The 141,415-nt window shown below is 43.6% G+C and overlaps 8 protein-coding genes across 26 annotated transcripts in view; 4 read left to right on the top strand and 4 right to left on the bottom strand.

Moving 5' to 3' along the window:
• hck (HCK proto-oncogene, Src family tyrosine kinase) overlaps positions 1-15,176 on the top strand; it is a 20,999-nt gene extending 5,823 nt beyond the window's left edge. Inside the window, exons 2-14 of one of the 3 annotated variants that reach the window (XM_068326270.1) lie at positions 2,832-2,968; positions 4,517-4,550; positions 4,810-4,900; positions 5,022-5,117; positions 5,536-5,639; positions 6,730-6,879; positions 8,604-8,756; positions 8,847-9,029; positions 9,572-9,648; positions 11,294-11,447; positions 11,719-11,850; positions 12,866-13,045; positions 13,476-15,176. In XM_068326270.1, coding sequence (XP_068182371.1) covers positions 2,840-2,968; positions 4,517-4,550; positions 4,810-4,900; positions 5,022-5,117; positions 5,536-5,639; positions 6,730-6,879; positions 8,604-8,756; positions 8,847-9,029; positions 9,572-9,648; positions 11,294-11,447; positions 11,719-11,850; positions 12,866-13,045; positions 13,476-13,480 — 1,488 coding nt within the window. In that variant the 5' untranslated portion in view covers positions 2,832-2,839 and the 3' untranslated portion in view covers positions 13,481-15,176. Of the gene's footprint in view, positions 1-2,831; positions 2,969-4,516; positions 4,551-4,809; positions 4,901-5,021; positions 5,118-5,535; positions 5,640-6,729; positions 6,880-8,603; positions 8,757-8,846; positions 9,030-9,571; positions 9,649-11,293; positions 11,448-11,718; positions 11,851-12,865 lie in introns of all 3 variants that reach the window. The other 2 variants (XM_068326261.1, XM_068326252.1) reach the window with 2 other exon arrangements.
• A 3,335-nt stretch (positions 15,177-18,511) lies between these two features.
• On the top strand, positions 18,512-36,011 carry tm9sf4 (transmembrane 9 superfamily protein member 4). 4 transcript variants are annotated; one of them, XR_011038371.1, is made up of 20 exons: positions 18,512-18,568; positions 24,932-25,042; positions 25,714-25,813; positions 25,921-26,077; positions 26,320-26,464; positions 26,769-26,892; positions 27,011-27,132; positions 28,423-28,534; positions 28,707-28,777; positions 28,920-29,052; positions 29,600-29,681; positions 29,786-29,861; positions 30,020-30,103; positions 30,209-30,384; positions 30,479-30,542; positions 31,708-31,827; positions 32,041-32,130; positions 32,384-32,673; positions 32,808-32,929; positions 33,211-36,011. XR_011038371.1 is itself a non-coding variant. In XM_068336841.1 (18 exons), exons 1-18 carry the CDS (start codon positions 18,551-18,553, stop codon positions 32,531-32,533), a joined length of 1,935 nt encoding a protein of 644 aa, XP_068192942.1. In that variant the 5' UTR covers positions 18,512-18,550; the 3' UTR covers positions 32,534-36,011. The 4 variants fall into 4 exon arrangements, 1 of the variants encoding a protein (XP_068192942.1); XR_011038369.1 differs by having other exon boundaries at positions 32,808-36,011; XR_011038370.1 differs by having other exon boundaries at positions 32,384-32,929.
• A 4,908-nt stretch (positions 36,012-40,919) lies between these two features.
• Positions 40,920-75,663, bottom strand: plagl2 (pleiomorphic adenoma gene-like 2). 3 transcript variants are annotated; one of them, XM_068306862.1, is made up of 4 exons: positions 75,008-75,663; positions 47,109-47,242; positions 46,553-47,015; positions 40,920-45,651 (listed from the first exon to the last, which is right to left on the bottom strand). In XM_068306862.1, exons 3-4 carry the CDS (start codon positions 46,879-46,881, stop codon positions 44,169-44,171), a joined length of 1,812 nt encoding a protein of 603 aa, XP_068162963.1. In that variant the 5' UTR covers positions 46,882-47,015; positions 47,109-47,242; positions 75,008-75,663; the 3' UTR covers positions 40,920-44,168. The 3 variants fall into 3 exon arrangements, with proteins under 3 accessions (XP_068162963.1, XP_068162980.1, XP_068162971.1); XM_068306879.1 differs by having other exon boundaries at positions 47,109-47,237; XM_068306870.1 differs by lacking the exon at positions 75,008-75,663 and adding an exon at positions 74,573-74,695.
• A 7,789-nt stretch (positions 75,664-83,452) lies between these two features.
• On the top strand, positions 83,453-88,970 carry pofut1 (protein O-fucosyltransferase 1). Of its 3 annotated transcripts, XM_068331145.1 has the most exons (7): positions 83,453-83,604; positions 83,800-83,921; positions 85,527-85,709; positions 86,076-86,188; positions 86,589-86,781; positions 87,616-87,858; positions 88,045-88,970. In XM_068331145.1, exons 1-7 carry the CDS (start codon positions 83,469-83,471, stop codon positions 88,237-88,239), a joined length of 1,185 nt encoding a protein of 394 aa, XP_068187246.1. In that variant the 5' UTR covers positions 83,453-83,468; the 3' UTR covers positions 88,240-88,970. The 3 variants fall into 3 exon arrangements, with proteins under 3 accessions (XP_068187246.1, XP_068187266.1, XP_068187256.1); XM_068331165.1 differs by lacking the exon at positions 83,453-83,604 and having other exon boundaries at positions 83,906-83,921; positions 85,255-85,709; XM_068331155.1 differs by lacking the exons at positions 83,453-83,604; positions 83,800-83,921 and adding an exon at positions 83,934-85,406 and having other exon boundaries at positions 85,507-85,709.
• A 341-nt stretch (positions 88,971-89,311) lies between these two features.
• Positions 89,312-97,584, top strand: LOC137611843 (kinesin-like protein KIF3B). Of its 5 annotated transcripts, none has more exons than XM_068339987.1 (9): positions 89,312-89,372; positions 90,148-91,631; positions 91,845-91,946; positions 92,336-92,458; positions 93,039-93,157; positions 94,298-94,414; positions 94,516-94,621; positions 94,949-95,160; positions 95,933-97,584. In XM_068339987.1, the coding sequence occupies exons 2-9, from the start codon at positions 90,225-90,227 to the stop codon at positions 96,036-96,038; spliced, it is 2,292 nt and encodes a 763-aa protein (XP_068196088.1). In that variant the 5' UTR covers positions 89,312-89,372; positions 90,148-90,224; the 3' UTR covers positions 96,039-97,584. The 5 variants fall into 5 exon arrangements, 4 of the variants coding, with proteins under 4 accessions (XP_068196088.1, XP_068196068.1, XP_068196099.1 ...); XM_068339967.1 differs by having other exon boundaries at positions 89,350-89,372; positions 89,966-91,631; XR_011038788.1 differs by lacking the exon at positions 89,312-89,372 and having other exon boundaries at positions 89,406-91,631; positions 95,933-96,233; positions 97,394-97,584.
• A 1,814-nt stretch (positions 97,585-99,398) lies between these two features.
• LOC137608120 (kinesin-like protein KIF3B) lies at positions 99,399-108,456 on the bottom strand. Of its 4 annotated transcripts, none has more exons than XM_068334208.1 (9): positions 108,396-108,456; positions 106,138-107,621; positions 105,823-105,924; positions 105,331-105,453; positions 104,631-104,749; positions 103,390-103,506; positions 103,165-103,270; positions 102,623-102,834; positions 99,399-101,850 (listed from the first exon to the last, which is right to left on the bottom strand). In XM_068334208.1, the coding sequence occupies exons 2-9, from the start codon at positions 107,542-107,544 to the stop codon at positions 101,745-101,747; spliced, it is 2,292 nt and encodes a 763-aa protein (XP_068190309.1). In that variant the 5' UTR covers positions 107,545-107,621; positions 108,396-108,456; the 3' UTR covers positions 99,399-101,744. The 4 variants fall into 4 exon arrangements, with proteins under 4 accessions (XP_068190309.1, XP_068190294.1, XP_068190302.1 ...); XM_068334193.1 differs by having other exon boundaries at positions 106,138-107,803; positions 108,396-108,429; XM_068334201.1 differs by lacking the exon at positions 108,396-108,456 and adding an exon at positions 107,726-108,365.
• Positions 108,457-110,898: 2,442 nt separating this feature from the next.
• Positions 110,899-116,548, bottom strand: LOC137606669 (protein-L-isoaspartate O-methyltransferase domain-containing protein 2). Its single transcript, XM_068332042.1, has 7 exons — positions 116,374-116,548; positions 115,111-115,271; positions 114,864-115,014; positions 114,498-114,600; positions 114,241-114,412; positions 113,603-113,726; positions 110,899-113,420 (listed from the first exon to the last, which is right to left on the bottom strand). Exons 2-7 carry the CDS (start codon positions 115,264-115,266, stop codon positions 112,864-112,866), a joined length of 1,263 nt encoding a protein of 420 aa, XP_068188143.1. The 5' UTR covers positions 115,267-115,271; positions 116,374-116,548; the 3' UTR covers positions 110,899-112,863.
• Positions 116,549-121,884: 5,336 nt separating this feature from the next.
• Positions 121,885-141,415, bottom strand: part of myt1b (myelin transcription factor 1b) — a 100,785-nt gene continuing 81,254 nt past the window's right edge. Inside the window, exons 8-23 of one of the 3 annotated variants that reach the window (XM_068341705.1) lie at positions 140,667-140,801; positions 140,055-140,145; positions 139,723-139,836; positions 135,928-136,142; positions 134,562-134,743; positions 133,069-133,326; positions 132,321-132,475; positions 131,307-131,369; positions 130,870-130,938; positions 129,553-129,615; positions 129,106-129,186; positions 128,313-128,534; positions 126,886-126,977; positions 126,457-126,560; positions 124,144-124,287; positions 121,885-123,930 (exon numbers count right to left, since the gene is read on the bottom strand). In XM_068341705.1, coding sequence (XP_068197806.1) covers positions 123,790-123,930; positions 124,144-124,287; positions 126,457-126,560; positions 126,886-126,977; positions 128,313-128,534; positions 129,106-129,186; positions 129,553-129,615; positions 130,870-130,938; positions 131,307-131,369; positions 132,321-132,475; positions 133,069-133,326; positions 134,562-134,743; positions 135,928-136,142; positions 139,723-139,836; positions 140,055-140,145; positions 140,667-140,801 — 2,129 coding nt within the window. In that variant the 3' untranslated portion in view covers positions 121,885-123,789. The remainder of the gene's footprint in view (positions 123,931-124,143; positions 124,288-126,456; positions 126,561-126,885; positions 126,978-128,312; positions 128,535-129,105; positions 129,187-129,552; positions 129,616-130,869; positions 130,939-131,306; positions 131,370-132,320; positions 132,476-133,068; positions 133,327-134,561; positions 134,744-135,927; positions 136,143-139,722; positions 139,837-140,054; positions 140,146-140,666; positions 140,802-141,415) is intronic. The other 2 variants (XM_068341706.1, XM_068341707.1) reach the window with 2 other exon arrangements.

The raw sequence follows: 141,415 nt of genomic DNA, 5'->3' as shown, positions 1-141,415 counted from the left end.
CTGCTCTCCAGAAGCGTATCCACAGAGTCCAGGCTCAGCCCGACCACTGAGCCTGCTCTGCGGATGAGTCTGTTCAGACGGTCCATATCTCTTTTCCTGGCCCCCCCACCCCAACACACAATGGCGTATGACAGCACACTGGAGACTACGGACTGATAGAACATGAAAAGGAGCTTAGGACAGATGTTGAAGGAGGCCAGCCTCCTTAGGAAGTACATCCTGCTCTGCCCCTTCTTGTACACACAGTTGGAGTTGAGTGACCAGTCCAGTCTGCTGTCTAGCTGCAGTCCCAGGTACTTACAGTTTTCTACCACCTCCACCTCACTGCCTTTGATGATCACCGGCTGTGGAGAGGGAGGTGCCCGCCGGAAATCCAGAACCATCTCCTTTGTCTTGGAGACGTTGAGCTGGAGCTGGTTCTGTTGGCACCACTCCACGAAGTCAGCCACCAATGCCCTGTACCCCCCCTCATCACCCTCCCGGATACATGCCACTATCGCGGTGTCATCGGAGTACTTCTGTATGTGGCATGTATCCGAGTTGTGCTTGAAGTCTGATGTGTAGAGGGTGAAGAGAATGGGGGACAGAACGGTCCCCTGTGGCGCCCCCGTGCTGCTGGTCACCATAGAAGACAAACAGTCCCCCATACGGACGTACTGGGGTCTGTCCGTTAGGTAGTCCGTAATCCAGCTCACGAGGTAGGGGTCCACAGCCATGGAGGTCAGTTTATCCTGCAGGAGCTGGGGCTGGATGGTGTTGAAGGCACTCGAAAAGTCGAAGAAGAGCACTCTGACGGCACAGCCCCCGGCGTCCAGGTAGGAGAGTGTGCGGTGGAGGAGGTACATGACAGCATCGTCAACCCCAACCTTGGCCTGATAGGCAAACTGGAGAGGGTCCATAGCACATAGCATAGATGTACCCCCATACCCCAACCCTCCCCACAGCAGCTCACATGATAACATGTGACGGAGATCAAATGAATGAGTTTCAAGATCGGCAAGTTACAGATAATCAAACAGACAAACAGGTTCTTCTCATTAGAGTAAGATGTTCCGCATTTGCAGTATAACTCTTACCAGCCAAAAACTGCATAATGAAGAAAAAATCATGCAGTGTATATATGGACTATAAGTCTCATTTTCGGAGGGAATGTATTTATCCATCCATCCATCATCTACCGCTTATCCGCGGCCGGGTCGCGGGGGCAACAGTCTCAGCAGGGATGCCCATACTTCCCTCTCCCCAGACACCACCTCCAACTCCTCCGAGGGGAGCCTGAGGCGTTCCCAGGCCAGCCGAGAGACGTAGTCCCTCCAGCGTGTCCTAGGTCTAGAGGTCTCCTCCCCAGGGAGGCGTCCAGGAGGCATCCGGAACAGATGCCCGAGCCACCTCAGCTGGCTCCGCTCAAGGTGGAGAAGCAGTGGCTCTACTCCGAGCTCCTCCCTGGCGACTGAGCTACTCACCCTATCTGTAGGGGTGCGCCCAGCCACTCTATGAAGGAAAGTCATTTCAGCCGCTTGTATCCGGGATCTTGTTCTTTCGGTCATGACCCAAAGCTCATGACCATAGGTGAGAGTAGGAACGTAGATTGACCGGTAAATCGAGAGCTTCGTCTTGCAGCTCAGCTCCTTCTTCACTACAACAGACCTACAGTATACAGTGACTACAGCACCGATCCGTCTGTCAATCTCACGTTCCATCCTTCCCTCACTCGTGAACAAGACCCCAAGATACTTAAACTCCTCCACTTGGGGCAAAGACTCTCAACCGACCTGAAGAGGGCACACCACCCTTTTCCGGTCGAGAACCATGGCCTTGGATTTAGAGGTGCTGATCCTCATCCCACTCGTGTGAGACTCTGCTGCAAACCGTCCCAGTGCACGCTGAAGGTCCAGGTTTGATGAGGCCAACGGATACTTACAGTGCTATGAAAATGTATTTTCTGACTTAGGGATTTACTCTGCTTTTGGTTGTTTCTCACACTAAGACTTTTCAGTTCTTCAAAATAACTTTAAGGTAGATAAAGACGAAAAAACAAAGTGAGAAAATGTAAATTAGCGTTCCATTCATTCAAGTCCAGACGTTCACCAGGATGCTTGTTTTTTTCCCAGTCATTCTGCAGTACACTTGTTCCGTTACAACAAGTCATCCAGACGTCACACTATGAATAAATGTTCATCAGATGTTTTTACAGAATGATATTAGTTTTATGCTGCTATAACGGGATGTACACATTCCTAAAGGGTCACGTCAATCCACAAGAAAACATTCCCAAAGGTCCTCAGGATTGCCAAGTTGTAATTTCGGGAAATGTGCTATCTTCTGTTGTTTTTTGCTTTAGAACACGGAGTTCATTTTACTTCAAGAAAGTAGTGCATCCCTTGGATGGGCTTCAAGGAAATTTGTACATCCCAACACAACATTTATGCATCCCCAAAAGTAATAACAGAATTTAGAGTAGAATCATATACAAGTTTGAGTTTTGCACGTAGTACAATATAAAAACCAAAAAACATCCCGGGACACCCCTGAATAGAAAATTTTACCCTGATCTATGAAAGTAGGTCAGGGTCATTTAGTAACAGAGCCATTGTCCAACATGTAACTGGTGCATTCTATTTGTTATGAGGTTTCAGAGATGTGTATCTAAAAAGGTTGGTTTTTTGTGGAAATTGTTCACTTCTTTGCCAGTATTGTTATTAGACACCCTTTGTTTATAACAAGAAACTATTTATTAAATCAACATCATTTCTAATATACCGACATTTTTCATTTTGAATCCCATCATGTGTCGTTTTACTTCCATGACATATTTATCTTTGCTGCTACAGAAGACACGATGGGCTGCGTGGGCTCCAAGAAGCAGGAGTCCCTGGACAAGGGGACGAGGGGTGACGAGCTGCAGAAGCATGCACAGACGGCCCACTATGTCAAAGACCCCACTAGTGGAAACGGGGGGAACAAAGCTGTAAGCAGTCTGACATCTGCACATGTTACACGAGTATCACATGACAACGACTTAAGTATCATAGTTACAGGAGTAACGGCTCATGCTCCTAAAAAGACCTTTTTCACACTCAGCTGATAATTAAAGTAAAAAAAAAATAATTGTGAAACAAATTTATGTAATTGTTAAGCTCTCTATTCACATTACATCCTACCAAACAGTACTTGTGACCACTTTGGGGGTTTTTTGGGTGATGTAAATGGGTGAACACCCTTCAGATGAAGAATGAGTAAGACAACATAAAGCGGTTTCATCGGTTAACACCGCAAGTGATGGTGTGGGTTCTTCAGAGAGGAGACGAAAGACTTACGCTCACATTCACCCTGCCCCAAAATTAGCAATGGAGATCAGTGTGTAGCAGCGCTGCTAGGGTCACTGGGGTTCCTCTGGCTACTTCCTGTGTGCTAACGTCTCTGCTCGATGAAGAAAGAGGAAGTGGCAAACAAAGGTCATATGAAACCTGCCTTAGCTCAAACATAATCCACAGTGGATTTTGCTCTGAGATCAATCCACCGCTGTCTCAGAGCTCTGACAACTAGTTTTCTGACTCAGCTCATTATAGCTGTGAGCTAATGCTGCACTTTATCTATGTAGCATGGAACCCACGGACAACACAAAAACAGAATATAGAACGCTAACTGTTATATTCAGCTTCAGTGATCAAACTAGTTTAGTTTGAATGTAGTTTAATATAGTTGGTCATATTACCTACACTAGTACCCGGAGATACGAGTTGAATCTGTATCTCTTGGTTGATAAAAATATTTTTATCAACCAAGAGACATGCAGGCTTTACCTGTGTATAATTAATTATGTATAAGTACTGTAAACAATGATAAAGAATGAAAAGAAACACAAAAGTCACAAGAACACACAAGCTACGTATTTACTCCACCGATGAGAACAAGATCCAGTTTCAGCTGATGTTATATCCATCCGCCAACACGTGGTAAAGAACGAGATGTGGTATCAGCTGACTCGTATCTCAAATAACTCGTATACCAAGTGGCTTGTATTTCAGATTTCTACTGTATTTGTATTTTTACGCGTTGAGTCAATTGATTAATTTTAGATAATCATTGTTGTTTGGAAGGAATCAGTGTTTTGTGAAAACACATTGAGAAAACAAAGATTTGACACAAGTCCTCCTTTACTTAGCCCTACTTCCGTTGTCTGGTAGCACTGACTATTATTATTATATTGACTAATTATTATGGATTATTGTTTTCAACCAATTAGTTATTATGTAGTCCATTACTACACCTCTCACATGGTACCTTTGTGTTCTTTTTTCTTATAAGCTCTTCTGATAATATAACAGTCTGTGTTAGTCCTGAATGTCTTGAGCCTTGCACCATCTGGCAGTTTTTTGTAACTGCCAGATGGAATAGTCCCACACTGCTTATTGTGACATCACCAGGAATATATATATATGTATATATATTTACATATAGTATGTATTATTATATACACACAAAGGAATTCCACCTTGTCTTTCTCTCTTTACAGAACAAAATGATGTCCAATTCAAGGTCTTCTGATGGTGAGACACTGTTAATTCTGTCTTACCTTCATTTATTGATGTCTTCAGCCAACGCGACTTATACCAATAACAGCACAGTTCAGACTAATGTTCCACCTCTGACTATGAATGTATCCAATCATACGTTGGGATGACTGAGAGGTATTTTAAAGGTCCCCAGTGCCGCCGCAGACCCAACTTCTGTAAATGTTTGGCTTTCACTTGGTTTTCCTTTGGTTCCACCACCAACATGTCTTTTCTGTTCTTGCTGTGGGAGCAGAGAACTTGGCCATGGCTCTCTACGACTACGAGGGCATCCATGAAGGAGACCTCGGCTTCAAGAAGGGAGACAAGCTAAAGATCCTGGAGGAGTAAGTTCAGGAGCAGCACCGGCAAAGATTCAGACAGTCTGATGCTTGCTTCCACATAATTTACTCTCTTGTTCTCTCTCTGTCTCTGTCTGTCTGTCTGTCTCTCTCTCTGTCTCTCCAGATCAGGAGAGTGGTGGCGAGCTAAGCTAATCGCTACAGGACAGGAAGGTTACATTCCCAGTAATTACGTGGCCAAAGATACTCTGGAGGCAGAAGAGTAAGTGTTAACACTGAAAGCACAATTATAGGAATAATTTCTCTACCATGTTATAATACTACTAGCATACTACTACTACCACTACTACCACTATTACTACTACAACTATTACTATTACTACTACAATTACTACTATGACTACTGTTACTATTATATTACTACTATTACTATCGCAGTACTATTGCTACTACTACTACTATTACTATTACTTCTACTACTAATACTACTACTACTACTACGACTATTAGTAGTAGAGATACTACTATTAGTAGTAGTAGTAATAGTAATAATAATAGCAGTAGTAGTCTGGGGTGTCCACAGGGACCATGTAAGAACAACCGCGGTGACCCAGACTGAAGTGAAACCTGCTGGAGGAGAAGCTGGTTCTGCTGACTCTTATCTGCTTCCTGTTGTTCAGGTGGTTCTTTAAGGGCGTGAGCAGGAAGGATGCTGAGAGGCAGCTGCTGGCCCCTGGGAACAAGCTTGGCTCCTTCATGATCCGAGACAGTGAGACCACAAAGGGTGAGGAAAACGCACCTGACGGGACATTATTTATCTCAACGGACAAATCAAGCTCGGCTGCCATTCCTGGTTCCTCTCTGCAGAACAACACTTGTGTTGAGCTGTTTTTAGATATTTGTTAATGAACCAACAAACCTCCTCCTGAGGTAACCACAAGGCTCGTTTGAACGTATCGGCAAATCAGAACTACCATTTAAATTATATTAAATACAGGTGAACCTCATCTTATGGCATTGATCGGTTCCAGGAGATGCGTAAGTCGAAAAACATAAATTGAATTAACTAGTATTCAGACTAAACTGATGATAACCATCCCCAGTTCTGTATTAAACTTTTAAACTAAACTATTAAACTAAAAGACAACAGTCAAGCTAGCAAAATAAACTTGCAAGTCAGGAATCTGTATAGGGAGATGAAGAAAGAGGAGTTCAGTGCATCCTGGGAAGTCCCTCAAACTAGAGTAGCCTTAACTCACCTGGATTATAAACTTAATCTAGGTGAATATTATAAATCTCTCCTTCAGGGTGGAGCGGGCGTCTGCCTCCCTGTCTGAAACTGAAGATGCTTCAGCGAACAACCAACCCTGCTTTCCGGGACCACGGCGTTCTAGATGGGTAGATGTGTTTTGTTCTGGATCATTCCTGCGTCACTGCAGACGTTACCCCGATCCATCTGTCAGTCCGCTCTTCCCTCCCCGTTGGGCCGTTATCTTCGGAGATAACTTTTTTTTTTTTTTTTGTGAAGCAGGGTTTTATGTGCCACATTAGTGTTGATGGTTTTTGATGTGTTTCATATAAATTCTTTGTATTATGTCATTTCTAACATGATATTTTTTTGTAACTGATTACTTAAAGATGTTATTCCTTTTTGGATCGTAATGAATTCCTCAAAATTACTTTGAAATATAAACCACAAAGATTACTGGTGGTAAAAAAGTTCCTAAAGGTTGGCATGATAATTACAGGTGTGTGTGTGTGTGTGTGTGTGTGTGTGTGTGTGTGTGTGTGTGTGTGTGTGTGTGTGTGTGTGTGTGTGTGTGTGTGTGTGTGTGTGTGTGTGTGTGTGTGTGTGTGTGTGTGTTCTACCTCAGGCAGCTACTCGCTGTCCGTCAGGGACATGGACTCTCAGTCTGGTGACACAGTCAAACATTATAAGATCCGAACGCTGGACAACGGGGGGTTCTACATCTCTCCACGAAGCACCTTCAACACCCTACAGGAGCTGGTCAGCCATTACAGGAGTGAGTCCCTCAGTACTCTAGTCTTTCTAAGTTTTGTGTGTATGTGTGTGTGTGTGTGTGGGGGGGGGGGGGGGTCAATAGGTGCTCTTGTTGTCTACTATACCACCATTGCAGTAGTGAAATCTACCAGCTATTGTATTCATGGCTGCTTTTTAAGGTACGTTTTAGAGAAGAAGTATGAACCATACATACAGTACCTACATTTGTTATATGCTGAAATGCAGATGTATATACCAATACGAGGGATATAAGTACCAATACAATAGATACAAGTGCCAATACAATAGATACACATATCAATACAATAGACACAAATTAGAGGTAAAATCGGGCCTAAAAAATCCAGGCCGACCCGACCCGAGCCCGCGGGTATTACAGTTTTTCTCGATTGCTTTCTGAAAGCATGTGTCATACTCTCAGAATTCTACACACAAATCCAAAAACACACACGCAACGGTCAAAACCTCTCACTTCTCTATACTCGTTGCCCAGCTGCCCTCATTGTGAGAATATGATTGATCACATGGTCAACCAAAGTGGCTCGGATCTCGTCTGAAATTACAGTCCTTGGCCTTCCTCGTCCTCGTCCTCATCCTCGTCCTCGTGCTCCCCGTCCTCCTCCTCTTACTCTCACTCCTCTGGCTCTGCCTCTGTTGGCATCCATTGTTCCAAAACAGACAAGCTCACCTGTTGCCCTTTTATGCTAAAGCTGTGATCGCTGATTGTAAAACTGTGTGGCAAGTGTTTGCTGATGTGGTGAGTCAGTGCACATAGTTGGGCAAGTAAGTTTAGAATTTTGAATGAAAGTGTGTTCGTTGTGAAAACAAGAGATTTTCTTCATGAAAATTGCGTCTAACGCAAAGAATCGTGTGTAGTGTCTTGAAAAAAGTGTGTTTTACAATTGAAGTTTGAGTGTAAAGCAGAACTTGTGTTTGCAGTTTAGCAGAAATGGTTCAGGGGGATGGTGCATGAGTTACATGTTGTGGTCATCGTGTCTCAAGTACCAGAAAATGTGTGTAAGCAATCGAGAAAAACTGTAAAGCCCGACCCGAACGTAATTATTGAAATTTTGAGCCCAACCCGGCCCAAATTTACTCGGGCTTGGGCTTAAGATCTTACCTCTAGTCTCGAACCTAGAGGTAAGATCTTAAGCCCGAGCCCGCGGGTATTAGAGCCCAACTCGACCCGAATGTAATTATTGAAATTTTGGACTCGGGGTCGGGCTTAAGATCTTACCTCTAATACAAATACCACTACAATAGATACAAATACCACTACAATAGATACAAATACCAATACAATAGATACAAATACCACTACAATAGATACAAATACCAATACAATAGATACAAATACCACTACAATAGATACAAATACCAATACAATAGATACAAATACCACTACAATAGATACAAATACCATCCAAAAGAATGGGTTTTACTGTTACAAGGGAGTTACAAGTGTATATTATTATTGTATTTATCTTATAGCAATCCATCCGTTTTCATCTCAATCATCTCATCTACAGCCGCTTATCTGCGTGGTGGCTTAAACCTCTGCTGGAGCTTATCCCAGCCAGCTACGAGCGAAAGGCGGGGTACACCCCTCATGAGGCGCCGGCTCATTGCCAGGCTATTTATACCAAATATAAGGAAATACATTAGAGTTTGCGTATGTCAGCAAAGAAATTCAAACAACTGAAATCTTTCTTTTCATTATTCAAGAGCAGGGAGATGGCCTCTGTCAGACTCTGACAAACCCATGCTTGAGCTCCAAACCTGAGAAGCCGTGGGAGAAAGACGCCTGGGAAATCCCAAGATCCTCACTAAAACTGGAGAAGAGGCTGGGCGCCGGCCAGTTTGGAGAAGTCTGGATGGGTGAGAGAGATGGGAATCTTCTAGGACTGATGGAATTAGAAGCTCCCAATTCATTTTCTAATTTCAAGGATTGTTTTCTTTTGTTTTAAGCTACATACAACAAGCACAAAAAGGTAGCAGTGAAGACCATGAAGCCTGGCAGCATGTCAGTTGAAGCCTTCCTGGCAGAAGCCAACCTGATGAAAAGCATCCAGCATGACAAACTGGTCCGACTTCATGCTGTAGTCACCAAGGAGGAGCCCATCTATATAATCACTGAGTATATGGAGAAAGGTGTGTGGGGTTGTAAATCAGTCATCATTTATTTAAGTCAGTCTGTTCAGATTGTATCACCGGTTAAATCGTGTCAGTGTGGAGGCCTATTTATAGAAGCTCATTGTTTGCAGTCAGTGGTGGATGTCCATGTTCAACTGCATTTTGCTATTAAACACATTAAATTATGAATATAACTTAAGCCGTCACCCAATCTTAAAATGCATGCAAGCAATCTCATTACTATAAAGAATGATGAGGAGAAGGTCTCTTCACATCCTTGCAGAACAGAAGGGACAGCGCATGTAACCGATAGAATAATACATTATTAATGAACACAATGTGTTCAATCCATCATTGCTTTGCAGCAAAAACGTTCAGTGCATCTCTTCTATCTTTCGTTCATGCATGAGACAAAAGCTCAGCTGCATTAACTGTTTAAATCTGATGGTCATGTTCCTGAACGGCTGTTTTAGCGCAGCTGAAGTCGACAGAAGTTCTCTACAAGATGCTTGTCTGTTTGTTCTTTAATGTGCTCTTTATGTTTGCATATGTACCTACAGGTAGTTTGTTAGACTTCATAAAGAGTGATGAGGGAAACCGTCTGAAGCTCCCAAAGCTCATTGACTTTTCTGCACAGGTGAGATTCATGACTCTCATTTTTGTGTTCGAACTACATTCCACATGTGACGGCTCACAGCTCCAGATCCACTGGTTGGATTCCGTAGTGCAACATAACTGACGCATACAGACATAGTTTTAAATGACAAGTCGACATGTTAAAGTGTCTTTGGGTGAAGTTATGGATCGTGAAAGACGCAGTAATCACCTTGTCCAAACTTCTTGACATACTTCACCTGTCAGGTGGATGGATCACCTCAAATGGAGTCAAAAATTATGAGCAAAAATGTAGGGGATAATGATTTGTGGAATTCTGCAGCCGCTGTGGACTCTTACTTATTGTTGTTACGCTACCTCTACTAGTGTTCAACGTACAAATTATTTGAGATACGTTGAACTGTTTCTCTGTCCGTACATTTGTTCGACGCACCGGCAAAATCCGAGATACGACCTGTAATTCAGCACACCACCACTAGATGGCGGATGGATACATCAGCTGAGAGTGGATTTCGTTCCGTTGGTGGAGTAAAGACATAGCTTGCGTGTTCTTGTGACTTTTGTTTCTTTTTACATTTTATCATTGTTTACATAACATATATAATTAGTTATACACAGATAAAGTCTGCATCTCTATTGGTTGATAAAAAATATGTTTCTTTGTTTTCTCATAGAGGGGTTTTCCAGTCTTTTTTTACAAGGCTGGAACAGATTAAAATGATTTTAGTTATTTCAAATGCGGAAATGTCATTTGACTTAGAAGCTCAGTCACTGAACAGATGAAACTTGTATCTTGAGATATTAATGTACAATAATCCCTCGCTTATTCGTGCTTCAAGATGCACGGCTTCACTACTTTGCGGATTTTTAGTAGGTAGTCACGGGATACCATACGAGCATTCTATTGGCTGACAGCATCCGGAAGTGCGCTGCGTTCCAAGACTCACGGAACGCATCGTACTTCTGTGTATGAAAGAATCAGCTTCCTGTAATACAAAGGTGTCCAAAGCTGTTTAAATCAATCCACTGGACTTTAAGAATCTCAAAGTCCAGTGGATTGATTTAAAGAGGTTTGGATAACCATGACCTGGATAACAGAGAACCTACACAGACACAATACAAAAGTGTAAGTGTGCAAAAAGGTAATACAGATACAAGGTGTTTTAGTATCAGTATGGGGAGGGTTCATGAATGTTTTAAATACCCTAAAATAAATAATTTGTCGCTATATTTTTGTGTGCCTGGAACGCATTAACCGCTAGTAAAGAGGGATTACTGTATTATACTCTATATGCTGCATAATAAATGCTTTACACAGCATGAAAAAAAAAACACATGAGTGACTCAGTGCCTAACATAACTGTAAAATTTCACCAGGTTAATCGGTGTTACAGCTACCGCACCAAAGTGTTAAAACCCTAAGGAACCATTAGCTGAACAATTTACAGGCCAATGAATTTGCTCAGCAGGACACCCCATGTGGCATTGCACCTCTGATAGATATAGAGACAGAAGCTTAATCTTCTTTTCTCCAATTAAATGCTCTGGTCACGTCATAACTGTGTGTGATCTGCTTACTTAAGCGTTTTATTACAGGATGGTAGGAACTATTTCATTGCCAGCAACAGTTAATATTTGTGTCTACGTTTTCACGGCTTTTCCTCTAGATTGCAGAGGGTATGGCCTACATTGAGCAGAGGAACTACATCCACAGAGACCTGAGAGCTGCCAACATCCTGGTCAACAAGGCTTTAGTGTGCAAAATTGCTGACTTTGGCCTCGCTCGAATCATTGAAGATAACGAGTACACGGCGAGGGAAGGTGCAAATTCAATTTTATATTGTGATTCAGCTAATATAGAAGTCATTCTGCAGAACTGGTGGGTGGGAAGAATCCAGTGTTTAGGGGGAATTAATTTGTGTCAGATTACATTAGTATCAAAAATAGATGCTTATGTGCAGTTTCAGTAAGGGGTTAGGGATTAGGGTTAGGGTCAGGGCTGGGGTTAGGTTAGGGTTAGGATTAGGATTAAAATTGTCTCACTAGCAATGACGACATTAGTTCAAATTTTGACTGATTTCCAAACGCTCAGGAGCCAAATTCCCCATCAAGTGGACCGCCCCCGAAGCCATCAACTACGGCTGTTTCACCATAAAGTCTGACGTCTGGTCCTTTGGCATCTTACTGACGGAGATTATCACTTATGGGCGTACACCTTACCCAGGTAGGTGGATCAATAACTACCTAAACCAACTCATTTTTTTAGTTTGGTAATCACACGACATAAAAAAAATATTTTTCAAAAATGCAGCTCATATTAGAATATTTCATGTCACCTTTGAGTAAATTAGGATTTACACAGTCTAAATACAAAATAACATGAACGTAAGTTCAGTATACACTACTGCAATCATGGGTTGGACCGCTGACTCAACAGTGGCCAAGACGACCGTCCCTGACTCCCCCCACAAGGAGAGGAAGCCCCTATAGATCACTAATGAAAGGGCTGACAGTTGAAAGGTAAAGTCTGGTAAAACTGCTCAGACAGCAGGGATGACCGCTGAATGAACTAACTTTTCAGAAGTTTTACTTTTCATATGATGATTTTTTTTTCTGATTTTATACAACATTCTATTTTTAGATACCACATTTTTGATTTTGACTAGCCATAAATATTGAAGGATCCTGAAGAAAACAAACATTTGAGAAATATTCCAATTCCATAATTTTCTGAATTTTGCTGGTAGATGTTCAGGGACAAGTTCTCCCATTCTGAGGGACAATCATGAGACTGATAGTTTAGGGTTTGGATTATGTAATGGGGTAACTAAGCTGCCCTTTTTGGAGTTGGTGCTTTCTGAGTGCTGTCCAGTTTCTACGTAGTTCATTCATATCAATATTTAGTACAATACACACAGACGACTTGGAGTTACAAGCTATTAAAGCAACGTCCACAGGGGTGGTTACTGAAACGTAGAGGACGCCATCCGTCCCACCATGACGATACCTGCTCAAAGAAGAGCTACAACTGAATTCAGTGAAAGACTAACTTGCGATAAAAATTTGGCCAAATAAACATGGTTGAGGACAAGATGAGTCAGTTATCGGTTACTCAGTCTGCTGACTAGCATTGCGACTAGCCAGAAAGCTAACACTTCAGCCATCTGATCAAACGTTTCAACGTCTACCAGCTGGAGACCTGTAGTCTCTTCACCCATTTCATTTTCTCATCTTTCCAGGGATGACCAACCCTGAAGTGATCCGATTCCTTGAGAAGAACAACCGAATGCAGCGTCTGGAGTGCTGTCCCAAAGAACTCTATGAAATCATGCTGGAGTGCTGGAAGAGCAAGCCTGAGGACCGCCCCACCTTTGAATACCTGCAGAGTGTCCTGGAGGACTTCTATACTGCCACAGAGAGTCAGTATCAGCAGCAGCCATGACGATTCTTCATTTCATCCCATTCATACCAGCTGCAAGTCCAGTTCTTCACGCAGCAAGGACGTCACACACGTAGACTGTTTTAATTCTCTTTCTCTTTTGCTAATGCATATATCCCAATGCCGTACTAAGTAAGTGCAGGGTCCTGGGGGGGCTAAACCAGCTGACACTGGCCAAGAGGTGGTTGTACAGTGTACAGTAGACAGGTGGCCACGTCACGACAGTTCCACATAGAACATCAGATAACCCTTCACACGGTGGAGCACTGCTGCCCCAAAATACAGTTACAAGGGACTGTACAAAAATGATTGGGGGGTTGAAATATAAAGCATTTTATAACCACAATAGTAAGATTAAGAAAAGTAGTGTACTAACCAAAATATGTTATATCAATTATTATTATTGACAGGATAATAGTCAAAAAACCAGAGGGGGAAGAGGATTTAGCATGATGCCAACGGTCAGTAAAACATAACATTAATACCATAGATTCAGATTTTCACGTCATCTTAACATGACTCAGCAGATGTCAGCCTCCGTAAACTCTGATGTCAGACTTCCTGTGCTCGTTTGGTCTTTCAAACTGTTGGCGCTTCATCTGCGGCGTTTCCTCCTTCTTTTCTCCACATCTCTGTGAACTTCTGAGCAGGAACTACGTCTGGCCCATTAACGGCGACTAAAAGAAGACTTTTCAATGAGGACCTTCGGAAACGTTCACATTATTTCATTGTTTTTTAAATTATTGATGGGGTTGTCCTCCTGTAGGAACTAAAAGATGTAAGAACCAATGTTGGCGCATTGAAGTTTCTGGCCGGAAGCATTAACTGATACGAACTCTGAATGTTTTGCTGTTTCATGTTAATTATTGGTGGAGTTAACTGAGAAACTTGATGAAATCAAACAGAGTAATTAAACATAAAGGGGCGTGTCGGACTTTTGATGACCAGGAAGAGCATCAGCGCTTCATTCACGTCACTGTGGTGGAATACCCCAGTGGATTAAAGCTTGGTTTAGCCTCTACACCACTGAGGATAAAAGAAGGCAGAGATGTAAAAATCAAATCACACCCTGATTATTGATATTAGGACTAAACTATCCTACCTCAGGTTTGATAACCTGACCTGATGGTCAGGAATCCAACATAAGGCGCTCTGATAATACACTGAAAGGCTTCGCTAAAGCAAAATGATTATTTTTCACCTGTGTGGGTTTTTTTTTGTTTGTTTGTTTGTTGTTTTTGACTTTTTTTGTTTTATTTTTAGCAGAATTGAAAGAAAAATCGTTGCTTTCTGTGAAAATTGGAGCATGAGCTGGGAAAGATTCTATGTTATTTTGTTGTTGACCGGCATTAAGGGGTAGATCTGGTCCTTTTTTTTAAATCAACATTGTTATATAAAACATTTCAACATTTCCTAGAACCATCTAAAAACTACTGAAGTTTGTGAGGGGTGGGAACAACCGGGTAGAGTTAGATGTGGCAGAAGAATGAGGGGGGAGCTTAGTGTTTTTGTATCGCTAATTTTTTTTTTTAAACTTCCATTTCTCAGAACATTATTCATGAATTGTGATTTACTATTTGTAAAAAAAGGCAAGTGCATGTGCTTGTATAAGCCTTGCTGGTGTGTGAAAACGAAAATGAAGTAAAGATAACATGTACATGCTGTCTCATCACTTTTGTGCAGTCCCTAATAAACATGTGCTGAATAACGCACAGAATGTTTGCGGCCATGTTGAACGACTGCATCATAAAGACCAGGCCCACAGGTTCATCGTCAGAGGACGGTCTGTTCACCTCTGGTTTGAAAACGTCCACATCCAGCAAGAAAATGTGTCACATGTTTGACATCCTGGAAGGAGAATGTAGACAAAGTGTCAGATAGATGGCTGATAATACTCATATCTATTTATGTTCCACTTCACTTTTCTTCTGCATTACTCTTTTATTGAACATCTGACGTGATTGTTTCTTTTTCAATCAATGATAACATATTCAATATGCTCTGTTTTTTTAAATAAATTGATATGTTCAAATAAATACTGTTGTTTAGGGATCTTTCATTTAAAAGTATTAAACATTTTTATCCTTCCAGCCCAAATATTCTCTGTGTTTTGAATATAAATATAATCAAAGGATACAAATTGTATGTCCATTGTTCTTTTCTATATGAAAACACGCAACGGTGCAAATATCGCTGTTCCAAACATCACTGTATTTTCCATAGAATGAATGTTGGTAAAGTGAAACTAAATGTTGGTTTTCTTTGTTAAGGACTACTATTTTTAACACTTTATGTGTTCACTTCTAGCTGAAAATAGAAATGTAGTATTAATTTGCATATCAATATTTATGTTAGATTCATCATTTTGTAATTGGATGACCTGTTAGCAGCCAGCTGTAAATGGCTATTACAGATATCCTAAGGAAGATTCCAGTGAGTGTCCATCAGAATGTAGCCACAAGAGGACACAAGCCAGTGTCTTATTGTGCCAGTCCCAAGCCCGGATAAATACAGAGGGTTGCATCAGGAAAGGCATCCGGCGTAAAACTTTTGCCAAATCAAAGATGCGAATCAAACCCAAGACTTCCATACCGGATCGGTTATCTTGAAGGAGGAGTTTGACAGGAATGTCCTGGAGGTAAAAAGAGTGTCGGATAGAGTGATGAGTCTGAAGCTAGAAATCGAAGGTGTGATGTTCAATGTTGTTAGTGTGTATGCTCCACAGGTAGGATGTGAGCTGGAGGAGAAGGAGAAATTCTGTTTGAACTTTGAAGAATTGATGCAGAGCATACCTAGAATCACGTGTAGTTGTCATTGGAGCAGACTTCAGTGGACATGTTGGTGCAGGTAACAGAGGTGATGAGGAGGTGATTGGCAGGTTTAGTATCCAGGAGAGGAACGCAGAAGGACAGATGGTAGTTGACTTTGCAAAAAGGATGGAAATGGCTGTAGTGAATACTTTCTTCCAGAAGAGGCAGGAACATAGGGTGACCTATAAGAGTAGAGGTAGGAGCACACAGGTAGACTACATCTTGTGTAGACGGTGTAACCTGAAGGAGATCAGTGAATGTAAAGTAGTGGTAGGCGAGAGTATAGCCAAACAGCATAGGATGGTGGTGTGTAGGATGACTCTGGTGGTGAGGAAGATGAAGAGGACAAAGGCAGAGCAGAAGATAAAATGGAGGAAGCCAAAAAGGGAAGAGTGCTCTGGGAAGACAGGCTCTGGGTGGTCAGGAGGTGCTTCCAGATGACTGGACAACTACAGCTAATGTGATCAGGGAGACAGGTAGGAGAGTACTTGGTGTGTCATCTGGAAGGAAAGTAGATAAGGAGACTTGGTGGTGGAATGAGGAGGTACAGGAGTGTATACAGAGAAAGAGGTTAGCTAAGAAGAAGTGGGACACTGAGAGGACTGAGGAGAGCAGACAAGAGTACAGGGAGATGCAGCGTGAGGTGAAGGTAGAGGTAGCAAAGGCCAAACAAGAAGCTTATGCTGACTTATATGCTAGGTTGGACAGTAAGGAGGGAGAGACTGATCTATACTGGTTGGCAAGACAGAGAGACAGAGATGGGACGTGCAGCAGGTTAGGGTGATTAAGGATGGACGGAAGTCTATTGACAGGTGCCAGTAGTGTGATGGGAAGATGGAAAGAGTACTTTGAAGAGTTGATGAAAGTGGAAAGTGAGAGAGAACAAAGACTAGAAGAGGTAACTGTTGTCGACCAGGATGTAGCAAATATTAGTCAGGATGAAGTGAGGAGGACATTGAAGAGGATGAAGAGTGGAAAGGCAGTCGGTCCTGATGATATACCTGTAGAGGTATGGAAGTGTCTAGGAGAGGTGGCAGTAGAGTTTCTGACTGGGTTGTTCAACAGGATCTTAGATATTGAGAAGATGCCTGAGGAATGGAGGAGAAATGTGCTGGTGCCCATTTTTAAGAACAAGGGAGATGTGCAGAGTTGTGGCAACTACAGAGGAATAAAGCTGATGAGCCATACAATGAAGTTATGGGAAAGAGTAGTGGAAGCTAGACTAAGGGCAGAAGTGAACATTTGTGAGCAGCAGTATGGTTTCATGCCAAAAAAGAGTACTACAGATGCAGTATTTGCTTTGAGGATGTTGATAGAGAAGTACAGAGAAGGCCAGAGGGAGCTGCATTGTGTTTTTGTAGATCTGGAGAAAGCTGATGACAGGGTGCCCAGAGAGGAACTGTGGTATTGTATGAGGAAGTCTGGAGTGGCAGAGAAGTATGTTAGAGCAGTGCAGGATGTATGAGGACTGTAAGACAGTTGAGGTGTGCTGTAGGTGTGACAGAGGAGTTCAAGGTGGAGGTGGGACTGCATCAGGGATCAGCTCTGAGCCCCTTCTTGTTCGCTATGGTGATGGACAGGCTGACAGACGAGGCTAGACAGGAATCTCCATGGACTATGACGTTTGCAGATGACATTGTGATCTGCAGTGAGAGCAGAGAACAGGTAGAGGAGAAGCTAGAGAGGTGGAGGTTTGTCCTGGAAAGGAGAGGAATGAAGGTTAGCCGCAGTAAGACCGAGTACATGTGTGTGAATGAGAGGGACCCAAGTGGAATAGTGAGGTTGCAGGGAGAAGAGATCAAGAAGGTGGAGGATTTGAAGTACTTAGGCTCAACAGTCCAGAGCAATGGAGAGTGTGGAAAAGAGGTGAAGAAGCGTGTACAGGCAGGATGGAACGGATGGAGGAAAGTGTCAGGTGTGATGTGTGATAGAAGAGTTTCAGCTAAAATGAAAGGAAAGGTGTACAAAACTGTGGTGAGACCAGCGATGTTGTTTGGTCTAGAGACAGTGTCACTGAGGAAAAGACAGGAGACAGAGCTGGAGGTAGCAGAGATGAAGATGCTGAGGTTCTCTCTGGGAGTGACCAGGAAGGATAGGATCAGGAATGAGTACATCAGAGGGACAGCACATGTTAGAGGTTCTGGAGATAAAGTCAGAGAGGCCAGACTGAGATGGTTTGGACATGTCCAGAGGAGAGATAGTGAATATATTGGTAGAAGGATGCTGAGTTTTGAACTGCCAGGCAGGAGGTCTAGAGGAAGACCAAAGAGGAGGTTTATGGATGTAATGAGGGAAGACATGAAGGTAGTTGGTGTGAGAGAAGAGGATGCAGAAGACAGGGTTAGATGGAGGCAACTGATTTGCTGTGGCGACCCCTGAAGGGAAAAGCCGAAAGGAAAAGAAGAAGAAGTCCATCAGAACAGGGGTGAGTTATAAAAATAGAGCAATTAAATAATTTTTAAAAAATAAATAAATCCAAAGGTGGGGGACATTAAAATTCTAAAAAAAAAATTTTAGTATCGTATCTATAAGCAAGACAAGTTCATAGTTTTGTTGATTTTCCAACTGACATGAAAAATGTGAGCTTCCGGTCAAAGCAGGAATCCAGGACCGCCAACCGGAAGTGTCACATTTCTTAACTACTTCCGCAACGTCACCAATGACACGTATTCAAAATGGCGGCCGCGGCTATGGTGAGTAGGGGAAGCGAACACTTTTCTCTTTAAAGTACACATTTGTCGTAATGTATTTCTGTTTTAAGTTAGACATTTACTTTAGTCGAGACAGAGTTTAAGGCTTTCTCAGTCGATGGACAACAACACAGCGACGAGCTTTCATGAAATCACGAGTTTGTAGCTGTTTGAATATCGAAGGCTCGGGTTAGCTAACTGCTAACTATAGTTAGCTACCGATACCTAGCTTGCCTGTCAATGAGGTAACTTGAAAACCTTTTCATCATTAGTACATTAAACTCTGCTGCCACAGTCTAAATGTTAAAGCATTTATCGTCTTTATATAAATTGTCAGACTGTCATTCACTCTACAACAAACAGAAAACACTTACCGTAACTTTTGCTCAGCGTTAGCTTTTAACAACTCTGTCAAGTGGCGTCAGTCTAATTTGTCGGTTCAGTATAAAAGGTGTCAAGATGACAACAGATCCGCTATGAACACTAGAAATTATATAAAAAAAATAAGTCCGTATTCTCTTTACTGACACTTAAGCAATGTTTAAGTTAGAAGCCATGTTTTCCATTTTGCGTCAGTGTCATTCATCTTGACAGTTACTTAAACGAGCGTGTTAGTCTCCATCAGCATTTCCTTTTCACAGCCTTCAACATTGTGATGAGGCTTTTGATGGCCTTGCCATTACACATAAGTGAATCAAAAAGAAGTTACAAAGCATGGAAATCTCACATTCAGTCTGATGGCTTCAGAGGAATTGGTTTGGTTCGGAGTATATTAAAAGACATGGATGACAACATGCAGCAGAGGTGATGCAAATTCAGTCACTCAGATTACAGACAGATTAGAGATAATATTTGTGAAAACTCGTGATGAAAAGTAGATCTGAACTTTTAGTTTTTGTTAAACTACTGACGACAAAAACACAAGTGACTCGCCAGGAGAAGTTTCCAGGATCAAGGGATTAAGTATTCATTCATTCATTTATCTTCCAAACCGCTTTTCCGCTGTAGTGTAATCCTGCCACAAAGGATTGTGGGAGGATTTTGTTTTTTGTTATCTCTGAAGTGTTTTTCTGTCGCTGAACATTCCATTGTAGGAGGATTTTCTTTTTTGTTATCTCTGAAGTATTTTTCTGTTGCTGAACATTACATTCCAGTGGCACTGGAGTATGTACTGGTACTCCTGGTGCATTGTGTTAGTACTGGAACACTGCAGTTCCTCCACAAAATTATGTGTGATGTGAGATTTTGTGCCTGAAGCATTTTGGGAGTGATTCTCAGCAAAGTGCCTACCTTCACCAGAGCAGCTAGTCTTGCATGCTGTAGAGGAGTTGCCTGCTCCAGGCCTCACAAAGTTTATGGAAATGGTTGAAGTGCTTTTTGGAAAAAATGAAAAAATGCTGAATATCCTCTTGTGGGGGAAAAAAAAAAGTTTTGTGGGTACAGCGCGCCCTCGCGCCATCGTTCATCAACAATTGCGACTCCACCTCAACATAGATTTTTGGTCGACAGTAACGGACACGCCTCCTATTCGCTGATGGCATCTGGAAGTGCGCGAGTTCCGTCAGTCTTGGACTTACGTAAGACACAAAAGTGCTTTAAACAGTCAATCAGACAGTGGGAAAAGGTAATACAGATAGAATATCAGTATGGGGAGGGTTCGTAAATATTTAAATTACCATAAATAAGATAAGTCACGATCTTGATCGTGGATTCCTCAATCGCATGTGGTTCCTGGAGCGCATTAGCTGCAGAGAACGAGGGCGCACTGTATACTTGGTGGAAGAAGTGAATAATATATGAAAGTGAAAAATGTCTGTTCCCAGTTTAAAATGTGAATTGGTTTTAAACATGGACTCTTCTCTCAGCCTCATCAGTAATGACATTAATTTTGTTTTTTTTCCGTTAAATTGACTTAAAGTGTGATTGTCCTCTTGTCAGTTGTCAGACTGGAAAAAGTTGGTCTCTTTGAGGTGCATTGAAAAAGAGCTAAAAGGTGAGGCGTTTCCGGTTCGCTGCCATGAATCAGCCGCCGTTGAATCACAGGGCAGCAGCTGTCTTCTCCCTCTCCCTCTCTTTCTCTCTCTGCTTTGATCTGAGAAGAGGAAGGAGTGTGTGGCATCTTTGTGAGTCTATTCACTCTATTTTTTGCTTTTTATTATATACTTCTACACACTTTTGTGTACCATAATTTAACCACTTTTACATTTTGGGAGTTTGTGAGAGGAATAGACGAGAGTGTAACATCTTTGTGTGTGTATTCATTCTGATTTTTTTATATGGGTCTTCACATTTCAGTTAGTGACAGTTACATGACACTTACATTCAGTAGTTTGTTGGGCTTTTGCGGAAATTAGGAGGTGATGGGCAACCGCAGAGGGAAAAGCTGTACAGGAATGGCTGACATGCCAGCACGGTATCAAGCTTACGCCGACTGTCAGTTGCTTGGTGTGGTTTGGGAGGTCTGTTTAGCGGTTGGAGGGCAGGTTGGTTACGACAGCGTTAAAGCAGCCTGCCGAATGAACAAAGCGGTGGTGATTTTTCTCAATTAAGTTGAAAAGGTGCACCAGATAGTTGTGAGCAGGGTGGTGTTTAAGAATGCCTTCACCCCCGTCCTTCCCCTGGCTAACCCGGTTAAAACCGTGATCAAATCGAACGCACCGCCGTACCTCAGCAACAAGGCACTGGAGAAGGAGCTGTCGCGACATGGTCGGCTCCTGACTCCGAAAAATACGTTCCTGGTCGGCAACACCACTTCGGCATGCTACGCCTTCTGGAGACAGGTTATGATGGTCCCTAATTGGATCAATGAAGAGCTGAACATCAGGCTCACGTTTAAAATTGATTACTATGATTGCAAGGTGTATAACACCTGTGTGAGCATGAAATGTTTCTGGTGTGGAGGGGAGAGACATCCCATCCGCCACTGTCTGGAGGGAGAGGGTGAGCGCCGGCAGGCGACTGCGGGTGGGCCGAGACTGGTACGCAGCCGGCTGCTATAGTTGCTGCAGAGCCGGTGGTTGCAGCTTCTTACATGGCTGTGATGGCCTCCGGTGCTGCAGCCCGGGCTCCGAGGCCGCAGCCTTGTGGGTTTCCGATTCCATTCCCCTCTGTGTCTTCGGCTGCCGACACGGAGCAGTGGAATACCACGCAGGTTACATGTGACAGTGCAAAGGTTAAATAACTGGTGGCTGCAGTCTTTCTGGTGGCTTCCAGTGCTGCGGTCCTGATTTCACAATTGCAGCCTCATGAGCTTCCAACTCCATCCCCTGCTGAATCGCCAGCCATCAACCCAGCAGTCACAGATGACAGCACAAATTTAAACAGTCACCAGCCACCAACCTGGAGCTACAGAATAACACGCAGGACACGGATAACAGCAGAAAGGAGAGACAAAGTGATGTGATGGAGGCTGAGGGGGCCAGAGAGACAGCTGCCAGGATGGTAGTCTCAGCTGGAGAAGGAGGAATGGGATGATATGATAGATCGGGAATTATTAAAGATGGCTCCTGAAAAACAGTAGCTCCTGGCTCCTAAAATCAGTAGCTGTCTCAGGCTCCACTGACACAAGAAAGAATACAGGTAGTCGTCGACTTACGACCTATGCAACTTACGACTGACCGACTTTACGACCACAATGTCCGGGCAACGCGGGCATTCCCTCCAGCCACAGTACTCACGCTCTGTGACTCCCGCGCTCTCTTCAGTCACCACGGCGCACACACGCTGTTCAGTCACACCGTGAGATCAATAGCCCAACCCACTACTGATGGGCTGGGCTGCTTGGGAGGCTGTGACGGAGAAATGTATGAATGGCGTATGGAAAAGCCATCAAGCGTAATGTCAACTCTTCTGCTGGATTTGAAAGTGACGAAGAACTTGATCAGATTCGGGAGAAAATAGTGAAACTGGCAAAAAACCTCTCCTTGGAGAACTTACGAATGATCGCGCTGTATGAAGAACTGATTGTGCTGGAAGAAGAAAGTGGAAGAAGAAGAAAGAAGAGGAGGAAACGGAAAAAAAGTTCACCACCAAAGGCTTGTCAGAAGGCTTTTCCCTGTTAAATAAACTCCGTGCACACTTTGAAGAAATGGACATAGAACATAGAAAGATTTGCTAGGATTGAAAGGATGGCAAACAACGCTTTCCGTCCATATCTTGAAATTTATGAGGAGAAAAGGAAACGAACAATTCAGACAAAGCTCACAATGATTATGAAAAGATCGTCTCCCGCTCCCACCAACCCACGCGCTGCCCCAGCTGATGATCCGGACGACCCACAGCCAAGCACCAGCGGTGCTGGATTGAATTTTTACTTAAGAGTCGATTTACGACCAAGTCGAATTACGACCAATCTGTCGGGACCAATCGCGGTAGTAAGTCGACGACTACCTGTAAAACGAAAAAATTGCTGAAGAAACACCTGAGACAGCTACTGATACAAGTAGCTCTGAGAATGAAAATGACAACAGTTTGAAAGAAGCCATAACAGAAAAATATGATTCGTAAAAGATAAAATAATTTTTAAAGTTAATTACAGTGTAGATAATTGTTTTAAATCATGTTAATCTTCAATGTGTCCATATAATCTCAGTTTTTAAATAAGGTGTAAAGGAAAAAATCAGGAAAAATTCCAACAAATACTCATTGCAGTTTTACCAAGTTCATGTTTTTTTTTTTAAACAATTGAACTTCATTCTGTACTTTCCTTCATCTAATAAAGATGGTCACTATGGTGTATGTGTAGTACACCAGTCTTTGTTGGTGTGTACTGTGTGTAGTACATCAGTATTTGTAGGTGTGTACTGTATGTAGTACATCAGTGTTATCAAGTGTTTAAGGTGTGTAGTACACCAATATTTGTAGGTGTGTACTGTGTGTTTTACACCAGTTTTTGTAAGTGTGTGTGTTTGCGTTTGGTCATACGCTCAGACGGATGCACTGACAGTGAGTCAATGGTTTAGATGGAAGGAGAAATGCTAGGAAGTTTGTTTACTCTGGTTTTTTTGTGTTACACGTTTAGATTTTTAAAAAATATATTTTCCTTACAGTTTAGTCATCAGAGAAATAATTTTTTTTTTAAAAATTCTGTCTTCTTGGGGAGTTCATTTGTTCCCACATCTGAAATCATTTTGATGGTGAGCTGAGTGTGTCTTTCCAGTTTTATGGCTCACCATCTCAAACCAGGAACAAAAACACTCTGCTGAGGATGACCAACATCCTTTGTGGCTTTCCTGTACATCAGGTACATCAGTATTGTAGGCGTGTATAGGTGCAGGCATCCATGAACTCTCAGTAGAGATCAACTTATGTGTTCAAAACGCCTATTCAGAGTTCAACTTGCTTAAGCCGCCGTTAACCCGCTATTAGAAAGTAAAGCTCAATATACATTCATTTCACCAACCAGGAATCTAATTACAAAGAGTGTGTTGTGAAATCTGTCACAATGATCAGGACTGTTTTTTATTACTTTCAGTGTAAAATAAGCAGATCTCTCCCACAACATGGTCTCTTGTTTTGTTTTGCTGTGCTGCCTGTTGATGACACGTCTTAGTGCACAAGTGTTTTCACAAAGCTACACAAATTCTGGTCAAGTCATGCACGTCTCACATGACCACGAATCAGACATAAATTTAATCCAGGATCACACCTGAGAGTTTCTCAGTCAGATTTGTGTCAATTTCATGCAAATAAAGTCCCGTCACTTCAACCTGTTCATATGAATACAGCCTACGGGTTAAAGAAAACAACAACCGCTCAGTCGCCTCCGTCTGGAATGTAGCATAGCTGAAATTCCAAATATTTAGTTGTCAGGCTTCCAGTTGCTACTCCTCAAGACCCATGGTCTGCCGGAGGAGAAACACGGAGGACTGTGAGGGTGGAGCCTCCTCCCTCTGTAGATTCGAAAAGCTGATTCAAAGATAGTTAAAATACAACAATCCCCATTTACAAGTGACTGTTTACCAATGAAAACACAAAGAATCATCCATTTCTGCTAGTGGAACCCATCCATCCTGACATTTGTCAGATTAGGACATTTGGATTTGACATGGTCTCACACAACAAAGAAATATTTGTTGGGTGTGGTGTCCTGCTTCACAATATACACTGTTGAATTGGAGAGTTTCAGGTTTGTTCAACCTGAAAGCTTTTTCTTTACAATGTTCCACACCTTCTATGGCAGGAACCCGCCTAGAAATAGGAGCTCAGCATTGTCTGTGCCTCTGCAGTTAGTCTTTAAAGTTTTTACCTGGCATATTCATGTTAAAAACATTTAAATGCACATGTTTTATTTGTCAAATGCGGTGGTTCTCATGTAATGTCGTATTTGTGGGGTAAAGTGTTCTGTGGTATGTGTGTGTGTTGCAGGAGACATGGTGGGCCATGCTGCTGTTGTCCTCGTTGCCTTTGGTCCACCCCTTTTACGTTCCAGGAGTCGCTCCCCGTGACTTCCATGATGGGGACGCAGTAGACATTAAGGTGAGACTGGACTCTCATGTGTTTCGCTTCAGCAGCAGCTGATTGGCCTACTGCAGTCAGCTGGTTCGGTAGGCGGAGCCCTACATGTCATTTAAATGGGGACTTAGGGGGTCGGGTGTGTCGCATCTCAAAGTACTGGATGAGGAAGTCAGTGGAACCTGCGTGCTTTGCATGGGCCTTTAAATGTTTCCATCTCATAATTGTTCTTCTATTATATTATTTTACACTTTGAGTCAAATTTGTACTTTATAAAATGACATAAAATTTTATCGATGTGAGAGGTTTTGTCCAACCCCATTCAGATTATTTCCTGTTTCCCTAATATCAGTGGAAATCTTTGACCTTAAAAACATCTTTTAAAAATTTTTACAACTTGCTCTTCCATTAAGGTCATTTGGAAAAATTCAGGCTTTATACAGTATCCATCAAAATTCAGTTTCTATTAAAGGGGTATATAATTTAAAAATAAAATTTTTCACTTTCAATCTTTGATATAATTGTCTTGTTTTCAATCAAATATGGCGTTTCACTATTTGAAAGTCATCACGTGTTTGTTTCTATGTACATTTTGCACTGTTTCCCAACTTATCTGTATACAGGCTCATCAGAGTTAAACACAGATCCATCCATCAATGCAGTTCTGTAAATCACTGAATGTCAATGTCTTTCAGGCAGTGAAGCTGACCAGCTCTCGCACCCAGCTCCCTTATGAATACTACTCACTGCCTTTCTGTAAGCCAGATAAAGTCCTGTACAAGGGAGAGAACCTGGGTATGTTGAATCCACTCCCAACATGCCTGCATCCATTTCAAGAACAGTGTTGCTAAACTTTTTGGAGGTTTTGTTAGCCATTATAAGAAATGACATTTTTCTTGCAGGCGAGGTGTTGCGCGGCGACCGTATCGTGAATACCCGCTACAAGGTCGACATGAACAAGGACAAGAAGTGTGAGATGGTGTGCAACAAGAAGACTCTGTCTGTAGAGGAAAGCAAGCTGGTCGCTGAGCGCATCCAGGAGGAGTATTATGTCCACCTGTGAGCATCACTTCCTCACCTCTGCTGCTGTGATGAAGACCATTTGTTTCTTTAATTAGATGCTTGTTGTGTGAGTCTGAAATGATGTGAAGAAATGAGCAAAGCAGTTCTTTGTGGTACTTTTGTGAGTTAATGTCGTAAAAATGTTTCTGTTTTTCCTCAGTTGTGTTTGTTGTCCTGGTTACTAGATTATTTGAAGTTTCGTATGCAAATGAAAGCTGACCCTAACCCTTTCCTCTCAGTATTGCAGACAACCTGCCAGTTGCCACCCGGTTAGAGTTTTACCCCAACAGAGAGTCAGGGGGCGAGGACGAGCAGAAGAAGGACGTGGTGAAAGACATCCAGTTTGAACACGGCTACAGACTGGGCTTTGCTGACAGCAACAAGGTAGGTCCATGTGGGCTCTGTCTATCCTGGGGGGCTGCAATCATAAGCACATAACCACCGTGTTTCAGTGTGCAATGCCTGCTGGAGGTTGGGGTTCAGCTCATTACCGTCATTAGTTAGTTTAAATGTAAAAATGCATATTGTTCTACTGCATGTGGTGGCAGTAACGCATCTCAATGTTTGCAACTAGTTTTGTCTTCTTATCATGGGTAAACCTTGCGGTAACTAGTTTACCCAAACCATCCATAGAGAACCTGATCAGGAATAAGATTCTTGTCTCTCTCTTTCTTTTTTTCTCCCTCAGTTTTACCTCCACAACCATCTGTCCTTCATCCTGTACTTCCACAAGGAGAAGCTGGAGGAAGGAGAAGTTCACAACTACAGGGTGGTGCGGTTTGAGGTCATACCCCAGAGTGTAAAAGTAGACGGTAGGTTTCAGAGTGGCGGATGTTTCAGTATTGATTCCAATCTGCTGTAGCAGGAGGAAGATGCCTCAGTGTCACAGGCAGAACCCCGACAGACTCCGTTCTCATGCTTCATTCTCAGATCTGAAGGCTGCCGAAAGTGGAATGACTTGCACCTTGCCTGAGGCCAGTGGCTCCGCCCCCCAGGAAATTGACCCCACCAAGGAGAACGAAGTCCTCTTCACCTACTCTGTCCAGTGGAAAGTGAGTCGCTGCTGCTTCACATACTTTTTTTAAATGCTTTCCACGGCCGCTTCGTTATGCGTCTGGTTGTCCGTGGTAGAAGAGTCAACATGTGAGTCAAACTAAAGCAGAATGTCTGGTTAACAGACGTGACCCCTGACACCAAAAACGAGCCCTCCAATGTGAACATGCTTCCACTCACGAACGAGAAAGTAGTATTTTTAAAAACGCCCGTGTTATTGATGCAGGAGCCTAAAACCAACACAAAATATACTCGGATTCCTAGAATGAACACAGATACAACATTTGACAGTTATATACCCTTACAAACAGTGTTGTTCATCTAACACACACATTTACAGCATGAACTACATACATGAATTTCACAGAGCACAGCAACAGACCAACGTATGATCCTGTCATTTCTCACCAAGGGTCGGTATTTAAAAAGAACAAAGAGATAAAGACGTTTAAAAAGGGCTTCATCTGTTTCTCGGAGCGACATGTTGACAAGAGATGACAGTTTTCCTGTTGCTTTTTTCGCATTTGGGTCGTACAGCAGGTTTGATGAGCGGGAACTCTTTTTAGTGTATAGTTTAAGATAATCCTGCAAGAGGATTCTTTCACAGAGTGCTGGAATGTTTTAGAATGTTAGGCATTAGTTAAGAACTATTTTTAGACTAGTATATATTTAGTTTTCTTTCATTCCTGCCATAACCAGCATTTTTAAAAGCATAAACTGTTCACAGCTTGTACATAAGAGTATTTATAAGCTATCTCCAGAAACACTTCTTTACAAAAATGAAGTCTCAACTTTAGAATCTTTATTTTAGAACGGAAAACAGTGTAGGTCCTGCATGAGTTGTGACAATCGCTGCACATAAACCATCACTGCTGTATTTCCTGAGCTGCAGACATTTGTAACCTTTCATCCCACCAGACCCTGAAGTTGTTTGGACGTCACACGTCTTCTGAATAGAATGTTTCTATCACTACCTGATAAATTACAGAAAAACCCTCAAATTCCTTCATTTTCTTATCGTAGAATTAAATTGCCCAAACTTTAAATAGACTAAAACTTAGTAGGTAGTAGATAATGCTGCCTAAAAATATATAGTACTAATTCGGACGCTTGACACAGTCCCAGTGAGGTTGGGGCCGACTCAAAAGGCATGATGGTTCCGAAGGGCACCTCTGATTGACACCTCATCCTGATGGATTCATGTCTGATTTCTGTACGCAGCATCAGAGACGACAGGTGCGTGTCATTGTTAAGTGAACGGGCGGCTGCGTTTTCCTGTCTTTGTGCAGGAGAGTGAGGTGAAGTGGGCGTCGCGCTGGGACACCTACCTGACCATGAGCGACGTCCAGATCCACTGGTTCTCCATCGTCAACTCGGTGGTGGTCGTCTTCTTCCTGTCTGGTATGGTCATGTTGACAGATCCTCTGCGAAGCGCACGTGTGGACACGGTTGTGAACGTTGGGTTTCGTGAAAGCATTAAATGTTCAATTTTGTACCGAGTCACAGATTTAAAAGCCAAATCTGTCAGTGGTTGAAATGCTGAGGTGTCTGTGTGTCTCATCTTGTGTCTCAGGTATTCTGAGTATGATCATTATCAGGACCCTAAGGAAGGACATCGCCAACTACAACAGAGAGGATGACATCGTAAGAAAATACACAAGGAAGACAAATGTGCTCATTTTCCGCAGCTCAGGAGAAGAAACTGTCTGGACTAGGATTAAACTGTTAATTAAATCAGTAGATTAGAGGCAACTGAGCATTTTTTTTTTTTAAACTCCCTGTCCAGGAGGACACCATGGAGGAGTCGGGATGGAAGAATGTCCATGGTGATGTCTTCAGACCGCCTCAGTATCCCATGATCCTCAGCTCTCTGCTGGGCTCAGGGATCCAGCTCTTCTGCATGGTTCTCATTGTCATCTGTGAGTTACTTTTACGTTATCGGTTCCCCTTCAGATGCCGTTTACGCTCACGTTTTAACTCACGCTCGACTTTTGGTTGGAGTCTTCACACGGAGGATGTAACAGGAGCGTCTGAACGCGATCCTACAGAAGTGATGTAGACGGGTGTGAAGTGGCGAAACACAAACCGCTGCAGCGCATTGACGACAGCTAGGTGGTCTGTGGAAGACGCATCATCACACTGAGGTTTCTAAGCTACCAGAGGGGCCCCAATATGGACTAACCCTTCCAAAAATTAGTGCTCCCCCCAAACTCGGCTGTCCTTTATCAGATATTTATCGATGGAGCAAACCAGGCGTTAACATGCAGGTAGTCAGTTTACAGGCTGTTTCCTTTCGTCACGACTTCCTGGTTTGATGTTTAGTGTAAATCTTCCTCTGACTTGACTGTTTCTGCTCAGAAGTATTAACGGTGAACGTTCTAACCACGTCATGCTCCTGTGCATGTTTGTGTGTGTGTGTGTGTGTGTGTGTGTGTGTGTGTGTGTGTGTGTGTGTGTGTGTCGTAGTTGTTGCCATGTTGGGCATGTTGTCTCCATCCAGTAGAGGAGCCTTGATGACCACTGCTTGCTTCCTCTTCATGTTCATGGGGTAGGAGCTGCGTTCATCTCTCTGATGCTTGTTCAAAAAAAGTCCACAAGTGTCCCCTGTGTGAACCGGGTGTGTTAAATGTGTGTGTGTGTGTCTTCCTCCAGTGTGTTTGGTGGCTACTTTGCTGGGAGACTGTACCGCACACTGAAGGGCCATCGGTGGAGGAAAGGAGCGTTTTGTGTAAGACACATGTTAAAAATCATCCTGCGTGTGTGTGTGTGTGTGTGTGTGTTTGTTGTCCTAGTCTGCGTACCTGGTGTGTGTGTGGGGCTTCCTGCAGATTCTCCTGATGTTATTCCCACAGAGCTTGAAGTGTGTTTGTTTGGTCTTCCCTGCAGACGGCCACTTTGTATCCTGCGGTAGTTTTTGGAATCTGCTTCGTCCTCAACTGCTTCATCTGGGGGGAGCACTCGTCTGGAGCGGTGAGCATCCCGGAATCTGAAATCCACGCGTTCTCCTTCAGCGGCTTCAGCTATCTGTGTCCGACCTTGTTGATCGTTAGACGTCAGCGTCGTTCTGCCCTTCAGGTTCCCTTCACCACCATGCTGGCGCTGTTGTGCATGTGGTTCGGCATCTCCATGCCCCTGGTCTACCTGGGCTACTACTTCGGCTTCCGCAAACAGCCGTACGATAACCCGGTGCGCACCAATCAGATCCCTCGGCAGGTGCCTGAGCAGCGCTGGTACATGAACAAGTTTGTCGGGTGAGTGTGTGACCAGAAGCAAAGCCTGATGGGACGGTGGGCCGCTTCACCGTGGGTCCGCTGGTTTAAACCCGTTTCCCCGTCTCTCCACCAGAATCATGATGGCTGGGATTCTGCCGTTTGGGGCCATGTTCATCGAGCTCTTTTTTATTTTCAGTGTGAGTACAACTTTTAGGATGCATGTCATGAATTCAGCAGCACACCTCCTCCTCCTCTTCCTCCTCAGTGAGGAAGAGTAATGAAGACGTGAGAAGAGAAACCCTCAGGCTTGACTTCAGGCGCGCCGAGATAGAACCAATTCAAACGCTCATATTGGTTGGACCAGTAACAGTAAGGCAGTATCTGAGTCCACTGAGTCTTCGGTCAAGTGGACCATAATGTTTGGAGTGGGGGGTGTTAGCCCACCTCCAGAGCACTGCCAAGGTGCTCTTGAGCAAGGGATCCGTGGAGGCGCTGCCCGCCGCTCTTCCTCTGATCTGCATGCTTACAGGCTGTGTGTAACAGGCTTGTACACACACACATATATATATACTGTATACATATATATAACATATATATACAGTAATCCCTCTTTACTCGCGGTTAATGCGTTCCAGGAACCACCCGCAAAAGCGAAATTCCGCGATAGAGCGAGAAACTTTATTTTATTATTTGCGGAAATTGAAACGTTTATGAACCGCCCCCCCCCATACTGATATTAAACCACCTTCTGTCTATTACCTTTTCCCACTCTGATAGACTGTTTTAAAGCACTTTTTGTGTCTCACGTAAGTGCGCCGCATTCCGTGATTGTCGGAACGTAGCGCACTTCCGGATGCTGTCATCCAATAGCACGCGCGTACGCTATCACATGACTACCTACTTAAAAATCCGCAATGAGGTGAAGCAACACATCTTGAAGCGTATATAAGCGAGGGATCATTGTACATGTGACTAATAAATAATTTCCTCTATGGAGGATCAATAAAGTCTTATTATGAAATCTGCTTTTACACATCAGAACTTATTCGGCTGAACATTTCGAGCACGTCGCTCCTTTTTCGAGTGTGTTCAGCTGGCCTCTCTCCTGTGTTGTTGGAGATGTTCAGATTCTTTTCCTACAACCAAGTGTGTCCACATTCCTGTCAGTCGGCGTGACGAGTTTAAACGTCTCGACTCGGTGTGTTAACATTACAATGTGATGCCACACATCAGGTTTTCTGCTTTACCAGCTAATCCCACCTGCTAGTCGGCTCAGCTAGTTTATTCAGGTTAACAGTGAACATGACTTCAGTGCCTTCACCCTCTAATGCTTAGTAATGACTGTGCCACCCACACCCACAGGCCATCTGGGAGAACCAGTTCTATTACCTCTTTGGCTTCCTGTTCCTGGTTTTCATCATCTTGGTGGTCTCCTGCTCTCAGATCAGCATAGTGATGGTGTACTTTCAGCTGTGTGCCGAGGTGAGTTCATCATGAACTCCTACTGATGGATTTCACCTTCACCGACGTTTGTTGCCGTTGTTGTTCCCGAGTGATGGAATGTCCATGTCTCTTTAGCGGACCTGAAATCATCAGGGACGTGAGGTCGTAGTCGGTTTGATGAATGCGTGTCGGTCAGGGAATGAAACCTTTAAAGCATTCAGGAGCTAATCGTTTGTATTTTCTTGCTTTCAGGACTACCAGTGGTGGTGGAGAACGTTCCTGGTTTCAGGAGGCTCGGCGTTCTACGTCCTCATCTACGCCATATTCTACTTTGTCAACAAGGTAACGTCCGGGAAGCTCTCAGACGGAATGACGGATCTCTGAACCCTGTTTGACGGGCTTCAAATTGAAGTCAGGACAGGGGTTGAGGCGGATCGCTCAACGTCAGGACATCAGTAACAACTTTAAAATCCTCCTCAGGAAGTCATCCAAACTGTTTGATAGAACCGATTTGTGTTAGTTAGTTGGTATTCATTTTGTAGTTGCTGTGTTGTTCCTCTCGTCCCACACTGACATCCGCCCTTCCTCCCTCCAGCTGGACATCGTGGAGTTCATCCCCTCCCTCCTGTACTTCGGCTACACGGCCCTGATGGTCCTGTCTTTCTGGCTGCTGACGGGGACGATCGGCTTCTACGCCGCCTACATGTTCATCAGGAAAATCTACGCCGCTGTCAAGATCGACTGAGACGTCCCTGACGCTGCTGTTGTCCTTTTCTCTTTCTTTTTTTTTTTTTTTTAATTTAATCACATTCTGGTTTTTTAATGTGTATTTTTTATTCATCATGTCCAACAAGCACTGACTTGTATGTGGAGGGAACTAAGAAGGTTGGTTTTTTTTTTTTTTTTTCCCTTGATGGCACAAAAGCCCCACCCACTGGTGTCAAGGGGGAAGAACAGCAAAGTGGCAGCTGTTTATTTCCCTCTTATTCCTCACTTCTACGTCCCTCCCTCATTTCCAGGACAGAATCAACGAGGGAGTTCTCGTCTGATGAGACGGTCGTCGTCTTCTGTTGTCTCACCTCGCGCACTCAGTGGGCCAAAGCTTGTTCAGATGATGGTTTCTGCACATTTTCTTGTTGTCGTGAGTCTGACTTATCTGTGTTTTTATTTTCATCATCACAGGATTTCTCTGATTTAATTTCCTTCACTTTTTCTGGTTCGCATTTGTCCGTCGGTTAGTTTCTGTTTTTTAAAGACACTTTGGTTTCATTTTGGAGACTTTGGAGATCAGGGGAGGATTGGGGGAGTCTAAATTGCGGTTTTGAAATCTGTTGTCGTGAACTGATATGGATGGAAAATAATCCTGGGATGTTCCATATTGTAACACGAGAAGATAAATTAAATCTATTATTTTTTTTACAGCCGTCATGTCCTGGTGTGACCTTGTCAATCCAGCTGGAATCAGAAACAAAATGCCAACACAGAACATTAAGATTGTTGGTGCAGCTTTTCCCCTTGTGTTTTCTGGAGCATCACAACTAAACCAAGTTCCCCCAAACGACTGAACAGAAACGAAACATCAGAAACAAAACGAGTCCACACGATGTAACCCCAGACCGCCTCAGAGGAGAAAAGACGACCCGGACTCTTTTTTTTTTTTTGTTTAAATCCCCTGACGTGAGAGTGAAGCCACGGTGTGTGTCGGTGTTCTGTTTTAATCACAATCACTTAACACCCACTGCTACCGTTTTGACATTTTGGATATTTTTTTGTGCATTTTGTAACAAAAAAATTATTTAATGGAGGTCACCTTGTAATTCAGTCTATCTTTGGATATTTTCTTTTAAAACAAGTCCCCATCGTCCTCTGTTCTTCAGGAAAACGTTGGAACGCTTTTGCTGTGAAGCTCCTGAAATATGTGGTTTTAAAACTGGTACAAATTTGGATCAGTGGAAAGAGAAACAAGAAGCGTGTGCTTTAGTATTGATTCATGTCTAATGCAAACATCCGTTTGAAGGTCTTCTGGTGTGTGTGCTCATTGACCACGCGGTCCCTGTAGCACGAGCAGCGCTGGATGTGGCCGATCTATGCAGTAAAGGAACGTGTGTGAATGTTAGTTTTATCCCGGGGTTCTAACCAAATTTATGACACACTTTGTGCATCCAATAAAAGCTTCGTTTTGAATGTCGTCTCTCTTCCTAGCAGTAGCGGTAGAAATCACCTTTGTGTTTGGTGTAGCGGGGTCTGGAAACATAGATCGTGTCTCCGGTTCGGTCACTTTAGTGGTTCTATTTTTCTGGTCAGGTCTAAACTTAATGTTTCAAACCAGATTCAAAAGTGTTCTTAACTCCAGCAAAGAACATTTTATAGTGAATTTTATTCCATTGAGGACAGTTTGTGTAACAGATGGACGCAAACTTTAGTGTTTTCCATTTTTAAAACGTATTTGTTGTGTTAAAGCTCACCATCCACTGCTGGTTGGGTTACAACTGTCAGCCCACTGGTCACCAAATCAAGCCAGGGTTCCAACTCATGTTTAGTAGCAGCATCTTGATGCTAATGCTAATTGGCCACATGTATGGAGTATCTGTGTCAAAGAAAGTAACTCAGGAAAAAATGAGAACTCAGCCCTTCAGTGACAATGTAGACAGATCAGGATTATTCTGGTAACAGAACCGGACCCTGGTTCTGACTTGTGGAAGCGTGGACTTCACCACACCTCTGAGGGTTTGCTGTGGCGTCTGGCATCAAGACATTAACAAATCCTCTTAAGTGAGGCGGGGAACGCCATGAATCAGACTCATGAATCATGAATCAGTTTTTGCCCAGCACGTCTCATTAGGAAGTGATTACATTGATATGTGTTGTGAATCCAGACCCTGATATGATCTGTGACCCGGTTCTGACGCTCCATGTCTGCAGTGGTTGGGTCAGAGCTCTGTGTACCTGCAGCCTCACAGACGGGAAGCTGTGGTGTTCGGACATCTTCCTGTTAGAACCACCTCAAAATGTTTCGTCAGTTTGCCCTGCAGCTACAGGCTAGCCATGCCCTTAGCTTCAATTGGTGTCCGTGGTAACCCTTTCACCACTTTTGTGTTTGTGCCTCAGGGCTTTTGCGAGAGACTCGGTCATTGTTGAAGTCAGCAGACATCAGTTCTAGGGAGGTAATGCTCACTTGTCTGAATCCTAACGTTCCTCCCATCACCTTTTCAGTGGCGATAATGTTGATCAGCGTTTATCTCCAGCAGCGTCATGATCCTGATGGTCTGGTCCACAATTCTAGTAGTCTGTTTGGAGGACAGGGTGGCAACATCCTCAACCAAACTAAATGCACTTCTCTCTGAACCCTTGTGAAGATTATTTATTGGTGTTGCATTCAAGGAACTTGGTGGTATAAAGTTGGCGTATTTGCACACAAGTAAAGAAGACTGTGTGGAGGGGGCGGGTGCCTACATCAACCCTGATTCTCCAGGGTGGAAACAGTTGAATGAATGACTCTCCTCTGGGTGTGCCGTCTCCTCTGCTCCTGACTTAAGTCAAGCAAACGCTTGTGAGGCGACGCTTGAACTGCTTGAAAAGAGGAAGACGAGGCAAGTTGATGAAGTTACTCTGACTCTTTGTTCCAGGACTGACTGCTCGTGTCTTGTCCTTTGCTTTTTTTTAATTTATTCTATCAAATACCAGGTTGGGGTACAGGTTTTTGTTTGTAGTCTTGTCATTCAAGGTTTCACTTGTGTATCGGGGAGTCTTTCAGAGCAAGCGCTAACAAGGCCCCTGGAACAGAGTTCTACGGACAAATGATTCCCATTTCCTGCAGGGTGGAGACAAGAAGAATGGTGTGTTCTTTAAAGTGTACAGATTCCTCCCGTGTGGAAACGCCTCGCTCCTCCCTGTCAAAGTGAACACGGTTGGGAGGGGAAGTTATTTTTTTTTCGTTTTTTTTTTACAGAAGGACTTTTAAGAGACCCGTCATGCCTCTGTGTGTGTGACCAACGGGTTTACAATGTAAATAACTACAAATGGCTTTGTATTTGTTGCGTTTTGCTGTTTGTGGCACTCTGTAATAATCTTCCTCTGTAATGGTCATCGTTCAAGACAAAAGCATGACGCTCATGATGACTGTCAAAGGAACTATTACTGTTGTCTTTGTTTCTTTTACAGAATGTCCAACTAAAAATATACAATGCCAAAACAATAAAGTGATGACAAGTTGAATACGTAAATCAGGTTGTGTTGTGATTTTTTGATAGTCTTCCGGGATACTTCCCCAACTTATAGTATATGCGAATTGAATATATGACTTCCATACCGGATCAGTCGAGGCCCAGGTTAACAATGACCGCCATCGGTGCTGTTCACCTACGGGGTGCCGGTCGAAGGAGGAGAGAAAAGCGTGTTCGTAAGAAGAGAGGAGGAACACCAAGAGTATAGGACTGAGAGTAGGGACGTTGAATGTTGGGACTATGACAGGAAAAGGTAGAGAGTTGGTTGACATGATGCAGAGGAGGAAGGTAGACATACTGTGTGTCCAGGAGACCAGGTGGAAAGGTAGCAAGGCTAGAAGTTTAGGAGCAGGGTTCAAGTTGTTCTATCATGATGTAGATAGGAAGAGAAATGGAGTAGGAGTTATCTTGAAGGAGGAGTTTGACAGGAATGTCCTGGAGGTCAAAAGAGTGTCGGATAGAGTGATGAGTCTGAAGCTAGACATAGAAGGTGTGATGTTCAATGTGGGTATTGGGTATGCTCCACAGGTAGGATGTGAGCTGGAGAAGAAGGAGAAATTCTGGTTGGACTTTGATGAAGTGATGCAGAGCATGCCTAGAAGTGAGAGAGTTGTCATTGGTGCAGACTTCAATGGACATGTTGGTGCAGGAAACAGAGGTGATGAGGAGGTGATGGGCAGGTTTGGTATCCAGGAGAGGAACGCAGAAGGACAGATGGTGGTTGACTTTGCAAAAAGGATGGAAATGGCTGTAGTGAATACTTTCTTCCAGAAGAGGCAGGTACATAGGGTGACCTATAAGAGTGGTGGTAGGAGCACACAGGTAGACTATGTCTTGTGTAGACGGTGTAACCTGAAAGAGATCAGTGACTGCAAAGTAGTGGTAGGTGAGTCGATAGAAAAAGTTTCGGTTGCAGCGTCCACACGACAAAGCAGACCCGGCGTTTTCAAAAAACTTCACTTTGGCCAGCGTCTTCGTCCCGGATATCTGTGTTGTCATGTGGACGAAAAGGCGTAACCGCAACAAGAAAAGCCTCGGTGCCCGATGCCTTACGCCATATTGTTCACGTGATTCCTTCTAGCAGATGCGTGATTGGTTGGGTACCGTGATTGACAGGTAGTTGGGTACCGTGATTGACAGGTAGTTGGGTGGAGTTAAAACGTGACAGTGTGAGGTTCTCATGTGATCTTATTCTAATGTGTAGGTGGGGAGATACTAATTATACTGTATACTATTATAGAGGGCACTATCCACTGTCTTATTGTGCCATTCCCAAGTCCAGATAAATACAGAGGGTTGTGTCAGGAAGGGCATCCAACGTAAAACTTTTGCCAAATCAAACATGCTAATCAAATCTACGACTTCCATGCCAATTCCCTGCGACAAGAACCGCTGTCACGTTAGTGTGTGTGTGTGTGTGTGACCTGTGTCTACACGGACAATGGACAGTTACAACTGGCTATTTTCTGATGTATAACAGCTCCACGTCAAACACGCATTGATAAACATGCTTGACGGATATTTGTTCGTCTGTTTCTTTCTTATGAGTCATAAAGTTTATATATTTATTCATTCATCACTCATTCATTCACGTTCATTGGCAGTTCTGGGTCAGCAAGGGAAATATTGTAATAAAAAAATATCACCTAAGACCTGCCACGGTGGACAAAAATGTTGTTTTTAAAATATAAACCAATGATATGACCCGAGCATAATCACTGGCTATACCTCAATGTTACAGAAGCACAATCATTGTCCACACCCCAACCCCAACCCCCCTCCCCTCACTGTACATGTTTACTGTATTCTCAGTTACGTCACCACATTGATTTTGGATTACGCAGCGTACATTTGGTTTATAATACTAAAACATTTGTTTTCATATGTTTGGTATGAAGTCTGATATTGTTGTATCGTGGAATTTCCAAGGTTTCCTGCTAGTACAGTATAATAGTCTAAATTATAATTTGTATACAGCACTATACAGTGTAACAGTATCTGGTATAATAGTATATAGTAGAATTAGTATACAGTATAACAGTATAATAATCTACAGTGTAACAGTATCTGGTAAAATAGTATACAGTATAATTAGTGGGCAGCATATTTTGCCCCAGAATGCTTTGATAATTTTAGTTGCTTCGTTTTTACATAGAGCTGATGGGATTTTTTTTTTTACCAATTGTCCAAAAGACATTCTCCAGAATTTCTGTGGCTTGTGGCAAAATTTCCAGTTTTGTCTTTTTACGATTCATTTCCCCAGTGTCGTCCTCTTCCGTTCTTGTCCATGAATCCCTCTTTGGCCCTAACAGAAAGGGCGTGACCTGACACTGACACACCTTGACGTCACTTTTGCATCCATTTGAAATGACTTTCTAATGTGTGATACTGTATCTCAAAAAACAATCTCAGTGCTGCCACCTTGAGTCTGCTCCAGGTTTCTGCCTGTTAAAGGTAAATTTTCTCCTCAACTGTCTTCAGGTTCTTCTCATGCAGGGTTATCGGGTTTCTGCTCTTCTTTTAAAGTGTCTTGAAATGAATTACCTAATGTAAAACATTAAAATTTGAAAGTCAGAAAATCAATTAAATTCCAGTGAGCTATTAGCATTGTTAATTTTACTTGAAATATTTTGTAGATTTAATTTATTTTAACCACACACACATTTTCACACACTGCTAAAGCCTCCGTGTGAGGGAAGAAATTTTGTCAAAACGTTTTCTATGTTCAAGAAGAAAAAGGTGTTAAAATAAAAAAAAGAGATGCAACTAGGATATGAAACCACTGGTTTGTCTTTTAATAATTTCAACATAACACATGACAGCTCAAAGATACACTGTACTGTACAATAAGTCAATAGTTCTATTGTTGTGTTCATCATCTCTTTGGATCAACCAATATACAAATCTGTCACTCATACATTGCAGCAACTGATTGCATGTGAGATATGTAACAAAAAGCAAGTCTTCTCGTTTTCTTTCTTTCTCTGAAGCACATCATTTATATATTTCTCCCTGTATTTCATAAACCCCATGTTATATAAAATAGTAAGTGAAGTGAATGCTATTTTTCTTTCACCTTTGTTTATTTCAGAGGTGGCCGTAATAGCAAGTGATAAAATAAAATGGGCTAAGTCACTAAACAAGTTACACATAGAGGTTGGAATGCAAGACTTACATGAAGCTAGAATATAAATCTACATGTGGACGCTGCCTGCACTAGACGGCACCCATGTCCTACTAAAAGCAAAAAACAAAGAGAGAAAATGAAAGAGAGCATCTTTAAACCAAATCACTTGATCTCAAGCTGAAACTGAAGAACAAATTCCCTTAAAACGTTTGTGTTCTGCACCTAGTAGTAAAGAGGAACAGGTGAGGATAAGTGCATCCCTAAAAGGTGCAGATTGAGGTAATGGAGCTACAGCCAAGGACAGAACACAACAACAAGACTGTCAAGCAGATGCGAGAGGATCCAGTTTACGTCTCGTTCTCTACACGTGACGAGCTACGAGGTGATTTAGCCTTTTGTGTCACGAGCCCATTTCTACCAGAGAAAACAACGAACAATGAAAACATTCAAACAGCAACGACTCAAAGCTCAAATTGTGAGATAATGCAGTCAGGAAACAAAAAAGATTCAGTCGAGTTTTTTCTAGAAGTGGAAGCCCAGTGTGTTTTATTTTGTGATACTGCCTCAGTCCTAACAATTTATAACCAAAGGTTTACTTGAAAAGATTTATGGAAGTCAAAAATATTTTCTGCCATTTGAGATGTAGTTTAATTTAGACGAGTCAAGATTTTAAGAAGAAAAAGTCTGATTTAATACAACTGTCAGATAATTTACTGATCAACCGCGAGAATTTTTGTAATATTTCAAATTATTATTGTTTTCTAAGCAGAAATGGGCTTTCATATATACAGTAAGTGAGAAATAACCTGTTCTCCACAATGATCCCTGCATGAGTGACTAATCCAGTCTTGAATTACTCTCGGGTTACTTCTTCATGCTCTTATTAACATTGACTATTATCAGCGTGAAGCTGTTTCTAATTGTTTGTTCTTTTCTTTTTCAGGGAGAACCAGTTCAGAGGTGCTGTAAAGATGCTGTTCTATGAACTGAAAACCAATGAAATCTGCTGAACTTTCTTTGTGTTGGAACTCTTCCAGACCAACTACATTTTTCTGGAAAGACATTTATGAGAGACAAAAAGGTAATCTATATTATCAATGTCTCTCTTGTCTGCTGTGTAGAAAACCCCCAGATGGTGAGCTGATGAGTTAAGGGAACTATTTAAAAGTTTGTTCATCCTTAAATCAATAGGAACACTTTTTTAAAAATAGAGGGATTTATCGTTTGTCCAAGTGATGACGTGATGTGAGGTGATCTCTAGAGAGATGCATCCTAACCCTACCCCTAGCCCCACCTCTACAGCTAACCCTACCCCTAACCTTACCTCTACCCCTACCCCTACCTCTAATCCTAACCCTATCCCCAACCAGACCCCTACCCCTACCTCTAACCCTACCACCAACCAGACCCTTACCCCTACCTTTACCCCTAACCCTACCTCTAATCCTACCCATACCCCCAACCAGACACCTACCCCTAACCCTACCTCTACCCCTAACCAGACCCCTAACCCTACCTCTACCCTTACCCCCAACCTGACTCCTACCCCTAACCCTACCCCCAACCAGACCCCTATCCCTAACCCTACCTCTATCCCTAACCCTACCCCTAACTAGACCCCTAACCCTAACGCTACCCCCAACCAGACCCCTATCCCTAACCTTACCTCTAACCCTAACCCCACCCCTAACTAGACCCCTAACCCTAACCCCAACCAGACCCCTATCCCTAACCTTACCTCTAACCCTAACCCTACCCAGACCTCTAACCCTACCCCTAACCAGACCCCTACCCCTACCCCTAACCACACCACGTCTGAACAGGCTCTCCCAACACACGCACACCTGGTTTCTCACTGCTTCAGATTAACAAAGATGTTGTTGCTGTTCTTCGTACTCTTGGCTACAGAGATGAATAAATTTGAGAGAAAAGGAGAAGCTTACCCAAAAACAAAGAGGTTTCACAGGGCGGGGCTCTTACATAGAAGATTATTAGTGAAAAGTCTATCAAAAATACTGTTATTCTTCTGGAGAAGAAAAATACACAAAGGTTGATAAAGTCTACACATCAAACTAATGGCACATACATATACAGGATCAATACAAAATTAAAAACATATGAACATATAAGCTGAAATTTTAAAAGAAAAAAAATACTCTTTTTTTAAAGGTTGAAAGTGCTAGAATTCAGATTAGCTCACAGAAACCCAGGGAGGACAAACGTAATACATGCCAAAAGCTTTTTTTAAAATTTTATTTTATTATTATTATTTAGGTCTAAATGAATATTTGTTACAAAAATATAAAATGCTCAATTTGATTGCTACAAATCTGGCTTAAGCCAAGAGGGTTTTTCTCAAAAACTACTTTTTAAGCTCAGAATAAAAATCAAATTTAAATCTTGCCTTTTTTTATATATATCATGTAAATTTGTGAAAGGTGCCAACAGCAAATTTATTTAAGATCAATAAAGTTTGATCACTTTATACCAGTCACCATCAAAATAATGACTTTCCAGGGGGAAGACTAATAAAACAATAAGTGTAAAATAAATTTCAAATTCAGAATTTAAATCAAGGATTTTGGTGACTGTGGAGAAGCTTCTCCTGCATTAGTGCTCGCCTATTCTGAATTTTCAGCCAGTCCTACCTTCCTTCCCGGAGGACGAGTTTCTCTGTAGGTTTCATGTCCTACAGTATCGAACGATCGGATAGCACTATTAGCATTTTGTAACAAGCAATTGTGCAAAAATGTAGTTTCTTCTCCCAAGGTTTGGTAAGGAAAACAAAACAAATAAAAATGAGGTGATGTGTTGTGTTGTTTTTCGAGGTCCTGTTTTATACAAACAGAAAAATAATATATCATATGACAACAAACAAAACAAATATATGAGCAATACCACAATGTGATGTCAGTCACGTGTCCCCCCCGTGCTTTGAATGTCAAAGCTGGGACTTCAGTGACCGTGTTCTTCTGAGTATTGCTTTCTTTTCAGACCCTTTGACTCTACAAAAGCAGCTGAGAGAAGAGGAAGAGGAGGACGAAGAGGAGGAAGATGGGGGAGTACAGAGGGGCCCGGGGATGATGAACACTATGTTGGTTCGGTTTGTGCATGTTTTCAGCTCACTGTCCATCAAACAATTGAAATGTTCTAGTGGTCTACAGTTGTTGTCCGTCAGCAACCGTAGCTAAAAGCAGCAAATATGGGTTGATTTGTTTCTTGTTGTTTTTATGTGCTGGTTTTCCTGCTTTGTTGTCATTCAACATTACATGGCGGTTTGGGGGTCAGTCTATGACTGGAACGACAAAGTTACGGATGACCATGTCAGTCGTGCCCCAGACAACTTAACTTTGGGAGCAAAGTTTTATTGGTTGGTGGTGAGAAGTTTAAAAAAAAAAAAAAAAAAAAACCTCGGCAGCACAGGTATGACATATTCCACTGGATGAACACCTACGGTCACAGGTTCAAAAAGACGCCCATGACTCAATCTATTTCAAAGTTTCAAATCCTAATTGATTTTTTTTTTAAACCACTAACCACCTTCTATCAACAACTCCCATCCACAGTTGGGATCCTGCTATTCTAACTCCTGTACATGTAAAGTTAAAGATCGGTAATGACAGAAAGCTAAGGGGGGGAAAAAAAGCTAATACTTCATCCGTTTGTTCGATCAAAAATGCAAGATACACACAAATGTAAACCTGCAAGACATCAAAAACATCATTACTTAGTTTTAATACATCTAGCTAAAATACACCTTACTGTGATAAAAGCAATAATATTCATTTTTGAGATATTTCGTACACTGCAATAACATTCTTTTAACACATGTTTTCCTCATCTGTTACTGTAAATTCATGTTTTTCTGCCATTCACATATGTCAGGGTTCATCATTACCATGACGATGCATCTTTTTAAAAGACGTCCTCGAGATGCGTTGGTTATTTTAGTCACAAATTGTGTGTTTTTGTGTATCTAACAGCCAAGCAGCTGTGTTTTATCATACTGGTGGGATCTTTTGAAGGAAACTGTTGAGAGGGAAGAGGGAGCGAGGAGAACGTCTCAGGCAACGACAAAACGTTTCCCGAGGACGTTCCTACAGGTGAAGTGCCTACTGATTTAAAAAAAAAAAAAAAAAAAAAGTGCTTGTCTTGAGGAAGAGTAAAAAATAAGCTTGATATGACGTCATTCTCAACCACCTCACACAGCCTCGTGTATTTTTTTTGATTTTTTTTTAAAAATACGCAGCCGTGCGAAGCGGTCTTTGTGTGGCTGCTGACAAGTTTTCATTTAATGACTCTCAGAGCACGTCAGTTCATTATTACCGACGCTCAAAGAGCACCTTCTTTAGAGACACGGGTCGGTTTGCGGCTCTAAACCGAGCCGTCTAGAGGCTCGATCATCGGCTCGATGTCTATATTTCCTTTCCTTTTTATTTCCTTCACTGAACTCCTTTTCATCCTGATGGTGACGCTTTTTTAGATGAGACACATTCTACCATGTTCTTACATTTGGAAAAGTAAAAGATAGTAAAACAAAATATCCACTTCAAACTATTTTTTTTTTCTGGGTCACAACAATACAGATAATTTTCACTAAAATTATCCTTGTTTTTGTTTTTTTTTTAATATTATTACTTTAGAAAGTATGCAGTACCACACCTTTTAGCCTACTGATCCTGCCCTATATACTAAATATGGGATGGTAAGGGAATAAAAGGGGGAAGTAACTGAAAATAAAAATAGATGGGTTAATACATGTTATAACTAGAGGATAGGAGAAAATAAAAGCCCAAATAAAAGCTGCTTCAACTTCTTTTCTCACCTTTTTCCTTTTCGATCAAAGGGTTTCCTTTAAGGCTCAATCAAAAGCTTGTGTGCACTTTCATTTCAGGCTTCCAAGTGTTCATCTGTGTTTTCATTTCTTCTAATTTATCTCCAACTTTTTTCAGAACCGCAGCCCAAAATCATCACGCAGAACCGGACCGATCCATAGGTGGCGCTGTGTTAGCTGGTCAGGGCTGGCTGTCTCACTGGAAGGCCTGGTGGAAGCGAGGCAGTGTGGTGGTACTAAGGCTAGAGCTGAACACTGATGGGAGGGGGTGCAGGGGTCCCAGACCGAGACCCCCGCCGGAGCTCTGCTGCTCCTGAGGTTGCGGTTGCAAAGAGGTAAGAGGTGTGGCGACGGCAGCTGCTGCCGCGGCAACGGCTGCTGCGTGGGGCTCAGCAGCGTGCAGAGATGAGGAAGAGGAGATGGAAGACGTGGAGGAGGTCACAGAGGAGGTGTACCCCATCACCAGCCCTCCCGTGCTCATGGGGGCACTATAGGAGGGCAGGTTGAGGGGCAGGAACCCCAGCAGGTGGGAGAAGTCCATATTAGCAGCGCACAGAGACTCAGCGATCACCGCAGGGCTCTTGGACAGGAGGGGGTCCCCGCAAAGCTCATCCGCCAGGCCCGAGGTGGGCTCCAGGCCATCCTTCGGGGGCGAGGCAGCAGCGTGGGGCTCTGCAGAGGAGATCGGGCCCGGTGAGCCGCTCTGCAGATCCATGAGAAAGCTGTCCATCTCCACTTTCAAGGGCTTGTCCAGCAGGTATGAGGTAGATCCCAGCTGGTATTTGGGGGCTGGCTGGGGCTGGTGCTGCTGCTGGGGAGCCGGAGGTTGGTGGTGAGGGGGCAGCGGAGGAGAATGATGGTGGTGGTGATGGTGGTGATGGTGGTGGTGATGGTGGGAGTGTGGGTGAAGAGATCCAGAGGATTCCATGTGACAGCCCATACCCATGGCCGCGGACAGGGAGCCGGGCATCAGGGACGGGTGTGAGTGACCGACCCCTGAATTAGACATGGCCTGGAGGTGATGAGGGTTGTACATGCCCATGGGAAAAGGGGCCCCACTAGGAAAGGGTTTGCTCATGATGGGGTCCTTGTTGGGACCCATCCCACACATCATGGGGCTGAGCTCCTCCTTCACAGAGCACGGCGGCGACCCGGAAGCCAAGAGACCCAACATGTCAGGAGGCTCCGTCTTGATCTTCAGCAGCTCCTGCGAGTGGCTCTTCTTCACGTGGCGCGTCAGGTGGTCCTTCCTGCCAAAGCGTTGGGCACAGTACTGGCAAAGGAAGTCCTTCCTGCCGGTGTGGACCACCATGTGGCGTCTCACGTCCTTCCTTGTGTAGAAACGCCGATCACAGTGGTCGCACTGGTGTTTCTTCTCCTTGGTGCCACCAGAGGACTTCCCAGAGTGGCTCTTCAGGTGCTCCAGCAGCACAGGCGTGCTATCGTAGGTCTGCATGCACACTTTACATGTGAGGTCCCCCGCCGTGGCAGAGTGCATGGCGACATGGCGCTTAAATCCCAGCTTGGTGTTGTAGTGCTTCCCACACTCGTCACATTTGAAGGCCTCCTTGTTGGGGTCGTGAGTCTGCAGATGGTTCTTCAGGTGGTCTTTTCGGTGAAACATTTTCTCACAGAATGAACACTGGTGGGTCTTCTGTGGAGAATGTGTGGCCATATGCCTGCAATGGATCACAAACAAGACAGTGAGGTGGGAATGGTGGGTGTGTTTCAGCTAAAGGCTACCCATTCCTGATCATGTGACGTTCTTATATGAGACATCCATTCCTTTCAGATGAATCCTTATAAACATGAATGAGTCAAGATGGTTTTCAGCCATGACATTAAATTAGCTTTTGGAACCACATCCTGTAATTCACCAGATTCCAGACATCCTACAACGTTGACCAGAGCGATGCTCGAGTCATTTCCAAACATCGCTTTGCCGTTTTTAATGAACCAGTTGATTATGAAAATATTATATTAAGTGGACTGAATACTCAGGGGGTTGTATGGGGCAGATTGTTGTCAATCAATCAATCAATCAATCAAGTTGTATTTATAAAGCGCTTAATCATGGTAACAGACATTGACTGACAGACAGAGCAAGCATCAGCGACAGCGGCAGGGAAAAACTCCCTCATTGAGGAAGAAACCACGGGCAGGTCCCAGACTGTAGTGTCAGAAGAGAGCAATTTTGATTTGAGGAAACTCAAGGACCAAATGAAAATTGATGAAAATGTGAAATTGTTGTGATCATCTTTAATGTTGATTTGATGCTCTTTCTGGTACCTAATTGTGATGAACTCTGGACATGAATCACAAAGTCGGTTTAGTTCTCGGTTTCGGTAGAATTCAACAGGAGCGGTGAAGGCGGTTTAATAGATCCATTAAACCACCTTCACCAACACTCCATCGATCTGCACTTCAGTAGAACTCTGTGTGCACACCTACCCCTGTTCTAGAAAATGTACTTCCACATAAAAGCAGTGATGCATCATGGGGGTTCTGTGAATGCTACCAAGCTAAGCATCGTGTACATTTATAGGCAGTGAGTTGAGCGATGTGATTGGTGCAAACTACCTGAAGAGCTTGTACTTGGAGCTGAAGGCCTTGGGGCAGTGTGGCTGTGAGCAGTGGAAGGGTTTCTCTCCTGCGTGACTCAAGGCGTGGACCCTCAGCTTCTCCTGGGAGCTGAACAGGGCCCCACACACTAAGCAGTCGCTCCTACTCGGCCTCCCGACCACGTCTCCCTCGTCTTCCCTCTCCCTCTCTTTCCCCCTCTCTCGCTCTCTCTCTGTCCGTGGATGCAGGGCGGTGCTACCAAACAGCTTGGCGGCGGTCCGTCGTCCCTCTTCCTCGGGCGTCAGTGCGGTAATATGGTGTGAGGCATCGGCGGCAGCAGCTGCCATGGCAGCCTTAGAGTGCCGCTGCCATGAAAAGTCACTTATGGTCCCCCCTGCCTCTCAGGCTCAACGTGGGAAGTTTGGGCTTGAAACAGAAGCTCACCGGAAGGAACGAGGACCCCGTGGCAGCATCAACGAGTCTGTGGAGGGACCGAGGAGCACCCGTTGAAGATACACGAGTCCAAGTTTGTGGCAACCCTGAACATATCTTCTCTAAAAAAGGCGACTTTTACCAGTTTAAGTTCCAGTCCCTTCTTCCTGCACCTCCCTTCGTCGCTCCTCTTCACTCTGGTGATCTCCGGGTCACCCGGTCCCAACAGCTACGGTTGGTGGTGAGTGGGAAACACTGGTTTGCATTTTTACTGTTCTGCAAAGACACAAAACAAATTTAAGTCGGTACAAAAAAAAAAAAATAGACCTGTCTTTTTTTAGTTTGAATGTTTCAAGAGAAACATGTGACAAAATGCTGTTAAACACCATGTGTTTGTGTGGCAGGTATAGCGTTATAGCTGACATTACTTCAGAGCCAACCACATGCCTATGCTGCTGTCATCCTCCGCTAACGTTGCCAGTATATCAGGTGATTTACGATAGTATTTATCTCAAAACCGAGACAGAGGAAGTACAGCAGCAAACCATGCTCACAATCTTCTCCTTTGGGCTTCTCCCTTCAGGGGTCGCCACAGCGAATCAGTGTCCTCCATCTAACCCTGTCTTCTGCATCCTCTTCTATCACACCAACTACCTTCATGTCCTCTTTCACTGCATCCATAAACCTCCTCTTTGGTCTTCCTCTAGACCTCCTGCCTGGCAGTTCAAAACTCAGCATCCTTCTACCAATATATTCACTATCTCTCCTCTGGACATGTCCAAACCATCTCAGTCTGGCCTCTCTGACTTTATCTCCAGAACCTCTAACATGTGCTGTCCCTCTGATGTACTCATTCCTGATCCTATCCATCCTGGTCACTCCCAGAGAGAACCTCAGCATCTTCATCTCTGCTACCTCCAGCTCTGTCTCCTGTCTTTTCCTCAGTGACACTGTCTCTAGACCAAACAACATCGCTGGTCTCACCACAGTTTTGTACACCTTTCCTTTCATTTTAGCTGAAACTCTTCTATCACACATCACACCTGACACTTTCCTCCACCCATGTGGTGCAAAAGTGACAAGTAAGGGTTTTTAGTACAATAAATACACTTTTTTAAAAGTCTTTCTAAGTCTTGACTAAATCTAGTGCACAGAAAATATGAATCGATTACAGTTAGCCTGTTTCTTTGGGCATGAAAAGAACTGATCAGGGAAATACAGACACTAACACACGCACACACACACAGACACACACACGCACGCGCGCACGCACACACACACACACACACACACACACACACACACACACACACACACAAACACACACACACACACACACACACTTCACTCACTCACTCAGGAACACTCTGAAGCAAAAACCAGCCATCAAAGTTATTTCCAAATTCACCCTCAAGTAGAAGTTCCCCCTTCCCCCACTAGGGGGAGTAAAATGACAGTCGTGTTCACTGTAGGCTAGACATAATTAAACTGCCTCGTTCTTCATCATCGGTGTGTTCAGAAGACACCAGAACACACTCAACGCCCCCCCAGGCCAGACAGAAAGGCAGAATGGAAGTATGACAGGGGCAAAAGTAAGAACTACCCCAACACGGAAACGAACCTGCAGCAGTTTATTAAAAGACGCTGCAAACTATTCCCGCTCACGCTCCCGGGAGAACTCTAAACTCTTTCCTGTCATGTCTGCCGTCCTTTATTTACCCGCCGTGACCTCTGGGACCGCCGCTAGCCAACGCGCCAGCAAAGCTCAAGGTTGAGCAGACATGCCACTGATCACAGTCAGTCACGTGAACCAAGCGTGTATCTGTAACACCGTAAACACACGTGGACATATGAGACAGAATGGACACACACACACACACACACACACACGCACACACGTGTGCACATGTCCTGTACAAACACACACAATCATAAGCATCCTTTATGTGGGACAGGACTATCTTCAAGTTGACATAAAATGCTAAAACATGCGTGGACAGGTTGGTGCACACGGTTAGACCACGTCATGTTTGGTACACGCGTGCTCGTGCGATCACGCATGTGTTTCTGCTCGTAATGTACGTGCGTTTTACAGTGGTTAAGAGGATGCGACAGCTATAACGTTGTGTGGTGGTCGTCACACAGCGGGGAGGGTGCAGAGGGTGACACCCGTCCCATTGACCACCCTCAGGGAGCCCGGCTCTTTTGTCCGGCCTACCCACGTCGCACATTCCAGGCCTGAACCACGCTGCGTCGCCCCGGCTCTCTCCTTTGCACAGATTTCTGGTCACAGCAAATGCAATGTCATGTAGAAAACCCCCACCACCACCACCACTACCCTCACCCCCACCCCAACAGGCAGATACAGTACAATAGAGAGGATCCACACCATCAAGTTATAGACAAACAACGAGTCCGGCGTAAAACTACAAACCAGGATGGAGCTTTTGGAGCGTTTACTTCAAACATGAGTCAGACGCGTTACATAACTTCATGAAAACCTTGTTACACATCACTCAAGTCCGACCATATACATACAAGATACCAGCATCTATGTACTCATGCAGCTACGTTCTGCTTCATGGACACACTACTTCAAGGTGTGATTTGTTCGAAGTATAAAAACACAGGCTAAATGTGACTTCCATGTTGGTTCAGCACCAGCTGTGTTTGTTTGGTTCGGCGTCGGCTTCCCAGCGTCGGTCCGTTCATCTCAACTCGTCTCGTCTCTCACGATCGGTGTTACATTTTCTGTTCGACGTAACGAAACGTTAGGAAAAGAAAGTCAGGCGGGTTTTTAGGTTGCTAACCTCTAGCCAAGGTGCGTGGGTTCACCGTGGTAGTCAACACATCCTCCCCCCACGCAGGGAAAACGAAAAGACATTTGAGGAAAAAAATATCCCACCTTGAATAAAGTGAGTTATATACTTCTTAGACGGAGGTGGGCAAATGTTGTGACGGGTGGGTTCTAACGTTTGATGGGCTGGCCAGCTGAGGAGTAGATGGATGGAGTTCTTATTTGTGCTAATGCAAACGACATGTTAAAAACATTATATAGAAATAAAGTTAATGTGGTTTGGTAATAATTACATTTAATTATTTAGCTTTAACAAGTTTGGCAGGCCAGATTACAAAGCCTAATGGGGCATTCATGGCCCGTGGGCCCGTGGCTTGTCAAAGCCTGGCATAGACATTGAGGTACTTTTGTAAAAGTGTTTTTTCCATCTTAGTGTGATTAAAAATATTTTCTTTACAGGTAAACCTTGACTTACGTTGTTAACTGGTTCCAGAAGAGGAGACGTATTTTTAAAAAAACCCAAAAAAGTCAAATCAACTTGTCTCCAAGCTAAACTGTAGATAACCATTCCCAGTTCTGTATTGAACTTCATCTATTAATGTTTTTTAATAATATTTGGTTAATATGAATCTATTTTATTGGAGTAAAATGACGTAAACTTGATTTTTATTTTTCCGTTTATTTTTTCCCCGAAAACGAAAGCCTAATCAAGAACGATGTAACTCAAAACGACCTAAGTTGAGGTCTACCTGAGCTCAGTTTCTGTTCTTTAATCTTAATTTTAGTCCCATCTCAGAAGCAGCACAAACAGTGAAAGACTTTGTTGTCACTGACCTGAGGGCCAAACATTTTTTAAAAACATTTAGAATCAGGATTCGACGCGTCTTCATGAGGCTGAAAGATGTTTGTCCCAACCGGCAACTCATCGCATTTCATCCACCCAGCATTGTTTAAAACAGGGCCGTGACGATCCAGAGAACCCGCTAGCCTTTGTCCCACTGTGGCAGTATACCCCCAGGGGTCCCGGAGGGGTTTATGGAGGGGGACCCCAGAAAAATAGGAAATAATAGATTATTTCTCTTAACATACAAACAATGACAAGGATGTGTTTTTTTTTTACTGCTTTGAAAAGCATTTCTGTAATAAAACATCTGGGAGCAAAGGGCCCCAGGACCAAACGTTACCAAATGGGCCCCTGTGGTCTAAGCGTGATTTCAGGGGTCTCTGACATTCAGAAGAGAGGTTTGATAGTGTTTTATCTTTCATAATGGCATCCAGAGTTGCCCATGTCTTTCCCTTTGAATCCACTACCAACCCACTCGGCTGCAGACTCCGCTGGGATCCCCAACCTGCTGGGGTGTACGACTTTTCAATTCCGTTCATTATTAAGCCTTTAATTATCTATATTTGCGTATGAAGGGCACACAGGGACACATCATGTGGTTCCACAGCAGAAATCCTTTCTCTCCTCGTCATCCTCTCTATACTCATTTCGTACGCCATCATTTTTCGGCCAACATGTGAAGCAACGAATCGACACTCCTTCACAAACAGATCGGAGCAGCACAGACGTGAGGATCATCATCGCATGTCTCTGCAGAACTTCACACGCTTCTCATTATGTATGAATCAATCACTCCTGCTGAGGTCTCTCTCATGTGTTCCCATTCCACATACATAAATCCCTCACTTCCCATTTTTTTGTTGTGTTTGTGTAGCAAATCCATCACGACCAGACTGCAGCTACGACCCACTGTCAAACACGCTATGAGCTCCAGATGTTCAAACACTGTTTTCACAGGAACACTGGTTTTTTTATATATATACTGTATATATATACACACTTTATATATACATGACAAACAAGGAACATTTAAATAAAAACAATCACTTCTCAAAAAGTTATTTTATTATTTTATCTAGAAGCCCGTTTCCAGATCGATTGATATCTCACGTCAGTTTTAAATATAATTAAATGTGTTTCGCGTAGATTTTTAACTCTACGGGATAATAAACTCTTAAGAGCATCCTACTGACCAAATCCAATTTGATACCTTCTTCTCTTAACACAACAGGAAGAAAATCTTTTTTTTATTTTGCAAACAATGAACACATGATTTATTTATTTTTTTATGTCAGCAGATATGAAACTGTGAATATGAAAATATATGATTGATATGAAAGATATAAAATATGAAATGTGATTGTTTCGGCTCAATTTGTACAAATAATGTTCTGTTAAATTATACATCTGCCATTGTATCACGTTCTTCTGTGGCAGTGAAGTCATGAAATGACAATAATTTGTCCGACTGACTATATTTAAAAGGCTTAGAACACAGCTGTGTGGTATTATGCCACCAACCGAGGTTCGCATCCTGAGCGTGACAACTGTACAGCAGATGCAGGACGCCTTTGGGGAGCCTAGAGAAGAGGGTATACGCTAAAGAGACGAACACAGAGCCACTCTGGAATCATCAATACATACAATCACAACAAGTCCTCAACATACGGACATTCGACATACGAACATTTGTAGATACGAAGAAACGCGCGCCGCCATATCTGTTCTGCTATTGTCCTGCAGTTCCCCTTTCTCCCACAACCCCTACGGGGGCAGCACCGATCCGTCCATGCAGCTCCAACACTCGTCTTATCATGGATGATAAAGCTAAGGCTAGTGAAGATAGTGGTAGTGGTGACCGTCTTTCTGACGACAACTCTGACTCTGACCCACAATAACTCCTCCCTCCTCATCCTCTTCCTTCACTCTAAAGCTAAGCTTCGTGCTACATGCTACGTGCTACCAACATATAACAAGAACAAATTAACTCGAAACGACCTCTACCTGCATTTTTTTTTTATGTGTTGTTTTTCTGTCCTGTTATTGTTTCTGGTCAGTCTTAAGGAATAGAACTTTAGAGTAATAAGAGTAGTAATAACATTTAAATTACGTTAATGGGGATTATAGATTGAAATTTAATAAATAATGAGCAATTCAACTTTAAAACAACCTGAAAGAAAGAATTGTGTTCTTATGGTGAGGACTAAACCGTGGTTAGGTTGTACAGACAAAAATTTTATCATTGTTTATGTATCAAGGTTGGTACAATTAGAAAGTAAAGCTTTAATCGATACGCTCCGGACACACTCGCCTTAAAAACAAAGGAATGAAGAATATTCCAAAGAAACAAGAAAAACTGAAATCTTCAAACCTGTTAAAATTCTTGTTTGAAGTTTGTGAAGCCAAAACAGTTTGAAAAATAACTAATCACAAAATGACAAATATTGATAATGTCCAGATAGATGGCAGGATAAATATTAAACTGGTTGATATCTGATTGATCAGATTGATCAATTTGTATATCTTACCAACAACTTCTTGATGAAATGTAAATATAACAGCAGCGTTACTCAGGGATCTATATCTGCTTCCTTTGGGCAATATTTTTGTGAATATTCATGGTTCTACAGATGGAACATAATATTTATCAATGAAACGAGATCGAAGTAACCAACTAATTCATCTTTAGGCATGTCTTGATATAAAAAATGTATTTTGTGGCTTTTAATTTATTTATTTCATCCCTAACATGTGATCATTAGATTTTCCCACGCTGGACAGGAAGTTTTTAGGTCTGAGCTGAAGCTTCATTACAAGCAAACAAACAAAAAAAACGCAGAGCTTTCTGATCGGGAATTCCACGTCAGCGTTAACGCCGTGATCAGAAGGAACACAAGCGGCGTTGGAGCTTCCTTCACTCCAAAATGGCAGGAGCTGCTTGGCTAACATTCGACGGCGCGCTGACATCGACCCTCTGCTAACTTCTCCTAATCACAAACGTAAGAAGCAGAACTGAGCCGCCGCCCTCCAACCGCTCGGGTGCCTTTGGTTTCTGTGCTAGATGAAAGAGCTTCCACATTCTTTTCCTTTGGGGTCAGAGGTCAGCCTCTGCACTGCCTGCCCGCCCGCCATGACTCCCGCATGCTGAGTGATTACCATTAACCCCTTCGCTGCCTGCCGCTTCCATACAGACAAAGAGGAAAGACCGTTTTTTCCCCTATTCATGGTGGTGCAGATCCAAATGGTCTAAACTAGACCACAACAAACCGGATCGGGTCGACCGGCTCTGCACAACCACGACCCAACATAGCAGGACGCTACACAAGTTGCTTTACCAAAATAAAAAGACTAAATATAGGAAGTGAGTTCACAGCCTGCAGCTTAGGTGACATCAGCCAACCCGTTGGAGAGAGGATGAATGGGGGTGAGGAGGGTGACGGGGGTGAGGATGTAGGGCTCTGTGCAAACATTACACAAGCATCTGAGCTACAGCAGAGAACTTCACTTCTGATGACCCTCAGAAGACTGAGTTTCATGAAATCGATCCTTGTTCCTAGTTGGGATTGTGTAACTGGAATGTCAAAGAAGGAAACACAAATGGAAGATCTGCACCAGACAAAAAAACACAAACATTTTCTGTGTAGCAGATTTACAATTTGTCAAGTAGAGATGGAAACGTGTTGCTTAATTTGAAACTCATTTTAAAAGGTTACAAACACAAACATATATTTCTGACTTTTACATAAAACAGCGTCTTAAATCAATTCCTGAGGTGTTTGTATTGTGTTGTTTACAGTTTTAGACATTTGGTGTTGGAGCTAAAAGTAGATTTTTTTTCTTAATTTATTCTTTAAAAACTATTTATTTATCACACCGAGTACATGAAATATTACAAAAACTACTTTCAAAAGTAGTTTTTGAAAAAGAAATGTGATACAATAGAAATTCCTGACAACGTTGCAACTGTGGGATGAATAGAGGTATATCTTGTTGAAAAAGGCATATAGTCAGAATAATAATAGTGATAAAATAATATTAATAATAATAATAATAATAATAATAATAAAAATAATAACAACAACGACAACAATAATAATAATATTATTAATAATAATAACAATAATAAAAATAGCAGTAATAACAATAATAATAATAAACAGTCCTTAATAAAAGTATTAAACAGTACTCAAGAACCAATCTGAGGCTCTGGTACTGCTTGAGTATTTCTATGCTGTACAACTTAACTCTGTGTGTCAGAAGCAAATATTGAATTTCTAACACAGCTGAATAAAAACCTACAAATCAGTAAGATTTGATCAATTTTATTTGTTACAAAATGAAGGCTAGTCTGTTCCTTTATGTGTCGAGACATTGTTCCTGTGCCTTATGTTAAATAAAGTCACAGCCACATTATGAACAAGATGAAGAACATGAGGTGTTGTTCGACTAAATGACATAAAGACAACAAAAAACATAATAAAATAATAATATTAGAACACAAAATGCTGTTTGATTCAACATTAGTTTGGATCTAAAAACAGTATCTGTCATTTAACAAGGACGGTGCAGCAGAGGTGGGGGCAAAGTAAGGTAAAATAACGTTGATGCCTCGATGGGGTGAGGGTGGCAGGCGTGGGAGTGGAAGGAGGAGGGTAGCAGCATGGCAGCTCTCCATGACGTCCCAAACATATTTCTGTTTCCGATATTCAATCAATATGATAGGTCTTTACCCAGTTTCTATGAGAAATTGTCCAAAAATAGAAAACTTTATGAATCAGTTCTCCATCAATTGTGTATTATTGCTCCAGTCACATGTAAACTTATCTTTAGTCTCTACACAGAGATGCACCGCGGCCCTCGGCGGCCCTTGGGAGCCCCATGGAGGCCTCCGTCATACCTGTCCATCAGTGAGGATGAGCACTGCTGTTTAAACAGTGTCTGGCTTTTAAAGGGAGTGGGAGACAATACTCTTGACTGGTTTAAACAATGCCACAGACAAAGACATGCCTATGAATAATTCAGGGACTAAACTGAACCCCTTAGTGCCATATTTTGCTGGAAAAGGAACTGGAACACGCTCTAACGGCACTAATCCCATGCACTTAAAAATCCCTTCTGTTTTCATTTAGAGATGTAGAGCTGAAGTAGTGCAGAGGATTGATAAAATACACGCAATAAAACAACCAACACCTGAAGCTTAAAATCTCAGCAGGATAGAAAATACAATCAGCACAGTTCAGGAATCCATGGGGAAGCACGACCTTCCTAGTTATTTTGTCACCTTTAGCATACTATGACATCATCCAACCTCCTGTAACTCCAAAAAGCAATTTTAAAAATGGTGCGACTTAAAAAGTCTGGGGGAACTGGAAGTCATATATAGTGTGACTGAATGATTTACGAGTTTAAAATGACTTAAAAGCCCAAACAACTCGTCTATTTCAACAGTGTCTCTTCTCTTTATCTCCCTCCTCCATCCTTCCTCCCACCAAAGTTTCAGTTCCTCTCCTGCTTGTTTTGTGACCCAGGGTGATGCTCTACACTTGTAAGGGTGTGGAGGGTAAGAGGAAACACTTCCTCCAACCAAAGCCATGACAAACCCTCACCCATCCCAGTGGTTAGTCCCTGCCACTCTGGGCTGGGATGTGGCCAAAGAAACAGCACTTCTGCCCCGTGTCCTGGCTAAACTTAGCCAAGGCTGCGGTCTGGTTGGGGGAAGGAGGTAGGGCTCATCTAACTGTCGCCAAGGAGCACTTTCACTTTTCTCTCCTTAATTCACTTCAATTTGATATTAAAAGCCATTAAAAAGGGCAAAAGTCCTTCAGTGATCGCTGTTATTACATTCATCCAATGTCTACGTTTGGTACATTTATCCACATCTCTTGTCAAGTTTGGCGAGATTACGAAACCTAATGGGCCTAATGTTCGCAACTTTAACAAAATACGTTGAGAACAAAGTCAGCGTTCTAACTTGTGTTTGGTGTGTTTTTCTTTATTGATTGGATAGTTTGGAGTTCTGTGGGTTTAATAAGCTGACAAATTAAAAGGATTTATGTTATAAAAGAGAGACAAACAAACAGTTTTTCTGTATAACTGTAATGTTTGTAACTTGAATCAGTGATAAATTCAACATTAAGGAGTAGTTACATTTATTTTACATTACATTGAGTTACATTTACAAGTTACTGTACATCTGGCCCCCTGAGGACAGCCATTATGCTGATGTGGTCCTTGATACAAATGAGTTTGACACCCCTGTCCTAGAACTACTAGTTAACCTGCAGCTGGAAATGTCTCTGAACAGCCTCCATACCTGGAAACGTCAGCATTGGTACGTTGTGATTGGTCCAGATTTTACAACTTTAGTTGATGGTTGTCCAGTGAATCAGAGAATATTACCATCAATTATGTAGAGAATAAACTAACTGATAGCATATTTTAAATAAGCGTTAGTATTTTAAACTTAAAAGATAAAAGGCCAGGTGTAGATGTGGGTTGGCCCAGGATGTTGGGTTTACCCACAAGTGTGTGTTGTATAATTACAGTAATACTGGGGGGGGGGGGGCAGGAGGGAGGGGTAGCATGTATACAGTAGAAACACATGGACTTGTTCAACACTCAATAATCAATGTGTTCAGTCTGAGTGTGTGTTTCTACGTCTGGACAGAGTCGCTGATGAGGATGCAGGGGTCAGCAGGGTCGTTGGGGGTGACATGGAGTCCACACTGACACTAGGAATGTGTTTGTTACTGAGACAGCCTGAGACCCCACACACACACACACACACACACACACACACACACACACGATCAAGTCCTTTCTACATGACTACACAGATCTTTAAATAAATGTCACTGATATAAACAGATTGCTGTTACAACTCCCAATCACTATGGTAACCATATAATGGATAAGTAAATGCAGCTCATGTTTGGAAACGGACAGTTTTTGCTGCAATGGTCTCTTTCATTATTTAGTCCCAACACTGTGATAACATCTCCTCAGCTGTCCCTGTTGGGTGAGAACTGTTTCCATCTGCTGCCAGTCATTTAAATCAAGAAACGCTTGTTACTACATCAGACCTTTTTTGTCAAAACTGAAATAAAAGAGTATAAACTGAAAAAAGATTGCTGGATTGATCACTAAATTCCAAGAAATGCCATTTTACTACTATCATATACCGGACCCTGTTGGCTGGGGGTTGTCATAAACAGTTGTTCATGACTTTCACACAGAAAGTCATGAACATGACATGACATGACATGACTATCACACAGAAAGTCATGAACATGACATGACATGACATGACTATCACACAGAAAGAAAATTAAAAGGCTGGTTGATGGTGTTGTCTTGGTTCATGTCTTACACAAATCAACATACTGTATGCTTCCATCACTAAACCTCCTCATTCCACAGGGCAAGACCCTTTGCTACCCGACTTCTACCCACTCTGTAATATTACCCTAACCCTATCCGACTGGTACCGGTATGGTATCCGTTTGGTACCGGTTTGGTACTCTTCTGTTACCCGTCTACCAGAGTCTGGCACCCATTTGGTAAACATGTGGTACCCTTTGGTACCATTTCGTATCCGCCTGGTACCCATTTGGTACCGTTTAATATCCATTTGGTACCAGTTTGGTACTGGTGCCCATTTGGTACCTGTTTGGTACCCATTTGGTACCTGTTTGGTACAGGTTTGGTACTGTTAGTATCTGTTTAGTACCTGTTTGGTACTGTTAGTATCTGTCTGGTACCTGTTTGGTGCCCATTTGGTACCCGTTTGGTACTGTTAGTACCTGTTTGGTACTGTTAGTATCAGTCTGGTACCTGTCTGGTACCGGTTTGGTACTGTTAGTACCTGTTTGGTACCGGTTTGGTACTGTTAGTACCTGTTTGGTACCCGTTTGGTACCCGTTTGGTACTGTTAGTACCTGTTTGGTACCGGTTTGGTATTGTTAGTATCAGTTTGATACCGGTTTGGTCCCGGCTGCACCCGCTGCAATCTTTCTGCAGGGACCGCCGGGGCCGTGTTGTTGTTGATTAGGTGGTCGACAAAACAGATTGTTTTAATACAGTAATCCCCGGCTTTTATATGTGCAAATTACCGTTGGGAGAGAAACGCTGTGTTGGTATTTGTTTGTGGAGCCAGTTAATTGTCTAATAAGTCTCCAGCAAACCTCAACCATCATTAAAGGAAGGATGTGTGTTTCCCAGATGGTTCCAGCCTCTCAAAGAGAACGAAACAAAGACAGAAATACAAGGAGAGATGTGAGCCCACGATGATGGGGTACTATTGTTTGTCTGCCAAAATAACATTAGGCTTTGATGTCGTTTATGTCTGTCAGAGACGTCTACCGGCGCGTCCACACACTGGATGATTTAAAAGTGCTTATTTGGACAGCAGCCTCCCAAACGTGTCGGGAGAAGACGGGGTTCTGAACGAGGACAGGTCGATTTCTGCGTGTTTAAGTTGGCAGGAGAAACAGAAGGAAGAGATCGCATGATTGATATGAGCTCGAAAAGATGGAGGAGAGTCAGAATGAGTCAGAAAAGATGTCAAAACAGGAGGAGTGAAGACACACAGCTTTATGTTACACTAAGAGATGCCGCAGATGATACAGTTAGAAAACATGTTTGTTTTAAAGCTGTTAGCAAATTAAATGTCCTCTGGCACATATAGATGTCAAGTTTTACATGTGAATCACTGAAATATGACATCCCTGCAAGTTAAACACATATTTTCATTTGGCTGTCACCCCAAACTTGTGTTTTAAAGGACGTATTCAAGTCTAAAATGTTCATTTTTCAGTATTTAAAGCAACTGTGAAGTCGGTAATGATAGGGTTAACTTATAATACGGTAAAGGGAGGAATGTCAATTCAAATAAAACTCAACTACAAGAGATAAATGGTTAAAAGGTAGAAGAATTAGACCAGGAATTCTCCAGAAAAGAATCAAGGCAGTAACTGAAAACACCGTCGGCGCGTTGACGACGATCACGTCGACCACGGTCAACGGACACTTCCTTCTTGTTGCTTGTAAGCAGGAAATAAATAAAATACATAAATAAATAAATGTGACTATTACCAAAGAGTTTTCTGTTTGCCTGGCACAGCCACGTCAAAATATTGACACTAAACACATGGGCTGAGCATGTGTGTGTGTGTGTGTGTGTGTGTGTGTGTGTGTGTGTGTGTGTGTGTGTGTGTGTGTGTGTGTGTGTGTGTGTGCAGAGGTGATTCTGGGGAAAGCCCTCCTGGCAGAGAGTCCTGGCTGTGACACAGAGCTCCACAGCAGTCGGAGATGTGGGCAGCGAGCCAATGGGAACCCGGCCAGAACCTCCACCCCTCCGTCTCTGACATGTTTAAAGAGCAGCGCCTTTGTGGACATAACAAACACACACGTCTTTACAACCTCCTCCTCGTTCAAGCACATGCATGCCCATGTCATATTTATTGCATTAAATATGCAACCGGAGAGGGAGGGGGGGTGTTTCTTGTGATAATGATCAGTTACAGCTGAAGGAATCAACCTAACATGACAGAATGATGTCATAACCTACATGTGAGTCCAGCTGTGTTGTGTAAACACCCATGTGTGTCCCACGGTCACGTCTCCAAACGTTTTCAACTGATTACGTCAATTTTTTTTTGCGGAGTGACAGGCTAAGAAGAATGTATTAGCGCAAGGCCGATCCAAGATCCGGATCAGGAGAGTGTGTGCGCGCGCTAAAGGCGTTAGCACACCCAGGCTAAGATTGAGGCTACTCATCGATGTCTAGGCCGCACGCACAAACAGATGGGATCCAAAGATCCCAGCTTTAAAACGATTCCAAACGTATTGTCAAATTGGGATCCTATCAAATAAACTGAGTGGAGTCATTCTATGTTCTGTTGGGTTTTAATTTAATATTTAAAACTCGTGTTTAGAACGTAGGGTGACCGACTCTACCCGAATATCAATGAAACGGATCTTACTACGACGCTGACGTGATTTGCGATGCAGCTAACGGTCCTGGTGACCAAAGCCGTTGGATTAGTGGACGTTAACATGTCACCTGTTTCCATGAAAGCCTGGTGCCGGGCTGACAGAGGTGCTTTAGCTGCTCTGATTGGAACACATGCAGGACGTGGTCTGAGCCGCTCCATCCAGCCGCCGGGACTTTTGTTCCCGCTCCGCTAGCGGCTCTCTCGGATTCAGATGGGGTCAGCAACAAACAATCTCTAAGTCTGGCAACGTCAGCTCGGCTTAAAACAACAGGCTTTTGTTGGAAACCTACAGGTTTCAATGGATCCAACAGCCTTTTCCTAGTTTTTCTGTCTTACCCTGACAGTGTTTTGGGTCTCGTTGGCTGAACGCCACCACTTCCAGCTCCCACTTCCTCTTTCTCCGTTCTCTAAGTGTAATTTTAAAGGATGTTCAGGGGGTATTGTAGGGGAAAGGAGGGAAGTAATAGGTGCATGTGTGTGTATGTGTGTGTGGGTTGGGGGGGGTTAAAGGTAGAGAGTTGTAAAAATAACATTCTTGCATAAACATGGCCTTGAAAAATGGGCAAGTGGGCAGCTTGCATTCCTTGAATTTTTTTGAAACTTGATCAGGTTGTGAGAATCGGAGGCTGCAGGCACCTTGAGACAGACGACAGACATCTGACACGACCAGCAGGAGGAAAGAGAACACAACCAGAACCAGACCGGGACCCTTCTGGATGCTTCTACGCAGAACATGAAACGTGAAGCGTATGAAGACGCGCTTCGCCCCTACGACCTGAAGCCCCTCCTGCACCACGGCGACACGGGGCCAGGCTCCTCTCCGGTGTCGGAGCTCACAGATGAGCCTTTGTTTTGAGGCAGAAGAGGAACCGATTAGAGGAAGGAGCCCGAGGCCGGGGCGGCACGGTCCCCCCCATCAGCCAAAAAGCACTGTTATCGATCTGAGTAAACGGACGAACGTTTGAAATATCGAGAAAAAAAATTTCAAAGGCGGTGGAGTTTAAAAAAGTTTTGGAAAATTTATGATTTGCTTTCCTTTTTTTTTTTTGTCAAAATCTCAATCAGATTTCAACTAAATTCGGTTTTGATGGGCAAAGAGATGTAAGACGCAGCTTTGAAAGCCAGATGCAGAAATAAAATTTGATTTTTTTATTTCACTTAATAAAATCACTTTATAAAAACCTTCTATTTCATTTTATAAAATTTTCCACTAAACCTAAATCAATAGGTTGTCTTGTCTCATTGGATTTCCCATCAAATAGTGGCAGCAAACAGCATCACAGGCAGTTAATGCATGACATAAGACCGGATCTCATTCTTTACAATGTGTTGGCGGATGGATACGACATCAGCTGAGACTGAATTTCATACTTTACGTGTTGGCGGATGGATACAACATCATTGAAACCGGATCTCGTACTTTACGTGTTGGTGGATGGATACAACACCGGTGACACCGGATCTCGTACTTTACGTGTTGGCGGATGGATACAACACCGGTGAGACCGGATCTTGTACTTTACGTGTTGGCAGATGGATATAACATCAGCAGAGACCGGATCTCATTCTTTGCCACATGTTGGTGGATGAATACAACATCAGCTGAGACCGGATCTCGTTCTTTACGTGTTGGCGGATGGATACGAAATCAGGGAGACTGGATCTAGTTCTTTACGTGTTGGAGGATGGATATAACATCAGCAGAGACCGGATCTCGTTCTTTACGCGTTGGCGGATGGATACGACATCAGTGAGACCGGATCTCATTCTTTACCACATGTTGGCGGATGGATACAACATCAGCTGAGACCGGATCTTGTTCTTTACCATGTGTTGGCGGATGGATACAACATCAGCTGAGACCGAATCTGGTTCTTTACGTGTTGGCGGATGGATACGAAATCAGGGAGACCGGATCTCGTACTTTACGTGTTGGCGGATGGATACAACATCAGGGAGACCGGATCTCGTTCCCGTTGGTGGAATAAAGACGTAACTTGTGTGTTCTTGTGACTTTTGTGTTTCTTTTCATTCTTTATCATTGTTTATGTAACTTTTATATAATTAATTATAAACAAAAACAAGTCTGCTTGTCTATTGGTTGATAAAATGTGGGTTTTTTTTTCATAATTTAGGTGATTTGGGGCTTTTTTTACAAGGCTGGAACAGATTAAAATGATTTTAGTTATTATAATGGGTGAATGTTATTTGACTTACAGCTCAGTCACGTAACGGATTCAGCTCGTATCTCCAGGTTCTGGTGTAGAGTGATCAGATGTCACCTGGATGTGTGTCTACACCTGAATGGAGCTCAGGAGTTCTTCATTAACACGTTAACTCCACATGTTCCCCTGAGATAAAAACACTCCGATTTCAACAGATCAACCAGTGATCAATCAGGAAGTCCATCGGGTATCGATAGACTTCTTGGTGGCCATGCTGCCATCTAGCTGAGGATGATGGGAGATCAACAGGCCATCTCCACATCCTCACACAGACACAAAGCAGGTGCGACTGCAGTTTAACCCAAAGTGTTTCAGACATCACATTTCAGGATTGATCTCTACACGGGCACAAACACGGACGCCGCTGGAAGTCACTCCGTCCCACCGGACCAGTGAGGTGAAGAGGATGCCGATGATGTGATCACACAGACACGGCTACACTGGGCCAGGGAGACGGACGGGGGTGGGGTTAGTGTGGGGTGGCGGGGAGCGAGGCGGCATCACGTGACTGGGTCCAGCAGAGAATGTTATAATAGGCCCCCCTCTCGGAGCAGAGAGGCAGAGGCTGGATGTGAACCAAAATCCCTCTACCACACACAGGCTGGCCATTGTTGGCTATTCACTGGACTCCATCTCGGGGCACTTTATCATTCAATTAGGACAGCTTTCACACCGCACACCACAGAAAAGAGGCCTTCAATCAAACTGAAAACTTCACACTGGCCCTGGAGGGGATGCGGAGAGGGGACCCACAGTGGACACCCCACTTTCATTTTTCCAACTTGTTGTTCAGCAAGACTTTGAGCAGAAAGTAGGAGGAACAGAATGATGGAGAGATGAGAGGAGAGAGGGAGGAAGTACCTCAGAGTACCATGACATGTTTGGTACCACGTGTGTGTTGATGAAGCGGGTGGAATGCATTGGAGTGGGTGAGGGGTTTCATGTGGTGAGTGGTTGGGGGGGGGGGGATAAATAAAAAAAAAAGAAGAGTGGGGAGAGACTTCTAAGCTATGAGAAGAGAATGGAAGAGACGAATATAAAGGAAAATAAGGAGAATAATGCAGAAAAGAGGGTTGGTGGAGTGAAGAGGGGGCAATTGGGGGGGCAGGTTCACCACGTGTGGAAGCACACGACATCATTTAGAGAAATTCTCTATTTTTAAAAATCTGGTAAAACTGTCAGTAACACTAAATGAAAATATTTAGTATTGTTATATAGTTGTGATTTATTTCTGACATGCAGGAGACAAAAATATCCACGTAGAGCTGGTTGTTGTGGGGAGGAGCTAACGTTACACTTACTTCAATGTCTATAATTAAAAAAATCTTATTTTTTCCAAACATTTGACAAACCTGTGATACAACATAAAATATGAATAAAAGTAATACAATTTATTTTTAAAAAATTATTTATTAATTTATTAAATTTAGAAACACCGACAACCCCCCCCACTCCAACTGTGAGCAAAATGATAAGACCATCACTGAATTCCAAACGTAGGGAATACAGAACTACAGAAACAGAACCAGTTTGGGGCGCCGGACCTTTTAGGGTCCCGACATTCATTGTCGTCTGTCCAAAATCTGAACCGCAAAGGAAAAGAAAAGTAAAAAATAATTTTGTAACAGAGTGAAGAGATCAGCTGAGCAGAACCAACAGGGGCCGGACAGCTACTGAAGATGCTAGGCTCCTGACATATGCTATGCTACATGCTACAGGTCACAACATGCATGACAGAACAGACGATAGATGAGAGTGTCTTCCAAACTCACAAACAGACTAGTCCGCCATTGATCCGTTCTGGACTGGGTGCTGCTAATAATTTGAAACAGAGTCTGTTATGTATGTCCAGAAAGTTTTAAAGGTTGTACTGAAGCTGGAAACTAACTAATACCTAATAACTAATAACAACTAATGAAAGGACAGAGAAAAGAAATCGATCATCTACATGAACAAATCCATGACAACAGCGTTGTCTTGAGTGTGGTTTGTTCCTCCTTCCAGGGGAAGTTGGACATTTTTAAACGGGATCTGCGAGAGGACTGGACACACATCAACCAGACCAATCAAAGGGGAACACCACTCCACTCATGACGGCGTCCTGCGACCAGTTTAACACGCAGCGGTGTTTGATGTTGAATATTGGAAGTGGAGACAAAAATCAATTATGTTAATGAGGTACAACACTGAATATAGATTTATAGAATATTCTCTTTGGGTGGAGTAAACGTCTAAATGAGGGTTAGACGTTTAAATTATGCTTTAGAAGCGCTCCACATCTTTAGGAAACTTGCTTGGTCTAATTTCTGGAAAAGGTTCTGACCATGGATTGGATTTCTATGACTAGGATTTTACAAGGATGCAAAAGAACTCTGAATGCCCAGCGACATCCAGCCAAGAGGAAAAGGACTTCAGGTTAGCTTCAGGTTAACTTCAGGTTACCATCAGGTTAACTTCAGGTTAACTTCAGGTTACCATCAGGTTAACTTCAGGTTAACTTTGGGTTAACTTCAGGTTACCATCAGGTTAACTTCAGGTTAACTTCGGGTTACCGTCAGGTTAATGTCAGGTTAACTTCAGGTTAACTTCAGGTTAACTTCGGATTACCGTCAGGTTAATGTCAGGTTAACGTCAGGTTACCTTCGGGTTAACTTCAGGTTACCATCAGGTTAGCTTTGGGTTAGCTTCACTTTACCATCAGGTTAACTTCAGGTTACAGTCAGGTTAACTTCAGGTTAAAATCAGGTTTAACTTCAGGTTACCTTTAGGTTAACTTCAGCTTAACTTCAGGTTACCTTCGGGTTACCTTTAGGTTAACTTCAGCTTAACTTCAGGTTACCTTCACTGGGCTTGCGCTAGCCATTCACTACTTTGCCATAGGCGAACTAAATTCCAGATTGGCTACAAGGTTTTAGACTGTGTAGCCACAGTGGCGTTCTTATTTTTATGGAAAAAAGGCTAAAACTTACAGCTTTTTCGCTCGCTAGCGGCGCTCGCTATTTCCGCTAGGCTATTTCCGCTAGCAAACGGCGCTAGCACCGCTACTTCCGCATGTTGACGGAATTTAGCCGAAGTGACCCGAACGCTCCCGATCATTAAATAAGCACTCGGGTCATGACCTCCTCTCGTCCAATGAAAAACAAAATATTGTTTTTTTACAAACTGAACCCGCGAATTGGTGTATGACAAGGAGAGGACGATCAATCAAAAGAATCCAGTGTTTTCTAGTAGAGTTTGTGTTAAAGTCCTCATTAACAAACAAATGGTGAATGCTGAGAGGGGGGAGGAGCGGTTACAGACCGATCAGAAGGTCAATGAAAGATATGATCAATACTTGTTTGTAGTCTTAGACTTTTGTTCCCTATGACCGACAGGAATAACCAGCGATGCATGTAAATGTGTATTCACCTCGCTTGATGTTTTTCATGCCTTTTTCAATTGAAATGAAAAATCATGTTATTGAATTAAAGAAAATAAACTAAACTATAGCATACCAATGGTGTTGGTGGTGGTCAAAGTTAAAATGTCTTCTAGTCTAAGTAAAACTTAGAAGTAAACATTGAGTAATATTTTGTATGACTGTATCTTCACATAGTGAATGGAAGTTTTCAATTGTTGAATCTCACATTCATACCTGCATAAAGTAGGACAGAAATAAAGATAGTTCAGCTTGAACTGCTGACTTTAGTGTATTTTTGTAGGTAAACTGAACAGGAGATTTTGCCCTCAGAATGCAGGAAAACAACCCCATTTTCTAAAAAATTTCCCGGGGGAGGCCCTCCGGACCTCCCCACGCCCCCTTCAGGTTACCTTCAAGTTAAAATCAGGTTAACTTCATGTTATCTTGAGGTTAACTTCAGGTTATCTTCAGGTTAACTTCAGGTTACCTTTAGGTTAACTTCAGCTTGACTTCAGGTTATCTTCAGGTTAACTTCAGCTTAACTTCAGGTTACCTTTAGGTTAACTTCAGCTTAACTTCAGGTTACCTTTAGGTTAACTTCAGCTTAACTTCAGTTTAACTTCAGGTTAAAATCAGGTTAACTTCAGGTTAACTCCAGGTTACCCTCACACCATAAAAGCGACAGCTGAAGTCAAAAGCGCTTCAATCCTCCTAATGCACAAGAGGAGGTCACTGCACACCACAACTACCATCATGATTGACGCGGCGGCTACGTTTGGTTGAGCTACAATATCAGTTTTGTGATGTATGTTCTTGAAGAGATGAGTCACTTTAAAAAAAAAAAAGTGTCCACTGTAAATGCAAATTTACAGTGAATTACAAATATTAAAAAGCGCAAGTACTGGTTATGGTTATCCAAGGCTTAGTGAAGCTACAATATATCATTTGTAAGGTTTGTTACAAAACGCACTTAAAACAGGATCTTCCCTCCACAGACTATCAAAGTTTGCCCACTGACACCAAAATGAATAATCTACCATTTGAATGATGGGTTTATTTTAATAAGACTCAAAATACAAATAACAAAACAAAAAAAGCAGATACCAAACAATCTTAAATTACTTTTCTTTCGATGGCTGCCAGACTCCGCTGTTCAGCGCCTCTAATTTCACTTAAATGATAGCCAACAAGCACCACCCCCATCAGTTTGGTTAGATTTATCTTAATTCATTCATTACTTTGAGCTGGATGTTCAGTCATAGTCATTTAATAACTGGTATATCAAATTTACTTTCACCAGTTATCCTGTTTTTGTGATGTCAAATTCAGTTTCTGGCCAGAATCCTGTCATTAATTAGTAATTGTCTTTTTCCTCTTACAAATTATAATCAGTATTATTTCGCATAATGAAAATCCTCCGACTCAATGACAACCACAGGTAATAAGAAGTTTTGTCCAAATAAACTCAGAAAAGATTTCTCGATCTTCCAATCAAGTGTACCGTGATTGATCTCCGATCAGATTGTCTCCTACAATCATCATCATCATCATCTGGTTGAACTCTTCTTCCAGCCACCAGCATCTCGGACATGCTCTTCGTCATTAACTCCTCTTCAGAACACGGTCAATCCTAGTTGAGATTAACTCGTAATCTACCATTGCTAATGACATTCTCCTAATCTATGTGGAGATCTTTTAGATTAGTCCTGGAAAATGAGAACCTTGTCTTGTTTTGTGCGCAGAGAGAGCAGAGTTCTTGAACATTCCACCGTTTGCCCTACAACGATGCTACCATAGCAAAGGGGGGAGTGTCGGTGAGCGATCTGGTGAGGAGAGGGATTGTTAGCAGGGTGTGGGGGTTATTAGATCCCTTCAGAGGAAGGAAGAGGGAATGTGTCACCGGACAGTGTGGCTGCGTTCTGCTTTCTCCCGTCTCCCTGGCTTCCGAGTGCGAGCGAGCAGCGGCGGCGGCACGAACATCTGTCGGTGCTTCTGCTGCCGTGAGAGACTGTGACTCACACTTAAGACTCTCTCCACACGGATCACATTTCCATCCCGTTGGCTGACTCACACATTGGCATCTCCCAAGAAAGATCAGGTCCATCGCTGTCACGGCGAACGCACGCGTAAATCTGAGCGCTGAGTCACGTTGACTGTCAGCGACTCTTCGGCATGCGTCAAGTCGTTTCTCTGCACGAGAACGCCAGAGGGTCTAGAACCCATGCACTCCTGCAGCCAGCGCGGCTCCGATCGCAGCGAGCAGCATCAACAGGAAAAACAGTCATGGTTGCGTCTGGTTTGTCCGATTAGTCACTCGTTTAAACGATCCAGATTGTCCTGTTTAAAGTATGACAAGATTATAAAAAGGGAATCCAATTCTTGTTTTATATTGATATCACCAAAAATCTATGTTTATTTATCGTTCAAATTCACACGTAGGAAAGGTTCCAACAATATATAACACATACTCTCTACTTAAGAGCACATCCAACTGGTTAAACCATAAAATTTGGACAGAAACTACCAGATGGGAACATGTAGAAATCACTTTAAATATTTAGAGATGTGTTTTAGGTGTAAGGAAATTAAAACTTCTTCTTTTTTTACGTTACAGAAAATGTCGTATTTTTTTCGTACATGGAGAATACAGTTCGTTCATTTATGTTTTTAGTTGACAACAAAATATTGTCACATATTTACCAGTAAATTACTCTGTATTTACAGTAGTTTGTGTTTTTTTTTTTTTAATCAACAGGATTTATCCTGTTTTCAGTTTTATTCAAGAATGAATTTATCTATGAATACGATTACAAGTAGGGCAATGGACTTGTAATTATAATTATAATTAATTAAAATATAATGTTATTAGTAGTTTAGAAAACAGCAATGAAAACGAGTATGGTTATTTGTGCTGATATGGATATAATCATAAACTCTATGACAACAGAATAATAGACTGACATAAAATAAACCCCAAAAATTTCCAGCAAAAGTTTTGAGGCTATGTAGAGAAATGATGCCCCTATGGGGCAGGCTAGTCATGTACTGTACGTACACACCTACCCCTAACCCCTACCTTAACCCTAACTCTACACCTCACCCCAATCCCCAACCCCTACTCCTGACCCTAACCCTGACCCTACCCCTAAGTCTTAACGACACGTTGAACATCAGGTCGTATTTTTTCGGACTCATTTTCATATTTCAGTTTCACCGTCTTGCGATCGATCTGGTTACAGTTCATCTTACGTCACATGCTTAGAATAATTAACATTCTCATGTGTTTCTTCACCCGGGCTGCACTGCAGTTTTACAACATGTCACTGTATGTAACTTTACACCGGCAGACTTCATTTCAAAAAATTATCCTAGCTCTCTTTGGACATTCTGAATTCATTAGGAACATTTAAACTAAGCACAACAATCCCACCATGGCGTAATAGAACATGTTATTACCATACACAGCAATCAAAAGTTAAGAGATTAAACGTAAAACCTAAATTCATGTGCAAATCGACTCACAACTGGACAAACCCACACTTTGAAGCTGCGGTGAGCGCTCTAGATCAGAATGAACAAATGTATGGAAAGACAGACTTCTACCGACTGCTTGGGGGGAGGGGGGGCGCGGCGGCTACGGTCAGCAGGTCGGGGTCAACACTGTTAACATACAGGAAAGCTCCAAAACAGACGTGAACGAACGCTCAAACATCAAAACGCTGCAGAATATTACATATTTATGAACCCGGGTGTCTCTTCCTCTCAAAGTCATTTGTGTTTCCTGGTTGTGTTTACTCCCAGCAGTCCCTCCATGACTTCATCTGCAGTGGATGATCTCTGGAGCCAACAGACCTTCCTCTATTCCCCAGCCAGTCAGTGAGTAGGTTAAGTACAAGTCTATGAGTGTCTGAGAGACAACCCCCTAAACCAATGCTGTGTTTACTGCAGCGAGAGAAAAGCCTATTAATAAATCTGTTGCAGACAGCCTGGCGGAAGTGGCCCGGGGGGCTGTAAACTCGCTCGGGGAGAGAGGGGATGAGGGGCAAAACAGAGACGGACGGATGAAAAGTGTGAGAAAAGGTAGAGAAAAGGACGGAGATAAGAAAAAAAGAGAAGGCAAAGGAATTAAGATACATGGAAATGAGAAAGGAAGGAGGAGGGAGGAAGGCCAAGTGGTGTAAACCGTGGGCACTGGCTGATGGACGGATCGAGGTTCTGGAAAGCCGCAGCTGCCCCGCTTTTCCTAGAAAAAGGTCCACAAGGAAAAGTGGCAGTATGCGGTCCAAGCATCTAGCATCCTCTTACTATTTCTGACCTGGGCGAGCGCCGCTCCTTCCACTCCCGTCTGAGAACCGACGCTTCAAAATGAAAACATAAAACGGTTCTTTTTCATTTTAATTAGCTCTGTAAAAATGTGTGTGTCTGTGTGTGTGTGTGTGTGTGTGCGCTTGTGTGTGTCTGCGTGCTACACATTCATGAGTCTGTTTCCAATCAGGCTATCACACAGCCCAGCACCGTCCGTCCTTCAGCGCCGGCTGCCAGTGGACTCTAGTTAATATATATTGAGCTGTATTTGTTATAATGAAGCTCAAGACTGATGTTGTGTGAAAACACACACCAAAAAAAGGTGTTACCTTTCATTTCTGGAGAACCTGCAAAAAGTTCTATGCAACATTTGTGCAACACGGATGCAACTCCGGGTAGAAAGGAAACTTCATTTTAGAAAATAGACATTAACTAAAAAAAAAAAAGGGGGGGGGTACTATTAGCATTAAACGCGTCGCTGATCGTCCATCAGTTACGTCTGAAGACGAAGTCTGACTTAAAACCGACTTAGTCCAGCCAAATCCAAAGCGTCTATCATTTAGCCAATGGCCACACCATTCCACAGAGGACACAACTGTCCATCCTCTGGTGCAGAGGTTCTTAACCTGGGTTCCATCGAGTCGGCGTTTCTGCAATGTCAAGTTGAGCAACTCTGGCAAAAATAAAGGAACACTTCCTCAAGCTGCGTGGAAAACAACAGAAACAGACTTTGCGGTGAAAATGACATCAGAGTGACACTTGTCAAGGTGAAGCCACGCATACCTGAACTGGTCTCTCAAGAACAACAGCAGAAGTCACACTGATTTGCAGGCAGGTCATTTCACGTGAGTTCATGCACTGTCTTGGTTTTGTTCTTTGAAAAAGGTGACATTAATGCACAATTCATTAAATACACCAATAAAACTTATACTTATGACTTAAATTTGAAATTTAAAAAAAAAATTTTTAACGAAACTGGCAGGGTTCGGTACCTCCAACAAGGTTAAGAACCCCTGCTCTAGTGAGTCCTCTGCAGTGTTGCAGGAGTCTTTACTACTGGACGTAGAGACATAGAGAGGTCAGTACGACTCAGTAACCACTATCACACACCTTCATCTATTTAAAGGTGGGTAGAACTACCTGAAGCTAACCTTCATAAGCTGCTAGACTGAGGATCGCTGCTGCTAAACTCTCCCAGAAACCCAACGGGTGACCAAAGTGTGACAAAACTCCACACTATCAAGGACTGGTTTACAGCCATGGACTGGAGCGTCCCATCTGTCCTCGCTCCTCAGAGGACGTCCACATAAAGAGTAACGCTGGAGCGGCGCGACGTCTTCCGAGGACAGGGTACATTACATTATATCTTTAACTAGTTATGATTCTATTTCAACTGTACCACACCACTTTAAAAAGGAAAACGCACAAATCTGGAATCTGAACTTGACATCCCTGAACTTTCAGACGTCTGCAGGTGAACCGTGTGTGTCCGTAAAAGACAACCTGCTTTTTTTTTTTCTTTTCTCCCGCTGTTCAGAGAAAATAATAAATAGTACAATCTAACTGCAGGCCTTGAGTGAAAAACATCCATTCTAGCATGAACCCGGTGTCCCCTTGTTCCCTCACCCGTTTCTTCTCCACCCCCACCCACCCCTTCCCATCCCTGCCTCTAGAAGGTGAAGAAGTACAAAGAAAGGGATCAGAGCTTTTCCGATTCTTCCCTGGTTATTAACTACCGTTTGTCCCCTCACAGGGCTGTCCCCCCCATTAACCCAACTGATGCTCTTTTCTCATGGAAATCAGCCTGTTGTTGCTGCCGCCACCGCCGACTCTGCCGCCACTAGCACCAGCGCCGCTGCTGCCCCACAGAGGTGCAAGGAATTGTGGGGGGGGAGTGGGGGGTTTCCAGTGGAGAAGACCTCCCTTCAGGCTCAAAAACAGCCCCCCCCCCCCCCCCTCTTCTCTGAAGCACACAAGCTCACACCGTGAGTTCACACACACGTGAACGCGCACATCTACCATCTCACAAACAGGCATGTGTGCAAGCTCTCACAGGCAAACACATTCAGGCAATCACAAAGGCAAACATGAAACGTGCTGCCCCCCGAACGACCACAGGGGCAGGCGAGCAGCTAGCGCGCGGCAACGCATGGAGGCTAACGGCGAGGGTCTGGATCAGCGGACCCAAGAGTTTGGAAAGAAACAACGGCTTCCAGGAGCGCCAAAAAGATATTTAGAACTCTTCACGATTCTAAAAACTTTGTTTTCGTGAGCTGTTTGATTCTTGCTTCCACTTTTTTGTTCAGAAGTAACCATTTTATCATCAGCTCCCCCCTGTGATCCTCTGAAGATTTCCAACCATTAATCCTGATTTCCCAACACAATGAGCATCTAGACACCCGAGACCAGATGTTCTGTGAACGACGCGAAGAACCCGCGGAGTGGAACGGTCGCAAACAACTCTACTGAGAGAGAGAGAGAGAGCAAACATCAACACATGGGTCTCAACTTGCAGCAACAAAAGCTTTGTCTCGTGACAAACTCACTTCCATTTCCTTATTGTGTAGCCGGGGGCCTTGACGGAACGCTCGTCTCAGACCTGCTGGAGGAAGAGCACCTAAACGCGCTTCATCAGACCCCGACTCCAACTTCAGCCAAAATAATTCAACCTCTACTGAGCATCAGTCGTACAAAATGTAAAAATATTTAATCATCTCCTGCAACAGTTGAACGAATCAGGGTTATAGATGTAAAGTCTTCTTTTTTTTTTTACACTATTTTTGATTCATACTTTTGATGGGAAGAGAGTTCTCAAAGCTCAACATCTGTTCCAGTGTGATTTTTCAATTAGAATTTTTTTTTTTATATAACGAACATTTAATTTGAAATAATACACTTATTTGATCCCTTTTCGTTCACACGCATAGCTTCACATATTACAGATATTATAAAGTAATATTACACATATTACACATATTACAGATATTATAAAGTAATCCACTTACTTTTTGACATCTTCTACTTTTAGTCTGTCGAGACTTTTGAAATCCATTTCATTCAACAACACAATTTGTCTGTGAACGAATACTTTTTGGATGCCGTGATGCATTCGAGGACAGTCAGAAAAAGAGTTGGAGTGAAGTCAATATTTAGGTTGAAGGAGAAACCATGGCAACAATAAACGTCTTCATTTACTGTATATTTTTTACGTATACACCTTTCACATGCTAATCAATTAAAAGATGCCAGTTTCCTACTACAAACACATGGAAACAACAACAACAACAACAACAACAGGGCTTTTGAGATTCAGAGCTGGAGTAATAATAATTAAAATAATTATAACAATAATAATAATAATAACAATAATGATAATAATAATATTAATAACAATAATAATGATAATAATAATGATAATGATGATAATAATAATAATAATAATAATAATAATAATAATAATAATAATAATAATAAAGTGCACACACACTCCTTCCGGTCATTCCCGCATCATTTCCCGCGGACTGTTTGTTTTCGCGGGTGCAGAAAACTTTTTTTTTTTTTTAATTTCCTCCATCAGAACTGTTTTTCTTCCAAACTCCTGATCGACAATCGAGTCACTGATCAATAACAAGTGCACAAACCGAACCCCCACATTCTGACCCCAACCCACCCCCCACCCCCCCGGTGGGGTTGTTATTTACCCGCTTCCAAGGAAAAGCACACGCTCTCTTCCACGCACACGCACACACACATGCGCAAAAACTTCCGACCAGCGACAAACATGACAACCTAATGGAGGTGTGGGGTGGGGGGTTCTGCAGGGAGGGGGGGGGAAGCATACAATCAGACGGCAACAATGGCTCCAAGGTTTGCGTGGACCGCTGGACATCAGAGACCGAGCTCCGCTTTTCCACGCAGTGTGACGCACAAACAGGAAACTTTCGGAGCCCCTCGTCCTCCACGTTCCCTCCTCTCCCCCCCCCTCCCTCTCTCTCCACGCCAAACTTGATCAATACAAGGAGATCGCTTCAAAAACTCACCGGATTGCCGAAAACTTGCAAAGGACATCAAAACGTCAAAGGCGAGGGCCGCGGGACAAAGTGCGCCGCGCTTCGCGACACCGCGGATCCGCTTTTTTTTTGCAACATGTTTGTCGAGCGAAGCGCCTGGCGTGGGCAGAGTGGGCGATCGCGTAAATTACAATTAAATCCCCCACCCCCCCTCCCCTCCCCTCCCCCCCCCCACCGCCGTGAAAATATGACAAACACACGGAAAGTCCGGATCGCGCGATTCAAACGACGCGTTCATAACAATTCAAAGTGTCGCGTAAAAGTCAGGCGTGAGTGGATCCACGGCGCGTAAAAGTTTCAGAAAGACATCCACGCACACACATCAAGGAGTGCAGCCACGTTATGAGGTCTTGGTGAGAGAAAAAAAACAAAACAAACACACACAAAAAAAAGAAGTTTACCCACCAAAAAGTTTCCAGCACCGCATTAGTCAACCTCACATGGAGTCCCGGTGAGCTTCCATCCCGCACCGGAGCGCCAACCGCCTCGGGAGAGGCCACGCCACGCTCCCCGCCGCTTTTCTCCACGCGATTGCTCCTTCACTTATTTTCCCAGATTTTTATTTTATTTTTATTTTTTTTTTGGAATAATTTTTCTATATTCGGGGCCTGAGTGTGTGTCTGGCTCCCCTCAGGCTGCAGTGGAGTTATGGGGCGGTAAGCATTGTGGGAGTGTGACGTCAGGCCACTTTCACAAACTTTTTTTTTTTTTTTTTTTTTTTTTTTTACGCAGGGACAGTTTGCTGGTGTTGAAGCCAGTAACCCCCCCCAACACACACACACACACACACACTTCCACCACCACCACACGCACACACACACACCCGTCACAGGCAACGTGCTCGGTTCATACACCTGCAGCTTCACATTCTGCTTAGAAAATTCACGAATATTGGAGATTAATTGATATTTTATTACATTCGATTATTGCCTGTAATAACAGATAAATAGAGCTTTGCCTACGGAAACATTCCTACTTTAAAAACACATTTTCAGGCGCGTTATAGCCGTTAAATGTTATTTAATATTAATTAATTATTTTTTTTATATGTGAAAAAACACCAGTTTCTACTTTGTCAATTTTTTTCTCCCTGGAACCCCCCCAAAAAAACTTTTTTTTAAGTCTTAATTGTCAGTTGTGATTATTATTATTATTATTATTATTATTATTATTATTATTATTATTATTATTATTATCATTATTATTATCATTATCATTATTATTATTATTATTATTATTATTATTATTATTATTATCATTATCATTATTATTATTATTATTATTATCATTATTATTATTATTATTATTATTATTATTATTATTATTAGCTTGTGAAAGTCGTTTTAAAGAAAATTGTACAAAATAAAAATGAAATTGTCCCAGATATCACCTCGATTTTAAAAGTTTCAAGAAGGGAAATAAAACCTGTTATGTACATAAAATTTAAAAAGAATCTTCTTTTCTTTAATTAAACAACTCGTTTTGTGTCAATACAGATTAATAAGCGAAACTTTTTTTAAACGGTGTGTGCGTGTGGAGGGGGGGGTAAAAACAAAATAATACATCACAATTATTTAAAAACTCATAAATCCCCTTCAATCGTAATGTCTATACTTGAATATTTTTATTACGTTGAGGAAGAAAAGTTCTCAGTCCCCCCCCCCCCACCCCCCATCCCCTTTGCGGGAACGTGGACGGTCATCTCGGCTCCCCACGTGGTCCACCCGACCGGTGGTGGTCCCGTTTCTCCCACCTTGTGTGTGTATGGGGAGGGGGGGGTGTGAGGGAGGGGGTGGAAGAATTACTTCCAGGGCACATCAGCTCGTTTCCTCATCACCCGAACCCCCCACCACCTCTTTCCAGCCCACCAAGCCCACGGGGTGAATGTGTTTGTGTAGAGAGTGAATATGGGGGGTGGGGGAGCAAGAGTCTTCAGTCATGCTGCATTCACGGGTTGCCCGTCTGCTTAAGTTTTACTATAGTTGCCTATTCTGGACGTGACATTTCCGACTGATTATTGAAGCATTGAACGCAGCAGGATGGTGCCGGCTAACAGACATGTCTCCGTTGGTTCTACAAACGATCGTAACCTGACGTCGTGTTCATTTATTCCGTTGCTCTGATCTAGTTTGGTGTCGTTTAGCGAATCTAGTTAAATATGTTAACCCTGGATGCTGCTAAAGTGACAGCGAACACATCATGGCGAACATTTTTACTTGTGTTCGCCCTCATTCTGATCGATAATCGATCGGTTTGATGAAACGCTCACATGTCCGACGGTTCTTGAAGGCATCAGTGGCCTTTCGGCTGTGTTCAATACGGAGCGAGTGGCTCAGAAAACACCAGTTGTTTGGGAGGGGAACGGCTCCAAAGTGACAAAAGAGTTGGTGCTGGGAGGGTGGAGGGGGGGGCAGTTCGGGGCAATAATCATTTTCACAGGAGTCGGGTGGGAAAAGACCCTCGGAGGAGAGAGACCGGGATCCGTCCACCCAGCATTAACATCCTGTGGTTGGTCTTAATCCGATGAGAGGCCTGTTTAGAACAACCGGCTGTAACTTTTATTTAATACACACAACACGTGGAAATGTTAAACCTCATAAAAAACAGAACATGTCTTTAGATTTAGCTTTAAAAGACTAGAATTTTTTTTAAATTTTTTTAAAATTTTTTTACACAGCCAGAATGAAAAATGAGAATAATTGATTTGTGAACTGAGAAGGAGGGAAAAGTTTTTGTTGGCTTGCAAATGTTTCCTATTAAAATGTCATGAAAATAATGTCAGAGAAATTATAGAGATATTTTAATAATCCCTTGGGAAAACCTCCTCAGGGAAATGAGGAAATTCAATTTTCAAATGAAATTTAAGGTTATATTTTAGTTTAACATTTACACCTTAAAATGAAAACTCAAAGGCTAATTGTTAAGATTGTGTATCATTTATTATTAAGACAATTAAAGAACTGCTAAAAATAAAATATTTAATTGGGAAAAAGTTGAGATTACCTCCAAATAAAATGTAAAAAATATATATAATCAAGAAATAATCCTTCATGACACGTTTATTAAATTATATCTATATTGAGACTTTATTTATTACATAAATTCAATAAAAAAAACTGAATTATGTGTAATTATATTGCATTTATTTAGAAATTATGGTTGATCTTTTACATACGTATTACGTACAGTTATTACAGTAGTCTTTACTTATTTAATCTTTGATAATTAATTACATGTAAACTCTGATCTCGGTATATTTTTAAAGTGTCTGAAAAACTCAGGACAGTTTATTTTTAATTATTTGATTCATAAAAATCAGAGGAATTCACAGCAGAGAGATGAGGGCAGGCAGATAGTGGATTAGATTAAATTTTTACATTAAATTCTTCAACAAATGGAGTCAAAATGAAGTTCCTGTGTGTATGAAGCATCGTCTGGTCCGTTCAGGCTGACAAACACAAAGGATCTGAGTTCTGGTGTCAGCTGTGACTCGGTCAGTTCAGTGTGAATTCAGAGAAATTTCAATGGAGAATTGAATGTTACCTGGTCAGGATTTCATTTTCACCAAAATACGCAGCAGTCTCTTCGTTGGTTGTGTGGAGTGATGGGAAATGTGTGTTTTTGTTTGAAACAGATGAGCAGTGATGGTCAGAAACATGCGGGTCAGAAGGGATGAAGGAATCATCGGTCCTATCCGGTCGCCGTGACGCTGGTTTCAGCCAGAATGTTTTTAATGTGAAACCAAAAGGATCTGTTTCAGTGACTAAATGTTTCAGTGACTAAATGTCTCCTCTTTGCTTTGTGGAAGAAAAACTTCAGAAGCATTGATTGACATACATTTTAGTGGTTTATAGGGGCTGGGGAGGTGAATTTGAGGTGAAAATGTCTTCATATTGATAAAGACTAGATTTCTAAATATTTGCCAGCGCAGAATGATTTGCAGTGAAGCACGATTGCATGTTGCATGTTGATCACAATCAAACAGTTTTTACGCAAACGTGAACACAACATGTGAGTACCTGCTGGAATGATGCTGAACCTTCTGGAGCACATGATGTAACGCTGAGTGTGTGTGGGTGGCTCAGAGCGAAGGTTCTGCACGGTGGCGTATCGGGACACCAGCTGGGGTCTGCAGTGGGGTGATAAGGTCCAAGGGCGGGACGTGGAGTCCAGTCCAGGTCCGCAGCCCCGTCATGAGGGCGCACCACTATCAGAGATCAGAGACGAACAGGAATAGAAGAGTCTGTACCTCTAATCTGTGTAGGGAATGCTGCTGCCAGCGTATGATCTGAGAAGAGAATAAAGGTCTCTATTTTTGGATAAATAAATCAAGTTGACTCTTGTTCTCTAATGTGGAACTCATGAATACACTGAAAATGATTCTTTCATATGAGTTTCACTGAGCTACTAGCATTTAGAACACACTGCCCTACATCAAGAACTGCAGGGTCAGTCATTATTATTATTACAAATATTAGTACTACTATTATTATTGTTATTATTGTTATTATTGTCATTATTATTATTATTATTATTATTATTATTATTATTATTATTATTATTATTATTATTATCATTATTATCATTATTATCATTATTATCATTATTATTATTATTATTATTATTATTATTATTATTATTATTATTATTATTATTACTATTACTATTATTATTATTATAAAAGGAGAAGAAGCAACATGATTTGATAAGAATGTTCAGTTTTATTCATACCTTCAATAACAAGATCTTCAGCAAGGACTCTAATCTACAGTAGATTGTAATGCACTGATGGACACTAAACCAAAGTCCATCTGATGTTCCTGTTCTAATGTTCTACTCCTTTCTAAAAGTAAATAACACTGTGGAACAACTTCAGTCATACATTAGAACGTACCGAGGCACTGAATCCTCTGTTACTAGAATAATCAATGACCTCAGACCAAACACAAGGAAGATCAGGTGTCAGTTGTGTTTCCCTTAAAGCTCAGGGGAATGTTGGTTGGGCTTTTTGACACTAAACTGGTTCAGGTCCCAAATAAGCAATAGAACACACTACCTATAGATACCAGCTATAGAACACACTACCTATAGATACCAGCTATAGAACACTACCTATAGATATCACCTATAGAACACACTACCTATAGATATTAGCTATAGAACACACTACCTATAGATACCAGCTATAGAACACACTACCTATAAATATTAGCTATAGGACACACTACCTATAGCTACCAGCTATAGACCACACTTCTTCTTTTCCTTTCGGCTTTTCCCTTCAGGGGTCGCCACAGCGAATCAATTTCCTCCATCTAGCCCTGTCCTTTGAATCCTCTTCTCTCACACCAACTACCTTCATGTCTTCCCTCATTACATCCATAAACCTCCTCTTTGGTCTTCCTCCAGACCTCCTGCCTGGCAGTTCAAAACTCAGCATCCTTCTACCAATATATTCACTATCTCTCCTCTGGACATGTCCAAACCATCTCAGTCTGGCCTCTCTGACTTTATCTCCAAGACCTCTAACATGTGCTGTCCCTCTGATGTACTCATTCCTGATCCTATCCTTCCTGGTCACTCCCAGAGAGAACCTCAGCATCTTCATCTCTGCTACCTCCAGCTCTGTCTCCTGTCTTTTCCTCAGTGACACTGTCTCTAGACCAAACAACATCGCTGGTCTCACCACAGTTTTGTACACCTTTCCTTTCATTTTAGCTGAAACTCTTCTATCACACATCACACCTGACACTTTCCTCCACCAGTTCCATCCTGCCTGGACACGCTTCTTCACCTCTTTTCCACACTCTCCATTGCTCTGGACTGTTGAGCCTAAGTACTTAAAATCCTCCACCTTCTTGATCTCTTCTCCCTCTAACCTCACTCTTCCACTTGGGTCCCTCTCATTCACACACATGTACTCTGTCTTACTGCGGCTAACCTTCATTCCTCTCCTTTCCAGGACAAACCTCCACCTCTCTAGCTTCTCCTCCACCCGTTCCCTGCTCTCACTACTGATCACAATGTCATCTGCAAACATCATAGTCCATGGAGATTCCTGTCTAACCTCGTCTGTCAGCCTGTCCATCACCATAGCGAACAAGAAGGGGCTCAGAGCTGATCCCTGATGCAGTCCCACCTCCACCTTGAACTCCTCTGTCACACCTATAGATATTAGCTATAGGACACACACCAACTATAGAACACACTACCTATAGATATTTGCTACAGAACACACTACGTATAGATACCAGCTATTGGACACACTACCTATAGATATTAGGTATAGAACACACTCCTTATAGATATTAGCTATAGAACACAATACCTATAGATGCTGTACCAGCTATTGAACACTACCTATAGATATCAGCTATAGAACACATGACCTATAGATACCAGCGATAGAACACACTACCTATAGATATTAGCTATAGAACACACTACCTATAGATATTAACTATAGATATCAGCTACAGAACACACTACCTATAGATACCAGCTATAGAATACACTATCTATAAATATTAGCTGTAGGACACACTGCCTATAGATACCAGCTATAGAACTGACTACCTATATATATTAGCTATAGAACACACTATCTATAGATATTAGCTATAGAACACAATACCTATAGATACCGCACCAGCTATAGAACACTACCTATAGATATCAGCTATAGAACATACTCCATACAGACTCCAGTTATAGACCACACTGCCTTTAGACTCCAGCTATAGAACACACTACCTATAGATACCAGCTATAGAATACTACCTATAGATATTAGCTATAGAACACACTACCTATAGATACCAGCTATAGAACACACTACCTATAGATACCAGCTATAGAACACACTACCTATAGATATCAGCTATAGAACATACTCCATACAGACTCCAGCTATAGACCACACTGCCTGTAGACTCCAGCTATAGAACACACTACCTATAGATACCAGCTATAGAACACACTACCTATAGATATCAGCTATAGAACATACTCCATACAGACTCCAGCTATAGACCACACTGCCTGTAGACTCCAGCTATAGAACCCACTACCTATAGATATCAGCCATAGAACACACTACCTATAGCTCCAGCTATAGAACACACTAGCTATAGATACCAGCTATAGAACACACTACCTATAGATATCAGCTATAGAACATACTCCCTACAGACTCCAGCTATAGACCACGCTGCCTGTAGACTCCAGCTATAGAACACACTACCTATAGATATCAGCCATAGAACACACTACCTATAGATACCAGCTACAGAACTTTAAAATCAGCCTGAATTTGTTAGGTTCCCATTGGTTTGAGTTATTACACATTACAAATGTTTTTAATTAAAGTGACTTGAATTGCATGGTGAGGTTCATTGATGATAGAGTTGGGGTTGATTGAGGATAACTATTTTAGTGCTGCTGATGCTCCACACAGAGGGAGTGTGGTGAAAACTGACTTGAGTGACATCCGTTGACGACCTGCAGATGTTACAGTGCCTTGCGAAAGTATTGGCCCCCCAAAAACTTGTTGACATTTTGCCAAATTTCAGGCTTCAAACTGAAAGATAACAAACTGAAAATATTTTTGAAGAATGAACAAAATGTGAGACTCAATCGTGAAGCGGAACCAAATGTATTCAACATTTTATATGGTGTTTAGAAATAAAAAACTGTGGATGTGCAAATGTGAGACCAAATGACACATAGGTGCACTCTGTTTGTCATTGCTGTCATTTAGGTCAACATTGGATCATTCAGAAGTCATCAGGGAACTTCTGGAGTCGGTTAGCTGAGCTCAGAGAACTGGGGGCCAATATTTTTGCACATAAAACGTTGAATAAATTTGGTTCCACTTCACGATTGTGTCTCTATTTTCAGTTTGTTATCTTTAAGTTTGAAGCCTGAAATTGAAGTTGTTATAAAACAGACTTTATTTTTGAGTTGCATACTATTGGTTTTGTATTAATCATGACTCAAGTTACACATTTCTCACCCGTGTATCTGCTGGTATAGGCTCCAGCAACCCCTGTGACCCACAAAAAGCAGAAGAAACAGATAGGATGAGTGTATGAATAAAATAGAATGTCGATTAAATATAATTACAAATCATTAAATAATAATCACATGTGACACAGAACCAAGATTACGATTACATAAATAAATACATGAAAATTTACCAAATGAATGCTGACTCTCCCAAAATGTTTGGTGTTTCGGAATGACAACTAATTTATCTGAACAATTTGAACTGAACAGGTTCACAAGATTAATGTGAAACAGAAACTGATGTGGAAACAACAGGATGTCAGTTTTAATTAAAATATACAAAACAGAAAGCCTGTGTAGAAAAAAAATGGATAGAAGGAGATTAAAAAACTCTTAACATACGCTTAAAAATCAGGACATAACTGGCTCAACTTCCATCTGGTTTTAGTAAAAATCCACTTTCGTTTAGGTGATTGTGTCATTACTATGTTGTCATTTGTAATCAGCCTTACATGACATATTTTATTGTGCATTACTATCTCAATATGTATTGACAATAACCTGTAATTCTTCTATAGCTGTACTGAAAAATATCATAAATACTGTGACACACTTGGCCACATGTTAGTAAAACTAAGCAGATTATTTTATTGACCTGATAGTAAAGCTAAAGAACAATCCAGAGGAAGATGTGTTATTTCCATTGTTTAATGTTTTATTGGGATTTTAATGGAGATCACCTTTGTGTAGTTCCCCTCCGGCCCAGTAGGTGGCAGTACACATGTCGAGGAGTGCTTCAATAGGCTTCTAAAATCGAGGGAGAAGAAGCGTTGCATTGTGGGACATCCAGTTAAGCACAATGGCGGTTAAAGGAGAAGCGGGCCCGGTGACAGCGTCGTGTTTGCTGCTCTTAGTCGCGCTGCTAGCACGTCGGAGTCTCGCCGCGGAGCTGACGTGGGACGCGAACGGCTACGTGTTGTACTGCCCGTGCATGGGTAACGACTCCCCCGGATGGCGTCATTTCTTAGCAGCGAGCCCAATACTACGTCACCGAGTTGACGGAGCCGAATGTGGTCATTACAACACCGGTAGACCGCTGGAGCTCCAGCCGTAGCTAGTGTCGGTTAGCAGCTAGCTCATGCTACATGCTACACCGGTAGCGCCTCACCAGCTGCCCCTGTCTCCATCAGGTCGCTTCGGGAACCAGGCGGACCACTTCCTGGGCTCTCTGGCCTTCGCCAAGATGTTGAACCGAACCCTGGCGGTCCCTCCGTGGATCGTGTACCGCCATCACACACCCCCCTTCACCAACGTGAGTACCGGTGGTCTCCCCCAGCAATCCTGTCCCCTGGAGGTACTGAGTACACAGGGACTACCTGGACAATGGAGTCAACGTGTTCTCCATTCCTTTGGGGGTTTAGGACTCTGGATTTAACAAGAATTATAGGTTCCGTTATTTTAACGAAACTGATATTTTTCTAGTAATTAATCAGAGTACTACAGATGCAGTATTTGTTTTGATGTTGACAGAGAAGGCCAGAGGGAGCTGCATTGTGTTTTTGTAGATCTGGAGAAAGCTGATGACAGGGTGTCCAGAGAGGAACTGTGGTATTGTATGAGGAAGTCTGGAGTGGCAGAGAAGTATGTTAGAGCGGTGCAGGACATGTATGAGGACTGTAAGACAGTGGTGAGGTGTGTGTAGGTGTGACAGAGGAGTTCAAGGTGGAGGTGGGACTGCATCAGGGATCAGCTCTGAGCCCCTTCTTGTTGCTATGGTGATGGACAGGCTGACAGACGAGGTTAGAAAGGAATCTCCATGGACTATGATGTTTGCAGATGACACTGTGATCTGTAGTGAGAGCAGGGAAGAGGTGGAGGAGAAGCTAGAGAGGTGGAGGTTTGTCCTGGAAAGGAGAGGAATGAAGGTTAGCCGCAGTAAGACAGAGTACATGTGTGTGAATGAGAGGGAGGATGGAACGGGTGGAGGAAAGTGTCAGGTGTGATGTGTGATAGAAGAGTTTCAGCTAAAATGAAAGGAAAGGTGTACAAAACTGTGGTGAGACCAGCGATGTTGTTTGGTCTAGAGACAGTGTCACTGAGGAAAAGACAGGAGACAGAGCTGGAGGTAGCAGAGATGAAGATGCTGAGGTTCTCTCTGGGAGTGACCAGGAGGGATAGGATCAGGAATGAGTACATCAGAGGGACAGCACATGTTAGAGGTTCTGGAGATAAAGTCAGAGAGGCCAGACTGAGATGGTTTGGACATGTCCAGAGGAGAGATAGTGAATATATTGGTAGAAGGATGCTGAGTTTTGAACTGCCAGGCAGGAGGCCTAGAGGAAGACCAAAGAGGAGGTTTATGGATGTAGTGAAAGAGGACATGAAGGTAGTTGGTGTGAGAGAAGAGGATGCAGAAGACAGGGTTAGATGGAGGACACTGATTTGCTGTGGCGACCCCTGAAAGGAAAAGCCGAAAGGAGAAAAAGAAGAAGTCAATTTATTGTGATAATTTTGTGAGAAGGTTCCATTATTTTACACCACTTAGATTTTTCTGGTAATTATTAACAGTTCAGGCTTTAAAGGGTTTATACTTCTGTTCAACATGTGGGTCACATGGCTGTCACCGTTGTGTGTATCGACTACAGGAAGAGATGCCACCTGGACGCTCCATGGGAGAAGGGAAGCAAGCAGAATCTGTGTGACGCTTTGGTTCGGTCCGTTCATGTTAACGTCCCACAAGCTTCCCATGTTCTCGTTTGGTGTCCCAACCTTTTGGGTTCCAAAGCTGTCAGTGACGGTATTACATGTGTGTTGGGTCTCTGTGATGACACTGGTTCTGATCCACAGATAATTTATTGATGACACTCTCTTAATGGATTTGCTGACCGTTCTATCAGCGTTGTCCTTTGGCTCTCAGGTCCATGTTCCCTACAGTGAGTTCTTCCAGCTGGAGGCCCTGTCCTTCTACCACCGTGTGGTCAGTTTGGAGGACTTCATGGAGAAGCTGGCCCCTGAAAACTGGCCCTCGGGTCAAAGGAACGCCTACTGCTTTGAGACGGCTGCACAGAGGAGTCCAGACAGGAAGTCCTGTCCTATGAAGGTGAGACTGCCGTGGAGTGTATTGTTTTACTGTGTGGCCGCAAATGACCTCCTTCAGTGGAGTGGAGGTCATGTGATCATCCATGTCGTCCACCAGCCTGTGGACACCACATTCACTAAATCCACTATTCTTTCAGTGGTTATCTGCTGCCTCAGATGGTTTCAGTGTGTAAAAAAAAAAAAAAGTCTTTCAAAGCAATAAGTGGGCGTCAACGACATAAACTCCGCCTCTCTCTTATGACAATACAGTGAAACGCTGCCCTCTTGTGGCCAGCATCCACCACTGATTTCCTAGACATGAATTTGGACTGACCCCGCTCCGGTTGCATCGCTCTGATGTGGAAACATGATTGTGGTTGATTTTCAGGACGGGAACCCGTTTGGTCCATTCTGGGACTACGTGGGTGTTGAATTTGAAAAGTCTGTCCTGTTTGGTGGCATTTCTTTCGGCCCCTACCACCAGCCCCAGTGGATGAAGAGGTGAGTAGTGACTCCCTCTGGACTGACACCACGTTTCAGACAAGAATTACACAATTTCATGCTTAGTTTTTGATCCTTATGGTCGACGTCTCCTTCCTAAACCGGGGGGGTCAAACTCATTTTCACTGAGGGCCACATCAACATAATGGCTGTAATCGAAGGGCCAGATGTAACTAATAAATGTACAGTAATGTAAAATAAATGTAACTACTCCTTAATGTTAAATAACTGAATTTATTACATATTCAAGTTACAAACATTACAGTTACACATGATGTGGTGGGCCACATGTGGCCCCGGGGCCTCGAGTTTGACACACGTGTCCTAAACGAACGATGGCGATGAAAGCTGCGAACAGACTCGCCGCTCACGCGCCCCCCCCCCCCCTCTTTTGGAACAGGTTCCCGCCCTCCGAGCACCCGGTCCTGGCGCTGCCCGGAGCTCCTGCCCAGTTCCCAGTGCTGGAGGAGCATGTGGGTCTGCAGCGCTATGTGGTGTGGTCACACAAGATGGCGAAGGAGGGAGAGGAGCAAATCGCCGCCCTGCTGACCAGGCCTTACGTGGGCATTCACCTGAGGATCGGGGTGGACTGGGTGAGACAAACATGCTCAACCACAGATGGCGACGTCACTGTCTTCTCTTCAGTTATTACACATCAGACTTTTCTACAAATTCAAACAGTTTTAAAATGTTAAAACTTTCAAAAAATTTAAGACTGTTTTAAAATGTCACACATTCAACGCCATCCACAATCAGACTCCTTTCAGAGAAATCCTGACGTGGAAATATTCTGATATTTTTACTAGATTCTTGAGATACGAGTTATTTGACATACAAGTTGTCGCTCTGTCCATATTTTTGTTTGACATTCGAGAAGAAAAGCGGAGATACGAGTCGTGTTTCAGGACACCACCGCTAGTTGGTGGATGGATACGACATCAGTGAGACCGGATCTCGTACTTTACCAGGTGTTGGCAGATGGATACAAGAACGGATCTCGTTCTTGCTGGCGGAGTAAAGACGTAGCTTGTGTGTACTTGTGACTTTTTTTTTTTTTCATTCTTTAGCATTGTTTACATAACTTATATATAATTAAATATACACAGGTAAAGTCTGCATGTATATTTCACCAATGAAAATTTTTTAAAATTTTTTTAATATAATTTAGGGGGTTTAGGATTTTTTTTTCAAGGCTGGAACAGATTGAGATGATTTTAGTTATTTTAAATGGGGCTCTATTGTTTGACTTACGAGTTAAGTCACAGAACGGATTCCACTCGAGGTTCGACTGAACTCGTCGACAGGATGAAGCTCAGATGAATCTTCTTATTGAATTCGGAGTCCACCCAGAATGGAATCACAGTTCAGAATCATGTCGTTTACGTCTTTACAGTCGCTTTGTTGTTTTCTTGTTTCATCAACTTTAGCAAAATGCATGCAAAATGCTGAAGAGCGATGACACGGGTCCTCACTTCATGGCCTCACCTCAGTGCGTCGGATACAACCGGCAGACGGCCACGCCTCTCACCGTGACCATGTGCCTTCCTGACCTGGCTGAGATTCGTCGAGCCCTCAAGCTGTGGGTGAAGAAGACGTCTGCGCGCTCCGTCTTCATCGCCACTGACTCGGAATCCCACAGTGGGGAGATCCAAAAGCTCTTCAAGGACAAGGTGGGTTTAGAAGAGACCTGAAGAACGTTTCATATTTTATCGTTTCATATTGGTTCCAGGCAGTCAGGAAGTGATTCTCTGTTTGATTTCTTCTTCTTTTTTTTCCCACCGTCCTTCAATATTTTGTGAATCGCATTTCCTCTCCCGCTTTTTTGACTTTTTGGTATTTTCCTGTTGCTTTTCCAGGTGAAAGTGGTCAGCCTCCCGTCCAACTCGGCCCAGATGGATCTGTACATCCTAGGACGAGCTGACCACTTCATCGGCAACTGCGTGTCTTCGTTTTCCGCCTTCGTGAAGCGTGAACGGGACGTCCACGGTCTTCCATCTTCCTTTTTTGGCATGGACACGCCTGGGAAAGTAAACCGCAGAGTGGAACTCTGATCCCAAAGGGTCAGACGGTTCCCCTTTGGGTGCTGATGCTGGATGAGCGTCACAGGAGCAGCAGGTGGAAGGCAGAAGAGCGTGATGGGCTGGTCCCGTTTCAGGATGAGCTTTCATATGTGAAGAGATTCTGCAGCCGATTGGGAGTGACGTCTATGAAAAGTTATGGCATGGACACAGCTGCTCACAAGAAACACTATTTTCATCTGTTCCCAACTTGAAAATCTGTTTGTATGCTCCCTCTCATGTTTTAGCTTCTGATTTTATTATTTTCCAAAGCACACCTGTGTCATTAATATTTCCCCCACTGCGTTTTGTAGTCGAGTCGTGTTGGAAGGACTGACCTCAGTGAACTTTGGGAGAGATTAGCTGCAGTCTTAGCCATCATGTGCCTTTGTCTTTACCCTCTTCTCTTACTCTCCAGACATTTCCATCCCTCTCATTCCCCCTAGCTCTTTTATTTTCATCTCTTCCTTTCATTCCAAGAAGAGCACAGAAAGGGATCCTCTTGTACATGTTGATTTTTGACAGTAATAAGAAGACAGTTACTCCACGTCTCATTTTACATGGTCCAAGAGCTGGAGAAATACATGCAGCCCCTGAGTTTAATGAATGTTTTTCAGTGCATGTGATCGAATGTTTTAGGGATACTATGGAGAAAAGATTACAAGTGGGAATGTTTATGAAGCAGTGAATGTAATGAGTTTGAAATAAAGCAAATGTCCTCATCAGTAGAGTGACTGACACCCTTCTACAGGAACGGCCTGTCTGTCTCCACTGGAGCTGAGCCGTGAACGGATCCATCAGATAAACCCGCATTAGCGGTGACGCTCGGTTGCCAGTTGCGCCACACAGGTTCAGTGTTGATCATCGGACTGCGGGTGTTTGGAGCAGTGCTGTGATTATCAACAACGAAAAGATTGTTGATTAAGTTTTGTTGTGAGTTTGTGCTTAACCAGAAAACACACACTCATTCAGAAACACGGCAGTGCGGATTTGTGTGTTTTCACAGTTCGACCTTTTCGGGGGATGAATGTCGTGAATGTGGCAACCGAGGGAGGGAGGGCGGCGCTCTGGAGCCGAGCTGCGGCTAACGGCTGACGGTGTTCCTCTGCAGCTAAAGTCCACTGGTGGTAAATATGGAGCGACATGTGTGTGTGTTGTGGAGGAAGTGTGTGTTTGTGCTGCTCATGCTGTCCGCTGAAAGTGGTTACGTTTAAATTCAGTGACGTTTGTCCATTTTTTAAAATGTTTTTATTTATTTTTTAGCTCCGCTACCAGCGTTAGCCAGGTGATGCTACCGGACGTGTCGCTCCGGTTCCCGGTGTTTACCGTTGCTAGGCCGGTCTGAAGTTGTGACAGCGTTCACCGGGAGCTAACGCTCGTTAGCCGAGCTGCTGCTTTAAGGCGTTATTTAAAAAAAAAAAACAACAACCTAAAACACACAGTTCAACATGCTAACAGCTGGTCCCGACCGCTATCACTTGATGACCGGGGTTGGAACTTTAACTCGGGCTGCCGGAGAAGCTAAACGTGGGTCCGGTAGTTAGCTAAAGCTGCGGGACGGTGTCCTGCTCTCCGTTGTCAGATAACAGTTTAGTCTGAGTCTGATCTTGTGTTCTACCAGTGTGTTCAGTGACGTTTGAAATTCTAAATGACAATCAAATGTTATTTTCGACTTGTTGTTTTCTCACGATGAAGCCTGATGAAGGGTTCTGATGTCCAGGTTGTGGCTGAGCTGGAGAACCTTCAGCTGCAGCTCAGATGTTTCTGTGAGGAGAACCAGCAGACCTTCTGCTTTCAGGTTCCGTTTGGTGGAGTCCAGTCTTTGCAGAATGTCTGCATAAAATCGCCGTGGAGATGTGGGTTACCATGACACCGGCTCACTTCCTGTGTCTTCTCCGACAGTGGGTGATGTTCTCCTCTGCGCTGGTGCACACTTCCTGAAGCTGCTGGCCGTGTGGATCGACCTCTGCTCCGCCAACATGTCCAAGAGCAGGAACTCCGAGTCCATCAAGGTGGTGGTCCGGTGTCGCCCCATGAACAAAAAAGAACTGGCCGCCAATTTCGAGAGGGTGGTGTCTGTGGATGTCAAATTGGGCCAAATTATCGTCAGGAACCCCAAAGACGCTTCAGCCAGCGAACCCCCCAAAGTCTTCACGTTTGATTCCGTCTACGACTGGAACTCCAAACAGCTGGATTTGTACGACGAAACGTTCAGGCCCCTGGTGGATTCGGTGCTCCTCGGTTTCAACGGGACAATCTTTGCCTACGGACAGACGGGTACGGGGAAAACATACACGATGGAGGGGGATCGACTGGATCCCGAGAGGAGAGGGGTGATCCCCAACTCCTTTGACCACATCTTCACTCACATTTCCAGGTCCCAGAATCAGCAGTACCTGGTGAGCGCGTCGTATCTAGAAATTTACCAAGAGGAGATCAGAGACTTACTCTCCCAGGACCAATCGTGTCGTCTGCAGCTCAGGGAGAGGCCTGACACTGGTGTGTACGTGAAAGAGCTTTTATCCATCGTAACCAAGAGCGTGAGAGAGATTGAGGAAATCATGAACGTGGGCAACAAGAATCGTTCTGTGGGGGCCACCAACATGAACGAACAGAGCTCCCGCTCCCATGCCATTTTTGTCATCAAGGTGGAGTGCAGTGAACTGGGTGTGGATGGGGAGAACCACATCAGAGTAGGCAAACTGAACCTGGTGGATTTAGCCGGTAGTGAAAGGCAGACCAAAACTGGGAGTCAGGGCGAGAGGCTTAAAGAAGCCACAAAGATCAACCTGTCCCTTTCAGCTCTGGGGAACGTCATCTCAGCTCTGGTGGACGGGAGGAGCAGCCACATCCCCTACCGAGACTCCAAACTCACCCGCCTGCTGCAGGACTCCCTGGGGGGCAACGCCCGCACTGTCATGGTGGCCAACATCGGCCCAGCGTCCTACAACCTGGAGGAGACCTTGACGACGCTGCGATACTCCAACAGGGCGAAGAACATCAAGAACAAACCTCGAATCAACGAGGACCCCAAGGACGCCCTCCTCAGGAAGTTTCAGAAAGAGATCGCAGAGCTGAAGGCGCAGCTGCTGAAGCGCTCAGGGAAGAAGAAAAGGAGACGGCAGAGGAAGAGAGCTGGAGACGGGACCGACGGGGACGATCTGGAGGAAGGAGAGACAGAGGAGGAGGAGGATGAAGACGGGGGCGACAAAGGGGATTACTGGCGGGAGGAGCAGGAGAAGCTAGAAAGAGAGAGGAAAGCCATCATGGAGGACCGTAGTCTGGTGGCGGAAGAGAAGGTCCGGCTGCTCCGAGAGAAAGAGAAGAAGATGGAGGACCTGAAAAGAGAGCGGGAGGTCGGAGAGATGCTGGCAGAAAAAGTGAAGGTGAGCAGATCCAGACGCTGTTTCTGGATATTCAGCATCAGATTGACGTGACCTGAATACAGACGTCAGGTTTTAGTCTTTAAGCGGATCCAGTAAATAGTTCTAAACAGTTCTAGATCTTGTTTTTCTGCTTATGATCTTGACACGTTCACACGGCTTTTCTCTCCCCCATGTGTGACACAAAGTGGTTTAATCCTCTGCTTTTCCACCCAGGAAATGGAGAGTCGACTCCTAGTGGGAGGGAAAAACATCGTGGATCACACCAACGAACAGCAGAAGATGCTGGAACAGAGGAGGCAGGAAATCGCTGAACAGGTACACCAAACTTCCTCCCTGCTTGGGCCCAGATGATGAGATGAAGCCTGGAGATCCATCATCATCATCATCAGTTCACACTTCTGCTGTTCAAAGGATGAAATGTCAGCAGGTTACAATGCTGTGTTGTCAGTCGGATGCGTCTGCAGACCCTCTTCTTCTCTAAATTTGACTTTAACAATAAATTCCATTCGGTCCATAAATCACGACGTCCTCAGAGAATCACATGTTTGTCAGGTTGAAGTGTGTTTAACAGTCAGGTTAGATAGAGTTACACTCTGTTTAGATTAAAACAGAAGTCTGATCTCACATTCTTGTCTTCGCCCACTTGCGTTGTGTGTGTGTGTGCGTGTGTGTGTGTGTGTGTGTGTGTGTGTGTTTCCGTCCAGACGCGGCGAGAGCGTGAGATGCAGCAGCAGGTGGAGAGTCATGATGAAGAGACTCTGGAGCTGAAGGAGACCTACAGCTCTCTGCAGCAGGAGGTCGACTTCAAAACCAAGAAGCTGAAAAAGGTAGCAGCCGTTTGAGAAACCAACGGAGAAACATGAGGAGACGCTGCGTGACTCAGCCTTTTAAAATGTGCTGCACTCTGTACTAAAGCATGACTTGCACATTTTCTGAAGCCTGATATGAAACGGAACAGGAAACAGAACGAAGAGGAAGTTTTTTGTGTCTGAACAAAAAACAAAACAAAAAAAAAAACAGCAGCACAACATTTTATTTAGAATTTAAATGCATCAAGTTTCTGATGTTTTATATCTGATTTGGACAGAAGTCCTGCATCATTTAAATCACATTTTTGCTGACTGTTTTTATCTGATTCCTTTTCTATAAATTATTTTGCGTTGTTTAGAATAACAGACTTTTCTCTTGTTTTCAAAAATTCCCACCCTGCTTTTTAAATTTCTTTTTCGTTTTGAGTCAATGGCATCATTTAAAAACGGCTTCCTCCTTTAAGTGTGTCCGTCCGTCTCCTCTAAACATAAAGGATCCTGACCCACGTTGTGAAGAAGAGTCCATGGTCTTGGGCTAATTCCAGGCAGAGCGTTCTAAAAACAGAACCCATGTCCTCTTTCCACCTCTGTCCTCTAGTTGTTTGCCAAGCTGCAGGCGGTGAAGGCAGAAATCCTCGACATCCACGAGGCCCACATCAACGAACGGCAGGAACTGGAGCAGCTCCAGAACGAGCTCACCAGGGACCTGAAACTCAAGTAAGGAGCTCGTGTTCAACGCCGTTAGCCTGACCAGAGGGGAACACACACTGTACTGATGGCTAACGCTGTGTGACACTCAGACGCTTTGTTTCACCAGCAGAACTAATGCTAGAGGTAGAAGAGCTGTCAGGTTCTACTGGGTCGCTCTGAGGATCCAGACTCTTCTGTTCAGACACGTTCATGTGGAGCATGTTCATGTGCTGATGTCACTTCCTGCTCATCAAAAGTCCCTAACGTTCAACCTGACCTGAATTGTGTTCAGTCTCCATGTTGGTGAACGTCTCCATGAACAGAAATGCTTTGTGGGTTTGTTTCCCACTCAGAAGTTCACAGAGATGTGGAGAAACGCTGCAGATGACGCATCAATAGGAAAGTTGTTTGTATCTATGAGTGTTCATCAGCCATATGTTTGTATCTTGAGGACTACCTGTATTTAAGTCACATTTAGATGTGTGTGTTTTTATCATGTATGTTGTCGACTGAATTGTCCGAATTCACTATGATTCAAGACGAGGGTCTCAATCAGTCAATCAATCGATCGATCAACTTTTATTTATAAAGTTCTTAAATCACGTCAGCAGACATTTCAAAACGCTTTAACAGACGGAGAAACCCAACAGAACCCTCCAGAACAAGCATCAGAGACAGTGACGGCCAATAGGTCCCTCGTTGAGGAAGAAACTCTGGACAGGACCCAGACTCTGGAGGGCGGCCATCCGCCGTGAGCGGTTGGGTAGAAAAGAAATACAATGGAGAGACAGACAGGGTAAGAGAGAGACAGAGAGAGAGACAGAGAGAGAGACAGAGAGAGAGACAGAGAGAGAGACAGAGAGAGAGAGACAGGTAGGTCATTCTTGATGGATTAACGAGCGTAAACCTTTGGATGGACAGCCTGAGACTGAGTGGACGGGTTTGCATGTGAAGAAGAAAGCATCAGGTGTGGAGTGGACTGAGATGAAGGCTCTGATGCTTCATCTTCCTGCTTCACCTCAGCAGCATCGTTCTTACCGTCAGACCGCTGCCTTCTTCATGCCCCTCTGTGATGAGGATGACCTCGGTTTGCAACAGGAAGTGATGTCATCCATTGTAAAGACCTTTCTCCTCTTGTAGCCATCAGTTGGTGTGTTTGTCTTTCAGGCATCTCATCATCGAGAACTTCATTCCATTAGAGGAGAAGAGAAAAATCACCAACAGGGCTTACTTTGATGAAGAGGATGAATACTGGAAGATGAAGCCCATCACACGTGTAGAGAAGTGAGTGTGTGTGTGTGTATGTATGTGTGTGTGTGTGTGTGTGTGTGTACATAGTGATACATGTTGCTCTTCTCTGTCTGGCTGTCTGTTGGTTGCCTCAGTGACCATGAGATGATGACGAGGCCTTCGTCAGCCGTCGGCTACAGGAGGCCACTCTGTCATTTTGCTCGCCAGGCGATGATGACGAGGCCTGACATCAGATACAAAGTAAGGAGCGTCTCCTCCACGTCTTTGGTGCTGATGACCGTATTAATACGGAAACCTGGTGACTGGTGTGACCCACAAGACAAATTGAATGAAACCACGTCAGTTCTGACAAATCAAAATGAAAATGCATAAATGATTGATAAAATATCTTTTCCAGGCTCTGGTGAAACAAACTTTTGGACACATTTAGAATTATTTTAGTGATCCACGCATTTAAATGTTGGTCTTGAACCTTTTGCTCCTAGATGTTCTTTACGTCAACAGGTGATTTTATCTGGAGCGACTGGTTGGTCACAGACGGGTGTCCTTTCACTCTTATGCCCCCAGGCTGAAAACGTCCTGATGCTGGACTTGGACCTGCCCACTAGAACCACTAAAGACTACCAGCAGCCATCCATCACACCAATAGTTGCAGCAGCTCTGGAAGATGCTCTGAGGGATGAAGATGAGGTCCAGGTTGATGCCTCAGGCCTCCACAGCAGCTTAGGGCTGACTACACCTGCCAGCACCAGCAACAGTCTGAAGAAACCAAAGTCTGGGTGAGAACATCTCCGTCTGCTTCCACCGGGAGCTTTCCTCCAGCTGTCAAGACCAGCTGGAACACATATTAGCACACGGCTAGCCACTGATGCTCTCTGTTAGCCTCACCAACAGGCTGTTTAGTACACAGAACCCCAAGGATCAGTATTAACCAGGGGATATTACAACAGTAACAACAGTAATAATACAGTAGAACCTCAACATACAAGTTATTTAAGATACTTCAGGACACCACCGCTACCTGGTGGATGGATTCAACTTCAGTGAGACTGGATCTCGTTCTCGTTGGTGAAGTAAAGACGTAGTTTGTGTGTTCTCATGACTTTTTCTTTTCTTTTCATTCTTTATCACTGTTTATGTAACTTATATATAATTCATTATACACAGGTAGGGCTGGAACAGATAAAAGGATTTTAGTCATTTTAATGGTTAAATCTTGTTTGACTGATGATCTCAGTCACGGAACGGATTCAACTCGTATCTCCAGGTTCTTTAATGTAACAAATAATCAAACCTACATTTTGTCCTCTTTGGTCAATGCAAACTAAACCTAATGGTTTTGTCTGCTGCCCTCTGCTGAAGCTTTAGTGTTTTACATGTTATTAGTCCAGTACTGTACTGGTGCTCCATCAGCTCATTAAGACAACAACCTGTTGTGTGTCTGTGTTTTGAGGTATTTGCAGTCGATCAGGAAGCAGATGGACCCAAATCTCCATTTTGTGTAAATTCATTCTAACATTATTTTTAACGCTCTGCTGTTGCTTCTCCCAGTCGACCAAAAACAGGAAAGAAGTCGAGCACCCCGACCTCGCCGCTGAGCCACTCTGGTCCAGGGTCCCCGATTTACCCCAAGGCCCGTGGCCTGGTGCCCAAGTGAATCCTGGTCCTGCTGTCACTGCACGTCTAGAGCACCTCGCCACTTTGGGACTCCACCTGGAGGGGAGGGCTTTGGTGGGGTCAGAACAGAGAACACTTTAAGACTAATGCTGCTGTGTAGTTTTTAACTGGACCCACCCAACTGGCAAGTTTACGAGCTTTTGTTCTGTGAGAGGCGACGCCCCTCGTGTCAAGTGTGAGTCTGTACAACAACAACAACCACACTTGAAGCCACAGCATCACTCGACACTGCTGTTACGTCCACGAAAATAAAGACCACCAACCCTAACCCTAACCGTTACACCCTAACCCTAAAACCAACTAACCCTTAACCCCTACCAGCATTATAACCCTCACCTAAACCCTAACCCCATAACCATAACCTCTCACCCTAAACGTAATGTAACCCTTTCCTTAATCCTAACCCCTAATCCAACCCCAATCAATCAATCAATCAATCAATCAATCAATCAATCAACTTTTATTTATATAGCGCTTAATCACATCTGAAGACATTTCAAAGCGCTTTACAGATAGAAAGCCAACAATGCCCTCCAGAGCACGCATAAGCGACGGTGGTGGGGGAAAACGTCCTCATTGTGGAAGAAACTCCGGGCAGGACCCAACCCTAAACCATAACCCTAATGCCTCCTAACCGTAACCCCCTAACCTAACAGTAACACAACCCTGACCCACCCTTAACCTCTAACCATAATCCTAATTGTTACCCTAAACTCTAACCCTAAGGCTAACCCTATCACTCAGCCTAACCTAACCCCTAACTCTTAACCCTAACACCAACCCTAAACCAATTTTAAGGTGGAATTCATAGTTTAAAGCTTTGAAAGTCGTAGCGTTGATAACGGACATTTTAACTGCTTGACCCTAAAATCACAGTGCAGTATACACTACATGTGGGGTCCAACTTAACTTTAATATTCACACCCTCTTCTTTCACTCCATATATTGTCAACTTGTATGTAAGCATGTATGTTATTTATATATGTTTATATTTAATTCTATGAATTACATATACATAATTTTTATAAAATGTATGGTTTGGCCTTTGGCGTGCTGCACGTTCTTACTGAGTCCCAGTTTAACAAATTGCTTATCTAAGTAGGTTTTATAATGAGAAATAGCTATAGATTTGTATATATTATGTTTATCATAATTTAAAAACAAATATGAAATAGTTTGTATATTCTGTTTATCATGTTTTAACCTAATCTGTCTGAAATATATCATTGTACATTCATGTATCTATATATAAATCTATCTTAATATCTAGCTTAATAGGTGTTGAAAATCTGTTTAAATAATAATTTTTGTTTTGATCATCAACATTTTCTCCAGGTCAGTGGAACAGCCATGGGTCAAAGCTACGCATCATCGTACGCCAATATAAACATGAGGGAGTGGGAGCAAGAAGCTTTAGCCAAATGCACTAAAACCTTCATTTTACCTCAGTTTTTAAAGTTACATATACTGTATGTTATTAATTATGAAAAATAGAAGAAAAAATAAATTTTATATGTGTAGCCGCAGCAGCTTCCGCATTCATTGGTCACATGGGCATCATACGTCATTGGCGATCGACTTACCTTGACAGCCATAGGAGACAATGCGATCAATGGCATGATTAACTCGATAAATATCATGGTTATCTGCGAGGTGAACGGTTGTGTCAACACAACAATTAAAAAAAACAAGGACCTATCCTTCTTTATAATACCTTCTGGGAAGCTAGGAAGGAGATGGAGAGCACGGATAACCGGGTCAATATGACCAAGGATCCGAGGATCTGTCATGAACACTTCACCTCGGAGGATTTCCAAAGAGATTTGAAGGTAAGATCATTTTTGGACAAACCATAGTATTTATTCTGAATTCCCAAGGTTTAGTGGAGATATTGTCTAAATGTTTTTATGACCAGATTATCGCGCGATTATGGCACTCGCAAAAAGTAAACATCAAAAGTGAGAGGTCATTTTACTGAAGATCTGTGACACTGAAATGAAACATACAAAAACAGCACATCATGATCCTTATACAGTACATATTAATATAAACTAGAGTTATTAATTCCACACAGTCCAACAGTAACGAATGGCGGCTAGCTCAGTGATAACAATATGGAAAATCCCATTGATGGGCTAGCGCGTGAGCATCGGTAGCGCGATTCACTTTTTCACACACAGTAAACCAAAACGGGACATTATAACTAATTGGACATCTGTCAGAATCTGATTCAGATGAAGACACCTGCGATGAGTCGCTAGATGTCCAAACACTCATCCTTGTACATTGGGTGGTAATTATATGGAATGATTACACCCCCAGGTGGGTTCACTGGGAACTCGTCTTCAGTTTCCGATGACAACAGCATTGGGCGATATACGGATAACTACGAAAACGCCGGCTCTTAACCTTGTCGCTAGCTTCATCTGCATTGATATGGATTCACCCCGTTGTCTACGGTTGCGTCACTTCCACTGCCATGGGGCACTACATAACTTACGATAAATTTCATTTTTCTAAATCCACCAAGCACATGGTCCTCACATTCTGTAGCAAATTTCCTTTTTTACAGTACAGGGTTGTTAGCTCTCTGCCCAACCCTCCGTAATCGCTGCTGACGCCATGCATGATTGGGAAACAGCCATCTTATTCTGTGCTCTGTGGAATGGTTGCCAAGTAACGTATCGTCAGGTGACATCTCCCACAGCTGAGTGGTGGCGGCTTTCGCTGAATGTTGGACATAAATGGAAGATTCTATAAAGACCTATTGTTAGCTAACATGTTGGTTTGATCTGAAGACCAGGGTAGGTTATGGGATGGGATAGTAAATGAAGGAAAAACTTCTTGAAGTGTTCTAGTTTGGACTGGGTCTTAGAGACAAGAGCGTGGTTTAGACGAGGCCATAATTGAAGTTAGTTACTCCAACTAATGATCGAGAACAATCGGGATAGATCTGGGATCTATCAGATGATGAAAGTCGTCTCATAGATTCCATTTTGTTACTGAAAAAGCTCATGAACTTGTAACTCCTGAGACCTGAGGGAACAGGAGGGTCAGTAGAACTGGGGCTTTGTGTTAGCTTCGCTAATGTTGACCAGAAACCTTATATTGCTGTTAGTGATGAGTTGGACCTCGCTCTGGCCTGCAGAGGACCTTCCTGTAGGCTCATCCATGTTGGTCGAGCCCCATCCTCTCTCCAACCTTCGGGCTGGTTGCTTTAACAATCTAATTCCAGAGTTAAAAACCAAAGGGCTAGTCCATGGTTGTACGTTTTAAATTCTTGAGGGGACAATCAAATCAAGCTGTTTTTTTTTTCAACAGAATATCACAAGTCAACATGTCGTGAAATTGTCTTTAATAACACAAAGAAAGCGAACAGGTACAGACAGAAGCCACAGACACGGGGCTGCGGCAGTAGTGTCATTTGGCTACTAAACAACAGCAGAACTTTAAAGCTGGTCTCAACATTCTGACACGAGACGACGATGATGATGATGAGAAACAAGTGAAATATATTCAGTTACATTTAAACGTTCACATTTTTACCGAAGACTGAATCCAAATGTGTTAAGCTAGCCAGCATCATGCGCAGGCGTGCAGCACTGACGTGTCAGTCACATGTCGGCCTTACTTTAAGAGTCTTTGTGTTTACGAGGTTAAACATAGTGAGCATGTAAATCTGCTACTGACAGGAGTCTCCCACTCCTTTCTTAAAAACACAACAGTCGGCCATGCTGACATCTCACATGTGAACAACTTGTGGACATTGAGTGTATACACCAAAGTTTTATATAATAAAAAAAATAAGACTTGAATCTCGACATTGAATTAAAAAAGCTCAGACAATAAAACTATTTCAAGCTGAACTATAAACAAACTGAAAATAAAAGCATTTCAACATCTGTATATAAAAGTGAACGATTGTAAGTTAGACCTTTTTGATACGGAAACTTCTTTTTCGATCCTGCACATCTCCAAAAAGTGACGCAGGTCTACCTTCCATCGTCACAGCTAGACGTCTAAACACATTCACTTTGCTTGCAGTTGTGGGTCGATTGGTGACCTGCAACTGTTGCCAAACAATGGCTGATTGCTTTCACACACACACACACACACACACACACACCATCGAATGCGCACGTCAAACGTTTCAGTGAGGATTTCGGTTGTCATTCGACCCAGGTGTATTGAAACATCACAGTGGGTTGTCAAAACCCCAAATCCAGATTGAAAGCAGACGGCTCTGTTGTAGTCTGAACAGTCACATCCCACAAAAATTGCCACTTTTTTCAAGACAGATTGAAACCAAATTCAGGAGGTGGTTTCAAATCGCGTCTCAGTCGGAACAGCTCCAAACACAGCGATGGGTTTTGACTGTATGTGTTCACTCTACGCGCCAGAAGGAAGAGCTTCACGCGTGACGGCGCGTGGACGACGCTGCTTGCAGCATCCGGCCAATCATGTGGGGCCAGTCCGAACAGAGCAAGATCCCATTTGGACACTTAGTAAAAACGGTGTGGTCAGCCTCAAAAATCGGATATGAAACGGAATCTGATCGGAATCCGATTTGCCTGGAAATCAAAGCCAGTGTAAATCAAAAGGAATAGAATTTAAGGACAGCAGGTTAAGGCACCTAGGAACCCAGATCAACACGGGGCCCGTTCCAGTCCAAAGTGATCCAGGGTGTGGTTCTTATCAATCGGTTGTCCTGCAACCCGACAGAACGTGTCCATAGCGGGCGTTTGTGTGAACAGGTGAAGCTCCAATCTTGCCATCATTGCCAACCTCCAGAAGAACATAGTCGACTCGTTACAGCAACACGCGACAGAGGCAACTGTAGTTCTACTATCATGTCGGATTAAAGGAACAGTTGGAACATTTTCAAAACTTTACAGACTTCCTTCGAGGCCAGGTGAGAGAACAAAGCTCTGTCCACCAGATGTGAAAGCTGTTTAAACCTTTAAAAAGTTTAAAATTAGATATTGTGGTTTTTAGGGGAGTTTACCTTAAATGTTTACTGACGGATCAACTTTAGGTTGTCGTCAGCCTCCTGTTTCATCTTGATCAAAACCAAACGGAAGGTTATAACTGTGGCGATGACTTCATGTTATGAAGAGAAGGCTACACTACAGTAACGAGAAGCAAATGTTGGCGTGAAACCAATCAGGATGTGGATGCTGCCTGACGGTTCACAGAAGTGCTTTAATCCTCTCACTAGTCAACGCAGAAATATGGACATATTCCTTTTTTTCACGTGGAAACAAACGAAGCTTCAGTCTTACAACACCCAGAAACATAAAGGTCAATATAGTGACGTCAGCACACGCCCACAAACATTTAAACATTTAAACACAGCCCATGTCAGTGTGAAAGAACTACAACACCCACACTGATGTGGGAAGAGAAGGACAGGTGTGACACAAAGAAGACGTGGGCGGTGTCGAGTGATGCTGAGGCTTCAAGTGTGGTTGTTGTTGTTGTACAGACTCACACTTGACACGAGGGGCGTCGCCTCTCACAGAACAAAACCTCGTAAACCTGCCAGTTGGGTGGGTCCAGTTAAAAACTACACAGCAGCATTAGTCTTAAAGTGTTCTCTGTTCTGACCCCACCAAAGCCCTCCCCTCCAGGTGGAGTCCCAAAGTGGCGAGGTGCTCTAGACGTGTGGTGACAGCAGGACCAGGTGTCACTTGGGCACCAGGCCACGGGCCTTGGGGTAAATCGGGGACCCTGGACCAGAGTGGCTCAGCGGCGAGGTCGGGGTGCTCGACTTCTTTCCTGTTTTTGGTCGACTGGGAGAAGCAACAGCAGAGAGTTAAATAAAATGTTAGAATGAATTTACACAAAATGGAGATTTGGTTCCATCTGCTTCCTGATCGACTGCAAATACCTCAAAACACAGACACACAACAGGTTGTTGTCTTAATGAGCTGATGGAGCACCAGTACAGTACTGGATTAATAACATGTAAAACACTAAAGCTTCAGCAGAGGGCAGCAGACAAAACCATTAGGTTTAGTTTGCATTGACCAAAGAGGACAAAATGTAGGTTTGATGATTTGTTACATTAAAGAACCTGGAGATACGAGTTGAATCCGTTCCGTGACTGAGATGATCAGTCAAACAAGATTTAACCATTAAAATGACTAAAATCCTTTTATCTGTTCCAGCCCTACCTGTGTATAATTAATTATATATAAGTTACGTAAACAGTGATAAAGAATGAAAAGAAAGGAAAAAGTCATGAGAACACACAAACTACGTCTTTACTTCACCAACGAGAACGAGATCCGGTCTCACTGAAGTTGAATCCATCCACCAGGTAGCGGTGGTGTCCTGAAGTATCTTAAATAACTTGTATGTTGAGGTTCTACTGTATTATTACTGTTGTTACTGTTGTAATATCCCCTGGTTAATACTGATCCTTGGGGTTCTGTGTACTAAACAGCCTGTTGGTGAGGCTAACAGACAGCATCAGCGGCTAGCCGTGTGCTAATATGTGTTCCAGCTGGTCTTGACAGCTGGAGGAAAGCTCCCGGTGGAAGCAGACGGAGATGTTCTCACCCAGACTTTGGTTTCTTCAGACTGTTGCTGGTGCTGGCAGGTGTAGTCAGCCCTAAGCTGCTGTGGAGGCCTGAGGCATCAACCTGGACCTCATCTTCATCCCTCAGAGCATCTTCCAGAGCTGCTGCAACTATTGGTGTGATGGATGGCTGCTGGTAGTCTTTAGTGGTTCTAGTGGGCAGGTCCAAGTCCAGCATCAGGACGTTTTCAGCCTGGGGGCATAAGAGTGAAAGGACACCCGTCTGTGACCAACCAGTCGCTCCAGATAAAATCACCTGTTGACGTAAAGAACATCTAGGAGCAAAAGGTTCAAGACCAACATTTAAATGCGTGGATCACTAAAATAATTCTAAATGTGTCCAAAAGTTTGTTTCACCAGAGCCTGGAAAAGATATTTTATCAATCATTTATGCATTTTCATTTTGATTTGTCAGAACTGACGTGGTTTCATTCAATGATTTGTCTTGTGGGTCACACCAGTCACCAGGTTTCCGTATTAATACGGTCATCAGCACCAAAGACGTGGAGGAGACGCTCCTTACTTTGTATCTGATGTCAGGCCTCGTCATCATCGCCTGGCGAGCAAAATGACAGAGTGGCGTCCTGTAGCCGACGGCTGACGAAGGCCTCGTCATCATCTCATGGTCACTGAGGCAACCAACAGACAGCCAGACAGAGAAGAGCAACATGTATCACTATGTACACACACATACACACACACACACACACACACACACACACACACACACACACACACACACACTCACTTCTCTACACGTGTGATGGGCTTCATCTTCCAGTATTCATCCTCTTCATCAAAGTAAGCCCTGTTGGTGATTTTTCTCTTCTCCTCTAATGGAATGAAGTTCTCGATGATGAGATGCCTGAAAGACAAACACACCAACTGATGGCTACAAGAGGAGAAAGGTCTTTACAATGGATGACATCACTTCCTGTTGCAAACCGAGGTCATCCTCATCACAGAGGGGCATGAAGAAGGCAGCGGTCTGACGGTAAGAACGATGCTGCTGAGGTGAAGCAGGAAGATGAAGCATCAGAGCCTTCATCTCAGTCCACTCCACACCTGATGCTTTCTTCTTCACATGCAAACCCGTCCACTCAGTCTCAGGCTGCCCATCCAAAGGTTTACGCTCGTTAATCCATCAACAATGACCTACCTGTCTCTCTCTCTGTCTCTCTCTCTGTCTCTCTCTCTGTCTCTCTCTCTGTCTCTCTTACCCTGTCTGTCTCTCCATTGTATTTCTTTTCTACCCAACCGCTCACGGCGGATGGCCGCCCTCCAGAGTCTGGGTCCTGTCCAGAGTTTCTTCCTCAATGAGGGACCTATTGGCCGTCACTGTCTCTGATGCTTGTTCTGGAGGGTTCTGTTGGGTTTCTCCGTCTGTTAAAGCGTTTTGAAATGTCTGCTGACGTGATTTAAGAACTTTATAAATAAAAGTTGATCGATCGATTGATTGACTGATTGAGACCCTCGTCTTGAATCATAGTGAATTCGGACAATTCAGTCGACAACATACATGATAAAAACACACACATCTAAATGTGACTTAAATACAGGTAGTCCTCAAGATACAAACATATGGCTGATGAACACTCATAGATACAAACAACTTTCCTATTGATGTGTCATCGGCAGCGTTTCCCCACATCTCTGTGAACTTCTGAGTGGGAAACAAACCCACAAAGCATTTCTGTTCATGGAGACGTTCACCAACATGGAGACTGAACACAATTCAGGTCAGGTTGAACGTTAGTGACTTTTGATGAGCAGGAAGTGACATCAGCACATGAACATGTTCCACATGAACGTGTCTGAACAGAAGAGTCTGGATCCTCAGAGCGACCCAGTAGAACCTGACAGCTCTTCTACCTCTAGCATTAGTTCTGCTGGTGAAACAAAGCGTCTGAGTGTCACACAGCGTTAGCCATCAGTACAGTGTGTGTTCCCCTCTGGTCAGGCTAACGGCGTCGAACACGAGCTCCTTACTTGAGTTTCAGGTCCCTGGTGAGCTCGTTCTGGAGCTGCTCCAGTTCCTGCCGTTCGTTGATGTGGGCCTCGTGGATGTCGAGGATTTCTGCCTTCACCGCCTGCAGCTTGGCAAACAACTAGAGGACAGAGGTGGAAAGAGGACATGGGTTCTGTTTTTAGAACGCTCTGCCTGGAATTAGCCCAAGACCATGGACTCTTCTTCACAACGTGGGTCAGGATCCTTTATGTTTAGAGGAGACGGACGGACACACTTAAAGGAGGAAGCCGTTTTTAAATGATGCCATTGACTCAAAACGAAAAAGAAATTTAAAAAGCAGGGTGGGAATTTTTGAAAACAAGAGAAAAATCTGTTATTCTAAACCACGCAAAATAATTTATAGAAAAGGAATCAGATAAACACAGTCAGCAAAAATGTGATTTAAATGATGCAGGACTTCTGTTCAAATCAGATATAAAACATCAGAAACTTGATGCATTTAAATTCTAAATAAAATGTTGTGCTGCTGTTTTTTTTTCGTTGTTTTTTTTTTGTTCAGACACAAAAAACTTCCTCTTAGTTCTGTTTCCTGTTCCGTTTCATATCAGGCTTCAGAAAATGTGCAAGTCATGCTTTAATACAGAGTGCAGCACATTTTAAAAGGCTGAGTCACGCAGCGTCTCCTCGTGTTTCTCCGTTGGTTTCTCAAACGGCTGCTACCTTTTTCAGCTTCTTGGTTTTGAAGTCGACCTCCTGCTGCAGAGAGCTGTAGGTCTCCTTCAGCTCCAGAGTCTCTTCATCATGACTCTCCACCTGCTGCTGCATCTCACGCTCTCGCCGCGTCTGGATGGAAACACACACACACACACACACACACAACGCAAGTGGGCGAAGACAAGAATGTGAGATCAGACTTCTGTTTTAATCTAAACAGAGTGTAACTCTATCTAACCTGACTGTTAAACACACTTCAACCTGACAAACATGTGATTCTCTGAGGACGTCGTGTTTTATGGACCGAATGGAATTTATTGTTAAAGTCAAATTTAGAGAAGAAGAGGGTCTGCAGACGCATCCGACTGACAACACAACATTGTAACCTGCTGACATTTCATCCTTTGTTCAGCAGAAGTGTGAACTGATGATGATGATGATGGATCTCCAGGCTTCATCTCATCATCTGGGCCCAAGCAGGGAGGAAGTTTGGTGTACCTGTTCAGCGATTTCCTGCCTCCTCTGTTCCAGCATCTTCTGCTGTTCGTTGGTGTGATCCACGATGTTTTTCCCTCCCACTAGGAGTCGACTCTCCATTTCCTGGGTGGAAAAGAAGAGGATTAAACCACTTTGTGTCACACATGGGGGAGAGAAAAGCCGTGTGAACGTGTCAAGATCACAAGCAGAAGAACAACATCTAGAACTGTTTAGAACTATTTACTGGATCCGCTTAAAGACTAAAACCTGACGTCTGTATTCAGGTCACGTCAATCTGATGCTGAATATCCAGAAACAGCGTCTGGATCTGCTCACCTTCACTTTTTCTGCCAGCATCTCTCCGACCTCCCGCTCTCTTTTCAGGTCCTCCATCTTCTTCTCTTTCTCTCGGAGCAGCCGGACCTTCTCTTCCGCCACCAGACTACGGTCCTCCATGATGGCTTTCCTCTCTCTTTCTAGCTTCTCCTGCTCCTCCCGCCAGTAATCCCCTTTGTCGCCCCCGTCTTCATCCTCCTCCTCCTCTGTCTCTCCTTCCTCCAGATCGTCCCCGTCGGTCCCGTCTCCAGCTCTCTTCCTCTGCCGTCTCCTTTTCTTCTTCCCTGAGCGCTTCAGCAGCTGCGCCTTCAGCTCTGCGATCTCTTTCTGAAACTTCCTGAGGAGGGCGTCCTTGGGGTCCTCGTTGATTCGAGGTTTGTTCTTGATGTTCTTCGCCCTGTTGGAGTATCGCAGCGTCGTCAAGGTCTCCTCCACGTTGTAGGACGCTGGGCCGATGTTGGCCACCATGACAGTGCGGGCGTTGCCCCCCAGGGAGTCCTGCAGCAGGCGGGTGAGTTTGGAGTCTCGGTAGGGGATGTGGCTGCTCCTCCCGTCCACCAGAGCTGAGATGACGTTCCCCAGAGCTGAAAGGGACAGGTTGATCTTTGTGGCTTCTTTAAGCCTCTCGCCCTGACTCCCAGTTTTGGTCTGCCTTTCACTACCGGCTAAATCCACCAGGTTCAGTTTGCCTACTCTGATGTGGTTCTCCCCATCCACACCCAGTTCACTGCACTCCACCTTGATGACAAAAATGGCATGGGAGCGGGAGCTCTGTTCGTTCATGTTGGTGGCCCCCACAGAACGATTCTTGTTGCCCACGTTCATGATTTCCTCAATCTCTCTCACGCTCTTGGTTACGATGGATAAAAGCTCTTTCACATACACACCAGTGTCAGGCCTCTCCCTGAGCTGCAGACGACACGATTGGTCCTGGGAGAGTAAGTCTCTGATCTCCTCTTGGTAAATTTCTAGATACGACGCGCTCACCAGGTACTGCTGATTCTGGGACCTGGAAATGTGAGTGAAGATGTGGTCAAAGGAGTTGGGGATCACCCCTCTCCTCTCGGGATCCAGTCGATCCCCCTCCATCGTGTATGTTTTCCCCGTACCCGTCTGTCCGTAGGCAAAGATTGTCCCGTTGAAACCGAGGAGCACCGAATCCACCAGGGGCCTGAACGTTTCGTCGTACAAATCCAGCTGTTTGGAGTTCCAGTCGTAGACGGAATCAAACGTGAAGACTTTGGGGGGTTCGCTGGCTGAAGCGTCTTTGGGGTTCCTGACGATAATTTGGCCCAATTTGACATCCACAGACACCACCCTCTCGAAATTGGCGGCCAGTTCTTTTTTGTTCATGGGGCGACACCGGACCACCACCTTGATGGACTCGGAGTTCCTGCTCTTGGACATGTTGGCGGAGCAGAGGTCGATCCACACGGCCAGCAGCTTCAGGAAGTGTGCACCAGCGCAGAGGAGAACATCACCCACTGTCGGAGAAGACACAGGAAGTGAGCCGGTGTCATGGTAACCCACATCTCCACGGCGATTTTATGCAGACATTCTGCAAAGACTGGACTCCACCAAACGGAACCTGAAAGCAGAAGGTCTGCTGGTTCTCCTCACAGAAACATCTGAGCTGCAGCTGAAGGTTCTCCAGCTCAGCCACAACCTGGACATCAGAACCCTTCATCAGGCTTCATCGTGAGAAAACAACAAGTCGAAAATAACATTTGATTGTCATGTAGAATTTCAAACGTCACTGAACACACTGGTAGAACACAAGATCAGACTCAGACTAAACTGTTATCTGACAACGGAGAGCAGGACACCGTCCCGCAGCTTTAGCTAACTACCGGACCCACGTTTAGCTTCTCCGGCAGCCCGAGTTAAAGTTCCAACCCCGGTCATCAAGTGATAGCGGTCGGGACCAGCTGTTAGCATGTTGAACTGTGTGTTTTAGGTTTTTTTATTTTTTTTTAAATAACGCCTTAAAGCAGCAGCTCGGCTAACGAGCGTTAGCTCCCGGTGAACGCTGTCACAACTTCAGACCGGCCTAGCAACGGTAAACACCGGGAACCGGAGCGACACGTCCGGTAGCATCACCTGGCTAACGCTGGTAGCGGAGCTAAAAAATAAATAAAAACATTTTTAAAAATGGACAAACGTCACTGAATTTAATCGTAACCACTTTCAGCGGACAGCATGAGCAGCACAAACACACACTTCCTCCACAACACACACACATGTCGCTCCATATTTACCACCAGTGGACTTTAGCTGCAGAGGAACACCGTCAGCCGTTAGCCGCAGCTCGGCTCCAGAGCGCCGCCCTCCCTCCCTCGGTTGCCACATTCACGACATTCATCCCCCGAAAAGGTCGAACTGTGAAAACACACAAATCTGCACTGCCGTGTTTCTGAATGAGTGTGTGTTTTCTGGTTAAGCACAAACTCACAAAAAAACTTAATCAACAATCCTTTCGTTGCTGATAATCACAGCACTGCTCCAAACGCCCGCAGTCCGATGATCAACACTGAACCTGTGTGGCGCAACTGGCAACCGAGCGTCACCGCTAATGCGGGTTTATCTGATGGATCCGTTCACGGCTCAGCTCCAGTGGAGACAGACAGGCCGTTCCTGTAGAAGGGTGTCAGTCACTCTACTGATGAGGACATTTGCTTTATTTCAAACTCATTACATTCACTGCTTCATAACAAAACGAGTCTCCCAAACATTCCCTCTTGTGAATAAATTTTCTCTCTCCATAGTATCCCTGAAACATTCGGTCACATTCACTGAATAACAGGCTTCCACATATTAATCCAGTTCTTTGGCCATGTAAATGAGGCGTGGAGTAACTCTCTTTATTAATATATAAAATTTAACATGTACAGAAAAATCTGTTACTGTGCTTTTCATGGAATAAATGAAAAGAAGAGCGAGGGGGAATGAGAGAGGGATGGAAATGTTTCAGGTCAGTCCATCTAACGTGAATCAGCTGCAAAATATAATGGATGAATTATTAATGAAACCGGTTTACTTTGGAAAACATAAAAACAGAAGCCAAAACATTGGAGGGAGCATACAAACAAACAAATTAATTACAGATATATTACTATTTTTATTATATAAAACATGGTGTTATATAGTGTGTTTTTGCTTTATGTCCTTTGTCTTTTACCAGGTTTTGGACTCTCAGTCCCTCATGAGCCTGCAATTAAATTTGATTCAACAGTAACTTAATTTAAAAAAAATATCATGTGCTTGAAATCTATATTAGTATTTTATTTATTTCCTCATTTAAAAAAAACACCTGTCCCTAGGGATGGATCAGTTATTTCCACCACCATAATATATAATTTTTTTCAAACTTTTTATTTTAAACCTTTTTTCTATTTGCAACCACATCAGTTTTCATGTGATATGAGAGTTCATAGGAGGATAGCATTGTTAGCTCCATGTACGGAAGGGAAACAAGAAAAAAAATCAAGGTAAAACTTCACACAACCAAGAGTAGGTTTATCGATCGTCATTTCTAACACCTCACAATTCTTTTGAGTGTATAAATAATGAAAAAAATAACCTTTTATATTGTGTATTTTGAGTATGATTTCTGCTAACTCTAAAACAGAGATTGACATAATAATATATCATAAGATTCTTAAAAGAAATGCTAAACATTGTCATTTCCTCAACAGTCATTTCCATCACTGAATATTTTTTGATGGAAAGGATGTGTTGTGGTGGAAATGACAATAATAGTCTCATAGATGCATGTATTTGGCTTACATACCAAGAGTTTCTCAGAAAAGACAGACAAAGAATAGTTCAGAAGGAGGTTGGATCTGTGGCGCCACCTGCTGGTCAGGACTCATGATGAAGACTTCAGTCCAGAAGAAAACTTTTAAAACGGTGTCAGGTCGAATCTGCCTCATTTACTAAAGGTTCCTTTGGATTCCAGTGACGAAATAGAAAGAAAAGCAGTTGAGTCGTCCACCAGAGAACAGACACGTCGTTTGAAGAGAGCAGGTTCAGCTACGCTGATCTCAAGTCTGTCGTTGTTCATTCATTCTTCTCTCACAGTCGTGGATTTTATGCAACCTCTATAAATGCAAACAATCATGGTCACTGGTTTCAAGAACGTTTTTGATTCAGATCAGATTCCAGTGTGGTCTGGATTTCATGGGGATGTCATTAGATCACGTGTATAACCGTATTGTTGACATGAATTCATCACAAATTAAAAGGGAATTCTACAACTTGTAACTTCATTTGTACACATATATATTTGGAACGTGTTAAATCTACATGACCGCATTAACGAGTCGAAATTTTAAATGGCTTTATGAAACATTGTCGACACGATTCCTCGTTTGTGTTCCTCCATTCAGTCACAGCCTGACTGGATTCAAGTTTTTTTGCAGGTGAGAAATGAACATCAGGAGTCAAATTCATTCATTTAAAAGGACAGTAAACTCATTTTTAAGTGACATATATTATTTTTATCATTACGAAAAATATAAAAAAATTTTTTTCAGATGTCTTGCATCATCCCTGTGGTCAGAAATATATTTTACATATTATATATGTAGATACAAAAATGTCTCTTTTCAAAGTCAGGTTTGGATTACAAATGTTCTCTATCTATTGAAAAAGTATGTAAAAAGTAAGAAGTAATGGGTTTGGATGCTTTTAACAGAGTAAATGATTTAGTTCTAACGCTGAATTAATGAAAATATTTCATTTGCAACTGGATGTTCTGTTGTATGATAGACTTTATTAACAGCAGTCAATAGCACAGGTCAATCTCACCAAAATGTCAAGTGATGTGCCAAAAAAAAAAAAATCAATACGTTCAGCAGAGAATCACAACTGCACAACAACCAAACATGAATACACACAGAGTACACAAACACAGAGGAAATGTCTGAATGGACCAAACACTGAGACATTCATCAGAAGACAGTCCTACCAGGACACATTCACATTCCTCCCATGATTTGAATCCAATCCAGAGTCCATGTAATCAATAATTAGCAAGTGACGCAGGGAAACGCTATTCTTCAGACATTTCAGATGAATGTAAAAGAATCACAACTGTCATTTCAGCGGTAACAGAAACGGAACACTAAATGGTCCAGTTTTGTCCTGTTGATCTGCGGTCCCTTCAGTTTGGCGCAGATGGGGAGCAACTGTTGGTAGAAAAGCAAAAAAAAAACAAAAAAAGTCCAAAGCCGTAATGCCCATCTGACCGGAATCGACAAATGAAGAATGAGATTATAAGATAGTCGCTCTACCTACTGAAGTTTCTCCAGATCAGCCACGAAAAAAAACCAAAAACCAGAACACTGTGTATGAACACACCACTTCAAAGTCTCAAAGTTCAAAACTGAATATATCACCAGAACAAAGAGGAGTCTACACACTGTCAGTGTTCATCATGCTGGTTTGTGGATTGGGAATGGAACGTTGCTTTGGATGGTCATGATTCTTTCTAGTCCTTTGGCGAGACGTCCAAAAACAGACTTTCTTCGTGAACTTCCTAGGAGCCACTTGGGTTCTGGTCCGGCTCCACGAGTCAAAGTCAGGAGACGGGGACGCCAAAACGATGAAACACGTGCATAGAAAAAGCTTCAAATCAACCTGCTAATAAATCAACAACACTCGTTGAAATGACGATCGAGCAGGGGAAACTTATTTGATGCACGCGCCTCTAATGGAACGAGGGCTTTGTCTTCTGGAAAGTCACACACTAGCTAGACGATCGTTAGGTGTGATGGACGCTTCGAAACAACACCGTCCTGTTGGGTTCCTCGCCGCTCGTATCGTCAGCGGACAACCTCCAACGATGGACCTCCAGCGGTGAGTGGACGCCGTCAGGGGTCACCCAGCAGGCTCAGTCTGAGAAGGCCTTCTACAAGCTGCAGATTCTAAGACAACCGCGACCTTTGACCCTAAGTTTGGTGCATCCCGCACTCATAGCACCAGCTGACGATTGTCAGGGGCTTTGGATGAGGAACCATCGAAGTGAGAACTCACTCTGATTGTTCAGCTAAAGTGTATCAGTGCAGGGAGGAAGGAGGGCTGAATACTGGTCATTGGGGCACGTTCGATCCTTCCATCGTTCAATCGATCCATCAATCCATCGTTCAATCGATCCCTCGTTCAATCGTTCCTTTACGTCCAAGAATAAAAGCAAATGCGGAAAGAACTGAAACCGAATAAAAGTTGCGTAAAAAGGAAAATGTTGCAGTTTGCCCATCCACAGTCTGAGGTCTTCTGGTCTCCTTTCAGACTGCTTCACATACTCACTACCGCCATCTGCTGGTTTGGAGGGTCAGTCTGTCGTCACGGCGACAGTGTGTGGGGGGGGTAAAGCTCTCTGTCAGCTCTTTACTCAAACAGAAGCAAATTATCAAACGATATCTCGTTCTTTTTTCTTTTCTTTTTTTTAATGACTGCTGAGTCGTTGGTGTGACAACTTTGGGTAACTCAACACCCTCTTCCTCCTCCTCCTCCTCTTCCTCCTCACCGGGGCAAATCAAACTGCTTCTGAACACCGTCAGCGAATGAATGGAGGGGAGAACGGTGGCAGAAGAAAAAGAGGGAATAATGGGATGATGGGTAGGATGGGAGCAAAGCGAGAGCCACATGTTGAAGTCGGGTCGGTGGCGTGTTGTCCTGCTCTGGACAGGAGGTGTCGGGACTCCGGCTCTGACTCAGCCAGACTCACTTCTCCCGGTAGAACAGCAGGTACATCTTCAGAGGCTCAGGCAGCGGCAGGCTGAGTATCCTCTCTCGGAGGACGTTCATGGCCGGCTGGGGTCGCAGCAGCTCCCCGGTCTCCTTCTCCTCCTCCTCTTCCTGCTCCTCCTCTTCGTCCTCTTCCTCCACCATCTCGTCCTCCTCCGGCACCCCTCTCACGCCCCTCCCCGTCCTCCTGCCGCCTCTCGTCTGCCGTCTCGCTTCCCTCCCCCCTGCCTCCTCGTCCTCCGCCCTTCCGCTCTGGTTGTTGTTGTTGTTGTCCAGGGAGGCGTGGCCGATGCCGCTGCTGACCACCACCTGACGGGTGGCCAGGACCAGGGCGTTGCAGTGGCGCCGGTGGACGCGTCTGCGTTTGAAGCGAGGGCCGTACTTGTGGAGCCCGGCCACCGCCAGACCCCGGCCCACGCTGAACGAGGAGCCCCGGCCGCGTGATTGGCCGTCTCCTCCGTCCGTGGTCACTCTGAGGGTGTGGCGGATGCAGATCCGAGCTAACTCCTGTAACGACTGCACCTCGTACTTGGCTGCAAAATAAAGAGTCAGGAGAAAAAACAAGAAGAATCAGATTTGTGGCATCAGTGAACAAAAACCATCGAGCAGTGTGCTGCGTTCCGTGAGTCACTGATCGCAGCACACTTCCGGATGCTGTCAGCCAATAGAATGAGCGTACGGTATCACGTGACTACGGGGGTTAAAGGAGACTCACGCAGGGGGGCAGTCTTGGGTTTGCCGTTGGTGCTGTGCTTAGGCAGCACCAGAGGAGCGAAGGACACTGAGATGATCTTTTTGGTCTCCCAGCTGTTTGGTCCCGTCCGGGTGATCTTGGTCAGCTGCAGGAAGAACAACAGTGAAGAAAACAGAATGAAAGAAAGACAAAACAGTCTCTGACCCCTGACCTGCCTCTACCAACATTCACCGATTGTTCAACAGAGGAGAAACTACGAACAACAGTTTTCAAATTAAAAAAACTGCAAAGTATTTCACTCTGAAAATATTCAGACTCAACTTCTATTCTGTGACTAAACCTGACTTCTGAGGATTAACAATAATGGAACAAAAATCCCTGCTGGATTAGACTAATAAAGTAAAAACATGGATGAATGGATGCAGAACTTATATTATTAAGGGTTATAAATAATGGTTATAAATATTTATTGGCGTACAATATTTACTATCTAGTTTCTGGGGCGTCCTTCATGCTTATGAAGCTGCTTCTGGTGGTGAACGGCGATTCTGTCCTCCAACATCAGCCGATGGAAGTCTCCCCATATCAGATGTTTACATGATCCAATCTAAATGGCTCTAACAAGGTGTGCTAATGCATTAAGCGAGTTACACACCCACCTTTTCCTCCAGAGGCATTACGAGGATCCCCCCCACCTTCAGCAGGTTCTTCATGTAATCCTCGTGTTCCTTCTGCACCCCAGCGCCGCAGTAAACTCTGTCGTACTGACGGCTCTCCGGAGGAATCTCCAGGCAGTTCCCCACAACGAACGAAGGCTCGCAGAACTCGAACCTGAAGACGGAGACGGAGCGAAAGAGAATTCACTCCAGGATGAAAAAAAAAAAAAAAAAAGGCAAACCAACTGCGAGACGCCTACTTGTCGAAGCTGTCGCTGGTTTTGATGAAGGTGTCGAGCTTCTGGTAGGCGTACTCAATGACGTCGGCATGGAGCTCTATTCCATGATTCACTCCAAATGGTCCTGGAACAGTTCATGTATCGCCGTTTACAGCCACAGAAATGACAGGAAGATGTTTAACGTGTATGTGTGTGTGTGTGTGTGTGTGGCTTTTAGGGTATCCAGAGGTGTGAAGTCCTCAGACTCCCGCCACAAACAAACAGCTGTTTGGTGTTAAAATAACACCACCACTGAATTTATTGGGTTTGAGGAATAAGTGAAGTTTACTGGGGGGGGGGGTCTTGAGATGTTTCTACCAGGTGTAGACAGGCCTATGGACCACCTACCCAATATGAGGCCCACCATGGTGCTGAGGTAACCCGTCCCACTGCCCAGGTTGAGGAAGGAGAGGCCAGGGTGGAGGTCCAAAGCCTCCATCACCTCCGAGTAGATACACGGAGCAGACAGATGGATGTTTCCATGCCGCCACGCCAAGTCCTAACGACGATAACGACAATAAATAAAATATCAGCCTGTCTCCTTTCTGGTTAGTATGCAGCATGCATGATGGTTGGTGACTTTCATCCGCCTCACCTTATAAGCATTGTCCCGGTATTCATCCAGGTAATAGTCTGCCCGGTCGATCGCGCGGAAAGCCCGCTCCACCAGGTCGGAGCGGATGTAGTAAGCCTCCTTCAGGTTGTCGATCAGGTCGTCGTTGTCCTCTCCAGCACTCACAGCTCCACCCATCTTGACTGGAGGCAGGAGAAGCAGGTTTATTATATTATCCCACGGCTGGGGGTGTGAAAGTAACACCAGAGGGCAACAAGAGGGATCAGAGAGTCCACCGGTCACCAAATGTGACCTCTTTGGACCTCCTGCTGTTCACACCTCATGAGCCACAGAGGATGCGTTCAGGGACCACATGAGTACAGGAAACCGAAAGCATCTGATGCATCAAACTTCATGCACTTCCAGGTAAAATAGTCCAGAATGAGATGCTGCACGTCTGACAGCTGAGTTGTTTAGTGCATTTATGAAATGTGACGCTGTAACTTACAATCTGAATTTGTCCCACGTGACTGCTAACCTTTCTAACCAGTCTTGCTCAACTCAACTTGATCAATTACCAGAATGTGAAACTCAATAAAATGTTTCTGCCAGTAAAGCAAACATTTTCTTTGGACAGCTGCGTTTTGGCATCCAAGGACGTTTAATTTGTGGCTCAACATTCCGCCTGCTTTCACTTGAACTCCTCATTTACCGTCTGTTTGGTTTTTTTTCCCGACTGCACCTGAACGTCCGCTGACGTCAGCAGAAGATGAGAACACGTGACCGCAGGGGGGGGGGCGCTAAGTTGTTTAGTAGGCTAGTAGGGTACACACTTCCTGTAAAAACACCGTTTAATGCTCACACTCCATTCGCCGATTCGACTCATTTCACGATCGCCTCCATCGATCCTTAGATTGATTAGTGATCAATCACACGACCTGTTAACAACAGCCCGTTGTAATTAGAGTTGCTTACCCTGCGAGAAGCTAAACCCGCACGTTTTAGCGGCGGATATTTGCGCCATTCAGAAGCTCCAGTTTGTTAGCTTGACTTGCAGCGTTCCCGTGTAGGAACACGACCACTCGTGCTAACAGCTAACCGGCTAACGGACTTCGACTGACCGTCAGCTGGTGACCGGATCACCGCTAACGAACCCGTAACCGACCCGCTGGAGCAACGACGGGACGCGGTGATTAAAGCTCCGCCGCTGGCTTCCAGTCACACCGCTGCTGCCCACGGACACTGCCGGCGTTAAAAGACGTGGAACCCCCCATGCTAGTACTACCACCCCCGGTTGTTCCGTACCTTAACGTGTTCCCGCTGCTCAGCCCTTTGTTGTCGGGAGATGCGGCCACCAGCTCTCCGCTGCTGGATGTAAACATTCGGCCAGCTGACGTGATGACGTCAGACGTAATGTATGCAGAGCAACGTGACCTACATTCTGCTCTCCGAGGGCGCGCGCGCTGCTGGAAACAACGGAAGTAGGAACTTTATTCATGTCACGGTGTTACAGCGGGGTCACGTGATTGCGTGTCTTTATTATTTATTGTGACGTCACTGCAGCAGCAGACCACCGGGTCCTTTAAACGTGTGTTCAGCGAACCGCAGCTGAAGGTCGGTTACCATGGAAACGTCAGGCTAGGAGTCACTTCGAGTTAAGTCTTCCTGAAACAATGACTCACCTGAAAAGGTGGTTTTACCAGTTAGCCCGTCAGTTACTGCCATGTGTTTTTTAATATGATTGAAAATCAGCCAAAAAATGAAGTTCAGGGAAAAAAGTTCACTTTATGAATTTAATATTACAAAAAATACAAAATAACGCATGAAAACTATTTAATCTATAGATGCATTTCATTATAGGTCTCATTAGATTAATATGCCTCTGTCCTCTACCTAGAAGTTTTTATTTTCCTCTATGGGAATCAGTAAAAGTGATTCTTATGAAACCAGTCGTGTTTAAAACAAGTTGTGTTTAAAAGATTTGTTTTTTTCCTCCCATTCTTCCTGCGTGAAGAATGGGAGGAAAAGAAACGATCAAAGTGATCAAACTAATGATGGTGACCCTGAGTGTAGCTGCTTCAGTTCGTCCTCCAGGTTGATCATGTCTGCCAGTGTCCTCCAGGTGAGCTCTGCAGTACGATCCTCTCAGTGGACTCACCTCTCATGGACAATGTGTAGTACACGTCATGTAGTGTTACTACACAGCGTGTGTGTGTCTGTGTGTGTGTGTGTGTGTGTGTGTGTCTGTGTCTGTGTCTGTGTCTGTGTGTGTGTAAATGAATAGAGTGGGACACACACTACGTCTAAACTAGATAGTCGTCACTGCTCAGAGCCAGTCAGGTCAGGACGGCTGTGGACAGTAGTAGTTGTAGTAATAGTATTAGTAGTAGTGACAGTAGAAGTAGTCGTAATAGTGATAGTATTAGTGGTAGTAGTAGCGGTAGTAGTAGTGGTAGTAGTAGTAGTAATTGCAGTGGTAGTAATGGTAGTAGTAGTCGTGGTAGTAGTAGTATTAGTGGTAGTAGTAGTAGTAGCTGTAGCAGTAGTAGTAGTAGTGGTAGTGGTGGTAGCATTAGTGGTAGTATTAGTAGTAGTAGTGGTAGTAGTAGTAGTAGTAGTAGTAGTAGTGGTAGTAGTGGTAGTACTAGTATTAGTAGTAGTGGTAGTAGTAGTAGTGATAGTAGTAGTAGTAGTAGTAGTAGTGGTAGTACTAGTATTAGTGGTAGTAGTAGTGGTAGTAGTAGTGGAAGTAGTAGTAGTAGTGGTAGTAGTAGTAGTAGTAGTAGTGGTAGTACTAGTATTAGTGGCAGTAGTAGTAGTAGTGGTAGTACTAGCATTAGTGGTAGTACTAGCATTAGTGGTAGTACTAGCATTAGTGGTAGTAGTAGTGGTAGTACTAGCATTAGTGGTAGTAGTAGTGGTAGTACTAGCATTAGTGGTAGTAGTAGTAAGCTACGTTGCGTCTGTGTCACATGACCTGATGTAACGTGTGAATTCTACATGAGATCAGTGATGATGAGGATGATGATGACTGTGGTAACATTCATACAGACTAAAACATTTCACTGAGAGTGGCATGAATTTAGGGACGTGTAAAAACACTCATACGCATAATTACTTTATAGTTATCACTGGGTCCACCAGTGGGATCGCCAGTAGGACCACCAGTGGGTCCACCAGTGGGTCCACCAGTGGGTCCACCAGTGGGTCCACCAGTGGGACCACCAGTGGGTCCACCAGTGGGACCACCAGTGGGTCCACCAGTGGGTCCACCAGTGGGACCGCCAGTGGGTCCACCAGTGGGTCCACCAGTGGGACCACCAGTGGGTCCACCAGTGGGACCACCAGTGGGTCCACCAGTGGGTCCACCAGTGGGACCGCCAGTGGGTCCACCAGTGGGTCCACCAGTGGGACCGCCAGTGGGTCTGCCAGTGGGACCACTGGTGGTCCACGCGACAGTCCTCATGCTGGCCACCAGATGTCACCGCTGCAACATGAACCTACATCTACCAGTAGGTGTTGTTGATTGATGTACCCCATTTTGTTCACCAGGGCAGAAGGCACACACACACACACACACACACACACACACACACACACACACACACACAAACACACCCACACACACACACACACACACACACACACACACACACACATACACACACACACACACACACACACACACACACACACACACCCTACAGAGCACTCAGACACATGGCTGCTTTGGAAGAGTCATACTTATCTATGATTCTTTATTTGTGTTTTTCATAGAGGACATTTAAAATGGTTCAAACCCCCACAAGAACTGACATCACTTGTCTGCTTTATAACACTGACACAGCAACAGGGGAACATGTACACAATTACACAAACACACAGTCACAAATTCAGCCCATCTACAGTGTTTTACTTCCCAAACGAAAAAACAAAAAAAAACCCCAAACAAACAAAAAAACATGAGACCCCGAGGACGCACAGCCAAGGCCTGTCCCACTTTACAAAACGGTGCAGTAGCAAAGGAATGACCACATCTACAAAAGTAACAAAAATGACCATTCAATCTATCGTTGTGGAAGTGCTTGTCATTTTGGAAGTTTTGTACTTTTTTAAAAGGATATCAGTATCAATGCCTAGAAAATCACCAGTAAAAATAGCTCTTCTCTGTAAAAATGTGCTAGCAGGACAACCCTTGGCTGTGGATTTTTTTTTTTTTTTTTCTTTGTCACAAAGTTTTCAAAAGCGTTTTCAACTCATCTTCAATACAACAACGATAACACTGTTCTTTTTAATACAAATATGTACAGAGACTTCCATCTGTTTCAAAATAATGCCCTGCACGCTGACGCAGTATCTAGGGGTGATGATGATGATGATGATGGTGATGATGATGATGGTGATCTTGAGATTCCTTCATGCAGTTTGGTACCTGAATCAACAGAATGAGATCACAGTTTCTTCCCCCACCCACCCATCCGCGACCACCCCCCCCCCCCGCCCACCAAAAGCTTCTTGGTTCATATTTTCCGGGGAAAAACTGGCCTCACACATTTATGAACTGGTTAGAGATCCAGATCAAACGGTTTCTATGGTAACAGGTGTAAACATACGATATCTGGAAATGCGTGGAGTGAGGAAGGCACACATGATAAGACCACACAGCCTGTAGCTACAGCAGGGGGTGGGGTGGGGTAGGTAGGGGAGGGAGAGGGGGGTAGCGGGAGGGCTTTTGATTTGGTTCATCTGGATGAAAAGCGTCCTTCAGCTGGACGTTTTCTTTTTTCGAGCGTCTGAGAGTCGCCAGCGTGAAACCAGGATGAAGACGTTTGCCTGTCTTAAATACAGCAGGATTTGGTCTGGGCTGGTTTCCCTGAAAGTGTTCTGGTGGTAAATTTAATTTTTTTTAACTACAGGTCCTTTACCATGTTTGCCCCTGACCAGTTTGTCTTTTAATTTCCTTTGCTATTTAAAATAAAAACTCCCATCACTTGAATGGAAATTAGAAAACATACAGTCTGTGGGCACAAAACCAAGCGTAGGCTGCTTTTGCTTTCTCAGCTGACTTTTTTTTTTTTTTTTTTTGGGAAAATGCTTTGCTTTCATGGCCTCAGTGTTATTCATTTACATACTTCAGTAGACAATTTCATCAAGCAGTTTAAAAGGGGTCATGCCATATCAAATAAGATGGGAGAATATTTGCAGTCTTAACACTCTTGGGTAGTATTCTCGTGCATTTCAAGAGAGGAAGGATATACTACTTTGTTAACCAAATGCATTAAAACTATCTTTCCTGACGAAAGGTTACACAAGACATGAAGAAAGGGGGTGGGGAGGGTTTAAAAGTCATAAAAAGCTTTGACATTCTTTTGAGTGACGGACACATATTTATGCAACAAACGCCTCCTCCAAAAACAAGGGGGAGATCGTGGAGCCCGGCAAATCAATTTCCAACTCCCACTCACTCGTCTCATTTCGCACGAGGCCTTGATCCAGCCGCTGCTATCGCCTCTAGCCTCAGCTGACTCGCTGACCCGTGGCATTGCTCTACTCTGCTTTAGCAGCTCATCCTGGTCACCTGAGAACCAAACTCTGCTTCCTGTCAATCTACTTTTGGTTTGCGTTTGGAAAAAAAAAAGAAAGTACCGCTTGCTTTCGGAGACTTTTTTTTTTTTTTTTTTTCCCTCGAGCTTCGACGGTTACAAGTTAAATCCCCCGTGAATCAAAAACATGAGTTTGATTGCATGTGAAGGAACAGGCATGTCAAGGCGTCGTGGTGCGACGCACCCTTCGCTTTGGTGGTGGTAGTGGTGGTGGTGGTGGTGGGGGGAGGGGTGAACTTGCTATTGCTCACGAGCTATTGGAGTTTTTATAAGTTGAGACTCAATGCTGGCATCTTAGACGATTATTTAGAAAGTGCACAAAAGGAGTTTCATTCTACATTGGCTAAAAGCACATTTACAACATGCTTTTGACATCAGAGTTACACAATGGTATCAGACTTTACACCACAGTAGCTGCAACAGGTCACTCAGAGGCAGGTCACACTACTGTGTCTACTTGCTTTGTTTCAACATTAGAGAGAATGGGCTCGTCCAGAGCGGGCCTTACCAGTAACAATACAATAGCTGCACAATGTCGGCAAACACCATGTGCAGAACATTATTCAGAGGCATCGTCTTTTTTAACTATACATGAACTCACATGACACTTAGGAACAAACCATCTAGTTTCAAACGGACAGTCATTTTCTCAGCTTCAGTAGTAGAACATACAGTAGATGTTGGACATTTTCTGGACGGACAAAAGGAAAAAGGGGGAGGGGGGGGGTAAAAAAAAAGTTATCAAAACGCATCGTCAACACCTTCTCCGCCTCCAGCTCGACTGAATGTTATGTTTAAAGCCACAGTTCAGCAGGTCTTAGTGGTATTTAATCAGGTGTAACTGCTTCCCGCTGATCACACCCCTCGCATCTCCTCTGGACAGCTAAGTCCTCCATTGATAAGGTAATACATGAGAAGAAGAGCAACAATTACACTGGAAAAATATATGTATGTTTATATTCATATATATAGTATCTTTAAAATCTATTTATACAGAATGTATATATCGTGTAGTAATGGCCATCTTGGCAGAGAAATAAAGGCATCTGAAACAATCACCACTCTCTTGATGCTATGGTCGCTCCCCAGGACCAGACATTGTTACATTGCAGAACTTGCGAAGAATCAGGAAAGAAAGTGAGTTCTTTTTTAAAAATTTTTATTATTATTATTATTATTTTCGTGGCACTTTGTGCATCATAAAATTAAAATCTAGAGTAAGGCTACAAGGGTGTGTATGTTAATCTGAAAGGAGTTTAGGCCATCCTACAGAATCGTCAAGGTCTGGATAGGTCACTGTGTTTTTTGAGCCACACGTCCAGCTTAAACCAGGGCTGGAACAGGAGCTCCACATGCGTACCTTTGTGCTGATGAACGTAAGAAGAGATAAGAGGAAAGCGTCTGGAGCATCTCTGGTACTACAGAAGTCTAGGGTGAGCCAGTATGGCCGCTACAAAGCGCTTGGGAGAGGTAACGTTTCAACTTTTTGAAGCTTTTCTTGGTTTTTACCTGACAAAAAAAGCAAACAGACCGGATGCGACAAACAGCGACGGCTTTCGTTGTGTTTTTGTCTTTACAATCAGCTGCTGGTATGTCTACAGGTATACGCCTAAGTAATCAAACAGTGTTTATATTGATTTTGTTTCTTTATTTAAATATTAGCAAGTGGATCTTTAAGACTACTCAGACTCAACCATCACATCACGCACATAAATAACAAAATACATATACAGCCATATCAGTCAAATTCTTTCATATTAAATAAATAATAAATACATAAATTTCTTTTTTTGTACCTCCGCAGTCGGGTTCTGGATGTAGCAATAACAAAATGAAAACAAACAAGAGGAAAAAAAACAAAAAAAACACAACTTTTTTTGTAAAATTATTAAAATTTTGTCAGTTTATAAAACATTTCCACTTAAAAAGGTTGGTTTTTTTGTTTGTTTTTTTAAAAAGTACTCAAAAACAGAATATGCCTCGTCAGTCATCGATACTGATTCTTAAAGTACGGACATGGCTTCGACCGCGGTCGTCAGTGAAGATGCTTTTTTTTTTTTGTGTGTGTGTGTGTGAACGTTTACGAAACAAAGTTAATAAATAGATTGCTTCAAATAAATAAACCTCAGTAACATAAAATGGCAATAAGTTACAATTTAAAAATTCACAATTTTTAAATAATTCATATATAACAATAATAATTGTACCACAAAAACTATTAATTTGAAATGAAGTGCAATTTCTATGTTGATAAATACTATTGATATGACAAACTGAATTTGAAATGTATGCACACTATGACTATTATTATTCCAGTTTTAAAAAAAGAAAAAGGAAACGGGTTTTCTGCTTCTCCTCACATCATGATCGCTCATAGAGAAGAAAACGCCCTACGCTGATCCTGGATCTGTCTCCTGACCTGGCTTGAAGAGGATTTTTCCCAGTTTAAGTGAATTAATACTGCACCGCTGACAGCAATAATCCCACAAAGCACACCAAATTCACTCTGATGCGTGCTTCCTATTGCCACACACACATACGCACACACCCACACACACACACGCATGCACACCCATCACGGCGTCGGCTACAGGACAGCTCATCAGTATCCACTCCGTGTTGGCCGGCTCCCGCGTTCACGTCCATCCACACGTCAGTGGAAACCGACCGACAGTGAAACGCTCTCCAAAAAACAGTGAATGACACAAAAGAGACCACACAGGTAAACAAACAGCACGTCAAAACCCCAGATACAGTTTCTAGTAACATTATTTTGTCTTTTCCATCCACTCTGGCTGAAAGATCTGTTCATCCTCCCAAATCCCAGCAGCAGCATGGTGTGGATTTTGGTCCGCGTCACTTTTTTCTTCAAACACAGTGCTCCCTGGGTTGTTGGTTTGTTTTTTTTTTCTTTAAAATTGCCGTTTATTTAAAAAACCTGAATTCCCTTTTTGTTTTTTTTTTGTTTTTGTTTTAAATTCTATTTATGATATATTGTGTTGAATGTTTCAACATCTCTCCTTCATCTCCCTGTCACTCCCATCTCCTGCACGTCATGACAGTTTGCGGTGTTTGTGTGTGTGTGTGTATGCATGTGTGTGTGTGTGTGTGTTGAGCCTCAGACTTTGATGCCCTTCACAGCTTTGTTGATGCTCTCCAGCAGAGCCTTGTTCTCGGGGCTCTGGAAGCAGTCCTTGTTGGTGTACATGTCGGTCAGGGTGTTTACATAGCTGTCGAAGTTCTGCTCAGTGATTGGCTCCTGTTGTGGTACAAACAACAACTAGTCTCAACTGACAGAGAAGGTAAACAGCGGCTACATGTTGGATAAAGCACGACATTCACGCTGAAGCACACCGACTACTGTACATCGATAAACTTGTCTTAGAGGGTCTGGACTGTGTGTGTGTGTGTGTGTGTGTGTGTGTGTGTGTGTGTGTGTGTGTGTGTGTGTGCACGCTCGTACGTCTCTCACCATGTGTGGCAGGCGTATGTTGGCCAGGCTGCGGATCAGAGCCCGGCTCAAGCCCGACAGCTCCATGAACAGAGCCTCGTTCTGCTCCTCGATCATCTTGTTCTCGTGCTCGATGCTCTTCAGGTTCTTCTCCATGGAGGAGATCTGAGACACACACACAGCAGCGCTTTAGCACGGGAACACGTGCGTACGAAATTTTTTACTTATGAAATTTGTCAGCGGGAAAATGTTACCTCTACTTACGAAAGAAATTTCGACTTACGTAATGTAAAAACACAGTATCGGCTGATTCCTGAATTTCCCACAGGCTCCTGAACGCAACATTCTCATAGCTGCTCTGCCATTGGCTATTACCTATTACGTATCTTCCTGGCATCCCATTGGCTAAGAGGGATGCCACTCCACTTCTGTGTGGAGCTAGATCGGTGCTTACGGAGTGTCTCGGCATTCGTCACTCGACCCGTGAGGTAGTCTGATAGTTTTGCGCAAATACAATAACTTTTTGAGTACGTATTCGCTATGGACCCCAAGAAAAGACGAAGAAAAGAGATTTTTTTTGCCCGTACAAACTAAGCAAGAGATCATAGAAAAGCATGAGAAAGGGATGCGTTTGGTTGATCTCGCCAAAGAATATGGCCGTAATGCATCTACAATCACCACATTATTAAAACAAAAGGAAGTTTAAGGAGTTTAAGGCATCGCGTGGGTGATTGGAGAAGTTCAGAAGGAGGACAACTCTCATTTATTGGGTAATAATCTAATCATAACATGTATTTGTTAAATGTTTTGATGCATTTTTATGCTTTATAAAACATTTATGTCGAAATTTTGGGGCACTTGGAACAGATTAGGGTATTTGCATGGAAAACGCGTCTCTACTTACGTAATTTTCTACTTACGTAATTTCATCCGGAACCAATTAATTTCGTAAATAGAGGTACCACTGTATATGAAAATGTTTTAGAATATGCCATTATAGTCCAGTGTGCCTTATGGTGCAGAAAATACTGTACAAATAAATTCCAAGTGCAAGTTGACTGATATTTGACTTACCTGAAAAAAAACAAACAAACCATAATTTATCAAGTTTATGTAAGTTTTTTTTTATTTTATTTTAGAAAATGAAAAAGATATAAGTGACAATGTTACGTAGTAACGCCCAAACTGTGATTGTGTGTTGGTTCAATCCCTCATTTAATCTCTACCTATAACACCCGGTTTGGGACTGGAACCAATAATTCATGTGATGTCTTTTAGACTACTTTGCATTCATGGACTTATCTGGCAACAGCATGCTAACAACAGACACATACCCCCCCCCCCATGAAATTCCACCTCCTCTTTTTTATTGATTGATTTTTGTAAATATATGCTTACTCTCTATTTTATGATAAGCTGTTCCAGGAGCAATGAAACGCGGTGTGGTGCTCATATTTGATTGTGAGCCCCACAGGTAAGGACTTTAATTGATTCCAGGCTATAACTTTTTTTTAAAAAAATGCTTTAATTTAATCGTTATTTAACCGAGCAGATCAGTTGACAACCAGTGAAGATAATTCAAAATCAAATTAAAAAATAAATAAAAATAAAATAAAATTGACCAACTTGTCAAAAAACATAAATATTGATACAGACAGATTGAAAAATGACAAAAAGAAAAAAGAAACAAAATATATCAGTTGACTATTGTGAAAGCTATACAGCTCTTGGGTGAAACGATGCACAATGTAAACTTCAATGCTAGTTTCCAACAGGAAGCCATGTTCCAACTCCAATTCTAAAAATCTTTATATAAAAGGTTTTGACATGTAACAGGCGGCAAAACATACACATGCGAGGACTCTTGCAGAAATTATGTTACAACTGCATTTATTTAATAAAATTTATATAGTTTACAGAAAATTGCCCGAGGGCCGTAGTTTGCCCGTGCCTGTGTTAGACAGTGTTCAAACACTGAGATCACACGACTTTGATTGAACATTTAGCAAACAAAAGGCAGGGCTGAAGCTGGCAGTGTTAAAAGATTATTCACACAGTAAGATGCGTGTTCGCGGTCGACTTCACACGACGCTAACACTCCAGTTGTTACACACTAGTGTTCCACAGGCAGGCTCTGACGCCGCTGATAGTTTCATTCATCTATCATCCATCTGAAGAAATGAATTTATCAGAATCTTGTGATGTTTCAGAGCATCTCTAGTCTAAATCCCAGCAGCTCGTCTCCAAACACTCACACTGAAGTCAACAAAATAAATCTGTCATGTTGGAATCCGTCCATGTAAAATGTTGAATAAAACAAAGATGAACACACACCTGAGTCTGCAGGTTGACCATGTCAGCCTCCATTTCATTGTTGGATTCGTTGAGGTCGTTTATCTCTCTGTTGAGCTGCTTGATGTCATCATCGTTGTCCAAAACTAAAGGAGATGATAGACGTTAACAAAAGGAACTGGGACTGATTATTCTCATTTTAAAACACGAGGACGGTTTAATTGACACACCAGTTTGTGAGTTTATGTTTTACTTTACTTTTTATGTCTAATAATTCTTTCACAGTTAAATTATTGAGGTTGAAGACAAAGTTCAGGGTTGGAAGATGTTTTCTGAAGTGTGGACCAACTCTCACTCTCTTGAAAACAATAGACATTGACTTTCCACTCATAAATAATTATATTCATGCACATCTGCATATTCTGGCCCACATACAAATTTATTTAAAGAATTATTTGCACCACATCTTACCGTCTCCGGCTCTGAACTTGGTACTCAGGTAGTCCTCTACAGGGAACTTTGCCTTCTTCTTGGCGTACAAGGCTCTGGGGCATCCTGAGAGGCTGGGGGGGTGACAAGCAGAAGGGGTCACTAAACCACTTCCACTAATCTCCTATTGATGTTCACCAGCTAAACTCTACCATTTATTCATCTAAACCAACAACCTGTTTCCTCGACCCCATCCTAACAAAGCTGCTCCAACAATCTGTATTTTCTGTTAGATGTGATCAATCTGTATTGATTACAGTACCAGGTTATTTAGCGCAGTCCTTTATACTATCTGTAATTTAACATCCTCCAGAAAGCTGCTGCTTGTAGGTCATGTGATTTTCTTCATAACAAAAACTTATTTGAAAATGTCCAGTCAGGCGTTAGAGCTAAACACTGGTCAAAGCTAAAAATCACCATTTACATCAATGGATGTATTTACACTTGTCCTATTAGATTCTTACATTTTAGGCATTAGGCATAAATGGAATTGCACAAGTTACCTTAAGATATATTTATCATATTGCTCACAGCTTGTATGTTGACAATTCACAACAACATTAATCATGAAGTTTCTCAGGCTTCTACGTTTGGACCATCATTGTTAACTTTATTTATGTGCATCATCATGTGCACCACAAATGTTTATTGGTATGCAGATGACACACAATTATAGATCTAAAGATAAGACAAGACAAGACAAGACAAGTCAAGTCAAGTCAAGTCAAGTCAAGTCAAGTCAAGTCAAGTCAAGTCAAGACAAGACAAGACAAGACAAGTCAAGTCAAGTCAAGTCAAGACAAGACAAGACAAGACAAGACAAGACAAGTCAAGTCAAGTCAAGACAAGACAAGACAAGACAAGACATGTCAAGTCAAGTCAAGTCAAGTCAAGTCAAGTCAAGTCAAGTCAAGACAAGACAAGACAAGACAAGACAAGACAAGTCAAGTCAAGTCAAGTCAAGACAAGACAAGACAAGACAAGTCAAGTCAAGTCAAGTCAAGACAAGACAAGACAAGACAAGACAAGACAAGTCAAGTCAAGTCAAGTCAAGTCAAGTCAAGTCAAGTCAAGTCAAGTCAAGACAAGACAAGACAAGACAAGACAATCCAAGCCTTTAATCCTCCCAGTGGGGGAGAGATGGTCCCCTAGGAGCAACTTTTGGTATTGGCTGCCTTGCTCAAGGGCATATTGGTAGAGTTCAGGAGATCAACTGACAATTCTCCAGCTACCTATTCACACTCAAGACTTTAGCCCACCCTGGACTTGAACCGGCCACCCTCCAGTTCCCAAGCCAAGTCTGTGAACTGAGCTACTGCCGCCAACAAGGAAAAGATGTTTAGGTTTTTATATCACAGTTCTAATGTTTAGACCAACAATCAGTTACGTAAAAGGAAAGGTGATGGCACCTGCGATGTGTAAGGAAGCTCCCGTTTGCGTGTCCAGAGCCGTCACAACCTGGGGTGGGACAAGTGGGCCCTTCTGTCTTGAAGGCCTTCCAGTTGAAGGGAGTACCATTGAGTAGGCCCTCTTTCTGCCTGCGGGCTGCCAGCGGACACCCGTAGGCACTACGGTGTGTGGCGTACTTCCCACTGATGTGGCCCAGACTGTCGCAGCCCGGCACCGGGCATCTGCAGGGAGCCAAGCAAAGAAGGGAAACGACAGGATGAGGGTTGAGCAGCAGGACAGGGACAGGTGGTGAGGCCAGAAATAGAGACAGTGCATGATTTAAACAAGACAATCTAAAAAAAAAAAAACTGTAAAAGGTAGAGAAAGCTGATTATATTTGAATAAAGATTTATGTTTTATGCTTTCTCTACTGGGCCAAATTCATTTCAGGACATATTTAACACATCATTGAAGCAATTAATGATATTACGATGAAGGTTAACACATAATGGTATCAACAGTCTGTTAAAGGTACTGTTTTGTGTGCAAATGAAATATGACTCTTGTATATCTCATGTATTCACGAGCTGATCTCCAGTATGATGCTCTGGTGTTTCAGAATCAGTACCAGCAGTAGGTGTAGCTTCCCATCAGTCAGGGTCTGATCGTTTGATTCAATCATGGGGGCATATACCTCTGCATATGATTCACAGTGACTTTCCTTTCTATCTCTTTCTTTTTTTTTTATTGCATTTTACTTTTACCGTCAGTCTCGCTAAAAGCAGACATTATGGCTTTCTGAGCAGTACGAACTTTAAAAGCTCGGAGTCCTCCTGGTTGTCCTTGGTAGGAGTTTTAATTCCACTTTTCTTGGCACGTGGGCACCCAGAGAGACTGAAAACAGAAAGTATGGAGTTGATAGCATAGGGTTGAAAAAAGGTCTGTGATTGCTTCATAAAGGAAGAGAACAAGATGAGGAAGAATAATCTTAACGTCCAAATTACAAACCAAACTCCACTCAGAACGCCTAGCATGGCCGAAAATAGGATATTGGTGTGGTAACATGGAAATATGTCATCCCTGTCTAATTCTAGCATGAGCTGTCACTAGACCTCTCTGACTGTGTGTGTGTGTATGTGTGTATATGTGTGTGTGTGTGTGTGTGTGTATGTGTGTGTGACAGTCTGTGTGTGTGTGTGTATGTGTGTATGTGTGAGTGTGTATACTGTCTTAGTGTAACTGTGTTTTTTTGGGTGTTACCTTCTGTGGGAGGCGTAGTTTCCTGTGATGTGACCTGAGCCGTCACACCCCGGGGTGGGGCATCTGGGGAGGGCAAAGAGACATTTAGCATCTGAACACATGGTTAGCACAACACACAAACACTGACGCTGAGTGGGATGTGTTCACAACACTGGCTCCATGGAGATGAGAAAATGGTCCACTTCACGCTGTTCATTTTCTCGATCTTTCTTTTCTTTGACTTTGAATAACTTTATTGTGTTTGTCTACAATCGACCATGAAAGATGTTGAAGAGTGAATTTAGTCCGATGGCTCAGCCTTCTGCTGAGATGCTTCAGTTGGAGGTTGGATTAAACCGATTCATCACACTGTATTCATCACAGGGAAGGTGTGAATGTTTCTCTGGCGTACGAAAAACCAGAGATAACAAACTTCATTCATGTTTCGTGTTGGAACAGCATTCGTCACTTTCTATAGTTTCCCATATGTCGGGTTTTTGCCAACTTCTAATGTTAGCTGAGCTGATTTGTAGGAGGTTTTGACTGACAGCCACATCAATCACAGCAGTATCCTCTCTACACAACACAAATGTAAAACTTAACTGATAAATACAATGAATAAAATGGATTAACATTAAAACGAGTGCATGTACACACAAGCTGCAAGCTTTTTGAAATAATTGGGAGAAAAATCAAACAATTAAAAAATAACATCTAATGGAACCTGCTGCCAAATTTGTCAAAAATACAAAAAAATTGAATATATAAACTTTAATCAGTATAACTTTTTGATAAACAGAAAATGCAGATGCACGTGTGTGATTGTATACATCAGGTTTTTTCGAGGGAACAAATGCTAAATTTATGATGTAGAAGTATTAAAATCCTGAAATATGATAGATTTGTCTTTATAGGGTTAAAACCCAAATGCTCAATGGTTGAAATGGATCAATCCATCCAGCCTGACTGTAAACAATAGGATCAGCCAGTCTTTTCTGCTCTGACACTACCTCCTGAGTCCAGACCATAAAAAAGTTCACTAACAGCTCATTTCTCTGATGGTCCACATCGCCGCCCATCAACACAGCTCATCTTCACATAACTAATAGTTAGATATTTCATTTAAACTCCAGTACTACAGTTTCATTTCACATTTAGATGAATTGATTGAAATGTAAGCAAGCATAGTCCAAAAGCCAGAGGCAGAAACAAACACCATGAGAGACGTGGAGGCAGCAGCCAGCAACAAAAGACGAGTTAATGTGAGTGAAACGAAACGTCGGACGTCGGATGTGTCAGTGGCAGCCAGAAGCCAGTCAAAGTGTAGAGCAGACATACTTGAGTTCAGGGGTGTGGGCCGCCATGAGGGACCGAAGGCTCTTATCGGCAAGAGGACACCCAGACAGACTGAGAGGAAGGAGAAAGAGCAGAGGACGGGCAGAAGAAGACGTGGCAGGAAAGGAGGCAGAGAAAGGGGAGTGTGAGGGGATTGAAAGGAGAGGAGAAAGGATTAGAGGGGAAATCAAGAACGCAAGATATACCAAGGTCATTTAGGAGGAAGTGGATAGATGGCAGGAGGTAAATTACTGATTCATATCAAAGGCAATGAGTCCTGGTCTCACCACACATTATTACCGCTGGTATGTCAGCATCAAATCAAACATTTCAATTAGTTCTCGGTATTCTTTGTGTTATCTCGGTCTAAAGAGAGCTAATATTACACATAGAGAGTCTATGTAGAGTGGTAGGACTGTGTCTGTCTGCCTTTGTCTTACCTTCGGTGGGACGCGTAGTTTCCAGTGATGTGACCACTGCCATCACAGCCTGGTGTGGGACATCTGGACAGGGTGAGGACAGAGGACAGGAAGCAAGGGACGGGACTAAATTACAAGCACTCGGACTAAATTTACAGACATTAAAGTGTTTTAGCCTCGTATTGTCATCGTATGGACAGTAACGTCCAACCCTTCTAAAGTACTGACAATGTGTGGAGTAGTTCATGACCAGAGATTTGATTCTAAAAAATGCTGTCGAGATATTAATGTTCCTCTGATGATTATCATCATCATCAACATCATCATCAACATCATCATCAACATCATTATTTCATAATAATAATAACAATAATAATAATAATAGCTATTATTATTATTATTATTATTATCGTTATTATTATCATTATTATTATTGTCATTATTATTAGTATCATCACTATAATTATCATTATATGACGATAATGATAATAATGTTGACGATGATGATAATGATGTTAATGATGATGTTGATGACGATCATGAGCATGATCATGAGCATGGTCATCATCATCATCATCATCATCATCATCATCATCATCATCATCATCATCATGATCATCATCATCATGATCATCATCATCATCATCATCATCATCATCATCATGATGATGATGATGATGATTGTGTTCTGTGCTTTAGTCCATAGTATGGTTGGGTTACTGGTTATGGGCTACCCACATGTTCACTATGCACTGGTTATCTAATGTATACAGAGTAAAAAATATAAAACACCCAATTATTTTTTAAACGGTCTTATGTAGAAGTCTGTATACAGTCATTTAATATTCATTAAATTATCATCACCATATGCAACTATGTCTGGTTCTAATATTTTCCTACCATCATCAGGTGACAATATTTATTTGTCCACTCTTTGTATTTTTATAACGGCCACAAAACCGACCATTCTAACACTAGAACAAGGTCACAAACATGGCTGCCATTGGTGGGCGTGGCCCGACACTTGTGACTTACGAGAGCAGCTCCTTCTTGCTGTCCTTGGGTTGAAACTTGACCTTAAAGCTCGGGGTTGTGACTTCTCCGGGGTACTTCCTGTCCTCCAGACAGTCCTGCATCATGTCGCAGTCCTCTGGGTCGGACGAGATGAAGGACTGGCCCGTATGCTCCATCTGAGGAGGAACCAAAGGAGCCCCAGTGAGCCGTTAAACCCTCTCATCACTTAAACGTGACCTAACATGTTGCTCTGAGGGTCAATGTCAAGTTCAGATTGGATTGATCGATGGTTTCCTTGCACTAGCTTGTATAATTGCATGCGAATAAACTTTTTTCAAAATACCAGAAATCTCTATTCTCGTCATTTTTTATTCTTTTGTAGACAAGTGATGCAAAGTGTCCTCATGAAAAATTTAAACTCAAAACCCTTTATACTTCTTTTGAAAAAGTTCAAAGGAAAAAAAAATTACCATATGCCAAAGTCAGGATGGTGCAATGCACCTGACACACCACCTCTGTTGCACAGTGCAATGTTTTAACCGTGTAGCAACGGCAGCAAAGAACATAAATAAATAGTGGGAGGACAAGGGGACAGGAAACGAGGCAAAGGCAAGAAGAGAAAGACGAAGTGATGTAAACAAGAGTGTCTAATTCAAAAAGCTTAGGGGGGATTTTCTCTGTTGTTATTTATGTTGCAACACTTCCTCTGTGAACAACAACAACGGGGTTGCAACGCGTTCGGCACGTCTACGCGTCCGTCTGCTCTGACCTCGTCCATTTCCTCCTCCCTTTGGCGGTTGGGTTTGGTGTAATCCAGAGGTCCGTCCCACTCCTCCTGCTTGTAGGAGTGCAAGTTGGGTGACGTCATTCCGTTGCTACCACAGTGAAGGAGTGAAGAGGAGGAGGACGACGAAGGGTCCGGGGAGCGGACGTCTGGGCTGGCGCCGGAGACACTGCCCTCGCGTTTGATGGGCTTCTTCATGCTCAGGTCCAGAGTGCCGTTCTCGTCCACCTCGATGTCCATTTCCTGGAGAGAACACACACGTGTAACATGTTTTTCTGTTACCTGCTTGTAAGAAATGTATGCAGTCTTTGTTTTTATATTTTTTTTGAAAATGATTGTACGTTTGAGTTCACAGCGTTCCCTTTATGGCTTTAACATGCTAGTAAAGACATCTGATGTACTCTGCGAATATGAGCACCAACAGCTTGGTTCATCGGTTCATCTCTATTATAGCGCTGGCAGGTTACCAGAAACAAATGGGTGAGATGAGCCATGTTTTCAGCATTCATCTAAAATGGCGCTCGTACGGGCTGGTCAGGGGCCAGAAAAATCAAAGGGTTGAGAAAAAAATGGGAACGGTTCCCAGAAGCGTCCCTGGTTGATGAGCTCAGTGTTCCAATGTTTCAATATTGGATTTCAACCGGCTCCAAAGCTGATTTGAGATCAGTCTGTGGTTGATGCGCGCTGTAATAGTGTGTGCTAAGGTGCTCTTGAATCAGTGCCTTGCTGAGCAACACCTTGCTCTGCTCTGCTGCCAGATATATTAATCTTCACTTTTTATCTTCCTAAAACCATGTCAGGAAATTGAAAAATGATGAAGTAGTCACTTTGTCTCCTCTGTGAGGTAAAAGGGTTTACAGAAAATCACAATATGGGGGAAAGTGGTGCTCTAATTACATCTCCTATTCACAGGGACTGGGAGAGAGAGAGACAGAATGAGAGAGGGGATTTGGTGAGTTTTGAGGAAGAGAGACAGAGTAAGAAAGAGATGTGAAAATAAAATAAAAGAACAAGCAGCGGGGGTGGAAGAAGAGAGTGAGAGATTCGTCCGGTAGATAATGAAAAAGGGCTACCTGGTGGAAAAGTAATCCAGGGTACTGGCAGTCAGCCATATTCAATAACAACATGAAAAGTGTGTGGGATGGAGGGATGAAAGAGGACGTGAGAGGTGATGCAACTGCATCTCAACACCATCCTAATGCTGTAAGCCAATGTCTCCCGATGATAAATTCATGCAGAGATGATGGGGGGGAGGGGGGGGGATGATGAGAAGAGAGGCGAGGGCACACCCACTGTTAGCCCCACTCGCTGTGTTTCTATCTACACAACAATCAGCCAATAATCATTAAGGACTGAAGGCCTGAGTAACACTAGACGATGGTGACATCACCCCACCCGACAGATCCATCGCACGTCTCGAGTAAATGGATGCATTCTCTTCGTCACGCTGGGCAACGAGACAGGGAAGGTGAGCTTACTTTGTCCTGGGGTTTGGTGCTCAGGTTCTCAGGCTTCTCCCAGCAGCGTGTGGACAGGTTCAGGATGGCAGTGGCAGCCATGTGGGCCGCCTCGGCATCATGGGAGTAGTCGTAGGAATGACTTTTACCATAACTGTGGAGACTGAGGCTGGGCGATGGAGACTTGGGGAACGGGGGCTTGGCTGGAGGGGGAGAGAATGTCAGCTTTAGATCAGGTTCAAATTAAACAGAAAAATGTAAAAACAAAAACAGATCATCATTTGTTTATTTTTGAGAGATGAGAAATCAATACAACTCTTATGTCTGGATGTTAAATCTAGCATTTTATTCCTTTGGATGTGAATAAAGTATAGTAATAGTAAATCCATTAACTATCAGCACCTCAAAGATGAGTCAAAGATCAGGTGCGTAGGGCTTCAGTACAGATTACACACAGAACAGTTAGAACGGCCTTCAGTCGGATGCAGACCTCAGCCACCGATGAATGATCCCACACACATCTGATCACCGCAGCCCAAACACCCCTCAACATCCCAGGGACATTGTTTCAGGGGTCTTAGTTTTAGTAAGGGGAGAATCTGTATGGATCCGCGACAAAACGAAGTTCTTCCAATCCCTGTTTTTCTAGTCATGCTAAGAAACAAACAAACTGATGGGCTAACAAACAAATAAACCATTGGGCTAACAAACAAATAAACCGTTGGGCTAACAAACAAATAAACCGTTGGGCTAACAAACAAACAAACTAATGGGATAACAAATAAACAAACAAACCAATGTATAACAAACACACTGTTGGGCTACCAAACAAACAAAACAATGGGCGAACAAACAAACAAACTGATGCGCTAACAAAAAAAAACAGATGGGCTAACAGACAAACAAACCAATGGGCTAACAGACAAACAAACGAACCCATGGTCTAACAAACAAACAAACAAACAAACAAACAAACCCATGGGCTAATAGACAAACAAACAAACAAACAAACCCATGGGCTACCAAACAAACAAACCGATGGCCTAACAAACAAACTGATGGGCTAACAAACAAACCGATTGGCTAACAAATAAACAAATAAACTGATGGGCTAAAAACAAACAAACAAACCGATTGGCTAACAAATAAACAAACAAACCGATGGGCTAACAAAGAGCAGACATGAGTGGAAGCACGACCTCCTCGGTAGCGGTGACTGGTGGGGCTCTTCAGCTCTTCTGTATCCTGTATCCAGAAAAGTTAAAAATCTGCTGGCCTGTAAAATTCCACTATAGATTTTGTTTGTTCCGTAAACACCCTCACCCTCACCCTCACCCTCACCCACACCCACACCCACACCCACCGAACAAACACACGCCTGTCTTACTTTTGAAGGCTTTGGGTGACGTTTCGCTGGTGGGCATCTTTGGAGCAAGCATACGCTTCCCAAACACTTGAGCATCGAAGCTTGCATAATCGAAGGACACCTTGGAGTACTTCTCCAGCTCCTTGGCCAGGTTGGCACGGGGCGTGGCCGGCGCCATGTTGGGCCGGTAGCTGCCATACGGGGGCACTTCTAGCTGCTTCACAAAGCACATGGGCCTGGGGTGGGGAGTGACAGGACATCAGGGTGGGGTTAGGCAAAGATCACAAAGGAATAGAATAGAATAGAATAGAATAGAATAGAATAGAATAGAATAGAATAGAATAGAACAGAGTGAGTGATGGAATAAAGAGCCACACAATAAACAGAAAAAATAAATAGGAGAGAAAGGAGAGTGAGTGACTACAAGGGTGAGGTAGAGTGACAGAGTAAAAATAGGGGCAACAGTGTACTTAGCAAGAGTGCAGCAGGATTAAAAGCTCTCTTATCAGCAGAGGGCACATTTGCATTTTGTACAGCATGGAATTTATGAGCTTTAAGCTCTCTCTCATTTTCCTGGAGAGCCTCGGCTTTTGTCAGACCTGTTGGCATAAATTCACTGATATGCCACGGAGAGGCAGAGGGCTGGGGGGGGGGGTGAGAAGAGTGGGTGAGAAAGAAAGGCGAGAGGGAATTTAAGGAGGCAGGGTGGGGGCCAAGAGGCAGGAGGGAGAGGAGTCACCTTCCTCATCATTTAACCCGTTCACAGGCAAGTATGACCCGTGGTCATGGAGGATAGAGGGAGGTTGGTTGAGGTTGGTTGGTGGAAGGTGGTTGGTGGAGGGTGGTTGGTGGAGGCTGGTTGGTGGAGGGCAGTTAGTGGAGGGTGGAGGGTGGTCGGTGGTTGGTGGAGACTGGTTGGTGGAGGGCAGTTAGTGGAGGGTGATTGGTGGAGGGCAGTTAGTGGAGGGTGGTTGGTGGAGGGTGGTTGGTGGAGGGCGGTTAGTGGAGGGTGGTTGGTGGAGGGCAGTTAGTGGAGGGTGGAGGGCGGTTAGTGGAGGGTGATTGGTTGAGGGGGGTGGGTGGAGGGGGGTTGGTGGAGGGCAGTTAGTGGAGGGTGGTTGGTGGAGGGGGGTGGGTGGAGGGGGGTTGGTGGAGGGCGGTTAGTGGAGGGTGGTTGGTGGAGGGTGGAGGGCAGTTAGTGGAGGGTGGAGGGCGGTTAGTGGAGGGTGATTGGTGGAGGGCAGTTAGTGGAGGGTGGAAGGTGGTCGGTAGAGGGTGGTTGGTGGAGGGCAGTTAGTGGAGGGTGGTTGGTGGAGGGGGGTTGGTGGAGGGTGGTTGGTGGAGGGTGGAGGGCAGTTAGTGGAGGGTGGAGGGCGGTTAGTGGAGGGTAGTTGGTGGAGGGTGGTTGGTGGAGGGCGGTTAGTGGAGGGTGGTTGGTGGAGGGTGGAGGGCAGTTAGTGGAGGGTGGAGGGCGGTTAGTGGAGGGTGATTGGTGGAGGGCAGTTAGTGGAGGGTGGAAGGTGGTCGGTGGAGGGTGGTTGGTGGAGGGCAGTTAGTGGAGGGTGGTTGGTGGAGGGGGGTTGGTGGAGGCTGGTTGGTGGAGGGCAGTTAGTGGAGGGTGGAGGGTGGTCGGTGGTTGGTGGAGACTGGTTGGTGGAGGGCAGTTAGTGGAGGGTGGTTGGTGGAGGGTGGTTGGTGGAGGCTGGTTGGTGGAGGGCAGTTAGTGGAGGGTGGAGGGTGGTCGGTGGTTGGTGGAGACTGGTTGGTGGAGGGCAGTTAGTGGAGGGTGATTGGTGGAGGGCAGTTAGTGGAGGGTGGTTGGTGGAGGGTGGTTGGTGGAGGGCGGTTAGTGGAGGGTGGTTGGTGGAGGGCAGTTAGTGGAGGGTGGAGGGCGGTTAGTGGAGGGTGATTGGTTGAGGGGGGTGGGTGGAGGGGGGTTGGTGGAGGGCAGTTAGTGGAGGGTGGTTGGTGGAGGGGGGTGGGTGGAGGGGGGTTGGTGGAGGGCGGTTAGTGGAGGGTGGTTGGTGGAGGGTGGAGGGCAGTTAGTGGAGGGTGGAGGGCGGTTAGTGGAGGGTGATTGGTGGAGGGCAGTTAGTGGAGGGTGGAAGGTGGTCGGTAGAGGGTGGTTGGTGGAGGGCAGTTAGTGGAGGGTGGTTGGTGGAGGGGGGTTGGTGGAGGGTGGTTGGTGGAGGGTGGAGGGCAGTTAGTGGAGGGTGGAGGGCGGTTAGTGGAGGGTAGTTGGTGGAGGGTGGTTGGTGGAGGGCGGTTAGTGGAGGGTGGTTGGTGGAGGGTGGAGGGCAGTTAGTGGAGGGTGGAGGGCGGTTAGTGGAGGGTGATTGGTGGAGGGCAGTTAGTGGAGGGTGGAAGGTGGTCGGTGGAGGGTGGTTGGTGGAGGGCAGTTAGTGGAGGGTGGTTGGTGGAGGGGGGTTGGTGGAGGGGGGTTGGTGGAGGGGGGTTGGTGGAGGGTGGAGGGCAGTTAGTGGAGGGTAGTTGGTGGAGGGTGGTTGGTGGAGGGCGGTTAGTGGAGGGTGGTTGGTGGAGGGCAGTTAGTGGAGGGTGGAGGGCGGTTAGTGGAGGGTGATTGGTGGAGGGCAGTTACTGGAGGGTAGTTGGTGGAGGGTGGTTGGTGGAGGGCGGTTAGTGGAGGGTGGTTGGTGGAGGACGGTTAGTGGAGGGTGATTGGTGGAGGGTGGTTGGTGGAGGGCAGTTAGTGGAGGGTAGTTGGTGGAGGGTGGTTGGTGGAGGGCAGTTAGTGGAGGGTGGAGGGCAGTTAGTGGAGGGTGATTGGTGGAGGGCAGTTAGTGGAGGTTGGTTGTTGGAGGGCAGTTAGTGGAGGGTGGAGGGTGGTTGGTGGAGGGTGGTTGGTGGAGGGCAGTTGGTGGAGGGCAGTTGGTGGAGGGGGGTTGGTGGAGGGGGGTTGGTGGAGGGTGGTTGGTGGAGGGTGGTTGGTGGAGGGTGGTTCATACATTCAGAGTGGATCTCATGAGGAACTCGTATCACCGACAACTCAACTCATTTTAATAAAAATACGAGACAGAAAATCAAAGCGAGCCTTATTATGTTTTAATTCCTGATGCTTTGTCTGACCATTGATTAGGTTTTCCTCAAGGAGAGCAATTATTTTTCCTACTCCCCCTGCAATGCCCCTACAACATGCATAATTAGCTTATCGGCTGCATTATTAATTAAAATACCAATGAGGAAGAGAGCAGACTTAGCATAATACCGCTGTCTGGTTGCTGTTAATTATCATTCTTAAGTCCAGGATCGCGCTGCCCGACCGGCTGGAGACACGAACGGAGACGCGGCGGATCTGAGGTGAGGGCAGCGATCCACCAGCTACACTCCTGGTGACCTTCACCAGAGCCAAGGTCAGGACCACCTCCGTCCCTCCGAGACTGAGTTGAGAACTAACTACCCCTGAAGAGGGCATGAATTGAAGGCGACAGCTCTTTTATGTCAGCTGGTGAAGGGCTCATTACTTTGGCTATACCTTGTTATTTCCCACCCCATCGTACTGATGGAGCTCCCATACTGACAAAAGGCATTACAGGGTTATTACAAGTGTCCTATATGAAACTGAATATATCAAGCAGTAATTAGTTAGATAGTTGAATTGGAGGGTTAAAATGAGCTCCACACAATTCAAACTACCTCCAATAACCTTTAATCAACTATTTGAACCAAAAGCCTTTTTGGAATATTCCTCAAATTTGCATTCTAAGATTCCACAGAATGTATAACATCACACAATGTGAAGATAGTCGAAGCCAACGTTAACACAACTCCACCCGGGTCAGTGTTTGGATGACCCACCTTAAGACTCGGTCATTGGGACATCCTTTGAGCTCGCTGCCCGGCTGAGAGAGGTGAGGCTTATCGTGGCCCTTGGACATCTTCTCTGCAGCAGCGATGGGGCATCCAGAAAGACTGCAGAGATGGAAGATGAAGGAGAGGCAACATGAATTTCAAACGGAGAGCATGTTGCTGACCGTATTAATCTCGATCACACTGCATACATATATGACATACATGAATATCCGAGTGAGAGAAAAATGCCAACAGAGACAAAACTCCTTATGCATGAAATACACGAGCTCACAATGCAGTGCTGCACAGAAACAGTTTGATCCAGTGTGGAGGAATACCTGCGGTGGGTGTTGCGGTTGCTGTTAACATGGCCTTGACCAGTGCAGCCAGGGGTCGGACACTTTAGCACGTTCTCATGCATGGCTAGAACTGAGAACACACACACACACACACACACACACACAGTTAAGTGAAGATGATAAACACTGCCACATTTTATTATGTCATTATAGCAAAATACAACCCTCCTAGTGTTTTGGGGTTTTTTTTGATCCGCTCTCACCCCTGTGGGAGTGGATCAAACTTGTGCAGTCCATAAATGTCAATACCAGCAGAAATACGAGAACCAGAACCACTGAGCAGCAGGAAACTGACCCACGCCTGATTTAAACTTGCCTACAGTCAGATGATCCGGATATGGATCTGAAATATTTCTGCAGAAAAAGTGAAACGGTTAAAATTTTTATTTCTATTAACTCTTAGTTTCTTTTGAGTGCCTGGTGGAATCGTCTAGCAGCAGTATGTAGAAAGGTGATGTCACAGTCTGACATCCTGATAGGTAGTGGCTCCTGATTGGCTTCTAAACCGCCAGGAAATAGTGATTAAACTGGTGAACACGCTGTGAAAGTCTGACACTGTCACTCTTCGTCCGTCTGTGGAAGAAAACTCACTCTCCGGGGGGATCCTGTCCTTGTGCGGACAGCCTGACAAGCTGCGGTGGTGGGGGTAAAGACCAGTCACATGACCTGTCCCATCACACCCTGGGGTGGGACATTTGATTTCCCTCTTCTCTGGCCTGCTGCTCTCTGGATGTAGTCGGATAGATAGGAGGTGAAAAGAAGTGTTGAGATGTAGGGAGAGAAGAGAACGGGAGCGGAGACGGTGGGATGAAAAACCAGGACAAAAGCGAGTGGTTAATGCCATCAGACAGTCTGCTTGGCTAAGCATGAAATCCAGACATATTTCAGACAGCTGTACAAAAGCAACCCCATCTGTATCTGCTGCTCATGTCTTATGTATCTGAGTAAAGCGGACAATGTGTTTCAAGCATTAGCCGAGACGCTTTCAAGAGTCTCGGCAAAGTATTGCAGTTAACCTGGATTGAGTGCATCTACTCGTGCATGAAGATTTATGCTGCAGTCGTACCTTGAGATACGAGTTTAATCCATAATGTGACTGAGATCGTAAATCAATCAACATTTAACTGTTAAAAATTACCAACATCATTTTAGTCCGTTTAGTCTTGTAAAACAGTCCGAAACCCCTTAAATTATGAAAAAAACAACAACATTTTAATCAACCAATAGACACGCAGACTTTACCTGGGTATAAGTAATTATATATAAGTTACGTAAACAACGATAAAGAATGAAAAGAAACGCAAAAGTCACGAGAACACACGAGCTACGTCTTTACTCCA

This window comes from Antennarius striatus, chromosome 2, assembly GCF_040054535.1.
Source record: "Antennarius striatus isolate MH-2024 chromosome 2, ASM4005453v1, whole genome shotgun sequence".
Classification (NCBI taxonomy): domain Eukaryota; kingdom Metazoa; phylum Chordata; class Actinopteri; order Lophiiformes; family Antennariidae; genus Antennarius; species Antennarius striatus.
Note: the sequence above shows the minus strand (reverse complement) of the source record. Positions and strands in the feature narration are given on the sequence as shown.

Excerpts from the sequence above, each read along its gene's own strand:
- plagl2 (XM_068306862.1), bottom strand. The coding sequence starts at position 46,881 with ATGGCAGCTGCTGCCGCCGATGCCTCACACCATATTACCGCACTGACG. Across the intron at positions 45,652-46,552 it reads TCCAAGTACAAGCTCTTCAG|GCATATGGCCACACATTCTC; the intron begins GTAGTTTGCACC and ends GATCCATTGCAG.
- LOC137606669 (XM_068332042.1), bottom strand. The coding sequence starts at position 115,266 with ATGGGTGGAGCTGTGAGTGCTGGAGAGGACAACGACGACCTGATCGAC. Across the intron at positions 115,015-115,110 it reads ACCGGGACAATGCTTATAAG|GACTTGGCGTGGCGGCATGG; the intron begins GTGAGGCGGATG and ends TATCGTCGTTAG. Across the intron at positions 114,413-114,497 it reads ACCAGCGACAGCTTCGACAA|GTTCGAGTTCTGCGAGCCTT; the intron begins GTAGGCGTCTCG and ends CTCCGTCTTCAG.
- tm9sf4 (XM_068336841.1), top strand. Across the intron at positions 28,535-28,706 it reads GGTCGTCTTCTTCCTGTCTG|GTATTCTGAGTATGATCATT; the intron begins GTATGGTCATGT and ends CTTGTGTCTCAG. Across the intron at positions 30,385-30,478 it reads TACATGAACAAGTTTGTCGG|AATCATGATGGCTGGGATTC; the intron begins GTGAGTGTGTGA and ends TCTCTCCACCAG.
- pofut1 (XM_068331145.1), top strand. The coding sequence starts at position 83,469 with ATGGCGGTTAAAGGAGAAGCGGGCCCGGTGACAGCGTCGTGTTTGCTG. Across the intron at positions 83,605-83,799 it reads GTTGTACTGCCCGTGCATGG|GTCGCTTCGGGAACCAGGCG; the intron begins GTAACGACTCCC and ends TGTCTCCATCAG. Across the intron at positions 87,859-88,044 it reads AAAAGCTCTTCAAGGACAAG|GTGAAAGTGGTCAGCCTCCC; the intron begins GTGGGTTTAGAA and ends TTGCTTTTCCAG.
- LOC137608120 (XM_068334208.1), bottom strand. The coding sequence starts at position 107,544 with ATGTCCAAGAGCAGGAACTCCGAGTCCATCAAGGTGGTGGTCCGGTGT. Across the intron at positions 105,454-105,822 it reads GGCAGGAAATCGCTGAACAG|ACGCGGCGAGAGCGTGAGAT; the intron begins GTACACCAAACT and ends GTTTCCATCCAG. Across the intron at positions 102,835-103,164 it reads GGCCTGACATCAGATACAAA|GCTGAAAACGTCCTGATGCT; the intron begins GTAAGGAGCGTC and ends TTATGCCCCCAG.
- LOC137611843 (XM_068339987.1), top strand. The coding sequence starts at position 90,225 with ATGTCCAAGAGCAGGAACTCCGAGTCCATCAAGGTGGTGGTCCGGTGT. Across the intron at positions 94,415-94,515 it reads CCCATCACACGTGTAGAGAA|TGACCATGAGATGATGACGA; the intron begins GTGAGTGTGTGT and ends TGGTTGCCTCAG. Across the intron at positions 95,161-95,932 it reads CTGAAGAAACCAAAGTCTGG|TCGACCAAAAACAGGAAAGA; the intron begins GTGAGAACATCT and ends TGCTTCTCCCAG.